General features: G+C 38.8%; 2 protein-coding genes and 3 pseudogenes across 2 annotated transcripts; 4 read left to right on the top strand and 1 right to left on the bottom strand.

Annotated features, from left to right (window-relative positions):
• The first annotated feature begins 17,081 nt into the window (after positions 1-17,081).
• Positions 17,082-56,097, top strand: LOC138171575 (vomeronasal type-2 receptor 26-like). The gene is made up of 6 exons (XM_069101102.1): positions 17,082-17,539; positions 19,689-19,980; positions 41,129-41,932; positions 47,627-47,854; positions 48,823-48,946; positions 55,133-56,097. The coding sequence occupies exons 1-6, from the start codon at positions 17,277-17,279 to the stop codon at positions 56,095-56,097; spliced, it is 2,676 nt and encodes an 891-aa protein (XP_068957203.1). The 5' UTR covers positions 17,082-17,276.
• A 12,067-nt stretch (positions 56,098-68,164) lies between these two features.
• Positions 68,165-106,789, top strand: LOC138171569 (vomeronasal type-2 receptor 26-like). Its single transcript, XM_069101099.1, is given in 7 exon segments — positions 68,165-68,280; positions 71,154-71,439; positions 87,459-88,262; positions 101,048-101,269; positions 102,242-102,365; positions 105,853-106,658; positions 106,661-106,789. Coding segments are annotated over 7 exon segments (2,472 nt in total). The 5' UTR covers positions 68,165-68,179.
• Positions 79,942-81,191, bottom strand: LOC138171577 (kynurenine--oxoglutarate transaminase 1 pseudogene; annotated as a pseudogene).
• A 12,937-nt stretch (positions 106,790-119,726) lies between the features above and the next one.
• Positions 119,727-144,179, top strand: part of LOC138171570 (vomeronasal type-2 receptor 26-like) — a 58,649-nt pseudogene continuing 34,196 nt past the window's right edge.
• On the top strand, positions 139,619-140,545 carry LOC138171576 (large ribosomal subunit protein uL4m pseudogene; annotated as a pseudogene).

The raw sequence follows: 144,179 nt of genomic DNA on the forward strand, positions 1-144,179 counted from the left end.
CCATTATTCCCCCTTGAAAGAATGAGTCAAAAATATTGGCGAAGGGGTGAAGTTCTCTTCTTCTATGGCTAATTAATTATTGGTGAAATTGGACATAGAGATAGTTGTCCCTGTCCCAAGAGGTCCCATTTGAGAAATTAGTTCTTTATCCAGCATTTGGAGTGTGGTCAATGCCAGTTCCAGGGGTGACATGTCACAGTTGTGGACAGGGGGGGTGATATCTGGGTTAAGTGATCAGGCATCTACAGGTGGAGAGTACCAAGCCTGCAGGAAACAAATCTAGCAAACAAGGTGAACAGACAAAAATCCAAGAATAAACAAAGAGACAATAACCAGAAACAGGGTAGACGCAGGGTGAGCTGTGCTTCTGGAGTTCATGAACCCACTATCATAACCTCACTCATGGTAGAATATATGAGTTAAGGTATAATTTGGTAGTCACCTTCTCCTGAATAAACAACAATTACTGTATTATTCTTCCTGTGTTATATAATTTCTGTAGTCTTTGGAACATTTCTGGCTTTCATTTTACCCATTCTTTAGCTCCCAATTTTATTCGGTCAGTGTAAGCAAACCCTTCAGTCCCTTTGCTAGTTATTTCTTTTTTTTTTTTTTGCTTTTTTGAGGGGGTAAGGTAGGGCAATTGGGCTTAAGTGATTTGCCCAAGGTCACACAGCTAGTTTTATGTTGTGTCTGAGGCTGGATTTGAACTCAGGTCCTCCTGACTCCAGGGCCAGTGCTCTATTCACTGTGCCACCTAGCCCCCCCCCCCCCCGATAGTTATTTCAAGATGAGAGTCAGTTTTTAAGTGTGGTATTGTTTCACAAGGAATAATCATCATTGGAACTATTCTATACTTTTTACAAAACTGTGTATGTTCTTAACCTAAATTTTGGAATGTCACAATAATTTCTCCTTGATAATTAGAATCTATTACTCCAGCCAAAACAGGTGTTCCTCAACCTGCTAATCCTGATCTAGGTAATATATGTCCAAAATTATTTTTAGGGATTCTCATACATATTCCAGTGGAGATTTTTCTTATTTCTCTTCTATCCAACGAAAAGTTCTCTAAACAACAGAAAACCAAGTGTTCCTTGATATAACGCTGGGATATCTGGCCTCACAGTCCAATACTCAATATTTGGAGTCTTATGTGTTTGTTGTTTCTTAATTTGCACATTGGCATCTTCATTCTGGTTAGTGGTGTATTTCCTCCCAATGTTCTATTATTCAAATTACATAAAGCTGTGAACAAATTATCCTTTCAATGTTGACACAAACTATTAGAACTTAACTTCTGTTAACTGTTATTTCAATAATCCATTCATTCTTTCAATTACCCAGATGCTTGTGGATAATGTGGAATATGATATATTCATTCCATATTGTTTAATATATAATATCTATTCATTTCATTTCCTTTGAAATGTGACCCATTGTCACTTTGAATCTGCATTGGGGTTCCATAATGTTTTTATACAATATTTTCCTCCATTTTTTTAGTTTCAACAAAATTCAGATTAAAAATTGTTTTACCTAACAGAATTTTTGGTTCACAATGGTCATTCAATTTTTACAATATAAGAGAATTTTACTACAATTTAGGAATACCATAATAACACAATTTCATTTCCAGATCACCAAAAAAAAATATTGACAGAAAATTGGGCTTATCAATTGCAGAGGTTTTTCTCCTCTCCCCACAGTTGCAGAGCCTCATTGTGGACTCAGGGGTTTAAAAGGTGAGTTTCATCTGTGGACTTCAGGGTGCCCAGGGCTGTTGCTAGTGGGGTCTCTCATATAATTAGTATGCCTCCTTCCTTTTGCCAAGTTGGGGAGGGTAACTTAAATTCCCTACTATTCTTCAGCACTCTTTTTTCCTTAATCTGATCTGGGAGGAGAGGCATTAACAAAATTTGTTAAAATGTTTCAAGCTATTCTAACTTTTACTTCAGTAAATTTCACTTCTTTTTTCACTCCTTAAAAACTTTTTTGAAAGTGAAACCTTTGAATCTGCCAGTCAAAGTGAGTGGGAATCTGGAAAAAGATCCAGTGGCACCTAGTCCCCTCTCCCCTGTATTGCAGAGCTCAAAGCTTCAATTCTGAGGTGTTTCTTTTTCAGATCTATGTATTTTCCCAATTTGACTTAGTGCCAAATAATATACTTATCTTTAGCATGAAATTAGGAGTGACACTTTTCACAATTCCAAAAATAACCAGAATGAATTCAATTACATTCTGTTGCAATGATAACACAAAACTTTTCTCTTTTACCCGAGGCAGGACATGGTTAAATGCTACCCTGCCTTTTCTTTGATCTGAGGGGAAAACATTCCTTTCTTATTTATTGTATCTCATTCTCCACATTAAGAAGTTGGCCAGAGTTGGAATGGAGACAAATAGATTTTCAAACCTTTTAAAAATTTCAAAACTTCTGTTCCCACTGTTCTTGCAAACATTTTATACTTTATTTCTTTCTAATTCTGACCTGACACTATTTCTACCCTCTTTAACTTGCCATTCCCATCATATAACCTATACAATAAAATATTTTTTCTCTCTCTTTCTCTCCTCTCTTTAATGGTAATGAAATTTGAAGATCCCTTTGTATTGCTAAGTTGACAGGTACTTATCACCTAATTTCAAATTAAGCCTCTGTTAAAGAAACAGAAGGTATAAACCTCTGTTGCTGATGTAACAGGAAGGGGCTAAAGTGGGAGCGTCAATACTGTATATAAGGAAAAACCCCAGATGGGAAAGTCAGAACTTCTTGGGATAAGCATGTGGAGGCAGGTCAGCTGCTGCTGCTGGACTGAAGGCTGAACTGAGAATCGAGAAGAGGAATGAGAATTGAGAACTGAGACAGAATTTCTTGCAGCAAGCTAAATGGAGCCTGGATAAAGTGATTTTGATTGCTGAAGACTTCCGAGGGCCACCCGCAGCTGCTGAGGATTTCTGAGGGCCAGTCGAAACTTCTTCTGAAGACTCCTGAGGGCCAGCCTGAAGCTGCCAGAGAAAGCATGATTGTGATGTTGATACTTTGTTTGTTTGTGGGTTTGTTAAGCCTTAACTTCCCAGGAATAGAGACTGTGAAGGATTTAAGGTGGACTGGACACTGTGAGCTTCAGTGTGGAACAAGAACTGAATGAGAGTTGGACAAGGAGCTGGGAAGTGTCTGCCTTTGAACACAGGTGACAGTTTGGTGAATTCAGGTAGGACCTGGGACCATGGAAGGGGAACCACGGAACCTCAGAGCCTCCCTTGGGTCAAGATGAAAAAACCTCTCCATGGATACTGAGTAGTGATTGATAAAATTGTAAGTTACTTGTGACTGAGGGGTGGATGGCTTGTATATTTTCCACTGCCCCTTAAGATAACAATAAAATTAAGATAGTAATAAAATAATAAAAGATACTGAGTAGTGACTGATATTGTACCTTTATTGCACCCCATTGGTAGAGAACTTTGACTATTGTACTTTGGTCTCTTAAGGAGGCTTGCCTCCTTAAGGATGAGTGAGTTAAGGATTATGGAGGCTCTCCTTAAGACTGATTGAATGAAGGGCTTAACTAAATGATTGATTGTCTAAATGAATGCACCTTGTTTAAAAGAGAACTATTGAATGATTGAGTTACTAAGTGATTGACTAAATGATCGTACTTTGTTCAAAACAATGTGACAACTTTGGTGAAAACTATTTTAGTCATAAGTTGTAATATTATGAATGCTCTATTGTGATTTTCTGTGATAAATTGTAACATCCTGAATGCTGTACCTTGATTTTATGTGAATGGTTTGCTCTGACTTGTTATTGAATAAAAAGAGTTGTTATAGTATGTAATGAGAACCTTGAAAGCTGTTCACAGTAGCAGTCCTCTGGAAAGCTGCTTATGGGTGGTTTTACACTTTCCAGCCAGCTGCCTGTATTCTGCTGGGAAAGAAGGGAGAAGGGGAGACAGAGATAACAACATTCCAAGTAAAATCCAGTTGCATTATAAATCTTATAGAATGACAACTTACTCGCACTCATTCAAACAAAGACACAAAAACAAAGCAGATAGATACAGAAAAAGAGAGGAAGGATTCAAAAGCTCACAGAGAATTTTTGGTGATCTGAAAAAAAATAGACATTTGCTTTGGCCCTCCAGATGGTAACAGAGGCCAGGTAAGACTTACTTTATAATTTTCTTTTTTATCTATTTCTATATCTTTGGACTGTGAAGAGACCACTGCATCACACTTAATTGATTGAGCCACCATTGGCACTTTCATTTCAAATGTTAAACATATCTTTAATATATTCCACAGTAAAAAGACAGAAATAGGTAAATGCTGGAGTCCCTCCTCTTTTATTCTCTCACTCATCTGTCTCCCTACTGTCTCCCATTTTACTAAATCCTCTATACTACCCTTTGGAAACCAAGGGCAACAATATTTTACACATAGTAAAAACTCCTCCAGCTGTTCCTTCATAAGAGTAAACCACCTTTCTTTCACTAGTTTCTTTAACACTTGAAGATATTGTTCCAAATCTTTGAACTGTATCCCATGCATTTGACCTATGGCGATAGAAAGTTTTTGAAATTTCCCAAGTAATCCTAGTGAAGGAAAATCTGCATTTCCCTACCTCCATTCATTTTTTGTCAGAGCACTCCTGGGATTGGTTAGGGTCGTTAGGTCTCCTCTCTCCTCATGTCCCTTTTCGTTTGCCAATTGCCAGCAACTGATGTAGGACAGATGATGAACAAAAGAGTAGATTTAGGCAAGCATAGTTAGATAACAATGCTGGTTTAATGGAGTAGTATAGTTGATTATATATCTTTCTTGTTTATACATGGAAAGTTTTACAGTGAATTTAAGAATACCAGTTTCTCATAAATGCACTCAGCTAAACATAGATATCAACAATGACCTTCCTGCATGCCCAGACTGCTTGTAGGAGACACAGCAATATTTCTTGATACTGATTGCCAAATATTCTTTTGGGGGAAAGATATGACACACCTGTCCAGAAGGGACTTTGCACCCTCCCAGATTCGAACAAGCCAAAAAGTCCAGACTCGGACATAACTCAATGAATCCTTGGACTTGGAGCAAGTCAAGAAGTCTGTGGACTGAGACACAAGTTCAAGAATCCATTAGACTTGGCCCCAATATATCTTTAGTGTGAAGGGATAAAATGACTTTGGAAAGTGAGCCAAATCATCTGAAAAGGTTTTCTCTCCCTCACATCATCCCAGTGACTGAAATTCCCAAATTAGAGTCATTAAGGCTGAGAATTATCTTTTTATAAAGAACATATATGTGTGCCAATATTCATATGGTATCACAATAGTAAAGTAAGACCTGTAGTTTGATGAGTTTAAAGTAAGGGTTTGTTCTAATTGAAGAGAACTAACTTAGTAATTGGCCATGGGGAGGCCAATGGGAGCAAGGTGAGCTGAGGGGGCAACTAAGAGATGGTGGCTCAATGTAAAAAGTCAATGAATTCTGGACCCTTTTATTCTAATAAGTCACTGGAGTGATGTGTGGAGCAATAAGGCAGTACATTGACTAGACCTGTCCAGAGGCAATAATAGCGGTGATTTGATTTCAGTTTTCAGAGCAAAACATGGAAAATAGGGAGTTGGGTTTAAAAGACAGCAGGACAGGTCAGGGCCAATGTGAAGAGCAGGCAGATGCTTTAAAAATAAATTCACTCATGCTAAGGATTGAAGTGATAAATGGGAAAATGTAACCCCTTCCTCCACCTATTTCAGGGGATAGTGCTTTGTTAGAAATGTGAGGGAAATTACCTTCTCTAAAAATTAACTGATGTTAACATGGTAAGTGATATGGGACATTAATCACTGATGGTTACCTTTGGGGAAGGCAGAGTAAAGTAGGAGCCTTAAACTTATGGCATCAGAGAGAGAAACCAAGAGCCCTCCAGCAACCTGCCTGGAAATGTAGATAGATGGAATGAATCTTCTTCAGGAATCTGACATGCATGTTAAATACGGGACTTTTGGACAATGCTCATAGGGACTACATCTGTTTTGATTTCTATACATCTCCCTTCAATTGGAATATAAGGCCTTTGAGAACAGAGATTGATTTTATGGTCCTTTGTATCTCTATTTCTTCATATGAGAATTACAAAATGTTAAATAAATAAGGACTGTAAGATATCATTGTGTTCAAATTCCTTTGCTTGAAAATGACTAAAATCCACAAAGTTTAAAAGGTTCATTCAGTTTTCCTCAGTTCCATCTTGCCCTGGGAGCAGGGGCTGAACTGCACTCTCAGTTCCCCTGTTCCCACAAAGTTCCACACTGACTTTTACTTTCCTTTTGGCATTTATGGATTGATAATTCTAGAAACCACCACAGCTGCTGGTGATTCTCTCTCCTGAAGTCTGCTTCAAGCCTGCTGCTGGTCAGGGGCCACAATGGGGCTCACATGGGGTTGTGCTCAGCTCCCATCCTGGTCTGATAGATCCTTCCTGTCAGCCTGCTGGGCTTCTTTCAGAGGGAGCTTTGTTTCTTTTTGTCTCTTTGTGGTTTCTGTAGCTCTAAAATTTACTTAGAGTCATATTTTCACATATATTGGAAGTGATTGGAGGGGAGCTAGCACCAAGTTTGTGCTTTTACTCTGCCATCTTGGCTCTACCACATCTGTTTTTATTTATTATTTATTTATTTCTTTACACTTAGTTAATTACATTCAGTACCACCATCCCTTGAGTTCCAAATTTTCTCCCCTTCCCTCTCCTCCCCCATCCCCCCCCCATGGTGACATGCAATCCAATATAGTTTCTAAAAATCCCTTTGCCTTAAGCATTAGTCAAGTTGTAAAGAAGACTTATAGCCAATGGAGTAAACAATGAGAAAGAAGAAACAAAACAAAACAAAACACAAGAGAGAGAGCAAGTATGTTGTGTCAATCCGCATTCTGACTCCGTAGTTATTTTCTCTAGATGTGGATATCCCTTCCATCATGAGCTTTTTGGAGAGATCTTATAATCTTGCAGTGCTGAGACAAGCCCAGTCTATTAAAATTAGGCATCATAGATATGATGTGCCTGTAGTTGTGTACAAAGTTATCCTGGTTCTCTTCTTCTCGCTCAGCATCAGTTTACATAAGTCTTTCAATGTTATTATGAAATCTGTCTTCTCCTCATTTCTTATAACAAAATAGTATTCAATTACATTCATATACCACAACTTGGTTAACCATTCCTCAGTTGATGGGCATCCCTTTGATTTCTAATTCTTTGCCATCGCAAAAAAAGCTACTATAAATATTTTTTGTAAATACGGGTCTTTTTCCTGCTTCTATGATCTCTTTGGGATATAGCCCTAGAAGTGATATTGATGGGTCAAAGGATATGTACATTTTCATAGCCCTTCGGGCATAGTTCCAGATTGATTTCCAGAATGGTTGGATCAGTTCACAACTTCACCAAAAATGCATTAGTGTTCCAATTTTTCTACATCCTCTCCAGCATTTTTCATTTTCCTGTTTTGTCATCTTAGCCAATCTGACTGCTGAGATATGGTACATAAGAGTTGTTTCGGTTTGTATTTCTCTAAGAAATAGTGATTTAGAACATTTTTTTTTCAAATGTGTATAGATGTCTTTAATTCCTTCCTCTAAAAACTGCCTGTTCATATCTTTTAACAATTTATCATTTTTGGGAATGACTTGTATCATAAATTTGACTTAGTTCTCTGTATATTTTTGAAATGAGGCCTTTATCAGAGATAATGGTTGTAAAAATTCTTTCTCAGTTTTCCACTTTCCTCTTAATCTTGATTGCATTCGCTTTATTTATACAAAGATCTGTATGAGCAAACACAATGAGCAGGACTATGTCCTTTTTCCCAAATATAGAATTTCTTTTACTGCCGGATTAGATCTTGGTCTGTGTAAATCATTAAGAAAGATTTCCAACACTGGTTGGTTTCTAGATGAGGAAGGAGAAAAAGGAAAAAAAAACATGGTCCCAATAAAATAATTTGTTATTAAATATAAGCAAGAAATATTCATTTCTCACACGTGCTTTCCTGGTATAAATCCCTCTTCATCATACCAAGTACAAGATCTTTGTACTATATTGCTCTTATGTCCTTGTCAGTGTTTTCTTAAAAAAAAATTAAATCAATACTCATTAGGGAATTAGGTCTAGAGCTTTCTTTCTTGTTTTTTTTTTCTTGCTGGTTTAGGTCACAGCATCATATTTATATTGTAAAAGGAATTTAGAAGGACCTCTTCATCTATTTTTAAAAACAAACCTGTAACATTGGGATTGTTCATTAAATGTTTGGTAGAATTTACTTGTATATCCAACTAGGCCTGGGGATTTGTTTCTCCTAGGGACTTAATTGATGGCTTTCTCAATATCTTTTACTAAGATTGTATTATTTAAGCATTCTTTTAACTCTTCTGGTAATCTGGGCAATTTAATTTTTTTTTTTTTGTAAATATCTATCTATTTCACTTAGGTTGTCAGGGTATGCACTTTTGGCCAAGTAGCTCCTAATAAGTGTTTTAACATCCTCTTCACTGGTAGTGAATTAAGTACTATATTTTTTTTTGCCTTCTGGAGAGGCAATTGGGGTTAAGTGACTTGTCAATTGGCTAGTAAATGTTAAGTATCTGAGGCCATATTTGAACTCAGGTCCTCCTGACTCCAGGGCCAGTGCTCTATTCACTTCACCACCTAGCCACCCCTTCCTCCTATGTATTTGATTTTGGTAATTCTATTTTCTTCTTTCTTTTTTAAATAAAATTATAAGTTTCTCCATTTTATTGCTTTCTTCATAAGACCAGGTTATAGTTTTCATTAGTCCAATGGTTTTCTTACCTTCAATTTTATTAATGTTTCTTTTGATTTTTAGAGTTGTCAATTTGATGTTTAATTGGGGATTTTAAAATTCTCTTTCTGGCTATTTTTTAGTTGTATTTCCAATTCATTAATCTGATCTTTCTCTAGTTTATTAAAACAAGCATTTAGAGTTGTAAAATTTCCCCTAAGTACTGCTTTGGCTGCATCCTATCAATTTTTGTATGCTCTCTCATTATTGTCATATGCTTTAATGATTTAATAAAATGTTTATGATTTATTTTTTGACCCAATAATTCCATAGCATTAGGTTATTTATATTTGATTAATTTTAATCTATCTTTCCACTGCCTTTTGTCAAATGTATTTTTCTTGCATTATAATCTAAAAGGGATGCATTTAATAAATATGCTTTTCCGCATTTGGTTATGTGATTTTTATGCCCTAATACATGTTGGGTGCAATGCATTGCAGAGAAAATGCTTACTGTTTTCTATTCACATTCAATTTTCCGCAAAGGTCTATCATGTCTATCCTTTCCAAAATTCTTGTTACCTCCTAAAATTTGTTCTTTCTTCTTTTTTTGTTAGATTTACATTGTTTTGCAAGGGAAAAGCTGAGGTACTCCACTAGTATAGATTTACTGTCTTTTTCCCACTGTAACTAATTTATCATCTCTTTTAAAAATTCAGATGCCATATAATTTGGCACATATATGTTTTATTGATATTTATGAATTGACTATCATGACTTATAGCAAGAAATTATTTTTTCTTTATATATTTTAGTTAGACTTATTTTGCTTTTGTTTTGCCTGATCTTGACTGCAACCACTGCTTTTTTTCCCCTTCAGCTGATGCATAGTGGATTGTATTTCACTATCTTATTTTTACGAATCTGCGTGTCTCCATTTCAAATGTGTTTCTTATAAACATCATCCTTTGAGATTTTGTTTTTTATATCTTATATCTGCTTTCATTTCATGGATTAATTCATCTCATTCAAATTTATAGTTTTAAAATCTCTGTGTATTTTCCTCCATCCTCTTTGCCCCTTGTTTATTCTTTTCTCTCTCTTACCTTTCACTCTGTTGCTCCTCAATAGTTTACTTTTCATTATCACCTTCCCCAATAGACCCTCCCTTCTAAAAGACCCCCCTCTAATCCCTGTCACTTTTTACTTATCTGTAGACTAACTTGGTAGATATCCTATTTCTTTTTTGAACCAATTCTGACGACAATAAGGTTCCTCCAATGCCCCTCCCTATCCTCTCCCACTTAGAAGCTCTTTTACACATTTTTATATGAGATAATTTACTCCATATTATCTCTCTCTTCCCTCTTCTCCCAGTGCTATCTTTTTCACTGCTTAATTAGGTTTTCTTTTTTTTAATGTCATTCCATCATAGTCATACCACATCCCACCCTCTGTCTATGTATACAGATTCTACTGGTCCTAATAGTTATAATGTTAAGATTTACAGATATTATGCCACTGTGTAGCAATATATACAATTTCACCTTATTTAATCTCTTTCTTTCCATTTCCTGTTTGATTTTTTATGCTTTTCTTGTGTCTTGTATTGAAGATAAAAATTTTTATTAAACTCTTGTCTTTTAGCGATGCTTGAGAGTCATCTATTTAATTAAATATCCATTTTTTCTTTTGACATATTATATTCAATTATTCTCATTTCATGATTCTTGTAATCCTACCTGCTTTGTCTTCTGGACTACCATATCCCAAGCCCTCCAATTCTTCAAATCCTGCATAATCCTGACTGTGGTTCCATGATATTTGAAATGTTTCTCTCTGTCTGTTTGTAGTATTTTCTTTCTGGTTTGAGAACTCTGTAATTTGACTGTGGTATTCATGGGCATTTTCATTCTGAGATCTCTATCAAGTGGTAATTGGTATATTTTTTCCATTTCTATTTTGTCCTCTGGTTCTGGGATATTAAGGCAGTTTTTTGTGATAACTTCTTGTCCAAATTATGGCTTTCAGGTAGTATAATAGTACCTAAATCATTTCTACAAGAGCTATTTCCCAAGTTAGTAGCTTTTCCAATGAGGCATTTCACTTTTCCTTCTATTTTTTCATTCTTTTGGTTTTCCTTCATCATTTCTTTATTTCTCATTGAGTCATTAACTTATACCCCCCCCAATTCTAATTAATGAATTATTTTCTTAAAATGTTCTAATCACTATTGATCAGAGAAATGCAATTTAAAACAATTATGAGGTATCCACTTACATCTGTCAGTGGCTAATATGACAAAAAAGGAAAATGTTGGATGTGAGAGGAGATTTAGGAAAACTGGGGCAATAATTCACTGTTGGTGTAGTTGTGAACTGATCTAACCATGCTGGAGAGCAATATAGAACTATGCCCAAAGGTTTCTAAAACTGTTCATACCCTTTGATGCAGTAATACCACCACTAGGTCTCTAATGCAGAGATACCTCCCAAAAGGGGAAAGATTCATCTTTAAAATTCTTTTTGCACTCTTTCATTTTAGTGGGGCCTGAGACCAATCTTCATTTTTCTTTGCATTTTTACATGTAGCCTGACATTGTTGTCCTCTTTTAAGTTTGTGCCTTGATCTTACCTGTCACCATGGTAACTTTCTATGGTCAGGTTCTTTTTTTAACTCATTTTTTTCTGCCAACATTTTAATTTTGTACTTTTATATAACAGTTGGGTTCTGGTCCTCCACTACGGTATCCCTAATTTATTGTGTTGGGACTCAGGTACTTACTGATGGCTTCCACTGGATTACAGGGAAGTCTCCTATTGGTTCCATAGTTTTCTTGTGTAAAAATTTAGTCTCTGAGTGTCTCTGAGCCTTTGAAAAGCCATTGCATGGTTCTGCATTTGGAAACCATTCCACTGTGTACCAGAGGACAACAAGGATGTATGCCCCAAACAATCCTTGTTGCTGTTTTCTTCCCCATGTTTGCAGTAAAATTCTCTCATCCCATATCCATGTGTTGCTCTCTTGTTCTTCATCTGACCTCTCCTACCACGCTAGAGTAATCAAGCCCATGCTAACAGCATTCCACATCCCAACACTGGTTTTGAAGGTTTTCTTTTTTTCAGACTGATTTGATTCCTTTTTAAACTATGCTGCTTATGTTAATTAGTGTGAGTTCTGTTATCCATTTCCAGTATCCTGTGTTTTGGAGGGATTGAATGATAGTTTCCATCTGGACCTACATTTGGAATGCAGGCATCTTTGGAAAAGTTTTAGGTTCCTTAGTTCTTTCAGAAACCCAAAGAAATTTTCTCTAGAGAAGCTTGTTTTCCCACGTGAAGATAATGGAGTGACTTTCAAGCAACCTCAGGTTTGTTATGCATATTCAAAAACCCAAAGAGAAGAGGGTGTCAGGAAGAGAGTATCATTTCCTATCAGCTGCCCTGTTTGGATTTGGAACCCTTCATTACCTTCCCTGCCCCAAAGAAAATCTCATCAGCAGGAAACTCTTCATCACAGAGATTAACTCAACTTTGATATGGAGACCTCATCAGAACCATCAGTAAGCTCTGCCCCTCTGATTGCAGGGCTGGAAGGCAGAGCCAAAAAAAAAAAAACAACTTCCTTCCAAATCCTGAATGGAAAGGGGGCATTGAAACCCAGGAAACTCTTCATTTCCTATTAAATATTTATTTTGGATGCCAATACACAATTATTCTGCCCCTCCACCAGGTACCTTTCCCCCTCCACTAACTTTTTAGTTTCCTTTTGTATGTTGTCTTCCCCTTTTAGATTGCAATCTCCTTGAAAGCAAAGACTACCTCTTCTTTTCTTCTTTGTGTCTTTAGTACTTAGCACATTACCTAACAGCTAATAAAAGGTTTTTATTGTATTGTATTATATTGTATTTTATTGCATTGCATTGTATTGTATTAAAAAGAGGTGACGACACTGTCACAAGCTGCAGAAAGCTCAAGAAGATTTAAGTGCTGAGAAAAGGTGATTGCATTTGGCAAATAATACATTGTTGGAAATTTAAATTTTTGTTTCTAGGAATTAAGATAATTTGTTGAGCATAAAATGCTAACACCTTACTTCTCACATAAATATGAAGCATATTTAAATAAGGAATGAGAGCACTGTTTCCTCCTCATGCCTCTCACTTTTCTATATATTTCACAATTTATGGGGATGACTCCTGTCTATGTGGCTGTTTCATTCTCTTTCTCGACATTTTCTTTCTTCAAGTGTTTGTGAAGTTTTAAGGCAACCCAATAGTGAAAGTCAATAACTGTGTGCTTAGCTATGCTTTCATCAATTTCCTGATTTTCTATATCCACTGATCTTTGCTTTTCACTACCCATCCCTTTGCACCCACCTGTCTCATCCAACAGAAAGCAAACAAAAGAAAATACAAATAAAAAACTTTAAAACTGTTAAGCCTGACATATGCATGTCATTTGAAGGGATTAAGGTCCTATAGCACAGAAGGGCAGACAACTCCTGGGGAACAAGATAAACATCTTTAAATATATTTTTTAACAATGACATTTATTCAGAAAGAAAAAGGTGAAGAAGAAAATGTTAACCAAACTAATCATTACAGCCAAAAAAATTTTCAAAATACTATTACCATGAACCTCCTAGGTCTGCAAAGGAATGCGTTCTTATCTCTTATTTGGTGACATGATTGTTGTATATAACTTTACCACATGCACTTTTATTGTTTTGTTATGGTTATTGTCTTTTTCTTTTAATTCTTATGTTCTTAGAATCTTTCAGTATTTTTTTTAAGCAATTGGGGTTAAGTAACTTGCTCAAGGTTACATGGCCAGGTGTTTCTGGGTGGGTGCTAAGTGTCTGAGCCTGGATTCGATGCCAGGGATCTTTCAGTATTTTAATGGGTAGAGGTCAAATTTGTGCTCCTTAGTCCTAGAAAGCAGAATTTGGAATGATGGCTTCAAGGACAAGAGGTTGATGCCCGCATGACACAAAGATAAAGTTCCTAATATCTAACACTGTACAATGAGTAAAATGGACTGCTGGAGGAGTCAGTCTGATTAGTGGAAAACTTTCAGTGGGAGTTAAATGGACAGAATGCCATCAAGATGCCCCATCCAATTTGACCTCCTATGCTTTATATGTGTTTTGTAGAGAACTATAGACATGTCTTTCCTGTTAAGATGTGCATTCCCTAAGAGGAAGCAATGCTTCACTTTTGCTTTTGTACACCAAACACAGTGCTTGGCAGATAGTACATAGTCATTAAGCACTTACTGACATTTATGTTAAAGGGGAAGGGGCAATTAGCATATATTAAGTGCCTGTTGTATATGAGGAATTTTGCTAAGGGTTTGCGAGTATTATAGTATTTGCTCTACAAACAACTCTTAGAGATAGGTTCTATTGCTGTCTCAATCTTTTAGTTGAGGCAGACAGAAGTTAAGTGACTTGCCTATGATCACATAACTAGTGTTGGTGAAGCAGGATTTAAACCGAGGTCTTCCTGACTGAGCAGCTTGATTGCCCAGTGTATAGAGTGCCACATGTGGAGTGAGGAAAACTCATCTTGATGAATTCAAATTTAGCCACAGATAGTAGCTCTGTGACCCTGGGCAAGACACTTAAGTTTGTTTACCTCAGTTTCCTTATCTCTAAAATGAGCTGTAAATGAGGAAATGACAAACCACTCCAGTACTGTTGCCAAGAAAACCCCAAATGGGTCATAAAGAGTTGGACATGATTGAAAAGGACCAAACAATAACCAGAATTTTCTGACTCCAAGTCCAGTGATCTACCCCCTGTGCCACTGTGAGAAATGCTAGCAGTTTGGTTAACACACATCCTATAGGATCAATGAATGTTGAAAAAAGAAATGTTGCACAGGACATGCAGGAAGGTATAGATCAGGATGGAGGGAGGAAGGGCAGAGTGATCCTATCCAGCCATAGTTGGGAGAAATCTGTAAGTTTCCCCTTGGAAGAGGCCTAGGTTAAGCTGGCTGAGACTGGTCAGGGTCAAAGGCTGGTCACCAATTTTTTATTAACTTGCATGCTTAAGGAACCTCACACATATTAGCTGACACACCCCATGCAGAATTAGAGCCTCATTATCCAAACATGGAACCCATGTCAGCTCTTGTGTAGAAGGAGGGAAGCTATGAAGGGTTACATGTGTAGTGGGCAGGTCAGAGTGATTGTAACCCAGAAGGCCTGGGGCCAATCCCAGTTCTGAAGGGAGGAACAGGGTGTGAAATTCCAATGGAACAAGCACAAAAGCACTTGCATATTTCTGATTTTCTGGAGTCTCTCGGAAAGGTTACCTATTTACCGTGTTTTCCCGATAATAAGACACTGTCTTATTAATTTTTTTGGACAGAAAAACACCGGAGGGCTTATTTTCAGGGGAGGGCTTATTTTAATGAACATTGACAGCAATTTTAATAAACAGGCAAATGTGAACAAAAAAATGTACCTTTATTCAATAAGCAAATCACTGGGGAAGAACAGGATGATGCACTCACTGCTGCAGCTCTGATTGGATGCAGCTCGGAGTGCAGCGTGCGTTTCACCCGGGGGGGAGGGAGCGGTGCATACAGAGGGTACCGTAATGTAGCGTGTAGCGCAGGGGATCACCTTCACTACAGTAGTAATCTCAATAGGGCTTATTTTCGGGGGAGGGCTTATTTTAGAGGAATCTTACACAGTAAGGGGAGGGCTTATTTTCGGGATAGGTCTTATTATTGGGGAAGCACGGTATTCAGAAAGAATAAATGTAAAAGAGAGGTAAGAAAAACCTTCCTGGCTTTCCAACAAGTATTGATTTTTCCTAGACTAAGTATGTTTCTAATACCACCTAGCTTAATAAAGGTGTGTGTGTGGGTGCATGCATGTGTGTGTGCATGTGTGTGTATATGTGTGTCCCTGTGTTTGTGAGTGTGTGTGTGAGCATGGGCCTCCTTCTGCTGGCCCCTTTAGCCTTTGCGTTCACTCTCCAGTCTGCTGGCCCTGGCCCACCAAGCTTTTAAGGTCACCTTAGTCCTTGCACCTCTGTCCGAGGCCCTCTTACTTCACATAGATTTCTCTTGTCTGCAAGCCAACAATGGATTTTCACTGACTTTTGCTGTAAGTTGTAAATCCTTAATTTCCTGCCTCTATGCAACACAGGAGTGGATTTAGGCTTTAAGAGGAAGCATTGTGAGAGGTGACTTTTGCTTATGGTTTTCTCCAGATGCAACAATAATGCAATGGATAATGTGAGATTTAGAATCAGGAGGACCTGAATCTGAGGCCTTCCTCAGGTGCACGTGGACTCTGAGATCCAGAGAAAACATTGCCTCTTTCTCTAGTGGCCAGAGTCTAGCCTTCTTCTGCATTAAGGAAAAGTAATAGTGTCTGTCTCTCAGGCTTGTTGTGAAAGTAGAATTGGGTAATACACACACACACACACACACATATCAATCTTTGTAATCCTTATGGCATTATGTAAATACAACCTAGTATTGTTAGTGAATTGGGATACTGTAGTAAAATGCCTGTAGGAGAGCCATTTTACTTAGATTTCTTACATCTGAAAAGCACATATTGGATTAACTTGATATTTAGGTCCTTTCTGGTTCTTAATACCATAACCCTAGGATTCTGGAGAAAGCTATGAATTTCCAGAACATGTCAGTATGACAAGATATGAGGTCATGAAGATCCAGAAAGCTGGCTCTGCAGACGGCCCTTCTTTTCAAGCATCTCTTGAACTGTCTAATTCCCCATTTTTGTTCCCCGAGTCTCTGTGATTCTACAATGCTGAACATCAAGAGAGGGCAGACTGGTGAGGTCATCTGAGGACAAGACAGATCCTGGCTCAGAAGTCAGTGAACATCCCAGCCATGCGTCCTGTAGACTCTCAGCCCAACTGCTCTCTCTGAAAGTTTTTTATCTTGTTTGTTCACATCAAACTCTCCTGATACAGCACTTTCCAGCTCTGGGATTCTGCAGCCCCTGAGTGACACAGGGACACACCCCCCCATCCATGAGGGCTGCAGTCCAGTAGTCTCTGCTGATAACAGTGACAGAGATCCCAAACATGTTTTTCCATTTGTGTTTTGCCTTGGATGCAGGGACACAGCTGGGGATGCTTGAGGCAGAAATGGTCCCCAGAACTCCTCTTGGGCCTGTATGTCTCTGTGGAGACCATTATCAGTGACTAATCACAAGATCACTAAGGAATGGAGTGGATTTTAGGGGCCAGGGAAGCCTTATAATCATGCTTTGATCTTATATCATGGTGTACTTGACATGGGCTCAGCTAATGACCTTTTGTGTTTCCTCAGGTGTCCACAGAGAACTTGACCTCACCATCTGCCCCAGAACATGCCTTTGCAGCCTTAGGAGTTTTCTCAGCAGATAAAGTCTAGAATGTTTGACTTTGTACTAGGTTGGGAAGCTCTTGTCTCTCCCCGGGCTTGGGACTTTATCTAATGTTCAGGGATATGTGGCCTCTTGTAAAGAGAAAGATTTCTCTGTTGCTTTCTGTCCTACTCCTGTCACTGCTTCTGCAGTTTACAGCCTCTGAGAACGGTATAGAAGAGCCGCTCTGCTTCCCCCAAATCAGCCCCAGCGCTGTGAGAAATGGGGATCTCATGATTGGAACTTTTCTCCCCATGTATTCAGTTGAAGTGAGCAGTGACATAGGAGCCAGACGCTTTGGGAGTAAACCTCACAAGGACTGTCGGAATTATAAGTAAGTGCCTTCTTGTTGGGCCTCTGAGCAAGCCAGTGACTACAGAGGTCTTTATTGAGGGACAGGGAGGCAGGCAGGACTTTGCCTGCTCATCCAAGTGTCTCCTCTACCCTCTCTTCTCTGGCTTTTGTTGCTTATAGGTTCCAATCATCTGTTGTTCTTTGTGAGCTACAGAGTGAAAGGATTATCTCTGTCTCTGTGCCTTCTGTCTCTTTCTATCTATGTCTGTGTCTGTTATTATATCTGTTTATGTTTCTCTATCTCTTCCCTCAGTGATATTGAGAAAGTAAGAGGCCAATAATGAGAGACCAAAAGATTGCCTTGTATTGCCTGACACCTTCTGGAATACAGGTTTGACTTACCTTAAAAATGAGAGCTGCCAGAGAAAGGGCTCTGGATTCTGCATATTTTGGAGCAGAGTGATCTCTGCTTCAGAGACAACAACTCTGATGGACTGGCCATCTTGTTTGAATGCAAAAAAATATGCTTATCAAAAATATTTTTGGAGAACTCACACAGGGCAAGTGTTAACATAGTCAGGAGAAGTGACACAAGGACACTCTCAAGGTCTCTCTTACACACTTTGGAATTGATTGTGTGACATGGGAGACCCTAGCACAGGTGTGCTCAGCAGGCTATGCTCATGTCAGAGAAGGTCCTGTGCTCTAGGAGCAAAATAGAATTGAAAGAGCTCAGACATGCAAGATGTGCAAATTTAGAGAATCGGCCCCAAACGTTCTGGGCTCATATTTGTACAATCAGCCACAGTTGGACACACCAAAAATTGATTCTAGCATAGTCTTGTCTCTTTGGTTCTCTTTGATAATGGAGGACAACAACCAAAAAAGCAGACTTCCCATTTTCAGTATTCCTAACTTTCTCTCCACCAGTTACAGGTCAAATATTCCCCACTGCCTTGTCCTATAGGTTTGTGGGCCTAATAAGCTTTACTGCATCCTAACATTCTGGGGACAGCAATAGTTTGCATAATTTATGGCAACATATCCTTGTTCAGGTGCTGTCCCAACACAGAGGCAGCAAACAGGATTCCACCAAGGAAACACAATAATGTCCCGCATCTCTCACTTCTGTTGCTGGGGAAAAGCTATGCCATTTTAGATAAGTCCTCTAGACACAGGCATAGTAACCAAGGAAAGGAGGACCCAAGGGCACTGAAGGACTTGGTTCCCAATTCATGAGTCAGGAATCTTGGGAAAGAGGTACAGATACTGAATTCCTAGCCACACATGCTTCTAAGAAGAGAACTCTACAAGAATAGGCATGTCTGGAAGGCACAGCAGCACTGGACAGAACCAAAAGGAAGCAGAAATAGAGAATTATAGGAATGAAGATATATTTTTGGGGGAGATCCAGGAGAGGCTCATGAAGTACAAGGTGAGAAAGGAGTAGAAACACACTATAATCTTGGGAAGTCTTGGATAGTTAGTTTTCTGAGCATGGAACAAGGCACAGAGGTATATAGGGCTGTTATCAAGGACAAACAGAATCAGTCTTTGGGAGCAGGGACCATGGGAACTCATACCTGGGTATGGGCCAAGGTTCAGGACTTGTGCTGACTAAAGCTTAGTAAAGGCTAGGGGAAGTTGTGAGTGAGCTGATATTCCAACACAGACTGCAGAAGGGAACATTGTGTTGGGTAGTCACTTCTGTCCTTACTCCTGAAGAATTATTGAGGATTTGGTTTATTGTTTTGAACTTCCTATGACCTCTTTCTTCATTTATCTCCTAGGAGAAGCTAATATATTCCTGATAGGAAATGTGATACTGGAGATTACTTGTGATGTTGGATATTAGATTAGATGTCTTCTGTTTGTTTTCAAAATCTCAAACTCAGTGATTCTGAAATAGTAGGTGTTCATCATATATTTGTTGAATGAATGAATTAATGAATTAGGGGGTGAGTGAATGAGTGAGTGGCTTGGGCAGTCAGAGCCATATTAGGAACTTAAACAAAGTAGTCCTCAATATTCTAGTCATAATAAGGAAGCAGTATAGGAAAACAGGAGACTGTTATTAATAAACTCAAATGGGCTACAATTCTTAAGTTTGACCCTCACATGATTCATTTCTTTAAATGAATTTTTTTTACAGGCTTTTTGTAAATCATTTCTGATTCTCTCCCTGTTAGGTGGTTGTATAAAAATTACCAACAAGCCCTGACCATAATGTTTGCTGTAGAGGAAATCAATAAAGACCCTTACCTGTTGGCCAATATTACCCTGGGCTTCCACATCTACAACACCTACCACAGTGATGAGAGGACCTTGGAGAGCTCCCTGCGCTGGCTGTCTGGGCAGGGCCAGCTCATCCCTAACTACAGCTGCTGGGAACAGGACAAGGCTGTGGCCATCATTGGAGGGGCCACATCAGCTCTATCTGTCCAGATGGGGACCCTGCTTGACCTCTACAAGTATCTACAGGTGGGTAACATTGACCATGACACCTTCTGAGGTTTCATCAGACCCCTGAGGGCATCATGGCATAATAGATAGAGATTATGCTTCAGAGTAATGGGCCCAGGTTAAAAAAGCTATTTCTGCCACATAGTAGCTCTGTGACCTTGGCCAAGTCCCTTACCCTACCAACACTCTAAGCAACTTTCATAGATCATATATTTCAGAGAAGGTGATAAACTGTGTTGGTAGAAGTTGCATCTTGCCTAGAAATTCCTACACCAATGCCATCATCAGTTCAATTTTGAAAACTTACACATGGGAGAGTGCTTCACTGCCCTTGAGTGCTTCACCCCCTTTATTATCAAAGACACAGTCAGCATCACCTAACTGCTATCACATGAAGAAATTCTAGAAATTTTGCAGGCCTAATTTCCCATCATCCAAAGTTCTTGTGCATATGGGGGATGAAAGAGCTTCCCAAAAGTCTCAAATAAAATTGATGAAAGGTCTGGGACAGTAAGTTCTTTGTTTTTAATGCTCACTCATCACTTTAAGCACTACATTACATTATCTGTGTTTCATTTTCATGTGATATATGAATATTTTTACCAGTTTTCTTTCCCCAAACAATACTTTCAGTTAAGGGTATAGTGAGCACTAGTGCAGAAAATGCAGGTTCTGCGAAGCAATGATGAGAGTATCTTTTAATTTTTGAAGAGGGGAAAGGATTGGCCCTTAATGACATGGCCTACTCACTAAAAATAATGGAATTTTCCTATCTCCTTCACACTTTTAAATGCATGACAATTTAAATGACTGAAGTCATAAAGGTGATTATTCCTTGTCTCTTTTGGCTTTCACTTCAACAAACAGTCACTGTAACATTTCCTCTAGGCTACAGTGAAAGAATGTAATTCAACCTTAACAATAACAGAAAAATGAAAGCTTGCCTCCCTGACTCAGAGAAAACTACTTAGTTGTAGAAAGGGATAAAGGTGAAAGAAGATTTTTTATTTCTAACATTGAATGATTGATGGGTATTAAATAAAGACTGAAAATTGTTCATGATAAATTTGAATATTTCAAAGCCAACTTAGTGAAGAACAATGTAAGGAACTTTAGGAATTGCAAAAATATCCCAATGGAGTTACTGAAGTGCATGATGGCATGACGCAGTCATGGATTTCTTTCCAAAATTTTATCATCATCCTCTATGACAACTGGCAATTATTAGAGATCTTATGGATTTCAAAGTTATTTTTATTTACAATATTGCTTTTGAATGATTTTTACCCTAACTATGTTCACTTCATATTCCATTAGTTTGTACATATCATTCCAGGGTTCTCTGACTGCAAATCATTTGTCATTTGTTACTGAGCAATAATGCTTTTTTTTTTTCCAAATGCTTTATTAACTTCTGGTTCACATCATTCATTTCCACCAGATTTTGAGTTACAATTTTTTCCCGTTTTTCCCCTACCCACCATCCCAAAATAGCAGTCATACATGTTATCCCCTCCTCCAATCTCCTCTCTCCCATATCTTCTTCCATACCCCCTTCGACTTTTCCAGTAGGGCATGGTGGATCTCTATGCCCCAATGCCTGTATATCTTATTTCCCAATTACATGTAAAATAGTATCGATGGTTGTATTTATATATTTTTGAACATTTGATTTTAAAAATCTGAATTACAGATTCATTCTTTTCCTCCTTTGTAACCAACCCTTACTTGGAAGATAAGCAATTCAGTATAGGTTGTACATGTGTAGCTATGCAAAACAATAACATAGTAGATATATTGTAAATGACTGACTATATTTCCCTCCCTCTTATCCCACCTCCCACTTGTTTTATTCTCTACTTTGATCCTGTCCCTTTTCAAAAGTTCATGCTTCCAACTTCCCTCCCCCCAAGCCTGCCCTCCGTTCCATCATCTGCCCTCTCATCCCCTTCCCCCCTACTCTCTTGTAGGGTGAGATACAATATTTAGTGTGTATTTCATTTCCTCCCTCAGCCAAATTCAATTAGAATAAGGTTTTGTCTTTTTGCCTTCCTGTTCTTCCCATCCATTGTAACCATTTTCCCTTGCCTCTTCTATATGAGATAGTTTACCCCATTCTGTCTCTCCCCATCTCCTCTCATCATATTCCTCTCTCACCTCTTAATTTCACCTTTTAAGTATCATCACTTCCTGTTAAATTGGTCCTGTGCCCTCTATCTATGTATACCTGTAAACATATATACACACATTCACATATGTATTGATATGCCCATATACCCTCCTATATAGACATATATATATATATATATATATATTTCATTCTGAGAAAAGTTTCGTAAGTTACAATTACCATTTTTCCATGTAGGAATGTAAATAGTTCAATTTTGATAAGGTCCTTATGATTTCTTTCACCTGTTTACCTTCTCATACTTCTCTTGCTTCTTGTCTCTGATTGTCAAATTTTCTATTCAACTCTGTTTTTTTTTTTATCAAGAATGCTTGAAAGTCCTCTATTCCACTGAATGACCATATTCTCTCCTGAAACATGATACTCAGTTTTTCTGGGTAGGTGATTCTTGGTTTTAATCACATCTCCTTTGCCCACCGGAATATCATATTATAAGCCCTTTGATCCCTCATTGTAGAAGCTGACAGATCCTGTGTTATCCTGATTGTGTTTCCACAACATTGCAGCAGCAAGCACCCCAGCATGCCCAGGGTAGTTGCCAACACAGGTTCTTAGATCTGCTTTGCTAAAGGAAAGCAACTCAAAATGGGTTAACTAGCTTACTTTAATCAGTCAAACATATATCATTTACCTAGTTCAGGGGAAAAAGTTCAGTACCCCAAATTTCAGAGTATGCAGAGGTTACAAGCGTAAGTTACAAGAACATTTCAACAGACATGCCTCCCAGCTGTCCAACCATTACATCCATACCAAATCACAATTTCCAGAGATGGAGGCAACAACATCTGGGTTTTTCAAAGTCAGGGGGCTCTCAACAACGGCTTCTCAGAGTCTAATCTGATCAAATCACACAACGCTTCTCAAAGTGAGCCCCCAAACAAAGCCTCAAATCAGGGTTTATATAGCCTTCTCCTGGCTCAGAGAATGTAACAAACTTCTGGACCCACTGGCCAATCAAAAAAGTATCTACTGAAAAAAAAGCCTCCCACCCCAGGCTCCAGGTGCACTTCAGCCTAGGGACAGGGAAGATCTTAAAATTTTACATTCCCATTACAAACATTCAACTTGTTTCTTCCTGGCTGCTTGTAATATTCTCTCCTTGATCTGGGAATTTCAGAACCTGGCTATAATATTCCTAGGAGTTTTCTTTTTTGGGATCATTTTCAGGAGGTGATCGGTGGATTCTTTCAACCTCTTTTTTTCCCCTCTGGTTCTAAAACATTAGGGCAGTTTTCCTTCAGAATTTCTTGGAGGATGATTTCTAGATTCTTTCTTTGATCATGGCTTTCAGGTAGTCCAATAATTTTTAAATTCTCTCTCCTGGATCTATTTTCCAGGTCAGTGGTTTTTCCAATGAGATATTTCACACTGCCTTCTGTCCTTTCATTTGTTTGGATCTGTTTAACATCTTTTAGATTTCTCATAAAGTCACTAGCTTCTATTTGCTCCAATCTAATTCTGAAGCAATGATTCTCCTCAGTGAAGTTTTGAAATCCTTTTTCCTTCTAGCAAATTCGGCTTTTTAAGGCATTCTTCTGCTCATTGCCTTTTTGAGCCTCTTTTGCCACTGGAGTTAGTCTGTTTTTTAAGGTGTAATTTTCCTCAGTTAGGTTGTTGACTCTCATTTCATAATATTCTTGCATCGTTCTTATTCTCTTCCCAGTTTTTCCTCTACTTCTCTTATTTGCTTCTTAAGGTCCTCTATGACCTGTAACCAGCTCATATTTCTCTTGGAAGCTTTTGGTGTAGGAGTTCTGACTTCATTGTCTTCCTCCTGTTCCATGCTTTGATCCTTTTTGTCCCCAAAATAGGAGTCTAGTGTTGGATTCTTCTTTTTGCTTTGCCTCCTTTGCCTGATCATTTTGCCACTAAATCACTTGACCCCTGGACTTTTTTCCAGAGTAGGACTCTGCCACCAGATAAGGGAGCTTCATACCAAATGCTGCAGCTTTCTCAGCTTCCCAAGGTATTAGTTGGGTCTCTGCTTTGACACCTCCAAATGCTCTGGAAAGCTGGTCACACACCCCAGGATCTCCACCTTAGACTGCAATCCAGGTCCAAGCAGGGTAAAGAAAGAGTGATTACCCTTCAGACTGGTTGCTTGGTCCCCCTACACTCTGAAGGCCTGGAGCTGAAGCTGAAGCTGCCACCTGGGGGTGGTTGCAGGGCTGCTACTCCTCAGTGGCTTTTCACCCCAGGGGAAGAGGCCAATGCACTCCCAACTACTGGATCCTAAAGGCCACACTGCACTGACCTCTCACTTTGTCCTTAATATCTATTTGTTGATAATTCTGGAAACTTCCACAGCTGCTGGTGATCTGAAGTCCCTCCAGCCAGTTGTTGATCAGGCCCTCCCTGGGGCTAAAACCTCGGGGTCATGTTGTACTGAGCTCAGCTCCCAAAGCGCTGCACTGGCCAATTTCTCCTGGCCTGCCAGGCTGTCCTCAGCAGAAGTTTAGCTTCTTTGTTTTGTTTTGTGGGTTCTGTAGCTCCAAAGTTTGTTCAGAGTCCCCTTTTACATGAATTGGAGGTGGTGGGTGCCAGAGATGCTAGGAGGTGCTCTTTCTATTCTGCCATCTTGACTGAGCAATAATCTTTCAATACATTTATACACAATAGTATTCCCTCCATAATTTACTAATTGATTACAGTTCTCTTCTGTTCAATATCTTGAAAATGATTTCAAAAACTGCTCTAAGTACCTACAAACATATGAGATTTTTTTTTTTTTAGCAAACGGGCATTTGGAGTGATCCTTTTCTCCCTTTAACACTTTCAGACTTTCCCTCTCCTTCCACTAGTCAGCACACTCTCTTCCTTGGGAGAGTTTGACAGTTGCTTTGAAAGTTCACTCAATCAATATTAACTCCAACCAAGATTCCAATATGTGTTATCCACTAACCTCCAGGACACCCTCCTTCGTCAATGAATTCAGTACCTGACTCAATTTCTCTTTTCTATCTAACTCCCATGTCAGGTATCATTAGGAAACATATTGATATACACTCATTTCCAGTACACTATTCATTCATGTCCTGTCAGCTATACACAGAGAGGGTCACACCTTTCACCTTGCCATCCCTTAAAAATGTACCATTTCTATGTTCATAACCTTAGAAATTCCATTATTTAGTGACAATCTAATGTGGTTCTGTATCTCCTGCCCTGTAACTCTAAAACCTGGTGTTCATCTATATTATGGCCTAAAATCATTCCAGCCTCAGTTCTTTCTCAGGTCATTAACACTGTCTGAGGTATCCTTCTTCAACTTGATTCCAGTCCAACTCTATACTGGTCTCTTGAGTCCCTTGCTCCCTATCTATTATGTTGCCCTGATATGTACCAGTTTCATGTTACTCCCACCATCCCCTGCCTTCACTCTTCTTCCTGCACTGCTGAAAGAAGCTGGAGTAAATCATTAAGGCATGTTGATTGGACCCATTACAATTTCATATTACATAATCCCAGCAAGGTCTTTACTGCAGCAAGGTAATTTTAATTGTACTCTCTGTCCTTTTTACACACACCCCACTTGATTTACAAAGTCACTCACTACAGTGATGTTCCAAAACTTTTAATACTCTAAACTTTCCCTAGCTTCCCTTCCTGCCAAATCTTTCAAATAAAAGTTCTTTTCATAATAATTGAATGAAGGCATTTGATGAATTCTCTCTCTTATCCTCAGCTCTACTTATGTGGCAGAAATAAGGATACATGCCAACATTTGGAAGGTATAGTTAAAGTCATGCTAAGAAGAAAATATATACCCATGAATTATTTCTTCAACAAAAGAGAGAGACAGAGGAAAGAAGAAAAAGAGAAAGAAAGAGAAAGAGAGAAGAAAAGAGAGAAAGAGAGAGAGAAAAGGAGAGAGAGAGAGAGAGAGAGAGAGAGAGAGAGAGAGATCATAGAAAAACAGATTCCAGAATGGAAAGCATTTCAGTAATTTCGGCATACACACACACACACACACACACACACACACACACACACACACACACACTTGAAAGTAGGCTGTGGAGTGGATAGAATTCTGGGTTTAAAGTCAAGACAATTAATTTTCTAGTATTCGAATCTGACCTTAGACACTTACTAGCTATATGATGCTGGGCATTCCACTTAGCCCCTTTTGCTGCAGTTCCTCCTCTGTGAAATGGACTGGAGAAGGAAATGGGAATTATTCTAGTGTCTCTGCCACGAAAATCCCAAATGGGGTCATGGAGCATTGAATATGGCTGAAACAACCGACCAAAAATAATACATACAGACACATATGTATACCTTCATCTCTCTATCTGAATGCCCAATTTGTTGAACTGTTCTCCCTCTGTCTTTCTCTCTCTCAGTAACACAGGTCATAGAATTTTCTTTATGGATTACTTCATCAATATCTTATAAATATTGGCAAATTGCCTTATTTTTGTCATTATCTGTACTTATATTTTCTATGGTATCTAAAATTTGTCTATTGATGCAGGAAATTCATAAAATGTAGCTATGTAGTCACCAGAATTTTGTCACCTAAATATTATATTACATTTCTAAGTACATATAAAGAAAATTTTGACATTCATTATTTAAAAGGTCCAGTTCCAAGTTTTTTCCTTCCCTTCCCATCCCCTCCCTAAGATGGTGAACAGTTCTCATAGGTTATGTATATGCAATCATATAAAACATGTTCATTAATCATGTTGTGGAAGAGGAAATCGATCAAAAGAAAAGAGTCAGAAAAAAGTGCAAATAACCTGCTTCACTTTGCATTCAGACTCCATCATTTCTTTCTCTGGATGTGTATAGCATTTTCCACCGTGAGTCCTTTGTGACTATCTTGGATCATTGTGTTGCTGAGAAAAGCTAAGCCATTCATGGGGGATCACCACCTGCTGTTGCTGATACTGTGCACAGTGTTCTTTTGCCTCGTCTCACTTCACATCAATTCACGTAATTCTTTCCTGAACTTTCTGAAATCTGCCTGTTCTTCATTTTTATAGCTCAATAGCATACCTTTACATTCATTTCTTAGCATAATTTGTTCACTCATTCCTCAATTAATGGGTATATCCTAAATTTCCAAATTTTTGCCACCGTAGAAAGAACTATTATACATATTTTTACACCTGTAAGGCCTTTTACTTTTTTTGTGATCTCTTGGGGACACAGACCTAGTAGAGGTATTGCTGAATCAAGGGGTATGAAGTTTGATTGCCTTGTGGCCATAGTTTCAACATGCTCTCCAGAATGGTTGGATCAGTTCACACCTTACTAAACAGTGGATTAGTGTCCCAATAATTCCACATCCTCTCCAACATTAGGCATTTTCTTTTTCTTCCATTTGAACTATCTGATAATTGACATTATTTTTTCTAAAAAGATTTTATTTTTCCCTAATTACATGTAAACAGATCTCAAGATTTAGGGTTTTTTTTTTAAGTTTTGATTTCCACATTCTATTCTTCCCTCCTTCTTCTCTTCTCTCTTCTCCCTTAGATGATAGTGCAATCAAGTAAAACACTTCTATTATTAGTCATTTTATCCAAGAAAACTTGAAGAGAAAAAAAAAGAAAGAAAAGGGAGGAAGAAAAATAGAAGAAAGAAAAACACTTCCTTCTTCCTTCTATATTCAGGCAACATTAATACTTTCTCTGTAGGTGAATAGCATTTTTTATCAACATTCTTTTGGGATTGTCTTGGATCATTGTATTGCTATGAAGAGTTGAGTTCTTTATCATATAATATTGTTTTTACTGTGTACAGTGTTATCTTGGTTCTGATCACTTCACTTTCATTCAGTTTATGTAAGTCTTTCCATGTTTTTTTCTGAAGTCGATCTACTTGTCATTTCTTATAGCTCAATAATATTCCATTACCATCATATGCTATAATTTTTTCAGCTATTCCCCAATTGATTGGCATCTCTTTAATTTAAAATTCTTAGAAACTCCAAAAAGAACTTTTATAATATTTTTTTGTACAAATAGTTCCCCCCCTTTTAAAAGTCTCTTTCGGATACAAATCTAGTAGCAGTATTACTGGATCAAAGGGTATGTATGCATAGTTTTGAAACCCTTTGGGCATAATTTTAAATTGCTCTCCAGAATTATTGAATCATTTCAAAACTACACCAACAATGGATTAGTGGCCCAGTTTTGCCATACCACTTTTGCATTCATTATTTTTTGTCATATTACCCAATTTCATAGCTGTAAGGTGTTAAGTCAAAGTTTGATTTTAATTTGCATTTCTACAATCTATATTAATTTAGAGCATTTTTCATATGTCTATATATAGCTTTTATTTCTTTATCTGATAACTGCCTGTTCATATCCTTTAAACATTGATCAATCAATTTGGAATTTAATTGTATTCTAAAAAATGGACTCACTTTTCTATTTATTTGAGAAATGAGGCCTTTATCAGAGATAACATATTCCCCAGCTTCCTACTTTTCTGCAAGTGGCAATCACACAATGTCACAAGCTGGTAATTCAATTCTTTTGGGAGGCACATAAATTTGTTAACTAGAAGAGTTTTGATTGCAAAGCCTTCATTAGATTCAGGGTACTACCCATCACTGAGGCCAGTCCAGAAAAATGTACATCCCACTCCGACTTCTGTAAGTTACCCTTCATTTGCCAGCCTTATTTCACCCAAGCTGCTTTTTGGGTGTGATACTTTTCTCTCAACAAGAGCTGTTCATCTTTCATGTCCCCTGAATTTCTTATTGTCCATAAACATCCATACCATCTCATGTACCAATGATGTGTGGAATCATCTTCACCAATGTTTTTGTACAGTTTTTTCTGTTTATACCATTGTATGGAATGCTTGCCTGCTGGGGTAATCAGGTCAGGGTTAGGTTAGGTGAATCAGACACTTTTTAGGCCACCTTTTCTATCCCCACCGTTGTAGAAGAAGGTGTTCAGTGCAGTCCTTAAAAATAGCTTCTTAGACACCAAGGGGGCTGCTAAATCCCTGTGCTGCTTCAGTCCAGTGAGATGACCCCCCATGCCCTGGGACACCTGTGTGCATGGTTGTGACTAAACCTTCCATTATATTTGCCACTGCTGCTTCATAATTTGCCTATTTCCACAGGACTTTGAGGTAGGTAAAAATGATAAAAAGGCATGGGTGATGTCTTTTGACTCATACATAAATTGGATTTAATGAGAGGGAGTTGTTTGAAGTTCTTGGCTTCACTTTTTCTTTCAGTCATCAGGGAAGTCAAAAATTGAGAAGACTGGTGATATCTAGGGAATAAGTGGATAACCTTGGTATCTTCAATGGCTAACCAAATTCTAAGCCCTCCCCATCACCTATTATCACCAGCTGCATGGGCCATTGGAACAAATTAGTGTAATACACCTGTTCTGACAGGGGAAATCTTCACATGTTTAGACTAGACATCCCTGTGACTCATTGAAGGGTTTCAGACAACCTCAGTTACTCTCAACCTGGTTTAACTCATCTGCATAAATGGTTTTTCCAGTGTGGCCACTGTGCTTACTGCAATTTCTTTGAGCCAAAGGTGAGAGTTGATTGAATCAGGTTAACAGTAATGGTGGAAAGCAGTCCTGAAAAGGGCTTGGCAGCTCTCACACCACAGGTACTCATTTTTCCTAAACACACCTTAAACTCTTCTCTTTAAATACTGCTTTGGCTGCTCCCTATAAACTTTAGTCTGTTGTTTTATTGTTGTCATCTGAAAAGCATCTGTTTAATATTTCTGCTTTTCTACTTTTTGATCTGAGGTTTTATACTTTAATACCTGACCTATTTTTATGCAGGTGACATGTACCATTGCAAAGAAGTTTTATACTTTTCTATCCCCATTCTATTTTCTTCAGAGGTCTGCCCTGTTAAACTTTTCTCAAATTCTACTCACCTCTTTAAATTCTTTCCTTTTTATTTTCTATTTAGATTCATCTAGGTCTGAGAGGGAAAAGTAGACATTCCCCCAGTAGTATAGTTTTCTTGTTAATTTGCTCCTGTAATTCACTTCCCTTCTCCTTTAAGAATTTGGATGCAGTACCACTTGGTACATATGTGTTTAGCATTGATGTTACTTCATTGTCTATGGTACCTTTGAGCAGGATGTAGTTTCCTTCCATATCTCTTTTAATTAGACCTGTTTTTTCCTTTTGCTTTGTCTGTGATCAGGACTGCTACCACTGCTGTTTTTATTTCAACTAAAACATAATCCCGCTCCACTCCTTACCTTTACTCTGTGTGGGACTCTTTGTATCAAGAGTGTTTCCTGTAAATAACATATTCTACAATTCTGTGTTTTAATCTACTCAACTATATGCTTCTGTTTTATGGGAGAACTCATCCCATTCACTTATACAGTTATGATTACTGTGTATTTCTCTGTCCTACTTTCCTCTTGTTTGTCCTTCTTTCTTCTTTCACCATTTCCCTACTCAGAAGTATTTTGCTTCTGATCACTGCCTCCCCCAATCTGCTCTTCCTTCTGTCAGTTTTCTGTGCCTTTACTTAGCTGGGTAGACTCCTACTTCTCTGTAGGGCATGACAGATTACTACCTTCAACTTATTTTGTCTGTCATTCCCTTTGAACCAGTTTTGATGAGAGTAAGGTTCAAGTGATGCAACCCCACTCTCCCATCTTCCCCTTCACTGTGATAGGTCTTTCTCACCCCTTCATGTTAGCTAATTTACCACATTCTATCTCCCATTCCTTCTTTTTCCATTGTAATCTTTCTCGCTCCTTACTTTTTTAAACATCATCCAATTATAATAATCTCACACCCACAATTTATATGTATTCTAATTGTCCATATAGCAATAACATTCTTTTTTTTTTTTGCTTTTTGGAGAGCACCTGGGGTTAAGTGACTTGCCCAAGGTCACATGGCTAGTTTCTGTGTGTGTGTGTGTTGAGTGTATGAGGCCAGATCCAAACGCAGGTCCTCCTGACTCCAGGGCCAGCACTCTATTCACTGTGCCACCTAGCTGCCCTGAGTGATAACATTCTTAAGAAGTGCAAGTTGCAGGGGCAGGGAGGTGGCTCAGTGAATAGAGCACCAGCCCTGAAGGCAGGAGGACTTGAGTTCAAATCTGGCTTCAGACACTTAACACTAGCTGTGTGGCCTTGGGCAAGTCACTTAAACCCAATTGCCCTGCCTTTCCCCCTTCCAAAAATTAAAAAAAAATTGCAAATTACAAGAATTATAAATATCAGATTGTAGTGTAGAAATATAAACAATTTAACCTTATCGAATCTCTTATGTTTTCCCTGTTCATTTTTTTATTCTTTTCTTGTGTCTTGTATTTGAAAATTTCTCTTTAAAAATTCATCCTTGTTCTTTTCATTAAGAATATTTTAAAGTCTACTTTGTAAAATGTTCATTTTTCTTCTCTCCTGAAGTATTATGCTCAGTTTTGCTGGGTAAGTGATTCATGGTTGTCATCCTAACCTTTTTTCCTTTTGGAATACCAAATTCCAAAACCTCTAGTTCTATAGTGTAGAAGCTACTAAATCCCATGTAATCCTGACCATGGCTCCATGATATTAATTTTAAAAATTAGCTTTTAAAAATTTAATTCTAGTTTTTGAAAAAAAACAAGCCATTCAATAACAAGTAAAATCCAAAATATGACTGTACATAAAACTTCATATCTACTATGCAACATAATATTATTCTATTCCACTTGCCCAATTCTAGTTTTCAAGGAATTTTTTTCTTCTGTAAAATTTTATTTCTCCTTTTCTAGTTGGCTAACTTTCTTTTCATAATTTTCTTCAATTTCTTTCATTTTTTTCCCTAATTATTCTTCATTTTCTCTTTGATTTTGGAATTCCTTTTTAATTTCTTCCAAGATTTCTTTTTGGGCTTGTGATCATTTGGTGTTATTCTTTAGGATAGGAATTTTGTTTTGTTTTGTTTTTTACCTCAAAGTCTTCCTGGGAATATGAGCCCAAATCTGCTTTTATACCAAAGTATCTATCAATGGTCATGTTATTTTCCCTTTGTTTCATCATTTTAATTTTTAATTTGCCTTATTTAATTTTTATCAGCTTATTATTATTGTTATTATTATTATTATTATTATTATTATTACTGTGATCATGTTTTATCCTGAGTTCTGAGTAACATTGCCCCTGGCCTTGGGTCCTTCTTACAGCTGTCTTCTGATGTCCATCTAGAGGCCCAATCTCAGGTACTCCTCCTTTTTCTTCTGTAAATGCCAAACAAGCTGTGCAAAAAATGCCCTGGCTTCCTGCTACACTTGCAAGGTATGTATTCATTCCTCCTCATCCACAGTCACAGTTGGGGGTCAAGCCTGACAAGCACTGTGGGGCCTGGCTTCCAGAAACAGCAAGGAGGGGACCTTCTCTCTTCCCTCATTCAGTGTCTGCTGTTCCTTAGATGGAAGCTCCTGAGTGCAAGTGAATCAGGTGAGAGATGAGGCAAAACTTATGGAAGCCTAAACTGCTTTCCTCAGGGCCTAGTGTTTATTAATTCAATGTACTTGGTCTGGAGTTGTTACACTTCACTCAGGCCAAAGCACAGTCTTCTTGGAGGTCTTCTGAAGATGTTTTAGGAGGACAATTAATTTACCCGTCTGTTTTTGCTGCTTTATGCTGATTCCAAGGCAGTTTTTCTGTCTGTTTGTGGAGGAAATCTGGAGAGCTTGGAACTTTCTGACCTACTCTGTCATCTTCTCAGGATGCACTCCATGTTATTCATTGATTATTTCTGGATGCTTGCAGTATGTTCTCTGGAATTTGGCTTTGTTATTCTTTGGAGTTTTTATTTGGGGATCTCCTTTGGATGGTGATCAATAGATTCTTTCAATTTCTATTTTAGCATCTGGTTCTAAGATATCGGGGTACTTGTCCTTGAAAGTTTATTGAAATATGATGCCCAGGCTCTTCTTTTGAATTATGGCTTTCATGGAGGCCTATAATTCATTTTTAATATTTTTATTTATTTATTTAAGACTGGACTTATAATTTATTTTTTATTGATTGATTGATATTTTGAGTTTTCAACGTTCATCTCCACAAGCTACAAACTTTCTCCCCATCTCTTTCCTACCCCCAATCCAAAGATAGCAAGTCTACTTAATACCCCTTCCCCCAATCTAATATCATACCCCCTTTCTCCTAAAACTTTCTTGTAGGACAAGATGAATCTCTATACCCCATTGCCTGTATATCATATTACCAAGTTGCATGTAAAAAATTTTTTTAACATTTGTTTGAAAACTTTGAATTCCAGATTCTTTCCCTTCTTCCCTCCTCACCCACCCTCACTGGGAGAACAAGCAATTCAATATAGGTCATACATGTGTATTTACACAAAATATTTCCATGTAAGTTATACTGTGAAAAACTAACTATATTTACATCCATCCTATCCCACCCCCCATTTATTCCATTTTCTCCTTTGACCCTGACCCTTTTCAGAAATCTTTGCTTCTAACTACCCTCTCCCCCAATCTACCCTCCCTTCTATCTTCTCCCCTCTTTTTCCCTTTCCCCCAGCTTTGGGGAGGGTAAAATACTCAACTTAATTTATATGTTATTACTTCCTTAAGCCAAATTCAATGAGAGCAAGGTTGACTCAGTCCCTTTCACCTTCCTGCCCTTCCCCTCCATTGTAACAGTTTTCTCTTGCCTCTTTTATGTAAGATAATTTACCCTCTTCTATCTCTCCTTTTCTCCTTCTCCCAACATATTCCTCTCTTCACCTCTTAATTGTATTTTTTAGATATCATCTCTTCATATTCAAATCATTCTGTTCCCCCTGTCTATGTATATATGTACACACACACACATATACAAACATACACCTTCCTATAGATACATATGTACTCCATCTATCCTTATACTGTGAAAAGTCTCATTAGTTATAATTATCATTATTCCATGTAGGAATGCAAATAGTTCAGTTTTAATAAGTTCCTTATGGTTTCTTTTTCCTGTTTACCTTCTTGTGCTTCTCTTGATTCGTATATTAGAAAGTCAAATTTTCTGTTCAGCTCTGTTTTTTTTCCATCAAGTATGCCTGAAAATCCTCTATTTCATTGAATGACCATATTTCCTTTGGAGCATTATACTCAGTTTTCCTCGGTATGTGATTCTTAATTTTAGTCCTAGCTTCTTTAACCTGAATATCACATTCCAAGTCCTTAGATCCCTTAATGTAGAAGCTGCTAGAATTTGTGTTATCCTGATGGTATTTCCACAATACTCAAATTGTTTCTTCCTGACTGCTTGTAATAGATTTAATAGTTTTTCCTTGACCTGGGAACTCTGGAATTTGGCTAGAATATTCCTAGGAGTTTTCTTTTAGGGATCTTTTTTTTTTAAGCAATCGGAGTTAAGTAACTTGCTCAAGATTACACGGCCAGTTATTTCTGGGTGTGGTTCTGAGTATCTGAGCCCGGATTTGATCCAGGTCATCCCGACACTGGAGCCGGTGCTCTTACTCGCTGAGCCACCTGGCCGCCCCTAAGCAATTGGGGTTAAGTAACTTGCTCAAGGTTACACAGCCAGGTGTTTCTGGATGGGTGCTAAGTGTCTGAGCCCGGGGTTCAATCTCCAGGTCTTCTCAACACTGGAGCCAGTGCTCTTACTCGCTGTGCTACCTGGCCATAGGGATCTTTTTAAAGAGGCAGTTGGTGACTTCTTTCAATTTCTATTTTGCCCTCTGGTTCTGGAATATCAGAGCAACTTTCATTGAGAATTTTTTGAAAGATGTGTCTAGGCTCTTTTTTGATTATGACTTTCAGGTAGTCCAATAATTTTTTAAATTATCTCTCCTTGAATCTATTTTCCAGGTCGGTTTTTTTTTCCAATGAGATATTTCACATTGCCTTCTGTTTTTTTTTCATTTGTTTGGATCTGTTTTATAGTATCTTGATTTCTCATAATGTCACTAGCTTCAATTTGCTCCAATATAATTCTAAAGGAATTATTCTCTTCATTGAATTTTTGAAATTCCTTTTCCATCTGAGCAATTAGGCTTTTTAAGGCATTCTTCTGCTCATTGACTTTTTGGGCTTCTTTTACCATTTGAGTTAGCCTATTTTTAAAGGTGCTATTTTTTTCATAATTTTTTGGGTCTTCTTGGGTTTCTGGTTGCTTTGCTTTTCTGGATTTTCTTGAATCATTCTCATTTCTCTTCCCAAATTTTCTTCTACTTCTCTTACTAGATTTTAAAAATCCTTCTTGAGCTCCTCCATGGCCTGTACCCAGTTCACATTTTTCTTGAGGACTTTTGATGCATGAGTTTTGACTTTGTTTTCTTCTTCTGGTTCTATGTTTTGATCCTCTTTTTTCCCCAAAAAAAGATTCTATGGTCTGATTTCACTTCCTCTGATTGCTCTTCTTGCCAGCCCTTTGCTTGATTTTTTAGCTCTTTGCCATGGTAGAACTCTTCTTCCAGAATGGAGAGTGCTGTGTCCCAAATTTCTGGGGTTTTGCACATCTTTTCTCAGAACTTTGAGGAAGATGCCCTCTCTGCAGCCTCCACAAACTCTGGCATTCTAGTGGTTCTCACCCCAAAACTGCCACCCAAGACTGAGACCCAGATCCAAGAAGGTCAAAGCAAGGGCAATTACCCTCTGAATGGCCACTTGGTTCCCCTACACTCTGCAGGCCAGGAGCTCTGGAGGCAGTAATGTGGCAGCAGCTGCAGCCTCGACTGCCATCTCAGCTACCCCAGGGGCAGGGGCCAGACCACTCTCTTCTCTCACCCAGTTCCAACAGGGCTCCCTACTGATCTTTAACTTTTTCTTTGGTGTTTTTGGGTTGAAAAATCTGGAAACCACCATAGCTGGGGGTCATTCACTCTCCTGAATTCTGCTCTGACTGGTCTGGGCTGCTTGTCTGGGACCACGAGATTCCCACAAGACTGAGCTCAGCTCCCATCCCCGTGTGATAGACCTTTCCTGCTGGTCTGAAAGGTCTTCAATAGGACATTTGTTTCTCTCTGTCAATTTGTTAGTTCTGTAGCTGTAAAATTTCTTTAGAATAATTTTTATAGGTATTGGAGGTAGTTGGAATGGGAGCTCAAGAAAGTTCCTGCTGTAAATCCCTATTTAATTTTTTAAATAGTATTTTCCACAATATTTGGAGTTCCAAATTTTCTCCCATCTCTCCCTTACCCCCCAATCCAAGATGGCAAGCATTCTGATTACCCCCTTCCCCTTCTACCCTCTCTTTTGTCCCCCCATCCATGTTTACCCCCTTCCCTCCTCCTTTCTTATAAGGTGAGATGGATTTTTATACCCCATTACCTGCATATCTTATTTCCCAGTTGCATGTAGAAATAATTTTTTAACATTTGTTTTTAAAATTTTGAGTTCCAGATTCTCTCCCTTCTTCCCTCATATACCTACATACATATATACATACACACATAAATGTATGTACATATATATGTATGTATATGTGTATGTGTATGCATATTTATGTATATGCGTGTATATGTGTATTGAAAATCATTACACATTATATTTTTGTCCAAAGTCGGAATTAATCAAACAGATTGCTTTGTTTTCCTTTAAAATTACCTTTTCCTGTGTCAGCAACTCCAGAGAAAACATAAGGCTCAAAGCTGGATTTCCCATTATCTTGGAACATACTCCATATGGGAGGAAAACAGAAACATCCTGAGATGATAAGTTCCAAACAGAACCTGCTTTTTCTTTGCTCTCTGAATAAACTCAGAGAATGTTTCTTCTATGTCAACAAAGCCAGACGAGGCTTACTTTATGGCCCTTAAGGATGAGACCCTTAACTCGAGGCATTAACTTGAGTAATAGGAATTTTTCTTAATATTTTTGGGACATATACTATATTATGGAATATTAATGGTAAAGAACACAGATATACTGAGTCATAATTTCAATCGACACTTTGTCAACACTCTTATCATATTTACCATCTATTCAGTTAAGAAAATTCCTTTCTCATACAATGATCAAACATTTATGGACATCATAATTTTTTGTGACACAGCCACTCTGAATGGGGATGGTTCTAAAGTGTTTTTAAGTTTTCTGATTCCTTTATTCAGTCACTCAGACTTGGCTTCTGGCTCCTTGTACAAGTTTGCTAGTTTTAAGGGAATAAAATAAAATAACTGTATATCACTAGTTTGTCTCCTTTAACCAAACTTGCTGGTTCATAATATACTCACACACACAAACATACACACATATATTCATATATGTATGTATGTATGTATATATATATTTCCATCTACTGTCCTTATACTGAGAAAAGTCTCATGAGTTACAAATACTGTCATTCTATGTAGGAATGTAAGTAGTTCAACTTTAATAAGTTCGTTATGATTTCTTTTTTCTGTGTACCTTCTCATGCTTTTCTTGCTTCGTGTATAGGAAAGTCAAATTTTTGGTTCAGCTTTGGTATTTTCATCAAGAATTCTTGAAAATCCTCTAATTCATTGAATGGCCATATTTTCCTCTGAAGTATTATGCTAAATTTTTCTGGGTAGGTGATTCTTGGTTCTAATCCTAGCTCGTTTGACCTCCAGAATATCATATTCCAAACTTTTGATCCCTGATGTAGGAAGCTTCTTGATTTTTTGTTATCCTGATTGTGTTTCCACAATACTCAATTTTTTTTCTTTCTGATTGCTTGCAATAGTTTCTCCTTGATTTGGGAACTCTGGAGTTTGGCTAGAATATTCCTAGGAGTTTTCTTTTTGTGATTTTTTTCAAGAGGTGATTGGTGAATTCTTTCAATTTCTATTTTGCCCTCTGGATTTAGAATATTTGGGCAGTTTTCCTTAAAAATTTCTTGAAAGATGACTTCTAGATCTTTTCTGATAGTGGCTTTCAGGTAGTCCAATAACTTTAAAATTATCTCCCCTGTATCTCTTTTCCATGTCAGTTGTTTTTCCAAAGAGATATTTTACATTGTCTCCTGTATTTTCATTCTTTTGGATCTGTTTTATAATATCTTGATTTACATATCCTGGTGTCTTTGGGTAAAAGGGTGGAAATACTCTAGTGGAAGTCAAAGCAATAGAAGATTTAAAGATATTTTACCTCAAATAAAAGTTTTCTTTACTATCTCAGAAGATATAAATTTGGAGATTTGTTGTCTTCTTCTGGTTCTATGCTATGATCTTCTTTGTCACCAAAGAAAGATTCTTTGGCCTGATTTCTCTTCTCTGTTTGCTCATATTCCCAGTCAATTACCTTACTTTCGAACTCTTTGCCCAAGTAGAACTCTGCTTCCCGAGTGGAGAGTGTTTTTCCCCAAGTTTCTGGGGATTTGTGCAGTTGTCACAGATACTTCTCAGGACCTGTGAATTTTCAGTTCTTCTTTGGTGATATGATCAAAAGAGAAGTGTTTTCTCCTCCCACTGTCTGTTCTCTGGTCTGTGAGTGACCACAGGCACTCTTTTCTGCCTCAGAACTGTGAGGAGGATTCCCTCTCTACAACTCACATAAGCTCTGCCATGACAGTGCTCCTCCTCATCCCAGGACCACCACCTAAGACTGTGACCCAGATCCAAGCAGCACAAATCAAATGTAATTTGCCTTTGATGAGTCATTTGATCCCCCCATCATCTGTGGGTCTCCAGCTCTGGAAGCATGTATTGCTGCCACCACCTCCAACTCTGCTGCCCCAGGGCTGGGGCTGGACTGTGCTCTTCTCTCACCCAAGTCCAACAGAATTTCTCACTGATCTTTCACTTTGTCTTTTTCACTTGTGGGTTAAGAAGTCTGGAAACCATAACAGCTGCTGGTGATTTAATCCCCTGAGTCCTTCTTCAGCCAGATCTGTACTGGGCAGCCCATTCAGGACTCTGCTTTGCTCTCAGTCCAATGGGACTTCCTGTCAACCTTCCAGGCTTTCTACACTTGGAGATGTGCTTTACTCAGTTATTTTGTGAGTTCTGTAGCTCTAAAATTTGGTTAGAGTCATTTTGTACAAGTATTTGGAGATGATTAGGGGACAAGCTCAAGCAAGTTCCTGCTTTTACTACTCCATTTTGGCTCTGCCCCTCTATCTATTTTAATAAGAAAAAATCCATGTTCCCCATGCAATGAGAAAACTTCCAGATTGTCCAACTCTTAGTACAACACTTTGCTAAAGATATTACAGTGGTTTGCCATTTTTTCTCCAGCTTAGTTTACAGATAAGGAAACTGTGGCATAAAAGATTAAATGACTTGCCTAGGGTCACACAGTTAGTAAGCATCTGATGCCATATTTGATTTCAAGTCTTTCTGACTCCTGGTCTGACGTTGTGCCACCCAACTGACCTAGTACAACATTTAAACCCTGCAAATTCACTTTGATCTTAATCACATTTTTGTCTCAACGGCATATACACTCATGCAAACAAAACACACATGACACAGACATGTGTAATGAGAATGCAAATTTGGAAGATCTTCCCTGCCCCTAGGGTAAAGTGCACCTGAAGCCTGGGGTGGGAGGCTTGTTTTTCAGTAGATACTTCTTGATTGGCCAGTGAGTCAATAAGGTTGTTACATTCTCTGAGCCAGGAGAAGGCTATATAAGCCCTGATGTGTAGCTTTGTTTTGGGGGCTCACTTTGAGAAGTGTTCTGTGATTTGATCTGTATTCTGGGAAGCCGTTGTCCAGGGCCCCCCCGGCTGTGGAACCCAGATGTTGACTGGGTATGGATGTAATGGTTGGACAGTTTGGAAATCTGTCTACTTGATCTGTTTCTGTCTTGATAATTCTGCCTGTATACTTTGAAGTTCGGGGTGCTGACCTTTTCCCCTGAACAAGGTAAATGATATATGTCTGACTGAATAAAGTAAGCTTGTTAACCCATTTTGAGTTGCTTTCCTTTAACAAAGCAGATCTAAGAACCTGTATGGGCAGCCACCCTGAGGACGCTTGGGGTGCTTGCTGCTACAACATGCTATTCAATTTTGCTTTATTTTTGAATCCATATATCATACCCACCACAAGTGTAATTTTAGCCTTGGAATCTAATATAGCAGAAAAACAAAGACAATACTTAAGGATTTATTCTAATTCCACTTGGGCAAGAGACAGAAGGCACATATCATAAAGCAGATAAAATAGAAGAACCAGATTTCTTTGTTCCACAAAACGTTGTCTTTTGGATGACTCAGAGAAATGAATAAATTCCAAGGTTTGCGTAAAACAAAATGTCCTTGGTAACAGGATGTATTCTGAATCCACAGCCTTTCTCCTAACAAGGAAAGGATGACATGGGGGGAAAGAATACTTTTTCACACTTAATGTTTACACTATTAAAATAATGAGCCTGCTTAACTGTCCCTATGACTCCTTCCGTTTCATTTTTTTGGGGAGGTAGCTTTTGTAGATAGATATAAGTCCAGTTACAATAATGAAGAGTCCACAGTTCCAAAAAAATCATAATATTTAAAAGTTGCCTGACATTGTATTTATATTTATCCCCAGTTGAAAAAAATGTTGAAGAAAATTAAACTTACTGGAAATGTTTGGGTGATATGACAACAGATCATATAGTAGTTCTCTAAATAGATAGGAACATGAAGGGAAAGGAGATGAAAGAGTCAATATTGTCTTGACATTTCCCACAGACTGAGTCTTCTTCTCTGTGATACCTATAGAGCCTATGACTCTCTGATTTCCCTCTTCTTTGTTATGGCTCATTCTTGGCTTTGCATTGCTGAGGTTTGCAAAAAAATCATCCACTATAATTTTTGGAGTTACTTTTCCCTCTCATCTCAATTGAACACTTATAGATGATTTCATGAGGTATGAACAGGCTATTGAAAGAGATTTTCTGTTCTGTCTCATTTCATTTTATTCTATGACTTCAAAGATGCCTCACACAGTCCAAGGTTTTCATTAATTCAGGTAATCTCACCTATATAAAGCATGAAATATAAAATTGGGTTGATTGGTTTCATCCCCACACTCACACCATGGTCACATTCTTAAATCTCAGATTTTCTCATGTTTCTTTCACATCCAGATCACCTTTGGGCCATATGAGCCCATCCTGAGTGACAAACTGAAATTTCCTTCTCTTTACCAAATGGCCCCCAGGGACTCTTCCCTACATAAAGGTCTGGTCAGACTGATGACTCACTTTGAATGGACATGGGTTGGTCTCATAACAGTAGATGATTTGAGAGGTGAGGAATTCCTTCAGGAACTGACATTGGAGATGGCTAATAATGGTGTCTGTGTGTCCTTCACAGAGAAGATCCCTGTCAGTGAGAGAAGACACACAGAATCACACATGACATTTATGCCCAGGATCATGGCATCATCAAGCAGAGTGGTTTTCATTCACGGTGACACAGATTCATTGATGATTTTGAGATATTCACAATTTCCTCTTTTCCCAAGTTACAAGGTATGGGTCACCACTTCCAACTGGGACATTACCATGAGACCCAAATATATTGATGGTTATAATTTCCATGGGGCACTTGCATTTTCACACTTAACAAGTGATGTTCCTGGTTTTAAGGCTTTTCTCAGGACAGTGACCCCCACTAAATACTCAGAGGACATTGTCCTGAAAGAATTCTGGCACTCAGCATTCAGATGTACAGATGAATCTGAAGAGCTACAGCAAGAGGAATGTTCACCAAATGCCTCCTTGGAGACTTTACCTTTACTTTACTTTGACATGACCATGTCTGATATGAGTTACACTCTTTATAATGCTGTCTATGCTGTGGCTTGGACCCTCCATGAAATATTCCTGGTTAAATTAGATAATGAATCCAAGGTAGAGGAAGAGAGCTGGGTGCCTCATCCATGGCAGGTAATATTCCTTTAAAATTCTGTGTTTTCTATTGTGAGAATGCCTAAAGCTAGGAGATAGAGGGTCTTTTTTGAGGAATAGCAAGGATGCCAGTGTCACCAGATCCCAGAATACATACACACACATGCACACACATATTTAAATATTTATAAGGGGTAGGTTATTGAGGACTATGGAGTAAAAGTAAGATTTTATACCTGATGCTGGACCTATGCTCACTGGAATTAATTTAATAGGGGTTGTAAGGTCATATTTGAAATTTTGGAAAATTTCTTTGACAAATGAGTGAAAAAGAACTACAGTGGGGAGAGACTTACAGAAGGTAGAGCATCTATCACACTATTGTAATAGTTCAAATTGTAAGTGATGAGAGCATGAAATGGGATGGTGGCAATGTGTGAATTTTGAAAATGACAAATATGAGAAATGTTATGAAGTAAAATACAGATTGGATATGGGATTGGATACAAGAGAATGAGAGTGAGTGAAGAGTTATAGATGACACTTACATTGCCAGCCTGGGTGACTGGCTATAAAGTGGTACCCTTAAGAGCAATTCAAGGAAGTTGAAAAGAAGGAAGGGTCTGGGAGAGGGGAAAAGACTCACAGAAAAGCCAGAAAAAGTGGTATAAGGACACTCTTATGGTCTCTCTGAAGAACTTTGGCTTTGATTGTGAGACACGGTGGACAACAGCTTAAGACCACCCAGCATGCCTGAATGACTGGCCATAAAGTGGTACCCTTAACAGTGATAGGGAAGGTGAAAAAAAGGAAGGGTTTGGGAGAGGGAAGACAACTCAAATGGAAGTTAAAAGGGGCCATACAAGGACACACTCAAGGTTTCTGTGAAGAACTTTTTATTGGTTACGAGACACAGGAGACATCCTCTTACGACTTCACAGCATGGTATGACAGCATCAAAGAATGCATTGTGCTCTATTAGCAAAGCAGGATTGTACTAGTTCAAAAGCAACATGATATGTGCCAATTTAGAGACATCTCCACTCCAAGTGTTCTCATGGATTACTTGTTCCTAATCTGTGGTAGAAGCTTTCCATCTCCTTTTGGTCTAATCAGCCACAGCTAGACAGAGTTATGTCATTTTGGTTCTCTTTTAACATAAAGGACAACAATCTTATTAGAATTTTATTAAAATTTTAATCGATATTCATTTGAGAATAGGTTTACAATTTCCTCTGTTTTTATTCTCCTTGGCTTAGGCATCATAAAAAATTTGTGTCATATGAACAATTTTATGGGACTCTTTTTAAACCTGTTTAAAAGAATTTGGAAACCAAAATTTTAAGAAGAATGTTAAATAGAAATAAATATTAAAAAAATAAATTTAGATGAGGGTTTATCCATTTTATTTTTCCATTAATTAAGCTTCTAGTTTTCTTTTTTTTAAAGCAATTGGGATTAAGTAACTTGCTCAAGGTTACATGGCCAGTTATTTCTGGGTGTAGTGCTAAGTATCCAAGCCCGGATTTGATCTCCAGGTCATCCTGACACTGGAGCTGGTGCTCTTCCTCGCTGAGCCACCTGGCCGCCCCTCCTAGTTTTCTTTTTTAGTTCAGTTTTTTAAATTAATATTTTATTAATTTCTTCATTTTCAGAATTTATAATATGATGTTAAGTTGTGGGATTTCTAGTCTTTCCTTTTCATAGGCTTTTTTTAGTTACATGTCCAGTTCATTGATCTGCTTTCCCCCTCTATTATTGGTGTAACCATTTACAGATTTAATATTTCTTCTATGTATTATTTTGACTGCATTCTACAAATTTTTGCATGTTGTTGCATTATTCTCATCTTTAAGGAAATTTTTTATTGTTATTATAATTTGTTCTTTAACCCACTCATTCTTTAAGATTAGATTATTTTATTGTTTAGATTATTATAATGAGACACTGACTTTTTTTGTTTGTAGCACTCAACATTGGTTTCATTTATTTCTTAAAAGTTGATTAGAACATTGAATTGCAATAACTCAGCAGAAATATCCCATTCCCTCTCTCAGTTTGGCTGTTTCTCCTCTTCCTTTTTTTTAACATTTGTTTTTGCTTTTTAAAAAATTGCATGAAGGCATCTCCTGCATTTTTGTGTTCACTTTATGCAAAGCAAATTTTTCCTTTCCTTTTGGTTTTATTTTGTGTATGTCTTTGTATTTTGATGTTTCTATAAAGTAATCAATATTAGGTTATTGTTTTATTTTTCTATATGTCAGTCTTTTTCATTTTATTGTAATGTTTAATGTATTCACATTTATATTTATCAATTAGATCTCTATTTTCCTTCATCTGTCTCTGATATTTTTCTGTTAAAATTTTCCTTTTTGTCTACTATAAGCACAAAATTACTTTCATTCAGTTTTCTTACTTCTGTAGAATTATTTCAGTCATGTTGACTATTCCTTATCCCATCCATGTTTTCTTTTCAGAGATACTGGAGTGGTTTGCTACTTGCTTCTACAGCTCATTTATAGATGAGGAGACTGATGTAAACAGGGCTAAGTGACTTGCCTAGCATCACAAAACTAGCAGGTGTGTGAGGCCAGATATGAACTCCAAGTCCAGTGCCATGCCCTCTGTGTCACCTAACTGCTGTTCATTCAGTTCCTTTCCATTAGAGGACTAGAAGTCCCTTCCACTGTAAAGGAGGATCTAGGAGTAAGCCTGAAGAAACCACAAAACAAAACAAAACAACACAAAAAGGTACCAGAAGTTTTCCCAATTCCATAGGGCCTACAAAAATTGAAAGAATTGGGCATACTCTTCTGGATGGGGCATCTGTCCTTGTCCTCCATGATTTGGAAGGCGTGCCCAGATCCATGGCCTTGAAAATAACCACTGGACCAAAAACCTGAGTGTGTCAGGCTGAGTGAGAGAGAGCCTTTTAGTTGTCTGAACTAATGGGATCTGAGAGCTCAGACCCCAAATGCACCTGTGCTTGGAGAGCCAGAAGGGGATAAGAAGAGGGAGTCTTATATACCTTCCAGTCTTGACTACACATGTACAAACTATATGGAATTGCTTGTCTTCCCAGAGGCGGTGGGTGAGGAAAAAAAGGTAGAGGATCTGGAACTCAAAGTTTTAAAAACAAATGTTTTTTTTTTTTTTATATGTGACCAGGAAGTAAGATATACATGCAATGGACTATAGAAATCCATCTTGCCCTACAATAAAGTAAGGGGGGAATGGGGGAGGATATAAGAGAGAGCAGGTTGGGAGAAGGGGTGTTCAGTATGCTTGCTATGTCAGGGTGGGGGGTAGAGGAGAGATGGTGAGAAAATTTGGAACTCAAAATCTTGTGAAAATGAATGTTGAATCCTAAAAAATAAATAAATAAGTAAACAAAAAACAAAAGAATAAATACATTTTCTTTTGGCATTGCCCCAGGGCCTCTAAGGGATCTGGTAGCACATTCCTTTAAGAAGAATTCTAGTTGTTAGGAATATGCTTCTGACATCCCATGTAATCTCTCTTTACCTTCCATTCATAGTCACATATTGTGTCCTCTGGAGTCACATGGAAATTCAATTGTTCTTTCACATGAGAATCCTTCAAATACTGGAAAAGACAGTCATTTGCTAAGCCTTCTCTGCTTAGAATAAAGACCCCTCAGTTCCATCAAAATCATTCCTATTTTAAGGTTCAAATAGACCTTATAATCTTTGTTGTCCTTATCTGGATATTCTCCAACTTATACATTCCCTTACTGAATTTTATGACTCAATTTTAATGACCAACATCAAGGGGTACAAAGCACATACAATGGATTATTTCATTTTATCCACACAAGAATCGTGATGGTTAGGTGCTATTATTACTCTGATGATCTACTTGAGGTAACTGAGGCTGAGAAAGATGGAAAAGGTTGCCTGGGGGACAGAGCTAGTTAGTGTTTGAGACAGGATAATGACTCAGGGCTTCTGGATTTGGTATTCAGCACTCTGTCCCCTATATCACACTGCCTCAGACTTAATGCCAGACTCATGACTGGTTCACACAGGGCAGAATGCAATGAAACTGCTCTATGCCATGTTGTAGCAATGAACCATGTGATCTATTTGGAAAGCCTCTCATTCCAAGAAATTCCCAAAATAAATTAGCAGCAAAATCAGCTGGAGCAGATTGTATGTAGGGACCTAAGAATGAGTGATGTCTGCATAAATATCCCAATATTGAATAAGCAGAAGATATTTGCTTCAAATCCAGCAGTGTCATCTGCACATAACTGAGAAAGATGACAATGGAACCAGATTTTATCTGGGTAATTCAGGAAAATATAAAGGAATTCTAAAATCTAAATTAACTTGGTTAGTTTGGTGGAAACTGGCAAAGAGTGTTGTCATATTTAATTGAATTTGTGTGAGGATCCAGACAATTGAGTGCTTAGCATGAAGGGACAAAGATGATTTTGGAGAGTGATCCAAATAGTTTGAAAATATTTTCCCTCCCCCATATTATTCCAATGACTGAAATTCTAGAATCAGAATCATGTTTCAGTCTGAGAATTGGCTTTTTCTTTTAAAGCAATTGGGGTTAAGTAATTTGCTCAAGGTTACACAGCCAGGTGTTTCTGGGTGGGTGCCAAGTGTCTGAGCCTGGATTTGATCCCCAGGTCATCCCGACACTGGGGCCAGTGCTCTTACACACTGTGCTACCTGGCCTCCCCAAGAATTGGCTTTTTCTAAAGAACATGCCTGCTTGGCAACATCATTAAGATTCAGCAGGCTGTCATAATAGTTAAGTGAGATCTGCAGTTTGATGGGTTTAAAGCAAAGGTTTGTCCTGAAGGAAGAGAACTAACATGGTCATGTGGGGCAGTACCACAGCAGGATCAATGGGAGCAAGGTGGACTGAGGAGGCAAGTAAGAAAGAGTGGTTTAATGAAAAAACTCAAGGAAGTCTAGGCCCTTTGGTTTGGAGAAATCACAGGAGAGGTAAAAGGGCAGGGCACTGACTAGATCTTGCCATAGTCAACAATAGTGGTGATTTGAGTGCAGTTTTCAAGGCAGAACATGGAAAATGGAGAGTGGGTTGGGTTTCCAAGGCAGAAGGACAGAACATGGCCAGTGTGAAGAGGAGGCAGATGTTTTAAGAATGATTTCACTGTTCCTAAGGATTGAAGTGGTAAAGTGTAAATTGTAACCTCACATCTATTTCCATGGGGTAATGCTCTGTAACAGCTAATCCTACCAGAACAGTTAAGTAAATTCCTTTTTTAAAAAGTTAACTGATGTTAACAAGTTAAGTGAAATGAGACATTAATCACTGGTGGTTGCCTATGGGGAGGGCACAATAAAATGGGCTTAACTTATGGCAGTGGAGACAGAAACCAACAGCTCCTCAGCACCCTGCCTGAAAGCTTCAGGGAAAGATTTAGCTTTCTTCAGCAACTCAGCACACATGCAAATATGGGGATTTGGACAAAGCTTAAAAGGGACTAACTTTGTTTTGATTTATATGCATAATCTTCTCTCTTCAACTGAAATATAAGGCTTTTGAGAATGAAAACCAATTTTATGGTCCTTTGGACCTCAATTTCTTCACATAATGAGCAGCACATAGTAGGGATTTAATTAAATCTTGCTGCCCTATGGACTGACCTCCTGAGCAACTCCCACGCCTTCATTGTGGGAGATTTCTGCCCTCAGGCACCAGGCAGGGATGGATATTTCTCTTCTCTTATAGCTCCACTCATTCCTAAAGAAGATCCAGTTCAACAACAGTGCAGGTGATCAGGTGTTTATGGATGAGAACAGAAACCCAGAGGCTGAGTATAAAATCCTCAACTATGTGACCTTCAATAAGGAAGTGGAAGCTCTGCTGAAAGTTGGACAGTTCAACCCCAAGGCTCAACGTGGTGAAGATTTAATCATTAATGAGGAGGCCATAGTGTGGGGCTGGTCAAATACCAAGGTCAGATTTAATTGTAATATCAACATTTTTGTCTAACCACAGGAATACATTTTATCCTGCTTAGCTCACTCCCCATTCTTTGTTTCTGGGTAGATAATCCTCTTGCCCGCAGATTCCTTTTCCCTTTGTAGGAAACTCTTGGGTGAAAATAAAAGTCCTACAGTCAGTCTGTCAGATATTTTTAAACTTGGGATCCATAGCACCATTGGAGAGAGAGTTGCAATGGATTTTCAAACTCATCTTGCTCAGACATGTCATTTCACTTAAGTAAGAAACTGAGACAAAGGAAGGTAGTGATTGACTCAATGTTCTCCAATCCTACAGTTACTGCTTTTGTGAAATGCCTAGCGTTTTTGTCGTGCCCAAGCCTTCATTTTAATTCGGTACAAAGTCAGTTATATTTTATCATTCAAGAGCTACACAAGAGCTGACCAATGACTCTGGCATCTAATTTCTGGAACTCATTGGGTTTCTGAACCCAACAAAATTTGTCTCTATAGGATGTGGAATTTACCAGTGTTACCTTTGAGTTATCTATGTCTTACATCCCACAGGCAAAAAGATTAAATCAATTTCAAATAAGTCACTCCCATTTCCTTCAGTAATCTGGATCACAACTATTAAAATGATATAGCTGACATTCAAAATTACAAAATGCTAGATAAACAAAGTAAGATAGCACTGTGTTCAAATCCCTCTGCTTATGAATGACTAATGTCCACAAAGTTTAACAGGTTCAGTCAGTTTTCCATAACTAATCATAGAAATGGGATGGGCATTCAGTTCTGTTTTCCACTCAGTGCTCCTTCCATTGATATTACACTGGTGGATAAATGATTCTCATATTTCTCCTACAGAATAAATTCACTTTGCCCTAAATCAACATCACTTACTCTCTGATAATGATATACCTTCCTTTGTTTCATTTATTCCCAAAGTCATGATGCATTTTACTCCCCTGACACTAGGTTCCCTGTGCCACATGCAGTGAGAGCTGTGGTCCTGGATTCAGGCAAACCCCTCTGGAGGGAGAGCCCATCTGCTGTTTCAACTGCTCTCCCTGCCCTGAGGAAGAGATCTCCAATCAGATGAGTAAGTGTCTGCTGGTAATTTTTCTTCTATATCCATTGGACAGAATAAACTGTTGTTTTGCTCTAGGACCACAAATGACCTCATCACTGCCCTAGCAACAGGCTATCTAGGAGAAAGGTGAGTCAACCAAAAGTTCTGGACAAGGGCAATGGGCTTGAATTAAAGATACATAGTGAAAATATGATATGCAACTTTACTGTTCTCTTTAAAATGAAACCTATAAAAAGAGACCTATATTAAAGAGGGGAAACAATGCTACCATAACTAGTAAATAGAAAAATATATATATATGCCTAATAGATAAAGGTAATCTCAGAGAAAAAGGCAAAACCAGCTGGCTGAATTTCAGAAGAAGACTTCCTCTCTGTCTTGAAAAAGGCGCAAGAGATAAAGGTGCAAAAAGAGAGAGCATCATGACTTGAGCTAGAGGCTCCTATCCATAACATTAAGAGAAGCATGATGAATAGGAAAAATATTGGTATGAGGTTAATTTCTTAGAAAACCGTCTGACACACGTCGAAGGTGTGAAGCCCATGGCCTGTGGGCGACATGATGCTTGTCAAACACTCTGCTCTGGCGTGGCCAGAACCAGAGCAAAATGCTCTTGGGAGACAGTTCTGAAGATTAATGACAGCACAACACTCACAGATAAAGTCAACTTGTGTTTTTCTAAATTACGATGTAGCCTGCAGGGACCAAGTTCTATTTGGCTTTTCAAGGACTAAGTCCCTCAGGCCACTCCCAATTTCCATCTCCACTCATAGACAGTCTCTCTTCATCTGTAAGAGAATTCACTGGTGAAATCCCTTCCCTCTGACTAAGAGAGGACCCACATGTTTGTAGACAGTACAAGAGGAAATGTGCTCAGACTTTGAGAATTAATGAAACAGTGGCAGACAATTCACAGCTCCTGCAAATCTTTTTGCCAGTCCTAAAGATCACTCCTTAGACCTGACAGTCTTTTACTTCGAGGCTCTTTGTGAGCCTTGAATCTACTTTCTTCACTGCATCTGGTTTGTCCTTTGCTTCAAATGCATACCCTGTCATTAGCTATTATGCAGAGGATATAAGCTTGGCAGAGAAAATGTCCAAGTCCTCCTGACCCTTTACAGTTTACAAGATCCCCTGGACCAACAGATGGAGAACAAGTCTGTAACCAAACCTAATGGTTCATCATAAAATGATGAGGTTTAGGCTAGGGGTTCTTGAGACCTCAAAATACCAACACACCCAGTCCTGCCAAATGAATTCCATTCAAGTCTCCTCTCAGCCAAAGAAAAGCAAAGTTTATTAAAAGTTCACTATATTGGGTAGACTTTTAAGGAGCCTCCGAATCTGTAAGACTCATATTGGACAAGCAGGCCAGAATCATCTGATGCAGAGCAAGTCTGTGCTAGGTCATTCTGTGGCACTCTCACACCACATGGAGGCAAGATGGGGTCTTATATACAAAAAGGTTGTAGGAGGAATCTAGGGCTGGTCAGGAAGAGGAGTTTGGGAAGGGTCTTCAGAAGGAGTCAAAGAGGTTAGACTCCAGTAAATGAGTAATTAGGTGCAGGAAGTTGCTGGAGGCTACCTGGAGCCCACAGACAATGGTGGGCTAGGCAAGTTCAAGGGCATAACAGATTTGGGTATAGATATTTTGGAAGGATCAAGGGTGGTAAGTTGCTTAGACAATGAAAGGCTAACATTGTTGGTAGAGCCACAATGGAAGGCTTATGGCCTCAGGCAAATGCCTAATTTGGGAAAATTCAAGGACAGCTCAAAGGGGTTCCCAAAGCCTGTACCTCATCATTCTCCACTCAAAGAAGTGGGACCCAGATTCCTTTGGGGTAAAGGGTGAAGGTCTCAGATTCTGAAAGTGCTTCCTGCTGGCAAGGGGCATAGAGCTGTTCCTGACTCTCTGGGTCCAGTTCAAGGGGGTTAGACCTCACATTCAAGGGGTCAGACTCTGGAACAAGCCTGATGCCAGGTCCAGTGGGCTGGAGAACTTGGATTCAGTCAGAAGTTGGTATAGCCTGACTGGTTATCTGGAGGTTGCTAGCTTAAACCCTGGGGGAGACAAACCTGGCAAGGAGGTTAAGCAAATGAAGACCAAACAGGCACCCAAAAAATAGAGAAAGGACAATTTCCCTGTTAGGAATTAAATATGACTATGGCAAGGCCAAATCACTGTCAGATATCCCCTTTCTTTCCAAATTGCTCCATGGGCATGTAGAACATGGAAAGCATATTTTGAGTCAGTAGAAAATGTTTACTCATTTATTTTCCCCTAGCTCAAGGTCTCTTGTGAGTGCTATCAATTCTGCCTTTTGGGCAGAGGTCCCAGGGGAAGGGGTTTGGCCTCTATGGTTTGGTAGAGGCTGACCACTGAGTATCCACTTTTCCTGACCCCTTGTTCAATAAAGCTTGAACCATCTGTGTACAAGACTGCTTTGTGGTTTAGGAGAGGAGAATCTTTCAAATCAGCTCGACTGGTATAAACACAGTCCAAGGTCTCCTCACAATCATGAACCAGGACATCAGAGTGGGCACTGTCTGGGAGAAGGGTTGCCAGGTTAAGTGTAAGGCACACCAGAAGGGTCAGGTCAGGGGCATCTAAGAGCAAGGCTTGATATTTGGTGAGCCTGCCACTAGCCAACCTCTGGTGGCCCTTTGCTTCCAGGATGTTCTGAACTCAGTGGGGAGTTAGAACTTCCAGAGGCTGACCAAGTGTAAGTTGAGAGGCTTCCTCAATTAGAATGGCCATAGCAGCTACTGCCCAGAGGCATGCAGGCCATCCTGAAGGCACAGAGTCTAATTGGTTTGAAAAATAGGCTACTGGCCTAGAGTCAGGTCCTAAGGACTGCATTAAGGACACCCAGAGCCTGTCCTCTCCTTTCATCCGCATAAAAAGTGAAGTGTTTTCCTAGATCAGGTAGGGCTAATGCTGATGTGGTGGTCAGTTTAACTTTCAGTCTCAAAAGCTTTAGTGTGATCAGGACCCCACTCTAGAAGGAGTGAGTCAGGGCCCTGAGTGGAAGCACAGAGAGGCTTAGCAATAAGGCCGAAGTTTGGGATCCAGAGCCTACAAAACCCAGCCATACCTAGAAAACTTCCAAGTTGTTTTTTAGTGGCTGGAACAGGTATAGACAAGATTGTCCTTTTCCTCTCAGAGGTTAAGGAGAGATAAGTAGGACATAGTTCATGGGCCAGATACTTTACAGACTGGTGTACTATCTGGACTTTATCCAAAGAGACCCTATAGCCTCGACTACCCCAGAAATTAAGGGCCCCTACAGCAGCAGCCAAAAAGGCCTCCCGGGTGGGGCTACACATTAGGATATCATCTATATACTGGATTAAGGTGCTATCAGTTTATTTCAGATCCCTTAAATCTCTTCCCAAAGCTTGGCCAAATAAATGTGGGCTATCCTGAAACCCTTGGGACAAGACTGTCCATGTTAGCTGACATGGACTTGTTTACCCAGGCAGTATCCATTCAAATGCAAAAATAAATTGTGAGTTTGTGTGCAGAGGTTTACAGAAAAAGGCATCTTTGAGATCTAGGGTGGAAAACCACTGAGTGCCCACACTTCTGGGGGAACACAGTGGGGGTGGGGGGCGGTGTCTGGTGAACAGAGGGCAAAGGGAAATGGGAGGTTTAACTAGAGAAAATTGACTCCCCAGTTTCACCATCAGGTCCCTTCCCAACAAGGGGGCAAGATAAGAGGAGAAAATAAGGAAGGAGTGTTTAAACAACAGATCCTCAAATAGGGAGGGGAAGGGGTATGTCTCACAAGATACCTTAGTTTTCCCTTCAGTCCCCATGACCCAATGGGTCAAGGGCCTCCTAAGGCCAGAGTAACAAATTAAAATGGAAAATGTAGCTCCCATACCGATCAGAAATCAGGTAACCTTACCTTCGACCTTGATGCTTGCCCAGGGCTCAGCAAAGGAAATGGAAAAGGTGGGAGCACTGCCAAGCCCCAGGCTTCCCTGTCACTCCAAGTCTTGAGAAGACTGGAGGACAGGGCACTAGGAAGTGGTTCTACCACTTTTACCTCAGTGACCATCCTTCCTCCACTGTCCCTCCTGGTGAGATGGGCACCGTTCTAGAGGTGTTGGTTTCTGAGGCTTCCTCTGGTGGGGGATGCCCTGGAGGGGCACTCCTTGCACCAGTGACCCTCCTTGTGGCATAGAAATCAGGTTTTCCCGCTGCCCAAGTGAATGGGCTTCCTCCAAGGGGGTCCCCTGGAGGGGCTTTGCTTGGCTATGGCAACAGCCAAGAATAGAGCATGTTCTCTGTCTCTGGTTCAATCCCTATGTTCTTTCTCCTCTGTTGCAACCAGGTCTTTCTTATTAAAGACTGCAAAGGCCAGGTCGAGTAAATGGGCCTGAGGCGTTTCAGATCCCATTGCCAATTTCTGCATTTTCCTACCAATGAAAAAGTGTTGGAGTGTAGTAGACAGGGCTGGGGGAGATGCCTCAGCAAGACCTGTGACTGGGAACTGAACAGGAGTTGCTGAGGAGAGAGGGGCTGGGGCCAAAGCCCTGGGGACCATAGGAAGGAGGTCATTTAATTGGTCCCCATTGCCCCTTTGTTGAGGGGCTCTAGCTTCAAACATCTCACAATCTTCAAACATCTCACAATCTTACACTCCTGAGAAGCATGTTCTGAGAACGTTCAACTATTGTCACTAAGTAGGCAACTTCTATCCATCTTCCTTCTCTGTGACAGTACAATTCTAAAGGCAAGAGTGTATTATCTTTTAAAGTCCCCAAAACAGGCCACAATTCATGGTCCTCTAGGTGATAGTGAAGCCATAGAGTTATGCAAAAAAAACCCCACCAAATTTCCCTTTTTAAGTTGTCCAGAGAAACTAAATTTTTCCTAATGTGGTAAAAGACAACCCAAAAGCAAATTTTGGGGAGCTACAGGCATAGGGCCTGGAAGTCCCTTCCTCCATAAAAGAAGGTTTGGTAGTAAGACTCGAAAAACAAACAAAACAAGCCAAAATAATCCCACAAAAGAGTACCTGAAGTTTTCCTAGTTCCCCAGCACTGAGAGAATTGAAAGGACCCGGCTTACACTTTCCAGATGGGCTGTCTCTCCTTGTCCTTCATTCTACAGAAGTTGCCTCCAGGCCCATGTCATCCAACATAACCAAACTGGACCCCCCCCCCTCGCCACAGCAGCAACAACAGCAAAACCACCTCTGAAAGCAAGGGAAGAGGGAGAGAGATGTAGGGTGCCAGCTGGAGATAGGCAGTGTTTCCTGGTGTCAGGGTACCCATCATAAAAATGATGAGGTACAGCATTAGGGGTTCATGAGACCCCAAAGTACCAACATTCTGGGTCCTGCCAAATGAATTCAACTCAAGTCTTCTCTCAGCCAAAAAAAGCAAAGTTTATTAAAAGTTCGCCATATTGGGTAGACTCTTAAGGAGGCCAGGTATCTGTGATGCTTACAATTGGGCAAGGAGGCTAGAATCATCTGACACAGAGGAAGTCTGTGCTAGAAAATCTATTGTGCTCTCACACCACATGGAGATAAGATGGGATCTTATATACAGAAGGTTGTGGGAGGAATCGAGGGGTGGTCTAGAGGAGGAGTTTGGGGAGGGTCTTCAGGAGGAGTCAATGAGGTCAGACTCCAGTAAATGAGTGAAGTCACTGGAGGCTAGCTGGACCTAACAATGGTGAGCTAGGCCAGTTCAGGGGTGTAACAGATTTGGGCATAGACATTTTGGGAGAGTCAAGGGTAGGAAGTTGCTGGACAAAGAAAGGAGGGCTGGGCTAGTAAGACTAAGAGATTTGGGCCTAGCTCTAATCAAAGACCCATGGCCTCAGGAAAATGCCTCAGGAAATGGAAAAATTTAATCAGAGTTCAAGGGGGTTCCCAGAACCTGCACCTCATCAATCACACTAGAACAATAGACTCTTAGGAAACATTTGAATTCAGTTAGGAAATCTGAATGCTGGAAAATTAACATCAAAATTAAAAAAAAATAGTAAGTATAGATAGAATGAGCCTGGATTGGCCACTTGGTTACTTTTCAATGACCATCTCCCAACACAGAAAGAGCCATTACAGTAACAGATACAAGAAATAAGTTCTTTTAGCAGTTTTACCAATTTTAAGCATATGAGGATGAGAATAACTTGTTGAATTTAAATCCTAAGAACTTGTTTGTCCCTGGCAGATATGAAGCATTGTATGAGGTGCCCAGAAGATGAGTATCCCAATAAGGAAAGAAATCAATGCCTCCCCAAGACTATGACTTTCCTGGATGCTTCAGAACCTTTGGGGATGACTCTGATCTGTGTAGCTCTTTCTTTCTCTCTAATGACATCTCTAATTCTCTGTGTGTTTGTGAAGTTTCGAGACACCCCCATAGTGAAAGCCAACAACCGGGCTCTCAGCTACACTTTCCTCATCTCCCTCAACTTCTGTTTCCTCTGCTCCTTGCTCTTCATTGCCCGTCCTACTGCAGTCACCTGCCTCCTCAGACAAACGACATTTGGGATTGTGTTCACTGTAGCCGTGTCCTCCATTTTGGCCAAAACCATCATGGTGGTCCTGGCCTTCAGGGTTACAACACCAGCGAGCAGGAGCAGGAAGTGGGTACAATCCAGAGTGTCTAACTCTGTTGTCATTATCTGTTCAGGGATTCAAGTGGTTCTCTGTGGCATCTGGTTGGGAACCTCTCCCCCCTTTCCTGACATGGACCCACACTCTGAACCTGGCCACATCATCATTAAATGCAATGAGGGCTCTGACTTTGCCTTCTACTCTGTCCTGGGCTACATGGGATTCCTATCACTGTGCAGCTTTACAGTAGCTTTCCTGGCCAGGAGCCTCCCTGACACCTTCAATGAAGCCAAGTTCATCACATTCAGCATGCTGCTGTTCTGCAGTGTCTGGGTTTCCTTCCTCCCCACATACCAGAGCACCAAGGGCAAGGCCATGGTTACTGTGGAAATCTTCTCCATCTTGGCTTCCGGTGCTGGGTTACTGGGCTGCATCATTATCCCCAAGTGTTACATGATTCTGCTGAGACCAGACAAAAACACCCAGGAAAGTATAAAAAGTAAAGTTATCTCCAGGGGAAACAAACATTCTGGATCACTATCTGGCAATTCTTACCAAAGACCTAATCAATTTTAAGGATAAGCATGCAATTATGGCAAGCGTCCTGGAACATTTTATATCTTGCACTCCGTCTAAGATCTCAGCATTCCATACCATAACTTTTTCTGTTGGTGCCTGCCCTCAGAAGAGTTTTCTGACCCTTTCCAAGACACATAAACTACAACTTACCATGAAGTAAGGACTGAACAATGACATTGAAATTTCTAATCACCTGTCTCCTTTGGCAGAAATGTTGCCATTCACTGATGTCCCTCCTAGACTACTAATAAAATGTTTTAGACCTCTTCATCCTGTTATTTTTTTAAACAAGCATTGTTATAGCTGACTTACACCTTCCCAATAGTACCTCTCTCAACAACATCAGATAACTCTTTGCTCAACACTCCCACCAATGTTCTACCCAATATTTGATTCCCCCTTCCAACTGTGGTCTTTTGAATTCCTGCTGCATAAATTACAAACTTTCTTTCATTTTAAACTTCTGTTTTCTCACTCCTGTTACATTCTAACAGTCAATGAGACCTACTTCTCTTCTGATGAAACTTGTTCCTCCATCACATTTTCTAGTACAGTATATGCCTTCTGGCATGTTCTTCCATGTAATTCCTTTGTTGTAATGGGAGATTCAGAATGGTTTTTGTTCCACATTGGTGCTCTTTGACTTTCCACCAATATCCATCAATCTTCAGTCTCTCTTTGATGTACACATTATCCCAAATCAGTCATCTAATCCCCATTTTCCTGGCTATTTGTGTGATTAAGGATCAATTTTGCCTAATTAGGATCAGATTCGCTCCCACAAAATGACACGTGGTCACCAAAACTGATAATTAAAAGGAGTTTATTATAGGAAAAACAATGGTAAAGAACATTTCTTACATATGCAATATAGGCAACACAGCAATTCTAATAAGCTTAGGAAGATTAAAAGTATTACTATAAGCAGAGAAGAAAATGAAAGAGAAAACCTCACCAATCGGGGAGTACCAACTATTCGGCTGGGTAATCCCAGGTTTCAGCCTATGAGTCCCGACTGGGGGGTCCCAGGCACAGCGTCCTCTCCATGGGTGAGCTTCCAATTTGGGTTTCTCACTAACCAACTTTTAAGGAGTTTAGACAAAGAAGGCTTTGTGCCAGTGAGTTGGAAAAGAAACAGTAAAGTCGGAAGAAAGAGATAAGGACTCAAGGATTGCTGACTGAATATAGGATAAGCAGGGGAAGCAAGCTAAATCAGCAAGGACGTGGAAGTGACTAGTGGACATTCCAGTATCTGCAGCCAAGGTCTTTACTCACCAAATAAACTCTGGGTGGATAGCCAGTCCTCCCAAAGTTTAAAGGAATCCAGGAATGGCTAGTTCCTGGGGTCTACAAGCACACACAGATAGTGGGGTCATACCAGGGCAGGGTCATAAAGGAAAAATTTATAGGCCATGGACAATATCATTATAAGGGGTAGAAATTAACCCTTCACCATTATATATCATTATCCCCACCTTGAACATTTTCACTTCTTCCTATGTGAATCCAGGTCTCGACTATGTTTTTTTACACCTCTATTCCTGATATTCTTTTTTTTTGCTTTTTGAAGGGGGGAAGGTAGAGCAATTGGGGTTAAGTGACTTGTCCAAGGTCACATGGCTAGTTTTTAGTGTTAAGTGTGTGAGGCTGGATTTGAACTCAGGTCCTCCTGACTCTAGGGCTGGCACTCTATTCACTGTGCCACCTAACTGCCTTTCCTGATATTATTCTATTCATTTTAACCTACTTGGATCTGGATCACAGTCTTGGGTGGTGGTCCTGGGGTGTGTGACCAGTGAGCCAGAACTTGTGGGGTCTGTAGAAACAGTACCCTCCTAATAGCTTGGCAGCTGCAAAAACCCCAGCAATTTGGGACAAAGTTCTCTTTATTCTGGAAGCAGAGTTCTACCATGGAAAGAAGCTCAAAACCCAAGTAATTGGCTGGCAATGTGAGAAAGCACAGGAAGCACAAACAGACGATAGAATCCTTTCTGTGGGACAAAAAGAATCAAGGCATGGAGTGGGAAGAAGACAGCAAAGTCAGAACTCCTGCATCAAAAGCCTCCAAGAAAACTATGAACTGGTTACAGGGCATGGAAGAGCTCAAAAAGGATTTAGAAAATCAAGTAAGAGAAGTGGAGGAAAAATTGGGAAGAGAAATGGGAATGATGTGAGAAAACCATGAAAAGTGAGCCAACAGCCTACTAAAGGAGACCAAAAAAAAAATAAGGAAGAAAATAACACCTTAAAAAATAGACTAACTCAAATGGCAAAAGAGGCCCAAAAAGCCAATCAAATAAGAATGCTTTAAAAAACTGAATTTGCAAGATGGAAAAGGAATTTCAAAAACTCACGGAAGGGAATAACACCTTGAAGTTAGATTGGAGCAAATGGAAACTAATGACTTTATATGAAATCAAGATAGTATAAAACAGATCCAAACAAATGAAAAAATTAAAGGCAATGTGAAATATCTCATTAGAAAAACCACTGACCTGGAAAATAGATCCAGAAAAAATAATTTAAAAATTATTGGTTTACCTGAAAGTCATGGTAAAACAAAGAGTCTAGACACCATCTTTCAAGAAATTATCAAAGAAAATTGCCCTGGTATTCTAGAACCAGAGGGGAAAATAGGAATTGAAAGAATTCACCAATTGTCTCTTGAAAATGATATCCAAAAGAAGACTCCTAGAAATATTATGGCCAAATTCAAGAGTTCTCAGGTCAAGGAGAAAATATTGCCAGCAGTCAGGAAGAACCAATTTGAGTATTGTGGAAATAAAATCAGAATAACACAAGGTGTAGCAGGTTCTACATTAATGGATTGAAGGACTTGGAATATGATATTCCAGAGTTCAAAGGAGCTAGGACTAAACCAAAGAATCAACTACCCAGCACAACTTACTATAATGCTACAGGGAAAAATTTGATTATTCAATACAATGGAGGACTTTCAAGCATTCTTGATGAAAAAGCCTGAGCTGAACAGAAAATTGTACTTTCAAATACAAGAAGCAAGAAAAGCATGAAAAGGTAAACAGGAAAAAGAAATCATAAAGAACTCATTAAAGTTGAACAATTTACATTCCTACATGGAAAAATGATAATTGCCACTTATAAGACTTTTCTCAGTATGAGGATAGCTGAAGGGAATATACATATATATAAATATGTATGTATGTATATGTGTGTGTATATACATATATATATGTGTATATAAGAGGATGTATGTGTATATAAATATGTATGTGAGTGAGGGCATTTATATGTTCATGTATACATAGACTGGGCACAGGATGAGTTGAATATGAAGGGATGATGTCTAAAAAATAAAATTTAGAGGTGAGAGAGGAATTTATTGGGAGAAGAAGAAAGAGAGAGATAGATTAGGATAAATAATCTCATAAAAAAAGAGGTCAGAGAAAACCGTTAAAATGGAGGGGAAGAGCAGGAAGGTGAAAGGAAATGGGACAAGTTGATTTTCATTGAATTTGACCTAAGGAGGGAATAACATACACACTTAATTGGGTATCTTACCCTACAGGATAATAGGGGGTAGGGGATAAGAGGAAGGAGGATGGAAAGGAGGGCATATTGGGGAGAGGGTAGTTAGAAGGAAATAATCTTTTTTAAGCAATCAGGATTACTAACTTGCTCAAGGTTACACGGCCAGTTATTTCTGAGTGTGGTGCTGAGTATCTGAGCCCAGGATTCAATCCAGGTCATCCCGACATTGAAGCCGGTGCTCTTACTCACTGAGCCACCTGACCGCCTCTAAGCAATTGGGGTTAAGTAACTTGCTCAAGGTTACACGGCCAGGTGATTCTGGGTGGGTGCTAAGTGTCTGAGCCCGGGATTCGATCTCCAGGTCATCCTGACACTGCAGCCAGTGCTCTTACTTGCTGTGCTACCTGGCCGCCCCTAGGAAATAATTTTTAAAAGGGATAGGATCAAAGGAGAAAATAGAACATGTGGGGGGGGGGGTGAGATAGGATGGAGGAAAATATAGTTAGTCTTCCACAACATAACTACTATGGAAATGATTTGGGTAACTACACATGTACAATCTATTTTGAATTGCCTGTTTTTCCTGTAGGGGGTAAGTGAGGAGGGGAGAAGGGGAAAAAAATTTAGAACTCAAATTTTTAAAAACAAATGTTTAAAAATTGTTTTTTACATGGAACTGGGACATAAGATATACAGGTACTTGGGTATAGAAACCCATCTTGCCCTACTAGAAAGTTAAGGGGATGAAGGGGGAGGATATAAGAAAGAACAGATTCAGCGAAGGGGTATTCAGTAGTGTGTGGGACATGAACGACCCTTGCCCAAAATAAAATAAGCAGAGATATCTCCAAGTAGAGACAGGAAGGATTTATTCAATTATTTCTTCTTCCAAGAATTGTGGTGTTGCTACTAGAGGCAGTCTGCTGGAAGAGGCAAAATATAAAATGCAAAGCTTGGTTATATACCCAAAGGACCACACCTTCTCCCCCCGCCCCCTTTGTCCTGTCCTGTTCCTATTAATTAGAAACTGAAGTGCACAATCTTAGCACAGAAATCTGCTGGTGTCTGCAGATGAAATGTCAGTAATATCAAAAAGCAGAAGGTACATGACTACTGGACTTGGAAACAGACAAAATATATCACCAGTATCAACTTAGATATAAAAGCAGAAGATAAATATTCTAACAATATCAATCTAGAAATAAAAGTACACAATATTTTATAAATCATGGGGATTTTAGGACATGGTGACCTGCCCAGAATTCTGCAACAGGATTTCCAATTTCATATTTGTACAGGTCAGATGGTGGTCAGTGGGAAATAAGTCTGGGACATTTGGTCCTGTGGTTAAATTTGCAGGGTCTGTGGTTTCCCTTCCTATGCTTAGCTAAGCTTAGCAAAAACTTCAACCTTTTACCAAGGAAGTAAGGCAATGGTCCTGGATTTACTAAGTCTTTGGTACTTTAATACAATTCTGTTCAGATTTCTGGAATGTTATCTGAGAAGTTTTTGCTTTTATTCCATTCAACCCCTTCTCTTTCCTTTCACCATTTGAAAATTTCTAACAATTCTTCAATCTCTTCTTCCCACTCCAGACTCACATGATATACTTCTCTGTCTTTCTTGCTCACAGGTTCCCAGTCAATTGTATGTGAGTGAGGGCATTTATATGTTCCTGGGATCAACAATCTTCCTGTACTGACTTCTAGTTTTATCATTTTAGGGAGTGAATCCCCTATTATCTTAGTTAGTAGCTGTACCATACAAGGTAAGCAGACTGGGAAGAGTATTATTCCAATAAGGGCTGTCAATAAAAAGCATGAAGCCTGTTTCCACTAACTGCCTTTTAACTAAGGCCACCAGGATGCATTAAAGGGACTGAACCAACTTTGGACAGGTATATGAGCAATCTCCCTTATATTCTGGGTTATTCCTTTTACCGCTTCACCATTGTAATCTATTTTCACACAACAGGTTAATAAATTCAGTTTCCTATACACCCTGCCTTCCTCAGTGAGCAAATAATCTAGAACCAGTGTGTGTTGGAGAACTGGCTCTCTGGTTTGGGTAGCCTGGTCTGCTAACAAATCCAAGGCTTTTGCCGTTTGGTTGGTAATAATTTCTACTACTGCCTGAAGTTTAATGAGGATACAGATTGGAGTTCTATATCCCCAGCTTCCGTCCTGAGCCCAAGTTGCTGGTCCATAATTTGGAGAATTCTTTCAGGGGCCATGTGTCACCCCGGCCATTGGCATCATGTGTGTTAGTCCAGGCAGTGTCAAAACGTGTGCTCCTTTTTGTCTTCCTCTAATCATCATACGACCTTACACCTAACTGACCTTCCTCTTGTTCTGGTAGAAAGAAAAACTTTGATCTGACTAATCTTATATAGCAAATTCTAGCCCAAGCTCCCTGTTCCCTGATTCTTCAGAAAATATTCCCCTTTTTCCTCACTCACTAATTTCCACTGATGCTTTTCTGCTGTCTCCAAAAACAGGCCCATTAAGGATTAAAAAGATGTTTCTTAAAAACCACTCAGGCCTCAAGGGTACCAGGCCCCAAAGCCATTGCTCAGGCTGGGGTCCCCCACAAACCCAGCAATTTGTTACATGAAAGGTCTGGGCTACAATTTCCATCAATTGGTCAAACTTATTTCTTCCTGCCATTGGGGATATTTATACAATAGGAATAATAATATATAACAAAAAAATAAACTAAAGAAATCCCCATGGCATTACACCATTATTACAGATAAAGTGATTATGTAGGGGTTCAAAGTAAACACAAACAAAAAGACCAAACACAAAACTATGAAAAACAACAAAGGAGCAAGCACACTCACAGCAATCAAAATCTTCACATGAAGGAACCAAGGCTCATAGTCCATTTGGCCACACTGTAAAGGGTTGTCATTGGAAGCGTAGCTTCAACTCTTCCAGGGTTGACTGGTTCAACTGTGCATTCAGCAGGGCCTCCACAGGTCCTTTCACTCATGTGTGGTGGGTCCACCCCTGCTCCTGGTCCAGCCAGCAGCGCCAAGAGTCAGCCAGACCTGGAAGGGGCAAGTTCTCAAGATGTGCTCATGGCCGCTCCTGCAGATCCTTTCTCTTTTGCCTTCCTTGAAATCAAGCTGTTACCACTCTTGATCCTTAATCATTTTTACAAAGTTAAAATGATAATCTTAATCAATTATCAGAATCATACGTATTCCTTTTATATCCTATATCAATTTCATTATTAAATCTGCCACCAGGAGTAAGATCTTCATCAAGGAATTTACATTGGGCTAGCCATTAGAACAATATTTATTTAATAACTTACAAACTATCCTACTATTAACATCTTATATTAACATCTAGAACAAAGCTGAAGCTAAATAACAAACTAGAGGAAAACTAGGCCCTCACTTATACAGGGGCACCTCTACTAAATCCCAAACGTAATATTTTTCATCTTATAATAACTTTTGATGTTCCATAATCAAGTATTTAATAGATTTGTTATTATGCTTTCAAAACTTTTGATTATTGAAGCTTGTCACCAAGAATAGGGACAAAACTATAAGAGAACCGTATTTCCCTAACTTTAGAATGTCAGTTCCAGGCAAGATGTATACCAAGCTGCAATCTGCATTGAGCCAAGCTTGAGATCTGCCAGGTGCTTCTGGGTAAATAGAGTCAGGAGAATCCTACCTCAGCTCTTGTGGAATAGTTGTTCCCCAGACCTTCCTTTGCACTTCATATCTGTATCTTACAGGGTCTGGTGCCATGGATCAGTGGCTCAGGTAGCTTTTCTTAATATTTATATATTTGGAGTTAGACTCAAAGAAACAGTCAATTAGTACTCCCATCAAATCTTAACAATCTCCAATAATCAATTTAAAATATGCTTCTAATCTCACATTGATTAAAGAGCATCTTTAATTCTTATTCATAAAGAAATCAAATCTTCCATCAGGATTATAACTGATTGTTCTAACAAATTTGTATCCACTTCCTAAATTTCTCTATCTTCTTATAGATATGCTAAATCTGAGCTCACACTAAAATTTCTTTTCTCTCAACTGAAAATGTCTCTGATTTAATCCCAACAATTAATTCAGTCAATTTTATTAATACCTAATTGTTCTTTCATCACTTTGAAATGCCCAATGACTCCATTCCATACAAATCCACCTTACTACTATCACGTTGAAATCCTAGCCTTAATTTTATGGGATACTGTTCCATCATTAAATTTGTATCTTTATTTGACTTATTGAGTGACATCTATCTTTTTAAAATGCTTCCTCACACTTAAGGTGTCGGGATAACTTCCTAGGAACGGGAGGAGTCTGGAGGACCCTCCACGTTTCTTTTCAAATCTTTTAAGTCTATCTTCCTTTATCTTATTAGCATCAACATTATATTTTATATTGGACTCTGCAAAGTTGGGGGAGGTTATCTTTTTGTACCTCACGTTTTGGAACAAGGCTTATTCTTGATACCTTTGCAAACATTCATGTTCTAATCTCACAAACTGATGAATTATATATCTAATTATTATCATAACATTTAGAAAAAAATCCTTAACATAACAATATTTCAAACATTTCCCTTAATTTCACTTTTTACCAGAAGTCTTTTGCCCTTACAGGGGGTAGAATCTCCTTTCTTAGACTTCAACTGGCTGTGGTGGGGAGAGGTCCCATCAAAGATTTTGCCCTTGGCCTGCAACCAATTCACATTTTCCTTGGAGGCTTTTGATGCAGGAGTTTTGACTTGGTTGTCTTCTTCTAGTTCTGTATTTTGATCCTCTTCATCCACAAAGCAAGATTCTATGGTTCTGATTGTGCTTCCTCTGTTTGCTTATCTTGCCAGTCAGTTATTTGACCTTTGAGGTTTTGCTCATCTGTTATCACACCTTTGAGGAGGATGTCCTCTCTACAACTTCCACAAACTCTGGAATACTAACATTCCTCAACCGAGGACTGACCCCAAGATCCAAGCAAGTCAAAGCAGGAGCAATTACCCTCTGAAGGCTCTCTTGGTCCCCCTATGATCTGTAGGCCAGGGGATTCAGTGGCAGCCATGAGGCAGCAGTGGCAACTGCAGTGCTGCTGCCACCTCTGCCACCCTGAAGGCAGTGGCCAGACCACACCCTTCTCTCACCCAGTTCCAACAGAGTTCCCTGCTGACCTTTTACTTTCTCTTTGGCCTTTATGGGTGGAGAAGTGTGGAAACCACCACAGCCACCATTCCTAAAAGCCATCAAAAACCTTGAACTCTGTGATACACTTGTTTTTCTAAATATTAAAGAGATCAGAGAAAAAGAAAATGTATCAATATATACAAAAATATTTATACCGCTGTTTTTATGTTTAAAAATAAATAAAAGCTGTGGGGTGATGATTAGCAGGGAAATGGTTGAACAAATTGTGGCATGTTAATGTGATGGAATATTATTGTGCTGTAGGTATAATGAAGGGGATTATGTTAGAGGAACCAGGGAAAACTCATATGAACTCACACAAAGTGAAGCAAAAAGAAATGACCTCTGATCAACACAATGACCAGCAGAAATTCTAGAGGAGTCAAGATAAAACATCATGAAGCTTCAGATAAAGAGGTGGTGGGATGAGAATAAAGACCGGGGTTTTAATGCATGTATGTAAATACACATATGAGTACATTCAAGTATATGCATGTATGTTCAGTTGCATAAGTATGTGCACATATATGTGTGTATACATATGTACATGAGTTTATGTGTGTGTTTGACATAGCCAAAGTGCTCATTTGTGTTGCTTGACTTTAATGAGCAATAAATACATTAACTCAATGTAAAGCATGAGCTTAAGGGTTCTCCCCACAAACGTGGAATTAAGAAATTGTTACATTTCACCTGGAGTCTAATACTGATCCTTCTATCCTCTATACTCACACCCTTCACACGTACACACATTGCTTTTTAGAGTTGCCCTTAAAGGAAGAAATTGTTTCATATTCCTATTTCTATTTTCAGCAGCTAATAGGAATCAATCACAACAGGGAATTCTGAATAAATACTTGATGACTGATTGATTGATGCTGCTTTTTCTGGGATATAATATGTCCAAAAGAAAGAACCCAGGAAAATAAAACTGCAGTTCCTGACTATATGCAGGTCATTTGAAGGGATTGAGGTTATATAGCAACAAAGAGCAGAGGAATTTGTGGGGAGAAGATTAGAGTCCTCGACAGTACACCTTGGAGCAATGACTTCAAGGCGCTGACGTAGATTTCTGTATGACCGATGGATAAAGTTCCTGACAGCTGGAGCTGTACAAAGAGTGAAATGGATTGCTTTAGGACTCAGTCTGATTACTGGAAAGCTATCATTGGAGGTTAAATGGCCATTTGCTCAAGATGTTCAATCCAAGTTTATCCCTCATATACTTTATAGGTATTTTGTAGATAACTGGACACATTGGCTTTTTCTGTTAGAATGTAGATTCCCTAAGAGGAGGGAATGTTTCATTTTTGTATCCTTAACACAGTGCATTGGCAAATAGTAGATAGTTATTAAACACTTCCTAACTTCCAGATTTATATTAAAGGGGAAGGATGACTAAACATGTATTAACTGTCTACTGTTGACAATGTTCTAAGGGCTTTACAATTATTATACTGTTAGATCTTGGAACAACCCTGAGAGGCAGGTGCTATTTATATCCCTATTTTTCAGCTGAAACACCTGAGATAGACAGAAGTGTAGTGACTTGCCTATGGTCATACATCTAGTGTCTGTGAGGTGAAATTTAGACAGAGGTCTTTTTTATTCCAGGTCCAGTGTTGTATCCATTGTACCACAAAGGTATTAAAGTTGTGTGTGTGTGCATGTGTTTCATTAAATTTTGCAGAGCTCTGATGATGGTGAAGTTTTCTAGCACTCCAACACCTAGGGAGGGCATGCCTCCTTCTTGACCCTTTTGCCTTCCTGTTCAGTCTCCATTCTCATGGCCCTTGACCACCCAGCTTTCAAGGTTCCTTTCATCATTACACTTCTATCTAAGGTCCTCTTTCTTCACATATATTTCCCTTGTCGTTAAGCCAACAATAAATTTTCACTGATTTTGCTATAAATTTTAGATCCTGAATTTCTCATCCTCTACAGAAGAAAGAAATAGATATAGGTCCAAAGCCAAACCTTTTTGGGAGGTGAAATAAACCTTTCACTTTTTTCTAGGGGCAAGAATAATGTAATAGACAATGTCAGATTTAAATTTCAGACTCCAAAGAGCCAGGAAGACCTAAGTTCAATTCTTTCCTCATTGACTATGAGAGCTGTAGAAAAACATTGAAACTCTGTCTAGCTTGTTTCCTCATCAGCCAATGGTGATAACAATAGTTCCCATCTCATAGAGACATTGTGAGGATAAAATTGGATAAAACCTATGAAAAGTGCTATATAATCCTTAAGGCACTACATAAGTGCTAGGTAGTATTAGCGATTTGAGCTATTTACTAACAATGTGTTCATCAAGTAATCTGATTTTAGAGTTCTCATCTCTAAAAACCACAATTTGGCTTGACTTTATCTTTAAGGTTACTTTTGTTCCAAATGCAATAATTCTAGGATTTGGAGAATAATATGCATCCTCAGGGCTTGTCAGTTTGGCAAAATAGCAGGTTATGGGGCTCAGTAGAGCTGGGAATTGTAGGAAATGCTTCTTTTCAGGCACCATTTGGACTAGGTAGTGTCCAATACCCCATTTTTGTTCTCTCTGACTCTGTGATTCTATAATCCTGAGAATGGGGAGAACTTGGCCTTGGGAATTCATCAAAGCCCAAGTTAGATCCTGGCCATGAGTCCTGGAGATTCTCAGCCCAGTTGATCTCTCTGAAAATTATTTATCTTGTTTGTTCCCATCAAACTCTAACTGAAGCAACATCTGCCAGCCCCAGTCCTCAGATTGACACAGGGACACAAACCTGAGGGCTGCTGTCCAGTAGCCTCTGTTGATAACAGGGACAGAGATTCCGAAATATGTTTTTCCACTTCTGTTTTTCCTTGGATGCAGGGACACAGCTGGGGATGCCTGAGGCAGGAATGGTCCCCAGAACTCCTCATGGACCTGCATGTCTCTGTGGAGACCATTGCCATCAAGTAAGCACAAGCTCCCTGAGAGACACAATACGTTTTAGGGGCCAGGGAAGCTCTAAATCACCCACTTGGTCTCACGTCATGGTCCTTATCCTTGATATGGACACAATTAATGTCCCTTTGTTTTTCTTCATGTGTAGAGGGAGAACTTGTCTTTGCCATCTGCCCTAGAAGAAATATTGCAGCTCCAGGGGTTTTTTCTCAGCAGACCAAGTCTAGAATGTTTGGTTTTTCTCTAGTTCTGGCAACTCGTTGGTTCCTCACAGACTTGGGGCTTTATCTAATGTTCAGAGATTTGTGGTCTCCTGTTCAGGGAAAGATTTTTCTGTTTTTTTCTTTCCTGCTCCTGTCTCTGCTGCTTAAGCTTTCAGCCTCTGAGAACAGGGCAGAGGAGCCACTCTGCTTCCCCCAAATCAGCCCCAGCCTTGTCAGAAGTGGGAATATCATGATTGGGTCTTTTCTCCCCCTGTATTCAGTAGAAGTGAGCAGTGACATAGGAGCTGGAGTCTTTGGGAGTAAACCTGACAAGGACTGTCGGAATTATAAGTAAGTGCCTTCTGCCTGGGTCACTTAGCAGGTCAATGATTGCAGAGGATTTTAGGAAAGGGGCAGGCAGGCATGACTTTGCCTGCTCATCTGAGGGTCTCTTCTCTACTCTCTTCTGTGCCATTTCTTGCTCATGGTAAGTTCCCAGCCTTCTGATTTTCTTTTAACCTAAAGAGTGAAAGGATTCTTTTTGTCTGTTACCTGGTGAGATTTTTTTCTGTCTCTTCCTGTCTCTGTGTCTGTACTTATATCTCTGTGTGTCTCTTCTCTCACTGATTTTGAGGAAGTGGAGATCTCTGGAGCTTTGTCTTGTTTCTGCTCATGTTGTGAACAACTCTAGTAAACTCAGGAACCCAATTTCTACCAATGAAACCCTAAATATAAACAATGAATATCTTTACTAAAGAAATTGGATTTAGACCTAAGCGCACGTGTGCGCACGCACACACACACACACACACACACATGTTCCTTCCAGCGATATCCCTGCCCAATTTCACTGTGAGGCTCCTGCAAGCCATAGCCCCAACAAGGGGTTTGCAGCAAAGCTTTGGGAGATGAGGAATCAGACATGGAATATGACAGTCTTGACCTCCTCTTCATGTCTCTGGGTCTGTGCAACTCTATTGCTTTTGAGTTCTTTCTGAATTTTGCATTGCATTTCTGGTTCTCTTTTCCTCTTCCATATTTTTGTTTCCATTGGTCTAAAATAAGGAAATCGTTTAATGTTTGTTTTTATTCCACAAATATTTTAAGATATTCCTAATTCTTTTCTGTTCTGTGATTGTTCACCATCTGGGTTCAGGGGATGATAGTTGCCAAGGCCCAAGTAATCATGCTCTCACTCTCAGTGTAGCATTGCGCAATAAGGCCATTGTGAACTAAGTTTCCTTCTTTGTTTCCATGAAGTCTTTGCCAGACTTTTCCTTGACAATTGGGTTTCTTCATATGTAAAGGAGAATTGGATTCTTTTCTCGCTTACTCAAATTGTAGCAAATGTGAATCATGAAAGTTTGAAAAGTTTTCAAATTCTCCAAAAATAGGCAGTTAATAGAGGGAAAGTCAGTTTGGCTGTTAATGATAGAGTGAATGAGAGGGCTGAAGATTCCCCTGTGTTTGCCTTCCACCTTCTGTACTTCAGGTCTGAATTACCTTAAAAGCAATAGTTGGAGAAATTTCTGGATTGTAAATATTTTGGAGCATATCGAAATGAATATGTGATCTGCTTGGCTATGAGTTTGGGGCTGGTTGATTAAATTCTTAATAATAACTTACAATTTTTTGTTATTTTTTTTCTTTTCTTAGTCCCTACCATAAAAGAGAAAAGTTAAGCAGAAGTGATAGGGCAGAGTGAACCTGCCAGATCTTGACCTCAGTACACTTGGACAGCACCTTCTAGCAGATTCTGTTGGTACAAATTTAGAAAGCTTTGTATCCCTCAAACATGTTTTTGTGCCCTTGTCCACTGATTTCTCTCTCCTGGAGATCCTCATTTTAACCCATGAAAATCCCCATCCTTCTATGATATACTTCATGAAGTCTTTCTCTCTTTGAAGGTGCCTCCCCATGCTTAGCATTCCTAACTCCTTCTGTACCAGTAAAAGGCCAAAGATTCCCCATTACCTTTGATTGTAGGTTTGTGGGCCTATCATTTTTCCATTGCCTGTATCTTGGACATTCTGGGGACAGGAGATATTTGGTTATGTTATGGGGACATAGCCTTGTTAGGTATTGGCCTAACACAAAGTCAGGAACTTCCAGAATACCACCCAGGAAAGACAGAAATATTCCTTATCTCCCACTTTTATTCTTGAATAAAAGGTATGCTGTTCTGGATAAGACTCCTAGACACAGGCATGTTGTCAAGGAAGTGGCGGTGAGGTGGGAAATGGCACTGAGGCACCAGGCTCCCAAATCATCCCTTGTTCTCTATTTCCCATACAACAGGAACCTTGGGAAAGAGGTGCAGACACAGAATTAGTCACATATTCATCTAAGAAGTGAATTTTACAAGAACTCAAAGGTCTGGAAAGCACAATAACACAGGACAGAACCAAAAGGAAACAGAAATAGAGAAACTCTAGGAAGGAAGATTATTTTGTAGAGAATTAGGAAGATGCTCACAAAGGTACAGGGTGACAAAGAAGGTGGGACACACTTAAGTATTCCAGTGTTTTGGATAGAATTAGTTTTCTGAGGAGGGTAAGAAGGAACTGAGTTATATAGGGTTATTATCTGGGAGAATCAGAATCAGTTTTTGGGAACAGGGATCATGGGAGCACATACCTGAGATGTGAGTGAAAGTTTAGGACTAGTGCTGGCTAAAGCTTAGTGAGATCAGACAGAAATTCAGACCCAGTCTCCAGAAGATAATATGGTGTTTTGCAGTCATTTCTGGTCTTACTCTTGAAAGATAACTGAAGAATATTTTTTTAACTTCTTAGGACCTCATCATTTTTTCTTTTATGAGAAGCTACTATGTTCATTATAGGGAACATAACAGGAGAAATTCCTTGTGAGATCATGTTAGATTAGATGGCTTCTGGGTTGTTTCAAAATCTCAAACTCTGTGATTCTGAAATGGTAGGTGTTCATTATAGCTTTGTTATATGAATGAATAATTATTGAGTGATTTCATGAGTGAATGGGTGAGTGACCCTGGCAGGCAGAACCATTTTAGGAACTTAAAAAAATAGTCCTCAATAGTCCAATCACAAGAATGAAGCAGTATAGGAACAAAGGAGTCTGTTATCAATATATCCCAAAGGAGCTACAGTCCTTGGATTTAACCCTTACATGGCTGAAGCATCTTCCTTCCTTGAGTGAATTCTTTTTACAGACTTTGTTAATAGTTTTACCTTTCTCTCCTATAGGTGGTTATACAAAAATTACCAACAAGCCCTGGCCCTGATGTTTGCTGTAGAGGAGATCAACAAGGACCCTAACCTGCTACCCAACATTACCCTGAGATTCCACCTCTACAACACCTACCACAGTGACGAGAGGACCTTGGAGAGCTCCCTGCAGTGGCTGTCTGGGCAAGGTCAGCTCATCCCTAACTATAGCTGCTGGGAAAAGTCCGTGGCTATCGTTGGAGGTGCCACATCAGTTCTGTCTGTCCAGGTGGGGACTTTGCTTGACCTCTACAAATATCCTCAGGTGGGTAATATTAACCCTGTCACCTTCTGAGACTTCATTAGACCCTTGAAAAGCAGTGGAGTCAGGAGGCCCAAGTTTAAAAAGTTCCCTCTGCTACATAGTGGCTGTGTGACCCTGGCTAATTCCCATAACCTCTCAGTACTCTACAAAGACTTTACACTTCAGATAGGTCATAAGTAGCATTGGTAGAAGTTGTATCTTAGCTGGAAATTCTATGCCAATGACATCATCAGTATAAGTTTGAAAACTTAGAGGTGAGAATGGGACTGCCCTTGGGCACTGCATTCCCTTTATTTTCTTTCTTTCTTTTTTGAGGGCAGTTGAGGCTAAGTTACTTGCCCAAGGTCACACAGCTTGTTTTTGTGTTAAGTTTCTGAGATCAGATTTGAACCCAGGTCCTTCTGACTCGAGGGCCAGTGCTCTATTCACTGGGCCACCTAGCTGCCCCATTCCCTTTATTTTCAAAGACATGGTCAGTGTTACCTAACTTCAGTAATATGAATGAATCCTAGAGATTTTGCAGGTCTAATTTCCCACTAGCAAGGGAAAGTCCCTGAATAAATGGGGATAAAACAGCTTCCTCAAAGTCTCAAATAAAATTGATGGGAGAGCTGGGACTGTAAGCCATCTGTTTTTGTTATTAATTCATTGCTGAAAGCACTACATCACATTATCTATGTTTCATCATCATGTGCTATATTGTACCTGAATATAACTCTCAGTTTTCTTTTCTCAAAGAATGCTTCCTTCAATAAAAGGAATAATGATTAGTTGTGTGGAAAGTGCATGTTCTGGGTAGCAATGATGAGAGTGTCTTTTAATTGTTAGAGAGGGGAATGGAAAGACACTTTAATGAGATGGCCTGCTTAGGAAAAAAAGAAAGAAGAACTTACTAATATACATTTCCACTCTACCCCATACTATTAAATACGTGATGATATAAATGTCTGAATTCTTAGAGGTGATTATTCTTAAAGAATGACTTTGACTTCAATGATCAAACACTGTACTATTACCTCTAGGCTACAGTGAAAGTATGCAATTCTCCCTTAATTCTCACAGCAAAATTGAAGTTTTTTCACACATACTCTCAATTGCTTCCCTGATTCAGAGAAGACTACTTTGTTATAGATGGGGAGATACATGAAAGGACCTTTTAAACAATCTTTGCATTGAATTCTTGATGATTATTAAAGAAATACTGAAGGACTGATAGTTTAACATTTGAAAATTACATTAAAAAGAATTTACTGAAGGATAATGTAGTGAACTTTCAGAAGTATACAAATATTTCGGTGGAATTATTGAGGCATGTACTGCCATACCACAGTCTAAAATGGATTCCTTTCCAAAACCTAATCATCATCTTCTGCATCATAGTTAGACACTATTAGAGGTCTTAAGGCTTTCAAAGTTATTTTTATTTATAATGTTGGTTTTGTATGAAGTTTCTCCTGTCTATATTTATTTCACTTGATATTAGTTCATACAAATCTTTCCAGGTGTCTCCAAATCCAATTCTTTTATCATTTCTTACTGAGCAATGATATCTCAATGAATTTTTGCATAATAGTATGGTCACAGCAATTTACTAATTGATTATAATTATCTTATGTTCAGAAACTTGAATATAACTAAAAATACCTTCTCTAAGAAGCTATAGACATATGGAACCTTTTTCTCTTTCCTTGGTGTATTTAGCTGAAGTGGCACAATGGGAAAGGCCGATTTCTCCCATTGATACTTCCAGACTCTCCCTCTCCTTCCATCACTCAGCAAACCCTCTTCCTCTGGAGACTTTAAAAGTTCCTTTGAAAGTTCAATCAGGGGGGTGGAGTCAAGATGGCAGAGTAGAAGCAGGACCTCCACTGGGCTCTGGCTTCCACCTTCCCCAATCCATGTAAAAAGGGGACTCTAAACAAACTTTGGAGCTGCAGAACCCACAAAATGACACAGAGAAGCTAACCTCCCACTGAGAACAGCCTGGCAGGCCGGCAGGAATTGGCCAGGGCAGGGTCTGGGAGTCCACACCTAGACTTTAGCCCCAGGGTGGGTCTGACTAGCCGCCAGCCCCAGGGACTCCAGATCAGCAGCAGCTGTGGCCGTTTCCAGATTTATCAACACATAGATGCGAAGGACAAAGTGAGAGGCCAATGTAGTCTGGACTTTGGGACCCAGTAAGTGGGAATGCTTCAGATTTGCCCCCGGGGAGAGAAGCCACTGAGCCACCTGGCACAACCAGGACCACGTGGCAACTTAAGCTCCTGGCCTGCAGAGGGCAGGGGGACCAAGCACCAGTCTGAGGGGTAATCACGCTTGCTTTAACCTGCCTGGATCTGGACTGCAGTCTAGGTTGGAGGTCCTGGGCTGTGTGTCCAGCTTGCCAGAGTGTGTGGAGACCTCAGAGAGGGCACCCATCTAATACCTCTGACAGCTGAGAAAACTCCAGAGTTTGGGATGAAAGCTCCCCTGTCTGGTGGCAGAGTCCTACTGTGGCAAAAAGCCCAGGGGTCAAGTGACTGAGGGTTGACATGACCAGGCAAAGGAAACAAAGCAGACAAACAAAGATTCCAACATTAGACTCCTATTTTGGGGACAAAAAGGAGCAAAGCATGGAATAGGACAAAGACAGTAAAGTCAGAACTCCTGTACCAAAAGCTTCAAAGGAAAATAAAAGCTGGTTTCAGGCCATAGAGGACCTTAAGAATCAGATAAGAGAAGTGGAGGAAAAATTGAGAAGAGAAATGAGAACGATGCAAGAAAATTATGAAATGAGAGTCAACACCCTGACTGAGGAAAATATCACCTTAAAAAATAGGCTAACTCAAATGGCAAAAGAGGCTCAAAAAGGCAATGACGAAAAGAATGCCTTAAAAAGCCAAATTTGCCAGGTGGAAAAAGAATCTCAAAAGCTCACTGAGAAGAATCATTGCTTCAGAATTAGATTGGAGAAAATGGAAGCTAATGACTTTATGAGAAATCAAGATGCTGTTAAACAGATCCAAACAAATGAAAGAAGAGAAGGCAATGTGAAATATCTTATGGGAAAAGCCACTGACCTGGAAAATAGATCCAGAGAGATAATTTGAAAATTCTTGGACTACCTGAAAGCCATGATCAAAGTAAGAACCTAGAAATCGTCCCCCAGGAAGTTCTCAAAGAAAGCTGCCCTGATGTTTTAGAGCCAGAGGGCAAAATAGAGGTTGAAAGAATCCACCAATCACCTCCTGAAAAAGATCCCAAAAAGAAAACTCCCAGGAATATTATATCCAGTTTCCAGAATTCCCAGATTAAGGAGAGAATTTTACAAGCAGCCAGGAAGAATAACTTGAATATTGTGGAAACACAATCAGGATAACCCAAGATCTGGCAGCTTCTACACTGAGGGATCAAAGGGCTTGGACTATGATATTCCAGATGTCAAAGGAGTTGGGATTAAAACCAAGAGTCACCTACCCAGCAAAACTGAGTATCATGTTTCAGGGGAAAATATGGTCATTCAGTGGAATAGAGGAATTTCAAGTATTCTTGCTGAAAAAACCAGAGTTGAATAGAAAATTTGACATTCATATACAAGAAGCAAGAGAAGCATGAGAAGGTAAACAGGGAAAAGAAATCATAAGGAACTTATCAAATTTGAACTATTAACATTCCTACATGGAAAAATAATAATTGTAACTGATGAAACTTTTCTCAGTAGTTGAAGGGAATAGAAATGTATATATATATATATATATATATATATATGAGGGTATATGGGTATATGAATACATATGTGAATATGTGTATATATGTTTACAGGCATACATAGATAGAGGGCATAGGGCTAATTTAACAGGAAGGTCTGATACTTAAAAGGTGAAACTAAGAGGTGAGAGAGGAATATAATGAGAGGAGATGGGGAGAGACAGAATGGGGCAAATTATCTCATATACAGGAGGCAAAGGAAAATGGTTAAAATGGAGGGGAAGTATAGGAAGGCAAAATGGAATGGGTCCACCTTATTCCCATTGAATTTGGCTTGAGGAAGGAATGAAATACACACTAAATAGGGTATCTCATCCTCCAGGAGAGTAGGGGGGGAAGGGGATGAGAGGGGGGAGAATGGAAGGGAGAGCAGGCTGGTGGGGAGGGAAGTTGGAAGCACTCAATTTTGAAAAGGGGTGAGATCAAAGTAGAGAATAGAACAACTGGGATGTAGGATAGGAGGGAGGGAAACATAGTCTTTTACAATATATCTACTATGTTATTGTTTTGCATTAGCCACACATGTACAACCTACACTGAACTGCTCATCTTCCCAGTACGGGTGGGTGACAAGGGAAGAAGGGAATGGATCTGGAATTTAAAGTTTTAAAATAAAATATTCAAATACATATATGTGTGTGTGTGTGTGTGTGTGTGTGTATATACTATTTTACAGGTAATTGGGGAATAAGATATACAGGCACTGGGGCATAGAGATCCACTGAAAAAGTCAAAAGGTGTACGGGAGAAAATATGGCAGAGAGCAGATTGGAGGAGGGGATATCCTGTGGGGCTGCTATTTTGGGACGGTGGGTAGGGGAAAAACAGGGAGAAAATTTGTAACTCAAAATCTGGTGAAAATGAATGATGTAAATCAGAAAAAAAAATTTAAATAAATAAATAAATAAAGGAAATGATGAGCAGGCAGACTTCGCATAAACCTGGAAAGAAATATATGAACTGATGCTGAATAAAGTGAGCAGAACCAGGAGGACATTGTTTGTAGTAGCAGGAACGTTGTGTAATGACTCACTTGATAGACTCAGCCTTTCTCAGCAGGTCAGGGATCTCAGACGACTCCAAAAGGTTGATGATGGAAACTCTGTCCACATTAAGAGAAAGAACCTTGGAGTCTGAATGCAGGTGGAAACACACTATTTGCTATCTTGTTGTTGTTGTTTCTTCTTTCTTGTGCTTCCTCCCATTGGTTCTAATTCTTCTTCACAACATGACTAATGTGAAAATATATATAATTAGAACGTATATCAGAATCCATGCCATCTTGGGCAGGAGAGAGGGGAGGGAGGGGAACAAAGTGTAAAACTCAAAATCTTACAGAAGTGAGTGTTGGAAACTTAAAATGAATACAAACATACAAACATATGTGTATATGTATGTATGTATATAAACATGTTAGTTAGACAATCAATCCTTCCCTAAGGACTATTACCAAAATTGCAACATATCGAGGGTCTTTGGGAAAGAGTGTGCATATACTCTTTTTTAAAGCAATCGGGGTTAAGTAACTTGCTCAAGGTTACACGGCCAGGTGTGTCTGGGTGGGTGCTAAGTGTCTGAGCATGGATTCGATCCACAAGTCATCCCGATAGTGGAGCGGGTGTGTTACTGGCTGTGCTACCTGGCCTCCCCTGTGTATATAGTCTTAGAGGAGCCAAAGGAAGAGAAGAATTAAAGACCTTTTCTTTCAAATAAAAGTTTTCTTAGCTGTTTCATTTGGAGGTTTGGGGAAACGTTTTCCCCCCATAACATTGAACGTCTCCTTTAATCTGCAGTCTTTCTTATAACAGAAATAGAATCATAGTGAAAGTTTTTTTTTTGTTTTCTACAATGCATTTATAAAATCCTTTTTGCTATAATTGGCATCTTTAAGCCTACAAGGCTATATAATGGATGCTAAGATCCAAATGATTCCTTTTCTTTCGGCTTTAGAGACTTTATTTAGATAAAATATTGTTAGTTCAGTCATAATTTCTCCAAGTTCCAATTAGGAAAATTCCAATAGAAATTGCTTAACTTTACCTTTATAGCTTGCTCTACTTAACTTGAGCTCTATTTATTTCATGCAAAAACCTATTTTTTTTTTCAAGTTTAATATGTGTCAAATACTTTGTGAATAAATTCTGAGAGGGTAAGGAACTTTTGAACTAAGTGTGATATTTAACCTTTGCACAGTTAGTAATGGCTTTCTTAAAAAAAACTGGCTTAAAATTTAGTCTTTAGGCATTGCAGCTCTGAATATGAATAAATAAGTTGACATTTTCAGAATTGAACTGAGGATATTTACATGTATCTGAGATCTTCATGTATGGACTTTTTCAAAAGGTCTTAAGTAAAAATCCATGTTCAACTTTCAATAAGAAGATTTCCAGATTGTCCAAATCTGAATACAATACTTTGTTTTCATTATTTTTTTTACAAATCAATTTATTTAATTTTAGTTTTCAACATTCACTTCCATAAATGTTAAATTTTCTCCACTTTCTTTTCCTCCACCCTCTCAAAGGCAGCATGTAATGTGATATTGGCTGTATATAAACATTCTTATTAAAAAAATTTCACATTAATCACTTTGTAGAGAAGAATTAGAACATATGGGAGGGACCATGAGAGAGAAAAAAAAAACAAAAAAAAAGATAAAGCAAATGGTATGCTTCAAACTCATTCAAACTCCCTATTTATTTGTCTTGATGAATGTGGCATTTTCTATCATGAGACTTTTGGGGTTGTCTTTGCATTACTGAGAAGAGTTAAGTCTGTCAAAGCCAGTCATCACACAATATGACGTTACTGTATACAATGTACTCCTAGTTCTGCTCACTTCATTGAACATTAGCTCATATAAGTCTTTCCAGGTTTTCCTGAAGTCTGCCTGCTCCTTATTTCTTATAGCATAATGGTATTCCATTACATTCATTTAGGACAACTTGTTCAGCCAATGCTTAATTGATGGGCACCCCTCAATTTCCAGTTCTTGGCCACCACAAAAAAGAGCTTCTATAGATAATTTTGTTAGGTCAAGAGTATGCTGGGTCAAAGAGTATGCACAATTTCATAGTCCTTTGGGTATAGTTACAAATTCCTGTCTGGAATGTTTGGATCAGTTCACAACTCCAGCAACTGTGCTTTAATGTTCCTATTTAATTTTCCTGTCTTGTCATGTTACCCAATCTGATAGTTGTGATATGGTGCCTAATAGCTGTTTTGATTTGCATTTCTCTAATCAACAGTAATTTAGAACATTTTTTCATATGATTGTAGATACCTCTATTTTTTTCTGAAAACTAACTGTTCATATCCTTTGATTATTTGACAATTGGAGAATAACTTTCATTCTCATAAATTTGACTCAGGTTTCCATATATTTTAGAAATGAAGCCTTTCTCAGAGACACTGATTGTAAAAATTCTTTCCCAAATTTCTGCCTCCCTCCTAATCTTGGCTGCATTGACTTTGTGCAAAACCTTTACAATTTCAAAGAAAAAAAATCATAGAAATAATCAGTAACTTCATTCATGAGAATGATAATCATGTGGCAACATACCAAAAATTTATGGGATGTAGCCAAAGCAGACCTTTGGAGAAGTTTTATATCTCTAAATGCTTACATAATTAAAATAGAGAAAAAGATCAGTGAATTGGGCAGGCAACTAAAAAAGCTAGAAAAAGAATAACTTAAAAATCCACAATTAAATGCCAAATTAGAAATTCTGAAAACCCAAGGAGTGATTCATAACATTGAATTTAAGAAAGCTGTTTAACTAATAAATAAAACTACAAGCTGGTTTTATGATAATAAACAATAAAATAGGTAAATCTTTGGTTAATTATACTAAAAATAAGAAAAACAAATCAACAGTATCAAAAATGAAAACCATAAGTTCATCACTAATGAAGAGGAAATTAGTACAATGATTAGGAATTACTTTACCCAACTATGTCCATAAATTTGATAATCATAGTGAAATGGATAAATGTTTACAAAAGACTAAGTTGCCAAGATTATCAAAAGAGGAATTGAAATACTTAAATAAGCCCATCTCTGAAAAAAAAAAAATTAAACAAATCGTCAATGAACTCCCTAGGGAAAAATATCTAGGGCCAGATGAATTTATAAGCAAATTCTATGCAACATTCAATGAACAATTCATTCCAATGCTATATTTGGGGGAATTGGTGAAGGAGGAGTCCTACCAAATTCTTCTTTTTTAAAGTTGCCATAAAATTTATTAAGGGCAAAACATGGCTCTTGGCTTGAGGTAAATGCGCTTGGATCCTCCCAAGGATTGGCTGGCTATGAAAGGCAGCCTAGTGGTTGACCCAGCCCCTTAAAAGTGAAAGAAGAAAAACCAACAGGGGCCCATTAAGGGATGAAAGGAAGATGGCAGGTGTCCTTGTAAACCTCAGGTGACTTCTAGTCTGGCTGGCATTCATGCCTCAATGGGGGTGGCTGATTCAGGTGTTCACACAGGAAATCCCACTTTATCACTCAACAGGGAGAAGAAGAAGTGATAAAGAAGGGAGGGACATTCTAGAGAGAGCCCAGCCAGACAGAAAACACCCTGATGCTAACCAAGCCAAATGCTTCGTCTTGCACAAATGGGAATGTGGGAGCTGAGTACATGAAAGTTCCCCAGAATAAAGGGAAAGCAGACTTTCACTGAGGTACGGCAGTAGGTAAGGGAGTGAAGGGAGACCCGAGGGTGGCTGTGGTCTTTTTTTATCCCTGTCTGACTTGGGCCCTAGTTAAGGAGCTTCCCTCCTCCTTCCCCCAAACCTGGGAATTCCTGAAGCACAAAAGATGGATGGAGAGAGGGGGAAGGGTCCAATCAAGTAAAGCGAGCCAGAAGAGGAATGGGAGAGAGCCGGGGCAGAAATCAGGATTCTAGTTCTTTTTTCCACAGCTGTAGCTTGTCATCCATCGAAAGTGGAGTTGTTCTGTATGAAACAGACCCGAATGTTGTGGTCAAAATGCTTCTTCTGCTCTGAGCTGTAGAACACTGAGACCGGAATGGCCACCAAGCCCTTGTTCTTGATCATCCACTTGATAAAGTGAGAGTCACAGGCCTCCCCCTCTGAGCCAGGGAGTTGGGGCATCTTTTTCTGGAAGGTGGAGATGTCTGCAATGAGGAAGTAGGTGCCCTGAGGGACGATGGACTTCATGCCAATGGTCTGCAGGCTGTTCATCATGTGATCCCACTTTTTTCTGAATAGCCTTGTGCAGCTGGACAAAATAGCTCTCAGGCTGATGCGCAGCTCCCACTCAAAAGTGGAAGACACAGCTTCCTGGGACTGTGTGGGCCAGTGATACAGGCAATTCTGGTGAACAGTCTGAAGATGCTTCATTAGATGATCTGGGCCCAGGACCCAGTCCACCTTCCAACCAGTAACACTAAAAGTTTTTCCTGCACTGCCAATAGACAGGGTGTGTTCCCACATTCCTGGAAGACAGGCTATGCTGATGTGTTTCTCTTCATCATACACCAGACACTAATAAACCTCATCACTGAAACACAGGACATTGTGTTTTTTGCACACCTCTGCTATTAATTCCAGTTCTGCTCTGCTGAACACGTTGCCCAAAGGGTTGTTGGGTGAATTGATGACAATGACCTTGGTCTGAAGAGTGAACTTGTGGACCAGTTCAGCTGGATCTAGCTGCCAGTCACCACTGGACATCAACTGGCCATCATGAGCTGGTGATGGTCACAGCACAAACATGGGACAGCCACCAGCCATCTTTTTCATGGGTTCATAACAGTCAAAATAGGGTTCAATGAGAATGACCTCATCTCTATCATCCACTAGGACCTGAAAAGTGTAAAAGAGGGCCCTATAGGCACCCACTGTCACGTTTGTTTGAATGCTTCCATGGTGAATTCTGGCAGTGCAAAATCAGGGAAGCCCTGGCCCAAGTTCACAGCTTTATTCTCATTGGCCAATTGCAGAAACTCCACCCAAGGGTTTTGCCAATGCCTTCCAGCCATCAAGCCTGAAACCACTTGGATATCTTGACCTGAAGGGGCAAGGAGAGAGATGGGAGCGGGGGGGGGGGGGGGGGGGGGGGGGGGGGGGGGGGGGGGGGGGGGGGGAGGGCACACACGTATACTGGGAGGAGCCCAAATTCTTTTTATAATACAAATATATTACTGATACCTAAGCCAGAAAGAGCCAAAAGATAAAGAAAATTATAGAAGAATCCTCCTAATGAATATAGATCCAAAAAATTTAAACAAAATATCTTTAAAAAATAAGAGCAACTTATCATGGGAATAATACATATTGATCAAACAGGATTTATTCCAAGAAAGCAAGACTGGTTCAATATCAGGAAAACTATTAATATAATTTATCATATTAATGACAAAACTAGCACAAACCATATGATTATCTCAATAGATGCACCAAAAGCTTTTGACAAAATGCAACACCCATTCCCATTAAAAACACTAGACAGCACAGGAATAAATGGTGTGTTCCTTAAAATTATAAGTAGCATCCATCTAAAACCATCAGCAGACAATATACATAATAATAACGGGGGAAGAAACAAGGATTTCCATTATCGCCCCTTTTATTCCACATGGCAATAGAAACATAACCTTAGCAACAGGAGAAGAAAAAGAAAGTGGCGACAGAGAAAAAATATGAAGCCATCACTCATTACGGATTCTGTGAAGATATACTTAGAGAATCCTGGAGAATCAAGCATAAAAGTATGAGAAATAATAAATAACATTAGCAAAGTTGCAGAATGTAGAGTAAATCCACACAAATCTCCAGAATTCCTATATATTACAAGCAAAGCCCAACAGCAAGAGATAGAAAGAGAAATTCCATTTAAAGTTACTGTATACCTTGTAAAACATTTGGGAGTCTGTCTGCCAAAACAAACCCAGGAGCTATATAAACACCATTTCAAAACATTTTTCACAAGAATCAAGTCAATTCTAAAGAACTGGAAAAATCATCAATTTCTCATGGGTAGAAAGAGCTAATGTAATAAAACTATACTTAATGTAATACAACTATACTTAAATTAATTTACTTATTTAGTGCCATAAAATTCAAGCTACCAAAACTTAGGTTATAGTTAGTAAAAATATAACAAAATCTATCTGGAAGAATAAACGGTCCAGAATATCAAAGGGATTAATGAAAAGAAATTCTAGGGAAGGAGGTCTAGCAATATGTAAAGCCAAGCACAAGCAACTTTCCAGAGGATTGCTGCTGTGAACAGCTTCAAAGTTCTGATTATATAGTATAGTGAACTCTCAATTCAGTAATAAACTAAGACAAAACATTGACAAAAACCAACGTACAGCATTCACAATGTTATAACAAAGTAAATTATCACTAAGGTGACTGCATAGTTTTCACCAAAGTGACCACATAGTTTTAAGCAAAAGATATCATTCAGTAAGAATTTAACTCAATCATCTTTAAGAAGCAAACCTCTTTAAGGGACACAATGTACAAAGCTCAAAGTTCTCCACTCCTAGGTCACAGTAAATCATAATCTTCTCAGTCAACATTAAGTACTGAAGAAGAGATCTTTTCATCTTAACTTCAGGCTGGTTGTCAGTTCCCATGGTTCCTCTTCCATGGGTCCAGCTCCTGCCAGAATCTACGCAACTATCACCTGGATTCAAAGGAAAGAAGCTCACAGCTCCTTGCCCAGCACCTTGTACAGTTCCTTATCCAGTTACCATTCGACACTGAAGTTCACCGTGTCCAGTTCACCTCAAGTCCTTCACAGTTCCTGTTTCTGGGAAGACAAAACTTAACAGAGCCACAATACTATTGATATACATTGGCAGCACCATCATCAATTCACTATCTGCCTGTGAAATCAACACAGATCCACCAACAAGGTCTGGAAGATCAATACAAATCATCAGTATAGAAATCCACACAGACACACAAACAAGATCCAAGAGGTCAACACAAATCATCAACATGGAAATCAACAAAGACCCACAAAGAAGGTCTGAGAGGTCAACACAAACCATCAGTAAAGTCCCAGTACCTCCAAAACCCTCCTCCAGGACTTCTGTAAACAGACAACCAGAAAATCCTCTTTCAGGACTTCCCGTAAAATCCCAGGACTTCAGCACAAAGCATCACAAACAAACATCAACACAGGCAGAGCAGACAAATATAGACTGCTAGGATACCTCCAGTTTTCTCCTTCTCAGCTCTGCCACCACAAGAGTTCTCTTCTCAGTTCTTCTAAGTTCTGCTCTCTCCCAGCCTGAGCTTCTCCTTATATATCATCATGAGCTCCTACCAACAGGAGTTTACAAGTTCTGGGGTTCACAAGTTCTGTTTCTTAACAAAGACTTGACATAACCATGGGCAAGGCTTAAAAGAAACTTGAGTTGAAACAATGTTAATTAGATACCTGAAACAAGATGTTAACTACTTCTTTGCTTGCCATTACAATCTACCCTGGCATATTCGTAGATGCCTTGGGTGCTATGAATATTGCATTGGTGTTACACAATACCAGATCCTAATTTGTATTATAAAGCAACAATCATCAAAACTACTTAGCACTGTATAAGAAATAGAGTAGTGGATCAGTGGGAAAGGTTAGGTACATAAGACACAGTAGTCAACAACTATAGTAATGTACTGTTTGATAAGCCCAAAGACTTCAGCTTCTGGAATAAGAACTCACTATTTGACAAAAACATCTGGGAAAACTAGAAAATAGTATGATAGAGACTGGGCATAGACCAAAATATTACCCCTTATACTAAAATGAAGTCAAAATGAGTACACAATTTACATATAAAGACTGATACTCTAAGCAAACTGGGAGAGGAAAGAATAATTTATGATTTATGGAGAATGGGAAAATTTGTGATGAAACAAGAGAAAGACAACACTATGAAATGCAAAATGGATAATTCTGATTACATTAAATTGAAACATTGTTGTACAAACAGAGCCAATGTAACCAAGATTAGGAGGGAAGCAGAAAACTGGGAGAGAATGTTCACAACCAGTGTCTCTGACAAAGGCCTCATTTCTAAAATATATAGAGACCTGAGTCAAATTTATAAGAATACAAGTCATTGCCCTACTGTTAAATTGTAAAAGGATATGAACAGGCAGTTTCAGATGATGAAATTAATGCTAACTATAGTCACATGAAAAAATACTCTAAATCACAATTGATTAAAGACATGAAAATCAAAACAACTCTCAGCTACCACATCACATTTATCAGATTGGCTAACATGATAAAGCACAAAAACAATAAATGACAAAGAAGATGTGGGAAAATTGGAACACTAATACATTGTTGGTGGAGTTGTGACTTGATCCAACCATTTTGGAGAGCAATTTACAATTATGTGAAAGGGCTACAAAAGTGTGCATATCCTTTTGACCCAACAATGCCACTACTAAGGCTGTATAGGAAAGAGATCATAAAAATGCGAAAAGGATCCACATGTACAAAAGTATTTATAGCAACACTTTTTGTGGGGGCAAATAATTGGAAATTGAGGGTATGTTCATCAGTTGGGGAATGGCTGAACAAGCTGTAGTATATGAATGTAATGGAATACTGTTGTTCCATTAGAAATGATGAACAGGTGGATTTCAGAAAAACCTGGAAAGACATATGAACTGATGCTGAGTGAGGAGAGAACCAGGAGAACATTATACACAGTTACAGCCACATTGTACATTAATTTGATGATTGATTAACTTGGTTCTTCTCAGCAATGCAAGGTTCTAAAGCAACTCCAAAAGGCTCATGATGAAAAATACTATCCACATCTACAGAAAGAATTACAATTTAGGGGTGGCCAGGTAGTGCAGTGAGTTAGAGCACCAGCCCCGTCGTTGGGAGACCTGGGATCAGTTCCAGCCTCAGATACTTGACACCCACACAAAAAATAAATGGCCGTGTAACCTTGAGCAAGTTACTTAACCCCAATTTCTTAAAAAAAAAAAAGAAAGAATTACAATCTGAATGCAGATTGAAGCATACGATTTTTTCTCTTTTGTTTTGTTTCTTCTTTCTCGTGGTTCATCCCTTTGGCTATAATTCTTCTTTGCAACATGACTAATGTGAAAATTCATTTAATGTAAATTCATATGTCGGGACTATATCAGATTGCATGCTGTCTTAAGGAGGGGGCAAAGAGAAAGGGAGAGAAAATTTGGCAGTCAAAAGTTTGTGGAATTGAATGTTCTAAACTAAAAATAAATAAATTAGGGGAAAATGGGAAAAAAACTTTTCAATTTTATGTAATCAAAATAATCCATTTTACATTTTGTAAAGTTCTCTGACTCTCGTTTGATCATAAATTCTTCCATTCTCCATAAATCTTACAAGTAAACTATTCTTTTCCCTCCCAGATTGCTTATAGTGTCAGCTTTTATATCTAAATTGTTACCCCTTTAAACTTTATTTTGGTATTCAATATAAGATGTTGGTCTATGCCCAGTTTTTTGCCATACTGTTTTCCAGTTTTCCCAGCAGTTTTTTCTCAAATAGTAAGTTCTTATCCCTGAAGCTAGAGTTTTGGGGTTTATCAAACAGTAGATTACTGTAGTCAATTGACTACTTTGTTGTGTGTACCTAACTTATTCCAATGATCTACCACTCCATTGCTTAGTCAGCACCAAGTATTTTGATGATTACTGCTTTATGATACTATTTAAGATCTGGTATGACTAGGCCACCTTCCCTAACATATTTTTCTTTAATTCCCTCTAAATTCTGGACCTTTTCTTCTTCCAGGTGAGTTTTGTTATTATTTTTTCTATCTCTATCAAATGTTTTTGGTACTTTCATCGTCATGGTAATGAATAAGTAAATTAATTTAGACTGAATTATCATTTTTATTATACCAATTTGACTTAGCCGTGAACATGTTTTTCATTAATTTTATTCACGACCCTTTCTGAGGTTTGCTTTCTAAAGATACCAGAGCAGCTTGCCATTTACTTCTCCAGTTCCATTTACAGATGAAGACCTTGTGGCAGAAAAGGTGAAATGACTTCCTAGGTTCACATAGCTAGTAAGGGTCTGAAATTGGATTTGAACCCAGATCTTCCTGATTCTTGGCCTGACACTCTATCCATGGTGTTGCTCAGCTGGCCGAGTACAACATGTAAACACTGCAAATTCACTTTGATATTAATCATCCTCTTTGTCTCCTCAACATACACACACATGCAAACACAAACACAAAGACACAAGCTATTCAATTTTGTTTTATTTTTGCATACATATATCGTACTCACTATAAGTAAGGTATGCAATTTTTGCCTGGTAATCTAACATAGCAGAACAGAGATAACAAGTAGGAATATATTCTTAGTATATTTGGTTAAGAGAAAGAAGGCATGCATTATAAAGCAGATGAAATAGAAAGATCAGATTTCTTTTTTCAACAAACAGTTGTCTTTTAGATCACTCAGAGAAATGAATAAATACAAAGGCTTGGGGAAAACAAAATACCTTTGTTAACAGAGTGTATTCTGAATCCATAACCGTTCTCCTAACAAGGAAAGGATGACATTGGGGTACTTATCTAGGCTTAATTTATTTTTCCATAAAAATAATTTGCCTGTTCAAATATATTTCTGGTTTCTTCCTTTTCATATTTTGGAGAAACTTTTGTTAACAGCTATAATGAGTCCATTTACAATAATGAGGCGTCATCAGCAGATGCAAAAAATCTCAATATATAAAAGTAAGTTATCTACTATTATATTTATATTTACCTCTAGTAACACCATTATTCCTGGCCTCTTTGTGTTTGGAGAAAATTGAGCTTACTGGGAATCTTTGCATAATGTAACAACAGATCACATTATATATAGGTCTCTGGATAGACAGGAACCTGAAGGGGAAGCAAATGAAAGAGAAAATATTGTCTTGACATTTTCCATAGCCTGAGTTTTCTGCTCTGAGATTCCTGTAGCGCCTAGTACTATTTTTGGAGTTACTTTGTCCTTTCAACTCCATTGATAAATTAAAGGTGATCCATAGAGGCAGGAACACATTTCCCAGGCTATCGAAAAGATGGCCAGTCCTGCCTTATTTCATTACATTCAATGACCTCTAAGATGTCTCATGCTTAGTCCAAGGTTTTGATTAATTGAGATAATCTCAACTACATAAAGTATGAAATCTAAAATCTAGTCGATTGGTTTCATCCCCACACTTACATCATGGTCATATTCTTAAATCTCAGATTTTCCCATGTTTCTTTTACATCCAGGTCATCTATGGGCCATTTGATCCCATCCTCAGTGACAAGCTTCAGTTTCCATGTCTTTACCAAATGGCTCCCAGAGACTCTTCTCTACATAAAGGTCTGGTCAGATTGATGACTCGCTTTAAATGGACATGGGTGGGTCTGGTGACAGTAGATGATCTGAGAGGTGAGGAATTACTTCAGAAACTGACATTGGAGATGGCCAATAATGGTGTCTGGGTGTCCTTCACAGGGAAGATCCCTGTCAGTGAGAGAAGACATACAGAATCCCACATGACATTCATGCCCAGGATTATGGCATCACCAACCAGGGTGATTTTCATTCATGGTGAAACAGATTCATTAATGATCTTGAGATATTCACAATTTCCTTTGTTTTCCATTTACAAGGTGTGGGTCACCACTTCTGACTGGGACATTACCATGAGACCCAAATATATAGATGGTTATAATTTTCATGGTGCACTTACATTTTCACACCTAACAAGTGATGTTCCTGGTTTTAAGGATTTTCTCAGGACAGTGAAGCCTGCTAAATACCCAGAGGACATTGTCCTGAAAGAATTCTGGCATTCAACATTCAGATGTACAGATAAACCTGAAGAAGGGGATCAAGAAAAGTGCTCACTAAATGCCTCTTTGGAGACTTTGCCTTTACTTTACTTTGACATGACCATGTCTGACTTGAGTTACACCATTTACAATGCTGTCTATGCTGTTGCTTGGACACTGCATGAAATAATCCTGATAAAATTAGGAAGAGAATCCATGGCAGAGGAAGAAATCTGGGTGCCTCATCCATGGCAGGTAATATTGCTTAAAAATTGTGTGTTTTCTATTGTTAGTCAATGGAGCTGGACCAGGGAATGCACAGGATGGACTCCTCACACGCAAAAAAAAAATTATCTGGGATTCATTCATCCAACAAATATTTATCAAATGCCTAATATGTGTCAACTACTGTGTTAAGTGCTTCAGATACAAAGAAAGGTAAACATTTTCTGATCTCAAGTCCCTTAGTTTAATTGGGGATATAACATGCAAACAACTGTGCACAAACAATATTTATAAAGCATGAATTTGATACAATCTAAAGCATGGTAATTCAGGATGATTATAAAGTTCCCCCTCCAAAGGTGGGGTTTTAGCTTCGACTTGAAAGAATCCAGAAAATCCAAGAAGCACAGATAAGGAGCAAGACCATTCCAGGCACAAGGGAGAGTAACACTGATTTAAAGGTAAGGGAGACAATGCACTTTTTTTCTGACCAGTGTCACTGGATCCCAGAATAGATTTGGAAAAGTAGTGGAAAAGTTATAGAGAACTTTTGAGTAAAAGCAGAGGACTTTATACTTGATGCTGGTGTTTACAGTCACAGGAACAAATTTAATATGATGTTATAGGATTAGAAAGTCTCTCTGAAGAATTTTGGTACAGATTGTGAGACATAGGAGACATCTGCTTAGGTCTGCCCAGCATGGTATGCCAGTATCAAAGAATACATTGTACTCTATGAGCAAAGCACAATCGTAGTAGCTCAAAAAAAGGACAGAATATGTGAAAATTTAGAGACATTTCCACTCCAAATGTTCATATTGACTGTTTGTTATTGATGTGTGGTAGAAATTGTCAGACTCGTATTGGTCTTATCAGTCACATCCAGACATAATGATGTCATGTCAGTTTTCTTTGAGCACAAAGGACAATGATCTTACTAGAACTTTATTAAAGAAATAATTAATATCCATTAATGCATAGGTCTACATTTTTCTGTTTTTGTTCTTTCTTTAGGAATCAAAACAAACGTGTGTCATATGGACAATTTTAAGCTATTTTTAACCTTATAAACCTGTTTTTCCAAACAATTTGTGGAATCTTGGAATTAACTGGTCCTTCAATTTTTGGTTTTAATTTGTAAATCCATCTGGTCCTATGGTTTCTCTCTCAGGGACATCATCCATGACTTGTTCAGATACTTTTTTCTGAGATAATAATTGAAATATTATATTTCTCCTCTCATTTTGTAAAAAAAATATAATTTTAAAAATGTTTATCTGATTCATTTAGATTGCTAATGTTTTTGCAAATACCTTAAAATTGTGTTTGAATAATTGCTTCATTTTTTTCTCATTTGATGATTAAATTGCCCTTTTCAATTTTTGAGACTGGTAACTTATGTTTTTTTAATTTGAAAAAATCTAGTTGGTTGGTAGGTGGATCCAAGATGCTGGAATACAAGTAGCAACTCAGAAAAACTTCCCCAATACTCCCCTTCAAAAAACTTTAATATAATACCTTATTTCAAATTTTGCAACAGAGGAACCAACACAATGTCAGAGTCAGACATTTTTCCAGTCCAAGTCAAATTCTGATGATCAGCAAAAGAGGTCTGTGACACTGTGGTGTGCTTTTTCCCAGAGCATACAGCAGCAGCAGCAGCAGCAGCAGCAGTACCAGTGGTGGGTCTTGGAAGTGGCACAATACTGGTAGCAGCAAAACATCTGTTTATGAAGTTTGAAGCCCAGTAAGAAACAAATTAGTGGTGCTAAGCAAAGATGGTGGAGTAAAAGCAGGAACTTATTTGAGCTCCAACACCAACCATTTCCAATATTTATAAGAAATGCCTGTAAACAAATTTCAGTGCTACACAACCCTAAAAATGACAGACTGAAGCAAATCTCTGGATGAACAAAGCCTGGCAGGCTGATAAGATGTGTCTATTGCACCAGGCTGGGAGTGAAACAGTCCCACATGGGCTGTGCCAGCACAGAGTGGAAGAACAGACCAGCCAGAGCAGGCCTCAGGGCATTGGATAACTGGCAGGTGTGGCAGTTTCCAGATTTCTCAACCCATAAACACCAAAGAGAAAGAAAAATGGTCAGTGGGATAACATTGTTAGGCATGGTGAGAGAAAAGGATTTTTGCCCTCTTTCACTGGAGTGGCAGAGATGGTGGCTGATGCAGCCACTGTGGTGGCAACTGCTTCCAGAGCTCCAGGTCCATAGATAATGGTGGACCAAGTGACTGATCAGAGGGCAATTGGAAGAATCTTTTTGCTGGTGCTTAGGCAGGATTTTCTTACTTTGTCCTTCTTGGATGTGGGTCACAGTCTTGAGTGGCAGTCCTGAAGTGGGTATGATGAGGTATAACAGAGTTTGTTGAGGGTGTAGAGGGGTGGTCCTCCTCACAGTTCTGAGGCAAGTGCCTAGAAAAATCTCAGACAACAGCTACACAAAACCCCAGAAATTTGGGACACAGCACTCTCAACTCTGAAAAGCAGAGTTCTACCATGGCAAAGAATTCAAAAATCAAGTAATTAGCTGGCAAGATAAGCCATCAGAGGAAGAGAAATCAGACCATAGCATTGTTCTTTGGTGATAAGAGGAGCAAAACATAACCAGAAGATACAACAAGTCAAAACTCTTTTAACAAAAGCCTCCGAGAAAAATACGAATTGATCACAGGCCATGGAGGAGCTCAAGAAGGATTTTGAAAATTAAGAGCAGTACAGGAAAAATTGAAAAGAGAAATGAGAATGATGCAAGAAAATCATGGAAAACATATCAACAGCCTTCTAAAGGAGACCCCCCAAAATACTCAAGAAAATAACATCTTAAAAAGATACTAACTCAATTGGCAAAAGAGGTCCCAAAAGCCAATGAGGAGAAGAATTCCTTTAAAAGCTAAATTGGCCAGATGGAAAAAGGATTTTAAAAGCTCACAGAAGAAAATTATTTCTTCAAAATTAGACTAGAGCAAATGGAAGCATTAATTTAATGAGAAATAAAGATATTATAAAACAGATCCAAAAGAACAAAAAGAAATAGAAGGCAATGGAAATATCTCATTGGAAAAGGCACTGACCTGGAAAATAGATCCAGCAAAGATAATTTTAAAATTATTGGAATACCTGAAAGAGATGATCAACGCAATTTTTTAAAGAAATTATCAAGGAAATTGCCCTTATATTCTAGAACCATAGAGTAAAATAGAAATTGAAAGAATTCACCTATCTCCTCTTGAAAAGGATTCCAAAAAGAAAACTACTAGGAATATTGTAGCCAAATCCAGAGTTCCCAGGTCAAAGAGAAAATATTACAAGCAATCAGGAAGAAACAATTTGAGCATCATGGAAACAATCAAGATTACAGAAACCTAGCAACTTCTACATTAAGGTACCAAAGGGCATGGAATTTGATATTCTGGATGTCAAAGGAGCCAGAATTAAAACCAAGAATCACAGGGGCAGCCAGGTAGCACAGCGAGTAAGAGCACTGGACCCAGTGTTGGGATGACCTGGGGATTGAATCCAGGCTCTGATACTTAGCACCACACCCAGAAATAACTGGCTGTGTAACCTTGAGCAAGTTACTTAACCCCAATTGCTAAAAAAAATCATCTACCCAGCAAAACTGAGTATAATACTTCAGGAGACAATCTAAACAGTCAGAGAAATAGAAGACTTTCAAGCATTCTTGATGGAAAAAACCAGAGCTGAACAGAAAATTTGACATTCAAATACAAGAAGGAAGAGAATTATGCAAAGGTAAACAGGAAAGAGAAATCATAAGAAACTTATTAAAGTTGAACTGCTTACATTCTTACATGGAATGATGATATTTGTAACTCATGAGACTTTTCTCAGTATGATGATAGTTAAAGGGAATACACACATATGTAGGTAGGTATGTATGCATGTATATGTATGTATAGGTGGGTGTATGTGTGTATATATATATATATATGTGTGTGTGTGTGTGTGTGCATATATGTGGGTATATGTAGACCTAGAAGAAGGCAAAGGATGAGTTGAATATGAATGGATGATAGGTCAAAAATAAAATTAAAAGCTGAGAGAAGAATATAGTGGGAGAAGGAGAAAGGGAGAGATAGAATAGGGGATAGTTTCTCACATAAAAGAGGCATGAGAAAACTGTTACAGTGGAGAGGAAGAGCAGGGATATCAAAGGGAATGAGTTAATCTTACTGTCATTAGACTTGGCTTAATGTGGGAATAACATACAGACTGAAATGGTATCTTACCTTACTGGAAAGTGGGGGGGGGAGATAGGATAAAAAGGGGGGTAATAGAAGGGAGGACAGATTGGGGGAGAGGGTAGTCAGAAGCAAACACTTTTGAAAAAGGATAAGGTCAATGGAGGAAATAGAATAAATGGTGGGCAGGATAGGATGGAGGGAGATAGAGTTAGTCTTTTATAATATGAATACTGTGGAAATGTTTTGCCTAACTACACATCTATAACCTATATTGAATTGCTTGTCTTTTTAGTGGGGGGTGGGTGAGGAGGGAAGAAGGAAGGTAATCTGGAACTCAAAGTTTTGAAAACAGATGTTAAAAATTGTTTTAAGATGTAACTGGAAAATAAGTTATACAGGCAATATAGTATAGAAATCCATACTGCTCTACAACAAATAAAGGGGAGAAGGGTAAGGAGGAGAATGTGGGGATATAAGAGAGGAAAGACTGGGGGTAGGGGTATTCAGCATGTTTGCAATCTTGGGGTGGGGGTAGGGGAGAGATGGGGAAAAAATTGGAAGTCAAAATCGGGTGGAAATGAATGTGAAAAACTTAAAATAAATAAATACATTTTTCAAAAAGAAACTAATTACAAGTGATGTTTTGCTAGCAGTGGGTGCATCTTGCATTGATTTACAACTCTATTTCATATATGCAGTTCTGGGTCACAGTTCCAGAGAAGAGAGACATACTTCTGGTTGACAGAAAGGGAGAATGGGTCTTGTTCAAAGTTCCAAGGCAGAGAAGAGAGTGAGCTAACACTTGTAGTTGAAGGAGAGCAGGAGTCATGGTCACAGACCCAGGGCTGAAAGGAGTTCTAATGCTCATGGGAGCATAAGAAGAGAAGGTATTCCTGGTTATATACAGACCAGGAGAGAAACAAACACACTTCTTCCTGGATCACAGCTCCTGGAAAGCACTGAAAATTTCAAACCCTCAGAACTAGCTCTAGAAACAGTAATATGAACAAAATCTGAAGCTTGGTATGTTGAATCCACATTCCAAGATAAGAAAAGTCCAACTTTTACATAAGAGTTGAAAGTAAGAAAAAAAAATAGGGTGGAAAAATAAATAAATAACAGAAAATTAATATTAAAAATACTATAGTGGCAAGGAAGACTAAGACAAATCCAGAAGATAAGAACTGGAAAGCACCTACAAGCAAAGTCTCAAAGAAAAATGCTAATTGAACCCTAAACCAACCAGAATTCTTGCATGAGTTGACAAATGAAATGAGTAGGGGAGGAAAGGTAAGTGATTCAAGATAATTAAGAAAAGGAAATTATTAGCTTAATAAAAGAGGCACAAAAAATCCTGAAGAAAATAACACCTTAAAAAACAGATTTGAGGGGCAGCTAAGAGGTGCAGTAGATAGAACACTAGCCCTGGAGTCAGGGGACTTGAGTTTAAATTTGGCTTCAGACACTTTACACTAACTAGCTGTGTGGCCTTGGTAAATCATTTAACCCTGATTGCTTCATCCTCCTTCCCTCCCCCTTAAACAAGCAGAAATGGGTTGATGTTTAAAAAAAAAAAGATACACAAATTCACTAAGCAAAATAATTTCTTTATAATAAGAAAAAGCAAATAATTCCTTCAGACATCAAGAAACAACAAAACAAGGGTTGATGATTAAAAAATAGAAGCAAATACAAAATATCTCATTGGAAAAAGCACTGACCTAACAATTGATTGAAGAGAGACAATTTTAGAATTATTGGACTGATTTAAAGCCATGATAAATAAAAGAATATTGAAATTGTTTTCGAAGAAATTGTAAAATAATAGTGATTGAGTATCTATGATTCAGAAGGTAAAAGAGAAATTGAAAAAAATCCACTGATCACATTCTAAAGAAATCCCAAAATGAAACTTCCTAGGAATGTTATAGCAAAATAATAGAGCTCCTATTTCATAGGAAAAAAAAGTACTGCAAACAGTTGGAAAGAGATAGTTTAAATGTCATGGGGAAAACAGTCAAGTTCACAGGAGTTTCCACATTATACATGGAGAAGGCTAGTAACATGACTTTCGGGAAGGTGAGCTAGGATTACAACCAAGAATAACCTATGCAGCAAAACTGAGTATATTCTATCAAGAGGGAATGGATATTTAATGAATTAGAGGACTTTCAAGTATTTATGATAAAAGACTAGAACTAAATAGAAAATTTGAAATTCAAACATGAGATTTAAGAGAAACATAAAAATGAAAGAACAATCAAAAAGAACTCAAGAATGTTAAATTTCTTACATTCCTGTAAGGGAGGATTGCATATGTAACTCCTAATCACTGTATCATTTCTGGAGAAGTTAGAAGGGGTCTACATAGATAAAAAACAAAAGCAACATGTGTGTGAGTTAATTATGTTGTGATCATGTCAAAAAAAGTTAAGGGATAAGAAGTATGCATTAGGGGTGACTAGGTGGCACAGCGAGTAGAGCACCAGCCCTGGAGTCAGAAGGACCTGAATTCAGATTCGGCCTCAGACACTTAACACACACACACACACACACACACACACAACTAGCCGCGTGGCCTTGGGAAAATTACTTAACCCAATTGCCCTCCAAAAAAAAAACAGTAAAAAAAGAAGCATGCATTGATAGAAGGGGCAAGGGAAAGATACACACATAAAAGAGAGATGCAAGGAAGCCTTTTTATAGCGTAAAGGTAAATGTGGGTGGGTAATACTTAAACCTCACTCTCATCAGAATTAATTCAAAGAGGGAAGAATATATGTATGTATATATGTGTATGTATACATATATGCACACATGTGTCTATATCTATCTTACCAAAGAGGGCAATAAGAGGAAAAAGGGGGAAGATAAATGGGGGGAGAGGAGAAAGGAACAGTGAAAGGAGGTTTAATGGAGGCAGTAAAGCAAAAGAAAATAGACCTTTGAGAAGGGACAGACTAAAAAGAGGAAAGTGTAAATGAAATAAAATAGAATGGAGGAAAATACATAGTAATCCTAATAGTGTATGTGAATGGGATGACCTCACCCACAAAACAAAAACAGCAGATTTGATTAGATGGAAGAATTCAACAATATGTTGTGTATTTTTTCCTACTAGAGACACATTTGAAACTGCAAGACACATACAGCTTTAAAACAAGATATCAGAACAAAAGCTATTATGCTTTATCTGAAATAAAAATAAAGGCATAGTGTCAAAGTAAATGCAGGAACAGATCTAATTAGAAGGAAATAATCAGGGAAACTAAATTTACCAGAGATAATGAAATAATATACTGCTGACTCATTTTTTCATGGTTTTCTTGCATCACTCTCATTTCTCTTCCCAGTTTTTCCTCTGCTTCTTTTACTTGATTTTCAAAATCCTTTTTTTAAGCAATTGGGGTTAAGTAACTTGCTCAAGGTTACATGGCCAGTTATTATTTCTGGGTGTGCTGCTGAGTATCTGAGCCCGGATTGGATCCAGGTCATCCCGACACTGGAGCCGGTGCTCTTACTCGCTGAGCCACCTGGCCGCCCCTAAGCAATTGGGGTTAAGTAACTTGCTCAAGGTTACACGGCCAGGTGTTTCTGGATGGGTACTAAGTGTCTGAGCCTGGGATTCGATCTCCAGGTCTTCTCAACACTGGAGCCGGTGCTCTTACTCGCTGTGCTACCTGGCCGCCCCCAAAATCCTTTTTCAACATCATAATCTTTATGGTAATCTTTACTATGTCTTTAGGAAGAAAACAAGAATGGTCATTGTGTCTAGCCTACAATCACATATACAATGACCTTTTCCCATTTTCTTCCCCAAGACTCTCACAAGAAAAGTCATCTGAGATTACCAGGAAATGTGGTCATGCTTTAGCAGGAGGTAAGCTCACGTGGGGTGAATGAAATCAGGTTAGACAATAACTCAGCATGAATAGACCAATTACTGTTGAGTTTCCAGAAAACTCCCCAGCCTTGTGGGCTCATACTTTGCAATTGCCATCTTTTGCAGGCTGGGACCAATGAAGTAATCTTTTGGTAGACTGATAAGTGGGACATGTTGTGCTGCTCCATTGCCTTGGCTTTGCCTGCAGCAGCACAAGCAATCAATGAAGCAGTCAAACTATGGGAAAGGAACCAAATGCCATCTTAGCATCAAGAACAATGGATAAGAAGGTGGAAGGAATTTGAATTCCAATTCTGCTTCTGATACTCACTGACTTTGTGATTTTTCCTGAGTCACCTCTTTTGTTGAGGTTTAGAGGTGCTGGGACCCCAAAATAACAGCATGTAGGTCCTGCCTGAATGAATTCAACCCAATCCTTCTTTCAGCCAAGGAAAAAACAATGTTTATTAAAGATACACCTTATTGGTCAGACTCTCAAATTATTGAGCATTGACTAGACTCTTAAGGAATATGAGCCCAGTTACTTTCTTTTAATCTTCATTTAGACTACTCTGTTTCCCACATCACTCTTCCTCTTAACCCTAGTGCACTCTTCTCATTTGTTGCCACTTCTCCTTTAGGATTTTCTTTATTAATGATTTTTTTTTCTTTTCTGCTTTAGTGTGGTTGTATTTTTCCCCTTTTATTTCTTCTTATTCAAAATTAATCTAATTTCCAATTCCTAGTTCCCTCCCCTTTAGCTAGTCCACTTAATTTAAAAATCTTTTTTAAGAGAAATAAAAGAAATAGAAGAAATCAAAAAAGGGAACAGTGTAATAAAACTATCTCTTTTGCAGACAATATGCTGTTATAGTTGGAAAATTTAAAAGACAATTAAAAAGCTAGTTAAAACAATACTTTTAGTAAATTAGTAGGACATAGAGTAAATTGACACAAATTATCAGTTTTCCTATATATAACAAACAAAACTCTGCATGAAGAGATAGTAAAAGATACCTCATTAAAAATAGCTCTAGACACTATAAAATACAAGGGTATACATTTGCCTAAATAAGCCACAGAAATACATAAACAAAATTGTAAAAAAAGAACACATTTTTATACAAATAAAATCAGATTTAATTAATTAGAAAAATAATTATTCTTCATGGATAGACAGGTAAATATAATAAAAGCCACAATTTTGTTTAAACTAATTTATGTATTCAATGCCATTACAATTAAGTAAGAATAATATGTTTACTGAATCAGAAAAAAAAATTGTAAAATTGAATTGGAAGAGAAAAAGCCTAGAATATCAAAGGTTATAATGGAAAAAAATGTAAATAAATGTGATTTAGCAGTACCAGAACTTAAACTATATCTTAAGGCAGAAATTATAAAAACCCTGTGGTAGTGGCTTAGAAATAGATAGATCAGTGGAATAGATAAGACATACAATTAAGAGCATTAAATAAACATAACCTTGTATTTAATAAGTTCAAAGATGTAAGATTGTGGGAAAGAATTCATCATTTGTTAAAAATTGTTGGGAAAAGTGGAAAGCACTGAGGCAGACACTGGTCATAGACCAATGTCATATCCTTTTACCAAGAGAAGGTCAAAATTGATATGCAACCTAAATTTAAAGAGATATTACAAGAAATTAGAACATATTACCTCTTGATAGACAAACAATTTAAGAATAAATAAGAGATAAAAAGCAAGGTTAGATGAAAAATGGATCATTTTGATTACATTAAATTAAAACAATTTTGTTTAAATAAAACAAATAAAGTCAAGATCAGAAGAAAGTAAAAAATTGGGGGGAAAGCTAATGAACAGTTAATCAAAGGTCTCATAAAAATATTAAAATTATTTTCTTAAATATATAAGAATACACATCATTTCTATGCCCCTTTTCCAAAAAAATTTCCTGTTATTCATCTCTTTCTATCTGCTCTAGACCCTCATTTTCTGATTGCTGATGCCAACAATTATCTTTTTTACTGTATTCTTCATCCTGTCAAATTTTGAATGTATCATTGTAGGCTTTGCCCTGTAGGTTCTTTCTGCCACTGCCTCAAAGGGCTTACCCACATGTATGCCCCTATTCCATTGTGCCTCACTCACAGATGCTAGTTATTGAAGGTGTTAGAAAAGATACAGTTCCATGGTAGGACACCTTCCCTACCTCTAATCTATACCCTCTTTTTAAGCTTCTATCTACTCTTGCCTAGAAATTTCCTTTCTGTGTCGATGTTCTCCCATTCTTCCAGTGTGGTCAGATAAGTAGGAGGAAAACAAGGAGAAAGAAGCATCATAAAAACCTAGAGAGAAGAAAAGAAAATCAAGGAGAAGATGCAGATTGATAGTGTCAGTGGTTGAAGCAGGGGCAAGAAGGGATAGACATCAAGCACAACTGAAATCTATAAATATGAGAAGAGCAATCTCTTCTGCCAGAACATCCACACAATGACCTTCTGTCATTGCCCTAGTGCCTCTAATGGATCTGGGGCAGCCACCACCACCTCTCAAGGTGACCCATTCATTTATGAAACTAGTTGCTAGGGATATGCTCCTGTCATCCCATCCAATCTCTCCTTACCTTCCATTCATAGTCCCAAATTGTGTCCTCTGGAGTCAGATGCAAATTGAATTGTTCTTCCACTTGAGAGTCCTTCAAATCCTTGAAAAGACACTCATCAGCTAAGCCTTCTCTTCTTAGAATAAACACCCCCAGTTCTATCAAAACCACACTTGTATTTCAAGGTGTAAATAGACCTTGCAATCCTTGTTGTCTTTATCTGGATAATAACTAGCTTTTTTTTTTTTACTAAATTTTATGACTCAAAAATTAAAATGAAAAGAATTTATGTAGCACATCAAGGGGTAGAAAGCACTTCCAATGCATTATTTCATTTTATCCACATGAGAATCATGACAGGTGCCATTATTGCTCTGATGATCTACCTAAGGTAACTGAGGTTGAGAAAGTTTGGAAAGCTTGCCCAGGCTGACAGAGCTAGTTTGTGTCTGAGACAGGACAATGACTCAGAGCTTCTGGATTAGATACTCAGCACTCTGTCCCCTACATCACACTACCTCAGACTAAAGGCCCATACTCACAAGTGTCCCAAGCAGGGCAGAATTCAATGAGACTCTTTCCCATCATGTTCTGAAAATGGACTAAGGTTTCAAATTGGAAAATCTCTCAATCCAAGAAATGCCCAAATTAAATTAGCCACAAAATCAGCTCAAGAATACTGCTCAAGAAATCAGCTCAAGAAATATCCCAGAAGTAAAGAAGAATGAAATATTTGCTCCAACTCCAGCAATATTATCTGTCCATAGTGGAGAAGAATGACAATGGAATCAGATTTTATCAGGAAATTCAGGAAATAATAAAGGAATTCCAAAATTTGAATTAACCTTGTTAATTTGGAGGAAATCATCATAAAGTGTTGTCATGTTTTATCTGAATTTGGTTTGGATAGAGACAAAAGAGTCCTTAGTGTGAAGGGACAAAAATGACTTTGGAGAGTGAGCCGAATAGTCTGAAAAGGTTTACCCTCCCCCATATTATCCCAGTGATGGAAATTCCAGAATTAGAGTCACATTTGAGTGTGGGAATTGAAATTTTCTTCCTTTCTTTTAAAGCAATTGGGGTTAAGTAACTTGCTCAAGGTTACACGGCCAGGTGTTTCTGGGTGTGGTGCTGAGTATCTGAGCCTGGATTCAATCCCAGCTCTCCCAAAACTGGGGCTGGAGCTCTTACTCACTGCGCCACCTGGCCACCCCTGAATTTTTCTAAAGAGCACACATGTTTGTGTGCTTTTCTTATCCTTAAGATCCAACAGGATGTCATAGTAGTTAAGTGAGGTCTGCAGTCTGATGGATTTAAAGCCATGGCTTAAAATGAAAGAAGGCAAATAATTTGGTAATATGGGGCAGTTCCATGAGAAGGCCAATGGGAGCAGGGTGGGCTGAGGAAACAAGATATGGTGACTTATACACTGACTAGACCTTTCCAGAAGCAATGTTAGTGATGATTTTATTGCAGTTTTCAGAGCAAAACATGGAAAATGGAGCGGGGGTTGGGTTTCCCAGGCAGCAGGATAGAATAGGGCCAGTGGGAATAGGAAGCAAATGCTTTAATAAATGAATTCACTCTTCCTAGTGATTGAAGCGATAAATGGGAAAATTTAACCCCACATCTATTTCAGGGGGGGTAATGCTTTATACCAGCTACTCCTACCAGAACTCTTAAAAGTTAACTAATGTTAACAAGTTAAGTGAAAGGGGACGTTAATTACTGCGACTTACCTTTGGGGAGGGCACAGGACTTTGGGCAGGACTTAGACTAACAGCAATGGAGAGAAACCAACAGCTCTTCCACAGGCTGCATGAAGGCTTAAGAGGAAGATCTAGCCTTCTTCAGGAACTTGACACACATGTAAGTAAAGGAGTTTGGACAAAGCTTACAGAGACTACACCTGTTTTCATCTATGTACATCTTCTCTCTTCAATTGGAATTCAAGGCCCTTGAGAACAGAAACTGATTTTACATTTCTTTGTATGTCCGTTTCTTCACATAATGTGTAACATATATTAAATCTCTCTGACTTCCTGAAAAACTCCCCTGCCTTCATTCTGGGAGAGTTCTGCCCTCAGGCACCAGGAAATGATGGAGATGTATCTTCTCTTATAGCTCCACTCATTTCTAAAGAGGTTCTAGTTCACCAACAGCGCAGGTGATCAGGTGTTTATGGATGAGAACAGAAACCCAGAGGCTCAGTATACAATCCTCAACTATGTAACCTCTGATGAAGAAGCTCTGGTGAAAGTTGGACAATTCAACCCCAAGGCTCAGCCTGGTGAAGATTTTACCATTGATGAGGAGGCCATAGTGTGGGGCTGGTCACATACCGAGGTCAGAAACAATTGTAATATCAACCTTATTATCTAACCATGAAAAGGTATTTTGCCCTACTGGGCTCATTACACAATCTTTTTAGGGATAAATAACCCTCATGCCCACTGATTTCTTTTCCTTTTGTAGGAAATGTCTGGGTAAAAATAAAGTCAAATTAGCCATCCACCAGATGATTTTAAACTTGGGAACAAGTGGAATGGACTTTAAAGCTCATCTTTCTCAGACATGTCATTTCACATAAATAAGAAACTGAGATAAAAAGGTAGTGATTGGCACAATGTCCTCTAATCCTATGACCAGTGTTTTTTTGTCAAATATATAGCATTTTTGGCAATGATGACACCCAATCATTCATTTTAATTAAGTGCAAGTAAAGTTATATTTAATGATCCAAAGACTATCCATAAGGAGCTGAGCAATGAGTTTGACTTTGAATTTATGAAACTCATTGGATTTCTGAACCTAACAAATTGTTTTTCTATAGGATGTGGAATTTATCTTTTAAATTATCAACATTTGAATCAGTCATGTCTTAGAGGTATCTATGTCACTCGTGCTGCATGCTGACAGATTTAGTCTATTTTACATGAGTCGCTTCCATTCCTTCAGTAATTTGAATTAACTATTAAAAAGCCATAGCTGATATTGAGAATTACAAAATGCTATACAAATAGGAACTGTAAGATAGCATGTGGTCAGATTCCTCTGCTTCCAAATGACTAATGTCCATGAAGGTTCAGCTAGTTTTTAACAGCTAGGGGCAGACATGTGACTGGCATCCAGGTCTCTGTTTTGCACCCACTGCTCCTTTTAATTCATATTCCACTGATAGATGGATAATTCTCGTATTTCTCTTACAGAGTAAACTCTCTTTGCCCTAAGTCGAGATCATTCACTCTGATATTGATACACCATCCTCTTTCTTGTTTATTTCCAGAGCCTTCATGCACTTTACTCTCCTCTCACTAGGTTCCCTGTGCCACATGCAGTGAGAGCTGTGGCCCTGGATTCTGGCAAACCCCTCTGGAGGGAGAGCCCATCTGCTGTTTCAACTGTTCTCTGTGCCAGGAAGGGGAGATCTCCAATCAGATTAGTGAGTATCTGCAGGTAGTTTTCCTCCTATACCCACTTGACAGGATAAACTGGTGCTTTGCTCCAGTGTCACAAACAATTTCAGGTGCCTGGGCCACTGAATATTCAAGGGCTGAGAGCCTGCAAATAGTTTTGGGCAAGGAAATTGGCTTGAATTAATGATACACAGCTAAAACATGGTGCTCAACTTTACTGTTCTATTCATGATGAAACCTACAAAATAAGAAAAAAGTATCTTGCCCCATCTCTTTGTAGAACTTACTTATACATTCTTTTTAGGGTTTCACATGCAATGGGATAGAATTAGCTAGAGTGTGGGGGAGTATATATTCTGCAAAATATTTGTGATAAGGTGAAGCTGAGTTTATGTGCATCTTGGATATAAAAATCATTAGAAACTTTGGACTTGTGTAAGTTTGGGAGAATTATTCCCAGAGGGAATGGGTGCCCATGATATATGCTAAATGAACTGTCATCTCTACTGCTTCCCATATTTAAAAGTTATAATTTGATAACTCATCTAGAAAGGAAAGTCTATCATGAAATCTAAGAGCCTCTGCATTCCCTCTAAGACCTTTGTCACAGGAGACCTTGCTTTGCTTTTCAGAGTCAATGTGGGCTGGTTACTTGGGTCATTGATTACACAGCCCCTATATTTAGAGACTGTGAAAAACTCACACTCCAATGGTAAAAAAAAATTTAAGACTCAAAACCATGTAAACAATAAGGGAAAGGAATCTTTCTTTGATTCTGGGCATAAATGACTTCAGAGCACTATGCCTCCTAAGATGGCTACAGGAATACAAAATCAGAGAATTTGTGAGTAGAAAGGATCTTCCACAGTGGGAGGGGAATAAACCACCTGGGGACAATTGATAGATAAATGGGGATTTTTTCCAAAGTACTTCAGAAGTTTGAAGTAAGGAAATTTCATAATTCTCTATCATTCTCTGGGTTTAAATTCCATGTTTGGCATTGAGATCTAATATGCTTCTTGGGGCTAGATGGACTGACCAAGCTGTTAGCTCCTTTCATGTGGCTTCCACCTCTTGCATTATTCTTCCCATCTATTGCATTTGTTTTTCTTCACTTAGATTTTTCCACAGAGGAGGCCATCAGGCCATGGAATGCTAAAAACAATTGCAATTTTATTTTCTTTTTCTTGAGGCAATTCAGATTAAGTGACTTGCCCAGGATTACACAAGCAATAAGTATTTGAGACCAGATGTGAACTCGAATCTTCATTCCAGACACTTGTGTGACTCTGTACCAACTGTACCCCCAAACTGATCCCCAAAACTTCTTTTCTCCATTTTAAGGCAACCACAAGGAAGGCATAACCTCTACTTTGATGCTAGTACTCAGGGACATGAGAAAATGCTGCTCTCATGGGACAAAATGAAACAAGGGTCATCACAGAGGGCAGGATGCAATCATTTCTTGGTGCAACAATAGCAATTTTCTGTTCCTTCATTATAGAGGTGATGTTGGGCCTTGAATGAGATGTTTTTCAGGATATGAAAGTGAATGAAAAGAAGTTGGGGATTCTTTGAAAGATACTCTCTTGACATGCCAATCTATGAGATAGCATTCATTCGGGGGTCACTATGTTCTAGGCACTCAACTATTTCCTGAAGATATAAAGAAAGGCAGTAATGGTGTCTGTATTTGAGGAAGTCATGTTATACATGAAAGCCAATGTTAAAATAACTAGTAATTAGAAAATATATGTAGAACAGATGAAGATATTCTCAAAGAAAAAGTTAAAAGAGACTGACTGAACTACAGAAGGTTTCCCAGAACATAGGAATTAATCCCTGTCTTGAAAGAGGCTAGTGGATCTAAGAGAAAATGTGAAAAAAGAGCATTCATGACTGAAGTGAAAGCCTTCTATATAGAACATTAAGGAAAGTGTGATGAATAGGAAAAAATATCTGTAGCAGATTTATTTCTTAGAAAAAGGTTTGTTATACAGCAGAGATGTCATACCCAAGGCCCGTGGGCCACGTTGTGCCTGTCAAACTTCCTGGTGGCCAAGACCAAATTAAAATGACATTGGGGAATGTTTAGGAAAATTAATAACAGCAGAGGACTTCATTAACAATGTTAACTTATGGTTTTCAAATTCACTATTCTGGACTTCAGGGATCAAGGTCTATTTGTCTTTTTAAGCACCAAATCTGTCCGGTCATACCCAAATTACATATCCAGTCCTAAACTGTCTTTCCTCAACTGTAAGAGGGTTCCTTGGTGGAATTTCTTCTCACTGACCAAGTGAGGCCCCATGAGTAATTTAGACAGTACAAGAGGAAAAGTGCTCAAACTTTAAGAATTAGTGAAATAACGAAAAGTAATTCAAAGCTACAGCAAATATTTTAGCTAGTCTTAAATATGTCTCCTTAGGCATGATGTAGTTTTTTTTTCCTTTTAGGCCCTTTGGAGAGCCTTGAATCTCCTTTCCTCACTGCATCAGGTCAGTTCTTTGCTTTAAATTCATACCATGTGGGTAACCATTATGCAGGTGATACAAGCATGACAGAGAAAAACTCCAAGGCCTGCTAATGCTTCAGGGAACAAGAGATTCTCAGGCAGTCAATGCGGGAGAATGTCTTCCACCAAGCCTAAAGTTTCCCACTCTACTCTTCTCCTACTAACCCATGCCACCGAAGAGGCATATCTAGAAGAGTCTCTCCTCCGTCCACTACCGAAAAGCTGGTCTTTCTGATCCCACCTATCTCCCTGGAATTGTACACGTTCCTGAAAATAAGGATAATCCCCTTAACCATCCCAATTCATTTTCTTTTTTGTCTAGTGATATTTCCATGCATCACTCATACCAAGTGATTATTGAGATAGGTTACCAGATGCAGGAATCAGGGAATAATCCATCATTTAATCTAGTAAAGCTGGATAACTTGACTGCTTTACTCCAACTAACACATGACATATGGCAATGTACAAATCTGCTAGACATCACCATAAAGCCCATTATGTTGTGCCATTATCTATATCCCATTAGAATGTAAAGCCCCAAAGGTCAGGTACTGCTTAAGTCTTTGAGGTTGCAACTAAACTACCTGGTCCACAGTAGATGGTTAACTGTCAGTGTATGGCTTATTATCTCGCAAATTTATCATATAATCTCAAACTAGAGTTATTGGATTTAGAAAGGATTAAGAGAATGAAATTAAAAGGCTACAGTTTCTATGTCACTGTAGTATAACAAAAGACCCATAGGGAAAGTTTGTATTCAATTAGAAAATCTGAATACAAAAAAATAAAATCAAAATATAAAAATAATAAGTATAGATAGAATGAACCTGAATTGGGCTCTGTTACTTTTCAATGACCATCTCCCAACACAGAAGGAGCTATTATGCCTTGTGAAGCAAGAAATAGTGCCTTGAGCAATTTTACCTATTTTATGCAGATGGGGATGGGTATAATACATTGAATTTAAATCCTAAGAACTTGTTTGTCGCTTTCAGATATAAAGCATTGTATGAAGTGCCCAGAAGATGAGTATTCCAATAAGGAAAGAAACCAATGCCTCCCCAAGACTATGACTTTCCTGGATGGTTCAGAACCTTTGGGGATGACTCTGATCTGTGTGGCTCTTTCTTTCTCTCTAATGACATCTCTAATTCTCTGTGTGTTTGTGAAGTTTCGAGACACCCCCATAGTGAAAGCCTACAACCGGGCTCTCAGCTACACTCTCCTCATCTCCCTCAACTTCTGTTTCCTCTGTTCTTTACTCTTCATTGGTCATCCTACTGCAGTCACCTGCCTTCTCAGACAAACAACATTTGGGATTGTGTTTACTGTAGCCGTGTCCTCCATTTTGGCCAAAACCATCATGGTGGTCCTGGCCTTCAGGGTTACAACACCAGCGAGCAGGAGCAGGAAGTGGGTACAATCCAGAGTGTCTAACTCTGTCGTCATTATCTGTTCTGGGATTCAAGTGGTTCTCTGTGGCATCTGGTTGGGAACCTCTCCCCCCTTTCCTGACATGGACCCACACTCTGAACCTGGCCACATCATCATTAAATGCAATGAAGGCTCTGACTTTGCCTTCTACTCTGTCCTGGGCTACATGGGATTCCTATCACTGTGCAGCTTTACAGTAGCTTTCCTGGCCAGGAGCCTCCCTGACACCTTCAATGAAGCCAAGTTCATCACATTCAGTATGTTGGTGTTCTGCAGTGTCTGGGTCTCCTTCCTCCCCACATACCAGAGCACCAAGGGCAAGGCCATGGTTACTGTGGAAATCTTCTCCATCCTGGCCTCCCCGGTGCTGGGTTACTAAGCTGCATCTTTATCCCCAAGTGTTACATGATTCTGCTGAGGCCAGACAGAAATGCCCAGGGAAGAATAAAGAATATAATAAGTTCCAGAGACAGGAAACTTTCTGGGTCAGTCTGTTAACTCCTCCCAGAGGCATAATCAATTTTAAGGATAAGCATATCAATATGGCAGGAGCCTGCTTTCTAGGATCTCACAATTCCATAACATACCTTTTTCTGTTTGTCTGACCTTAGATGAATTTTGTGGCTCTCCCCAAGACATGGAAACCACAACTTACCATCAAGTCAGGAGTGAACAATGCCATTAACATTCTAATCATGTGTCTCATTTGGCAGAAATCTTGCCATTTACTGATGTCTTTCCTAGAGTACGAATACACCATTTTAGATAACATTATCTTCTTTTATTTTAACAATCCCAGTCATACTGAACAGCACAAAAGTATTACTTCTGAGACTTCTAGTGCCAAGATAGAAAAGCGAGGAACTCTCTGAATCCTTCTAAAATTCCTTGTTCATTCCTCACTTGGTTAGCATCCTTGTGATTTCCAATTTTTTGTCCCTGATGAATGCAGGATTCTTGGTTCAGTACAAAGGCAGATAAAATTCAGTTTTGTGCTGATAGTAACAATCCAGAGCACTTTAATGATGCTCTGAAGGCTCTTTATGAAACAAAGATGTATGGTGCATTGCAACTATTTTGTGGTGCTGGAGCCACATTGATTAGTGGAAGGACATGATCCTAGAGAGATGGGCTGAGAACTTCCATCATATTCTCAACAGACAATTATCAATAAATGCTGAAGTCACTGACCATTTACTTTTGTTTGAAGTCAATCCCTCCCCAAATGAAGTTCCAATGAAGAAGAGGTTTTGAATGCCATTAGGCTCCTTTTGTGTGGCAAAACACTGGGTGCTAATTATGTTCCAGCTGATATTTATCATGTAGGGGCCCATTGGTCATACAAAGGCTGACTGAAATTTTCCAGGTTAAACAGCAAGAGGAAGTTATCCCCCAGGAGGTCAAGGATGTTTCTATTACTTATCTCTGGAGGAGTAAAGGAAATATATTGTCTTGTGACTATCACAGGGCAGGGTGGGGTCTCAGTCATTGCAGGCAAGATTCTTGCCAGAGTCCTCCTTAATAGGCTGATCCTTCACCTGGAAGATGGTCATCTACCTGAGAGCCAGTGTGGCTTCAGAAAGGACTGAGGGACAGTAGATATGATGTTTACTGCCCTACAACTCCAGGAGAAATTCCAGGAGCAGAACAGAGTTGTGAAGATAATTTTCATAGACCAGACCAAGGCCTTTGATATTGTTAGTTGTGAGGGTTTATGGAAAATTATGTCAAAATTTGGTTGTACAGGATAATTTTTCACCATTGTACGTCAGTTCCATGATGGCATGCTTGCCCGGGTTCTGGGTAATGGACCACATTTTCCCAGTTGCCAATGGAATGAAACAAAGCTTTGTGCTTCCTCGTGTGCTTTTCAGCATGATGTTTTCAGCCATGTTGTCACACACCTTCAATGAGAAAGAACCTGGCATCAAGGTCAGCAGCCACAATAAGCAATATCCTACTGACTCTATGTGGCCTAAGGGAGACAGACGCTGGTAGGTGCTAATAGACTGTATGAGAAAACTAAAGGAGGAGGTAATGAAAACTGCTCTCATGTTTGGAGATGCAAATGCATATCATGATATCCCCTTAGCACTTCCTCATAGAAATAATGATGGGGTTTAGGCTTTGGGAATCCCCTTGTATCATAGTAGCTTTTGTCCAAAAATCACTGCACTCCCCTCACCCACATTTCCCTGTCTCCCTCATTGCCCTTCCTTCCTCAAATGATGGAGTTTAGACTCTGGTAAACCGCTGGAATCTCCCTACTTGATGAGGTATTTGCCTGAGGTCATAAGCCTTTCATTATCACTATGTCCAGATCTCTGTTACTTTTAACCTAGCCTAGCCCTCCATTGTCCAGTTACTTCTCACCATTGGTCTGATAAAAAAAAAAATCTATACCCAAATCTGTTACCTTTAAACTAGCCTAGCCCTCCAATATCCCTCATCTCCAGGCAGCTTTCAGCTATTTCCCACCCTTAATCCTCACTTCAGTTCCTCAAGATCCTCCTTAAACTCCTCCTAGGGACTGTCATTAAGTTTGATGCTTGACTTACAGGTTTTGTCTCCTCTCCAACCCCTATCTTCATACTAAGGGACTTTGACATACATAATGTTTTCCCCTGAAACACTAACCACTCAGTTCCTCAATCTACTCATGATTTACATCATTAATTTCTTTTTTTGTTAAAGCAATCAGGGTTAAGTAACTTGCTCAAGGTTACACAGCCAGTTATTTCTGGGTGTGGTGCTGAGTATCTGAGCTTGGGATTTGATCCAGGTCATCCCAACACTGGAGCTATTGCTCTTACTCGCTGAGCCACCTGGCCGCCCCTAAGCAATTGTGGTTAAGTAACTTGCTCAAGGTTACACGGCCAGGTGTTTCTGGGTGGATGCTAAGTGTCTGAGCGCAGGATTCAATCTCCAGGCCGTACTGACACTGAAGCCGGTGCTCTTACTTGCTGTGCTACCTGGCCACCCCTACATAATTAATTTCAGCCAGATTTTGAGTTACAAATTTTCTCCCCGTTTTTCTCCTACCCACCATCCCAAAATAGCAATCCCACAGTATATCCCCTGTTCCAATCTGCTCTCTCCTATATCTTCTCTCATACCCCCTTAGACTTTTCCAGTAGGACATGGTGGATCTCCATGGCCCAGTAGCTGTATATCTTATTTCCCAATTACATGTAAAATAGTATTAATAACTATATATATATATATATAATTTTAAACATTTGATTTTAAAACTTTGAATTTCACATTCATTCCCTTCCTCTCGTCACCCACACTTACTAAACAACTATCAGAGGAACTGAAGGGTTTGGTTCTAGTAATAGAATAAAATTGGGAGCTAAAATATGGGTAAAATGGAAGCCAGATGATGTTCCAAAGGCTGTGGAAATCATAGCACCTTGAAAGCATAACACTGTAAATGTTTTTTATTCAGGAGAATATGATTACCAGATTGTACCCTTAACTCATATATTCTACCATGAGTGAGGCTACAGTAGTGGGCTCGTGGAGTCCAGAAGCATGGCTGACCCTGTATCTACCCTGTTTCTGGTTATTGTCTCCTTATTTCTTCTTGAATTCTTGTCTGTGCACCTTGTTTGCTAGATTTGTTTCCTTCAGGTTTGGTACTCTCCACTTGTAGATACCTGGTTGCTTAAGCCAGATACCAACCCTTGTCCACAACTGTGACATGTCACCCCTGGACCTGGCATCGACCACACTCCAGATGATGGCTAAAGAACTGACCATTAGAATGGGACCTCTTGGGACAGGGGCAGCTCTATGTTCTATTTCAGCAGGCAGCAGCTAGAGAAGAGACCTTCATCCCTTACCCCAAGATTTTGGGTCCCATTTGTTCAAGGGGGAATGATGGGATGCTTGTGCTCAAGCCCCACCCTAAGATACTGTTTTCTGTGTTTATTGTGTTTTCCCTCTTATATTGCTGTAAAGTTCTGTTAACATCAGTTGTCCCTAAACTTCCACTGACCTATGTAAGGGACATGAAAGGTCTTGGGGCTGAATGTAATGGTGAGAGGAATTTGAAGATCTTCACTGCCCCTTAATAGGCCTAAGGGAATTTGAAGACTTTACCTGCCCTTAATAGGCCAAATGTAATCACATGGAGCCTATGGTAGGAAGAGCTTGCTGAAAGGGTAGAATAAGAAGGGTGGAGCAGGATCGAGTAGAGGAGAGCACAAGCAGAGCTGGGAGCAGCCAGAGTGGAGGCACCGCAGCTAGCGTGAGTGAGAGAGTGACATGTATGCTTACGGGAGTCTGTTTTGTTAAAAGGCCTGATGGAGGAAAGTCTTGGGGATATTGGTGCTCACTGCATTGGTTATGTGTACCAACTTCTTAGCTACTGTGATAGATTTGGCTTTCTGGTGTTGCAATTTAGCTTTCTGGTATTTGAAAAATGTTTTGGTTCTGCCTTCCATGTGGAAAATCTGTTATATTTTGTTATTCAGAACTACATCAACATTTTTGTAGCCACCGTGGGTGCTGTGAGTATAGCATTGGCACTATAGAAGCTTCTGAAGACCACCTGACAGAATAAGATAGCAGCTACTGAGATCTTCTCTTGAACAAAACGGCCAAGCATTCAATCTCTATTGCAGAGAGTGCAACTCCAATGGGCAATTTGAATGCCATATGTATGCTTTCCAAAAAGAATATTTTATGGAGAACTCACACAAGACAAGTGCTTACATGGTGATCAGAAAAAAGCTATACAAGGACACTCTCAAGGTCTCTCTTAAGAACTTTGTAACTGATTGTGTGACCTGGTAAAAATTGGGAGAGGACCCTCCCCTTCTCCCCACAGTATGGTGTGCCCTTATCACAGAAGGTACTGTGCTCTATGATGAGAGCATTATTGATATAGCTAAAAAGAAACACAAGGTGCCTAAATTTAGAGAATGCACCAAAATGTTCGCATGAACTTTTCATGACTGACCTGTGGCAGAGCATTATAAGATCACATTACTCTGATAGGCAACAGTTGGGCACACTGCAATTTGACTCTAGCATAGTGATATCATCTTGGTCCTCTTCCAGAACCAAGGACAGCAGCAACCAACCAACCAACCAACCAATCATTTACTAGTAGGTGTTATTCACCTCTTCTATTTCACTGATACACCACTTTATAATTCAGCCAGCAACAGATTATTTCAGTGATTACCACTTTCTAAATAAAGTTTCAAATCTAAAATGACTAGTGTGCTTTCCTTCACATTTTCTTTCATTCTCTTGATATTCTTGACCATTTTTTCCGAATATATTTTGTCACTCTCGTGGGCTCATACCATGTGGATGGTTCTTTTTCTTCAGAATTAACTATTTTCCTTTATATCCTGGGGCCCTGCCCTGACATTCACATACTAGGAAAAGAAGGGAAAATAAAAGAAAGGAAGAGTTGAGAGGAGCAATACAAGGCCCTGCAAAGTTATGATAATATAGGATCGAGGAGAGGATGAAACATGGCAGGAAAAGAAGTGAGAACAAGGCTGACAGAACAGATGGCCTCTTGGTTAATGTGGATGACTGACTTACCTATTGAAACAACAAGTCCAGGAAAGAAATGGTGTGCTTCAGTAAGCCCCAGAGAAATAAGGAGAAGGGCTTAGGGAGAAGTCTGTCTCCCTACACTTGTACAAAGATAGAGGCTTGGGGAGGGGTAAGTGGAGGAAAGGAAAAGGGGCTAGATCATACCCTTTCCCCACCAAATATGAAACTTCCTCTAAACATGGTACAAGATCCTGGCACCCTATGCAGGAGGGCTGCTGACTGACCATGTCCCCACCAGATGGAGGCTTGGGGCTGGGCTCTAAACAGCTGGCATGTAACGATACCAAAATGCCATCAGAAGTCATTGCCTGGAGGCAATGGAGCACGAATGGAAAAGAGGGAAGCACCACTCTATTTTGAAGCCTGCTTCTACAGCATGGGCCTGTACCTTCAAAGCATCTCCTTCCATGTGCAGGGGACATGATGCAATGAAGTCCTGTCCTTGGAGACAGAGTCCACTCCTGAAATAGGGCTGTTAGTTGACACAGTTGCTTGTAGCAATACAGTTTAGAACCCTTAGAAAGATCCATCTCTAGATGCTGCTTACACTTTTCTCAGAAGGACAGGTAGCAAGCATCTTTCCACCTGAAGGAACCTGGCTATATAATCTCTAAACCACTGCACTGTTTCCTGGGGATGAACATTTCCCAGACTATGATCCAGTCCCAGAGGATGATGACCATGTTTGCAAGAATGACCTAGCCATCATCTCTCATACTGTGAGTCATCATCCTCTTTTGGGAGATGAGGAAAGCAGGAAGCAAAGTAGAAAGATCCCTACTTGCTTGCTTCTTCCTACTGTGCTATCTAGCTGTCCAACATTGGTTGGGGGCAGGCTAGAATGCTTGGAAACCTCAAAAGAGGGCACAGACTGGACTGAGTCCCAGTGCAACTATAATTGCTTGACTCTGAAAGGGGCTATGCACTTCGATTCTTCTGGAGCCGTCAGCTGTTGTTCCATCAGGGAGCTTACTCATACGAGAACTCTGTGAGCCAAGAACACTTGATGATTCCCAAGGAGGAAGGCCACATGAACTTAGGGTAACCTGTGAGCAGGTTTGGGTATGTGGAGAACGGTTAAATGCTTGGTTTCCCTCATGCAGGAGTAAGGTGCACTGCACATTACTCCCTGCAAGGCTCATTTGTCATTGAACCTGTGGGTCACCAAGGCTTTATTTAGCTCCCCTGCACTCCAGCTCAGGCACAGAGAGGAAGGAAAAGTCAATCAATTGCCTCCTCTGAACCTCAGTTTCCTGCTGAGGGAACTGATTGCTAGTAGCAATGTGACTCCGTCCACCTCCCCCATCCTGGATCTACCTTATCTAGATGTAGCAAGCATTTTCATCCAAGTCCATTTGCACCCACTTTCTCTTCTGCATGGGAACTGCTCATCCTAACTCCTGCTCAAGTCCTTTCTTGAGATTGCTTTGAAATTAAGCCAGAAAAGTAATAGACACCCGATATCCTGAATAAACTCTGTCTCACCCTACATCCTGTCTCAAACACATACCATTTCTCCATTTTGTCATTGCTCCCACATCTTTCTAAAATTTGAGCAAATCCTCCTTCCCTGCCACACACATTTATAACCACAAGCAGTCTTTTAACCTAGTGGTCATCCAGTACACCAGAGCTTTTTCTTAGATACAGAACTGTGAGCATTCTGAAATATTTCTTCTTCCCTGTGTCAGTACACACGGCCTTAAGTAGTTGATCACTAAGTACACACTGTCATTTAAAAGTTCTGTTCTAATAGCCCTCTCGGCTGTCTACCTTCTGCAGATCCTCCATTCATATATCCTGAGATAATCACAATTTCCCTTTATTCCAAAGTGAAAGTTGCTTTTTGCCACATCTCATTTGGACATTAAAAGGCGATTATAGAACTTTGTGTTGTTAGATAGACCCCTGGGTAGAGTGCTGGGCCTGACGTCAGGAAGACTCCTTTCCCTGAGTTCGAGTCTGACCTAAGACACTTACTGCCTTGGACCTTGTACAAGTCAGTTAACCCTACTTGCCTCAGTACCTCTCCTATAACGTACACTGGAGAAGGAAATGGCAAACCACTCTAGTAACTTTTTCCAAGAAAACCCCAAATGAGGTCACAAAGAGTCAGAAACAATGGAAAGGAACAAAGAAAAATAACAGTACATTGTTGCTTATGGTTTTCATGGGACTCTTACATTTTTACATCTGCTAAGTGAGGTTCCCGGTTCTCAGATTTTTCTAGAGATGCTGAAGTCTTCTAAATACCCAAAGTGTATTTTTTCTAAAGTTGTTCTGTGATTCATGATTTAGATATCCCTATGAACCTAAGAAGCTGGAAAAAGATGTCTTCACTGAATAGCTTTGGGGAGGATATCACTCTATAATTCTTTGACTTGACTATGTCTAGCTTGAGTTAGACCATTTATATTATGTATGCTCTAGTATGGACTGTCCATGAAATTTTCCTGATGAAATTAGAATGAGTATCAATGGGAGAAGGAGACAGCTCGATGCTTCATCCATAGCAGGTAAAATTTCCCTAAAATTAGGTGTTGTCTATTCCCTATTGTTGAGACCCTGCCTGTGCAGTCTGGGTTTCTTTAACAAAATCCCTAACTTGAGAGTGACATCAGACCCTATCTAGTCCATCATATACTTGGACAGGGATCCTTTCTGAAAAAACCCTTACAAGTGTTCACAGCAGGCATTAATCCAAGCCCCCTGGTGTGGGAGTGAGGGTAGGGGTTATGTGGGAGACCAGTGCAGCCCATTTCATTTATGTTATGCTCTAATTTTTAGCAATATTTTCTGCACTTCAAATCTCATGCTGACTCATCATATCTTTTATGGTTATGCCCCTCCCTGCAATAAATCCAAAAATTACAATTCCTGTTCCATATCATTACCATTCAAGTCCTTGAAATGATAGTTTGCTACCTTTAAGCTTTTTGGATTTATTGCAGGAGGATGGAGAAATAAAAGCATAAACAGGTGAGGGTATAGGATGGAGGGAAAGACACAGATAATAATCATAACTGAAAATATGAATGGGATGAACTCTCCCATAACATGGAGGCAGATGGCAGAATGGATTAAAAGCCAGAATCTTACAATATGCTGCTTGCAAGAAACACTTTTGAAACATGGGCTTACCCACGGGGTAAAAGTAAAAGTCTACAGTAGAACATATGATGCTTCATATAAAGTAAAAAAACGAACAGGGGTAGCAACCCTAATTTCAGACAAAGCAAAAGCAAAAGAAGATCTAATTAAAAGAGATGAGGAAGGGAACTATATCCTGCTAAAAGTTGCCATTGACAAAGAATCAATATCAGTACTAAACATATATGCCCCAAGTGCTATGGTATCCAAATTCTTAGAGGAAAAATAGATAGCAAAACTGTACTAGTGGAGGACTTCAACCTCTTCCTCTCTGAACCTGATAAATCTGACCACAAAATTAAAAAAAAAACAGCATTTCTGTAACCTCCCCTTTGAGAGGCATAGTTGTAGCGATTTGGTGACATTTCTCAGGGCTGAGATGGAAGGGAACAGAGGGTTCCTAACACATCAGGACAGAATATGAGAGGGTACAAGGTGCTGCATGGTCACAGAGAGTAACAAGTCAGCCACCACACTCTTCCCAGCCATGGCTTCTTGGGAGCTTCCCTTTCAATATAGCTGCTTTTTATGGTCAGGTTTCCTTTTGTGGCTCCTTCCTAATTTGCACAGCATATTTCTTGATTTCAGACTTTATGTGAAAGGTGGACTCTGCTGTACCCAGGTAGGGCCATATGATGGCAAGCACCTGAGCATACCTAAGATGGCTCTTGGCACATGTTATCTGATCTGCTTTTCTAAAGGAAAGAAACTCCAAAGGGATTAGCAATCAAACATATGTATGTGTGTGTGTGTGTGTGTGTGTGTGTGTGTGTATATATATATATATATATAATTCACTCAGTTCAGAGGGAAAAGTCAGCACCCTGAACTTCAGAAAACACAAAAAGAAATTACAATCAGACAAAAAATACAGGCATAGAAAATCACACACTTCAATAGACCAACAGATAGGGCTTCTAACTGTCTGCCCATTACATACATAGATAGTTAGCTACCAGAGAGAGAAGCACTAACATCTGGGTTTTCAAACCAGGGGAGCCATATACATGCATACATGCATACATACATACATGTTATATATATAAACACAGATACACACACATATAGCCTTCTCCAGGGTCAGAGGACTTCACAATCTTTGAGATCCACTGCCTAATTACAAAGTTACAAAAAGTATGGGCCTTTCCGAAAAACAAGCCTCCAGTAAGGAAGCTTTTCTTGTTGACCTCTAAGTGAGGTCCTTTAAAGAGGTGGGGAGATCTTCAAATTGCCTAGGCCTATTAAGGGACAGGGAAGATATTCAAACTCCCTCACTATTACAGGTCACTGCTTCATTGTCATGAACCAGAAGTATTCCTCTCCATCCCAGAACTGTGACCCAGAACTCTTTAATTGGAGAAGAAGTGGCCAAAGGGTACTTCGTCCTGTATCCAGTATAAGCACAGGACTTCCCTCCAATCCAAATTATTAATAACCATGTGAAAAATGCTGCATATCACTAATAAGTAGAGAAATTTTAAAAGAGCCATGAGATGCCATCTTACACCCATTATATTTGTAAAATTGACAGAAACATTGATGATAGATGCCAGTGGGACTGTGAGTAAATGGGTATTGATTAGGCACTATTGCTATAACTTTGAGTTTGCTCAGCCATTTTGTAAACAATTTTAAACTATTATTAAAATCTACTGAGAACTCTTGGACTCAGTGATATACGTGTATATCTAAATAACAAAGAAATCAAAGAAAGGGAAAAAGGAATTATATGTTCAAAAATATTTATATTCATCTTTGTAAGGTGAAAAATAAATAGAAACTGAGGGGTGATCAATTGGGTAGTTCCTGAACAAACTGTGGCATATAAATATGATGGGATATTGAAGAAGACGGTATGAGTGGAACCTGAAAAAACCTATATGAACTGATGCAAAGTGAAGGGCACAGCACTGAACTCTGATCAACACAATGACTAATTGCAATTCTAGAGAACTCAAGATGAAACTTCATGAAGATTTTGATAGAGAGCTCATGGACTGAACAAATATTTGGGCTTTTATGGGCATAGGTACATATACATCTGTCTGTAAGCAAGTATATGAATATACATGTGCATAAATATATATGTATATATTATATGTATATGTATGTATGCATATGTACAGCAGTTTATGTGTGTGTGTGAATAACATGGCCAATGTGCTAATTTGTGTTGCTTGACTATCCATGTGTGTAGTGAGTTTTTTTTTTAGCATTTTTCTCAATGAGGAGAGAGGAGAAGAGTTATAAAGAAGAGAATTCAAAATTTAAAATGATATGAAATTGAATTTTACAAAGTAAAATTGATGTGTTACCCTTAATGGCCACCAAATATATTAACTCAAAGAAAAACATAAGCTTAAAAGTTCATCCTCCATAAACTGAGTTGACATTTTCTCTTACATTTCACCCAGAGCCTAGTGATTATTCCAGCCCCTATACATACACTCTTTACTTATATACACATTGCTTCTTAGAGATGCTCTTAAAGGAAGAACTTGTTTGGCTTTAATTTTTTCATTACCAGCACCTAGTATAGCCCAAGCACAGTGGAGCATTTTGAATAAATGCTTGATGATTGATTGATTGATTGATGGTTCTCAAAGGTTTGCTGGGATATAATGTGTCAAAAAGAAAGATTTCAGGAAGATAAAACTGCAATCCCTAACTACATACAAGTCATTTGATTAGATTGAGAGTATATAACAAAAAAGAACAGAAAAATTTTTGGGGGGGGAATAAGAGTCTTAGACAGTTGAAATTGGAAAGATTTCTTTAAGGTGCAGAGGTAGATTCCTGCATGACAAAAAGATAAACTTCCTAACAGTTGCATTTGTACAAAGTGTACAGTGGACTGCTTTGGGACTCAGTTTGATTACTGGAAAACTTTCATTGGGGATTAAGTGGCCTTTTGTTCAAGATGTTCTATCCAAGTTTATCCCTTATATACTTTACTGGTATTTTGCAGATAACTAGTCATGTTGTCCCATTATAATCTAAATCCCCTAAGAGGAGGGAATGTTTCATTTTTTTTTGTAATCCAAAAACAGTGCATTGGCAAATAATAGATACTTATTAATCACTTGTTGACTTATAGATTTACATTAAAGGGGAAGCGTGAACAAGTATGTATTATGTGCTTACTGTACACCAGGCACTGTACTAAGGGCTATAAAAATAGTGCACAGTTAGATCTTCAAACAGCCTGAGCAGTAGGTGCTATTTATATCCCCATTTTCAGTTGAAGAACCTGAAGTAGACAGAAGTGTAGTAACTTGTCCATGGTCATACATCTAGTGTGTGTGAGGTAGCATTTAAACTGAGGTCTTCCTGATTCCAGGTCCAGTGCTCTGTCCAATATACCACCTAGCTATTAAAGTTGTGTGTGCATGTGTGTGCCTGTGTCTGCATGTGTGTACACATGTGTGCTTGTGTGTGCATGTGTGTCATTGAATTTTTCAGAGCTCTGATGAGGGCAGGCCTCTTTCTCCTTGCCCCTTTTGCATACCTGCTCAGTCTCCATTCTGCTGGCCCTGGATCTCCCAGCTTTCAAAGCCCCTTTAATCATTGCACCTCTGTCTAAGGCCTTCTTTCTTCACACAGATTTTCCTTATCTGTAAACAAACAATAGTTTTTCAGTGGTTTTGCTACAAGCTTTAAATCCTGGATCTTCCCTCCTCTACAGAAAACAAAAATAAATCCAAGCAGAACCATTTTGAGAGGTAAAATATACCTATTTATTAACTATTACAAATATAGTTGTTTATTAACAATGTGACCTTAGTCAAATAATCTTGCTTTAGATTTCTAATCTCTAAAAAGCACATGTTTGGTTGACTTGATTTTTAAGTTTCTTTTTGGTTCCAAATCCAATAATACCAGGATTTGGAGGAAAAAAATATGTCTTTCCAGGGCATGTCAGTTTGGCAAGCTCACAGGTTATGGGGGTGAGCAGAGCTGGTGAATGTAAATGGTGATTCTTTTCAGGGACCAGTTGGACTTTGTAATCTCTGATGCCCTATTTTTGTTCTCTCAAGTTCTGTCATCCTATGATCCTGAAAGTGAGGAAAGCCTGGACTTGGGAGCTCATCACAGGCAAGGGTCCCATAGAGTCTCAGCCCAGTGGACCTCTCCGAGTTTTTTTATCTTCTTTGCTCACATCAAACTCTACAAGAAGCAGGTCTGCCAGCTCCCAGATTCTCCAGCCCTCTAGGTGACACAGGGACAAACACACACTGCCATGAGGGCTGCTTCCAGTAATCTCTCTTGATAATAAAGACAGAGATTTCAAAACATGTTTTTTCACTTATGTTTTTGCCTTGGATGCAGGGACGCAGCTGGGGATGCCTGAGGCAGGAATGGTCCCCAAAACTCCTCCTGGACTTTCATGTTTCTGTGAACACCACCATCAGCCGCTAACCCCAAGATCACTGAATATATGTAATGGGCCAATGAACCCTTCTAATCACCCCCACAGTCTCATATCATTGTCCTTGTCCTTAATGTGGGGACAGCTAACGTCCTTTTGTGTTTCCTTAGGTGTGGAGAGAGGACTAGACCTTGTCATCTGCCCCAGAACAAAACACTGCAGTGCTGGGATTTTTTTTTCTCAGCAGACCAAGCCTAAAAAATTGCACTTTGATACTATTCCTACAGCTTTTTGGCTCCTGCCGCACTTGGGGCTTTATCAAATGTTATGAATATGTGGCCTCTTGTTCAGAGAAAGATTTCTCTTTTGCTTTCTCTCCTGGTCCTGTCACTACTGCTGAAGCTTCCAGCCTCTGAGAACAGGGCAGAGGAGCCACTGTGCTTCCCCCAAATAAGCCCGAGCCTTGTCAGAAATGGGGATCTTGTGATTGGAACTTTTCTCTCCATGTATTCAGTTGAAGTGAGCAGTGTCAAAGGAGCCGGACTCTTTAGGAATAAACCTGACAAGGACTGTCAGGATTATAAGTAAGTGCCTGCTGCCTGTGCCTCTGAGCCAGTGATTATGGAGATCTTTATGGAAGAGGCAGGCAGGAAGGTGGGCCCTTGCCTGCTGATCCAAGGGTCTTTTCTATCTTCTCTGTTTTGTTGATGATGGTCAGTTTCCATCCATCTCTTTTCTTTTTGGAGCAAAAGAATGAAAGGATTTTCTCTGCCTGTCACCCTTTTGGATTTTTCTGTCTCTTCCTGTCTCTGTGTCTGTGTCTGTATCTATAACTCTGTCCATGTAGCTGTCTCTTCTTTCACTTATCTTGAGGTAGTGGAAATATCTGGAACTTTGACTTGTCTACGCTCATGCTGTGAACACCTCAGGTAAATACAAGAGCCGAGTATCTAGCAATGATATCTCAGATATAAACGAGTATATTTACTGTAGAAATTGGATTTAGACATAAACACACATATAGATATTCACACACTCACACACACACACACACACACACACACACACACACACACACTCACACACTCCTTTCAGTGATATTCCTGCCCAATTTCACTGTGAGGTCCATGCATGCCATAGCCCTGACAAGGAGTTTGCAGCAATGGGAGATGAAGAATGGGACTTGGAAGAGGACAATTGTGACCTCCTCTCTATCTCTCTGTGTCTGTACATCTCTTTTGCTTTTGAGTTCTTCCTACATTTTACATTGCCTTTGTGCCTTTATTTTCCCTCCTTCATATTTTTATCTTCAGTGGTCTAAAGTCTGTGCCCTTGTCCACTGACTTATCTCTCCTGGGGATCCTTATTTTAACTCATGAAAATCCCCATCCTTCCAGGGCTATGATGTTCTTTATGAAGTATTCCTCTATTGGGAAGGTGTCTCCCCCTGATCACCATTTCTAACTCTCTCTGTACCAGTCATGGGCCATATAGCACCCATTTCCTTTTGTTGCAGGTTTGTTGGTCTAACAAGGTTCAACTGATTGTAATCCTAGGTACCCTGGGGACAGGAAATGTTTCATAATTTATGAGAGCATACCCTTGTTAGGTATTGTTCTAACACAGAGTCAGGAACATCCAGAATACTACCCAGGAAAGAAAGCAATATTCCTTATTTCCAACTTTTATTCCTGGATAAAAATTACACCACTTTGTATAAGGCCCATAGACCCATGTATGCTATCAAGGAAAAGGAGGGGACCTGTGTCACTGTGGCACCAGGTTCCCAATGCATACCTTATTATAGCTCCCCCAAGTAAGACAATTTGAAATAACGGTGCAGATACTGAATTGGTAGTCACACATGCTTCTAAGAAGAAAATTCTACAAGAACAGGCATGTCTGGAAGCTACAGCAGCACTAGACAACAAAAAGGAAGCAGAAATAGAGAAAGAATAGGAAGGAAGATTTTTTTTAATGTCATCAGGGAGATGCTCACAAACATACAGGATAAGAAAGGAGGAGGGGCACACTTTAGTCTTCTGGTGTCTTGCGTAGAATTAGTACTCAGAGGAGAGTAAATATGGTTAGAGTTTTGTAGGGTTATTACTCACAAGTATTATTCGTCTTTGTGAGCAGGGACCATGGTAACTCATACCTGGATATGGGTCAGGATTCAAGACTAATGCTGGCTAAAACTTAGTGAGGTCAGGGGGAACTTGTGAGTGGGTTGATATTCAAACACAGTCTCCAGAAGAAAACATGACTTTTTATAGTCATTTTTGGTCTTAGTCTTCAAAGATGAATAAGGGTTATTTTTTTAACCTCCCATGCCCTCTTCCTATATTTCTTATGGGAACCTGTTGTATTCACTATAGGAAATATTATAAGGGAAATTCCTTGTGAGATCATGTTAGATTAGATGACTTCTGGGTTGTTTTTAAAATCTCAAACTCTGTGATTATGAAATGGGAGGTGTTCATAATATCTTTGTTAAATGAATGAATGAATTAGTGAGTGAATGAGGAAGTGACCCTGGCAAGGAGAGCTTTTCTAGGAACTTAAAGAAAATAGTCCTACATATTCCAAACACAAGAAGGAAGCAGTATAGGAACACAGGAGGCTGCTATTAATACACTCAAAATGAGCTGTAGTTCATAGGTTTAACCCTCACATGGTTGGAAAAAACTCCTTCCTTAAATTAATGTATTTTACAGGCTTTGTTAATGATTTCTGATTCTCTCCCCTTTAGGTGGCTATACAAAAATTACCAACAAGCTTTGACCCTAACATTTGCTGTAGAAGAGATCAACAAGGACCCTAACCTGTTGCCCAACCTTACTCTGGGATTCCACCTCTACAACACTTACCACAGTGATGAGAGAACCTTGGAGAGCTCCCTGCGCTGGCTGTCTGGCCAGGGCCATCTCATCCCTAACTACAGCTGCTGGAAGAAGGACAAGTCTGTGGCTATCATTGGAGGTGCCACATCAGCTCTCTCTGTCCAGATGGGGACCTTGCTCAACCTCTACAAGTATCCTCAGGTAAATAATATTGACTCTGACACCTTCTAACTCTTCATCAGACCCTTGAGAGGCAGCAAAAGCAGGATATAAAAAGCCACCTCTGCCACATAGATTCTGTGTGACACTAACCAAGTCCCTTTACCTATTGGTACTCTAAACAACTCTCAGAGACTATAAATTTCAGAGAAGGTACTAACTAGTAGCAATTAATCCTTGGCTGAAAATTCCCTCACCAATGACATCACCAGTACAATTTTGAAAACTTACACATGGGAGAGAGTGTTTCTGCCCTTTACCACAGCACCCCCTTTATTATCAAAGACATAGTCATTGTCATCTAACTTCTATCAATCAAGGAATCCTAGAGATTTTACAGGCCTAATTTCCTGTTGTCCAGAGAAAGTATCTTAGCATCAGGGGAATGAAACAGCTTCCACAAAGTCTCAAATATAATGCATGGGAAAACTGTAATATAACCCATATGTTTTTATACTAGTTCGTGACTAAGCACTATATCACAAAATCCGTGTTTTATCTTCATGTGATATATTGTCTATGAGCATCGTTAATGTCAGTTTTACTTACCCAAATAATTTTTTATCAAAAAAAAATACTGTGCATTGGTATGGAAAATGCTGGTTCTGGGTAGCAATGATGAAAGTGACTTTTAATTGTCATAGAGAAGAAAGGAAGAGCACTTTAATGAGATGAACTACTTAGTTAAAAACAAAAACCAAAAAAAAGAGCTTACTAATAAAAATGTCCACTCTCCCTCACACTATTTCTTAAAATTTATTTATTTTGGCCGTGTAACCTTGAGCAAGTTACTTAACCCCAATTGCTTAGGGGCGCCCAGGTGGCTTAGCTAGTAAGAGCACTGGCTCCAGTGTCGGGATGACCTGGATCAAATCCGGGCTCTGATACTTAGCACCACACCCAGAAATAACTGGCAGTGTAACCTTGAGCAAGTTACTTAACCCTGATTGCTCTAAAAAAAATATTTATTTTGCTTACTTTTAGTTTACAACATTCATTTTTACAATACCTTGAGCTACAAATGTTCTTCCCCCCAACTTCCTCCTCCCACCCCTCATGGCAGCATGAAATCAGATATGGGTTCTACAAATACCTTCATGTTAAAAATTAGTCAAGTTGTAAAGAATTATAAGCAATGGAATGAACAATGAGAAAGAAAGAATGAAAAAAAAAACAAAAAAGAAAGAGAACAAGGAATCTGCTTCAATCTGCATTCAGACTCTGTTGTTTTTTCTCTAGATATGGATAGCCTTTCCCATCATGAGACTTTGGAGTTGTCTTATAACCTTGCATTGCTGAGATGAGCCCAGTCTATCAAAGGTAGTTGTCACAGATATGATGTGTCTGTAATTGTGGACAACGTTTCCCTGGTTCTGCTCTCCTCACTCAGCATCAGTTTATATAAGTCTCTCTAGGTTATTATGAAGAGTTCATCTGCTCCTCATTTCTTATAGCACAATAGCATTCCATTACATTCATATACAACAAATTGTTTAGTCATTCCTCAATTGAAGGGCATTCCCTTGATTCACAACTCCTCCAACAATGCATTGGTGTTCCAATTTTTCACATCCTCTTCAGCATTTATCATTTTCTGGGTTTGTCATGTTAGCTAATCTGATAGGTGTGATGTGGTACCTCAAAGTTCTTTTCATTTTCATCTCTCTAATCAATAGTGATTAAGAGCATTTTTTCATATCTTATAGATATCTTCAATTTTTCGTCTGAAAATTGCTTATTCATATCCTTTGACCATTTATCAAGTGGGTAATGACTTGTATTCTTATATATTTGACTCAGTTCTCTGTATATTTTAGAAATGAGGCCTTTATCAGAGACACTGGTTGTAAAAATTCTTTCCAATTTTCCATTTCCCTCCTAATCTTAGTTACGTTGGCTTTATTTGTACAAAACCTTTTCAGTTTAATGTAACCAAAGTTATCTATTTTGCATTTCATAATATTCTCTATTCCTTGTTTGGTTGTAAATTTTTCCCTTCTCTGTAAATCTGACAGGTAAACTATTCCTTGCTTTGCAAATTGCTTACAGAGTCAGCCTTTATATCTAGATCATGCATGCATTTAGACTTGATTTTGGCATATGGTGCAAGTTATTGGTCCATACCCAGTTTCTGCCATACTATTTTCCAGTTTTCCCAGCAGTTTTTCTCAAATAGTGAATTTTTATCCCAGGAGTTGGAGTCTTTGGGTTTCTCAAACAGCAGGTTCCTATAGTCATTGACTGCGGTGTCTTGTGTACCTGATGTATTCCACTGATCCACTAGTCTATTCCTCAGCCAGTACCAAGTAGTTTTGATGACTGCTGCCATATAATACCACTTAAAATCTCATATGCCTAGGCCACCTTCCCTAGAATTTCTTTTCATTAATTCCCTTTAAAATCTGGATCTTTTCTTCTTCCAGATGAATTGTGTTACTGTTTTTTTCTAGTGCTATAAAATTACTTTTTTGGCAGATTGATTGGTGTGGCACTAAATAGGTAAGTTAATTTAGGAAAAAATACTCATTTTTGTTACATTAGCTCCACCTAGACACAGGAAACTGAATTTTTTTCAAATTATTTAGATCTGACTTTATTTCTGTGAAGTACATTTTGTAACTGCATTCATATAGTCCCTGGGTTTGTTTTGGCTGGCAGATTCCCAATATTTTATGATGTCTACAGTAACTTTATGTAGAATTTCTCTTTCTATTACTTGCTCTTGGACTTCTTTAGAAATATATAGTAATGCCAAGGATGTCCGTAGGTTTATTTTATATCCTACAACTTTGCTAAATTTGTTTATTATCTCAATTGTTTTTTTACTTGATTCTCTAGGATTCTCTAAGTATATCATCTGCAAAGAGTGAAAGCTTAGTCTCTTCTTTGCCTAATCTAATGTCTTCAAATTCTTTTTCTTCTTTTATTGATACCAGTAACATTTCTAGTACCAAATTGATCGGGGGGGGTGATAGTGGACATCCCCATCCCCCCAATATTTTTGGAAATACTTCTAACTTATCCCCATTATATATAATGCTCGCTGATGGTTATAAATAGTTGCTCCTTCTCATTTTAAGGAAGACTCCATTTATTCCCATACTTTCTAGTTACTTGTTTTTTAATAGGAAATGGGTGTTGCATTTTATCAAAAGATTTTTTCCATCTATTGAGATAATCAATGATTTCTGTTGACTTTGCTATTGATATGGTACATTACGCTGATAGTTCTCCAAATATTGAACCAGCCATGCATTTCTGCTATAAATCCTACCTGACCAAATTGTATTATTGTATTATTCTCATGGTAAGTTGCTGTAATTTCTTTGCCAACATTTTATTTAAATGTTTTTCATCTCTATTCATCAGGGAAATTGGTCTTTAATTTTTTTTCTCTGTTTTGTCTCTTCCCAATTTAGGTAATAGTACCATATTTTTATCATAAAATGAATTTGGTAGGACTCCTTCCTCTCCTATTTTTCCAAATGGTCTATGTTGTTTTGGAATTAATTGTTCTTTAAATTTTTGATAGAATTCACTTGTAATTCCATATGGCCTAGGAGATTTTTTTTCTTAGGGTATTCATTGATGGTTTGTTCTATTTCTTTTTCTGGAGTGGGGTTATTTAAGTCTTTCATCTCCTCTTCTGTTAATGTGGGCAATATATCTTTTTATAAATATTCATCCATTTCACTAAAATCATCAAATTTGTTGTCATACAGTTGGGCAAAATAGCTCGAAATCATTATCTTAATTTCCTCTTGGTAGATAATATGGTTTTCTTCTTTTTAAATCAAATTAATAAAATGACTATCTATTTTGTTTTTTGTTCATAAAACCAGCTCTTGGTTCTATTTATTAGTCCAATAGTTTCTTAATTTCAGTTTTCTAAATCTTTCCTTTGGTTTTCAAGATTTCTAATTTGAAATTTAATTGGGGATTTTCAATTCATTATTTTTCTAGCTTTTTAGTTGAATGCCCAATTTGTTTATCTCTGATTTCTCTGTTTTATCCATATAAGCATTTATAGATATTTTTTTTCCCTTAAGAAACACTTTCACTGCATCCCATATGTTTTGGTATGCTGTCTCATTATTGTCATTCTCTTGAATTATTTTATTGATTGTTTCTATAATTTGTTCTTTTACCCACTCATTCTTTAGGATTATTTAGTTTGCAGTCTTTTTTAGTCTATATTCTCATGGCCCTTTATTACCTATGATTTTTATTGCATCATGATCTGAAAAATATGTGTTTAAAATTTCTTCCTTTCTGCATTGGATTGCGAGCTTTTAATGCCCTAATACATTGGTAATTTTTGTGTAGTTGCCATGTGCCAGTGAAAAAAAATGTATATTCTTTTCAATTGCCATTGAATTTTCTCCGGAGGTCTACCATATCTAACTTTTCTAAAATTCTATTCACCTTTTTAATGCTTTACTTATTTTGTGGTTAGATTTATCTAGTTCAGAGAAGGTGAGTTTGAGGTCCCCCATTTGGATAGTTTGGCCATATTTTTCTTCCTGTATCTCCCTTAGCTCTTCCTCTAAGAATTTGGATGCTATACCATTTGGTTCTTTTATGAATAGTAATGATACTACTACATTGTCTATACATACTGCCTTTTAGCAGGATGAAGTTTCCTTCCTTATCTCTTTTAATTAGGTCTATTTTTGCATTGCTTTTTTTGAGATCAAGTTAGTTAACCCTCTTCATTTTTTACTTCAACTGAATCAGAATATATTGTACTCCAGGCTTTTATCTTTACTTTGTGTGTATACTTTTGTTACAAGTGTGTTTCTTGTTAACAACATATTGTAGGATTACCGTTTTTAATCCATTCTGCTATCTCCTTGTTTCATATGAGGTCATCCCATTTACATTCACAGGTATGGTTACTAGCTTTATCTTTCTCTCCATCCTATCCCCCCCCCCCATTTTCTCCTTCTCACATTCCCTTTTCACCACTTAATTAGGTGCATTTTATCATCACATCAAAGGCAATATATACCCACATCCTCTGTCCGTGTATGTCCCTTCTAAATATTAGGAGAAAGATATAGTTCTCAAGAGTTAGTTATCATCTTCCCATTTAGAGATGTAAACAGTTTGCCCTTATTGAATAGCATATTGTTTTGTCTTTCCCATTGACCTTTTTATGCCTCTCTTGGGTCTCCTATTTGAAGATCACATTTTTTACTAAGCTCTGATCTTTTCTTTCTCTTTTTTTGGAGGGGGGACGGCAGGGCAATTGGGGTTAAGTGACTTCTCCAAGGTCACCTGGCTAGTAAGTGTTAAGTGTCTGAGGTCGGATTTGAACTCAGATCCTCCTGACTCCAGGGCTGGTGCTCTATTGACTGCATCACCTAGCCACCCCTAGCTCTGATCTTTTCATTAGGAAAGTCTAGAAGTCCCCTATTATGTTGAATATCCATCTCCTCCCCTGAAACATTATACTAAATTTCCCTGGGTAGTTGATATTTTATTGTTATCCAAACTGCTTTTCCTTATGGAATATCACATTCCAAGGGGTCTGATCTTTTCATGTAGAAGCTGCAAGATCCTGTGTAACCCTCACTCTGGTTCCACTACATTTGAATTGTTTATTTCTGGCCACTTCCAGTATTTTCACCATGATATGATAATTCTGGAATTTGACTAAAATGTTCTTTGGCATTTTCATTTTTGTATTTTGTTTATGAGGTAATCAGTGGATTCTTTCTATCACTATTTCACCCTCTGGTTCTAAGACCTCAGGGCAGTTTTCCTTGATGATTTCTTGTAAGATGCTCTCCAGGTTTTTTTTTTTTTCCTGATCATGACTTTCAGCTAGACAAATAATTCTTTGATTATCTCTCCTGAACCTATTTTCTAAGTGAATTATTTTTCTAATGAGGTATTTGTTGTTTTCTTCTAGTTTTTTTCAATCTTATGATTTTATTTGATTGATTCTTGATGTCTCATAGAATCAGTAGCTTCCACTTGCCCAATTCTAATTTTTATCTCATTGTTTTCTTTGGCTAGCTTTTGTATATCCTATTTGGCTTATTCTACTTTTTTAAAAGTTCTTTTCCAGGGCGGCTAGGTGGCACAGTGAATAGAGCACTAGCCCTGGAGTCAGGAGGACCTGAATTCAAATCCGACCTCAGGCACTTGACACAATTACTAGCCATGTGACTTTGGGCCAATCACTTAACTCCAATTGCCCTCTAAAAAGCAAAAAAAAAGGAAGTTGTTTTCTGCAGTGTACATTTTTAAACCATTTTATCAATTGTATTTTTAAAGAATTTGCTTATTTTTTCTTCTTCCTCCCTTATTTGACTTTTAAAAACCTTGAGGGATGGCTAGGTGGCACAGTGAATACAGTACCAGCCCTGGAATCAGAAGGACCTGAGTTCAAATCCATTCTCAGACACTTAACACAAAAACTATCTGTGTGACTTTGGGCAAGTCACAACCCCAACTGCCCTCCAAAATGAAAAAAATAAAATAAAATCCTTCTTGAGCTGCTTCAAGAAGGCTTTTTGAATTTGAGACTAGTTTGTGTTTCCCTTTGGAGTTTTGGGTGTGCATATACTGACAATGCTGTCCTGTCTTGCATTTGTGTTTTGATCTTCCCATATTAATTCCCTATGTTCATTGCTTTTTTCTTGTGCTTTTTGCTCATTGTGTGTGCCTTTTTACTGACTTTTAACATTGATCTCTGCTTCTGGGGCACAGGGGGCACTTTCCCATGATTCTTGTACTGAGGGCTAGGCACCTGTTCACTGACTTGGCAGGCTGGGTCCTCAAGCTCTGGCAGCTGAAGACTGCAGGGGTCTGGTAGCTTACTTGGTGCTGAGTGGGAGCTGGTGGTGGTGGCTGATGTGTGCTCAGACCACGTGGGTTTTTCTGCCTTTCTACCTTGTTACATGGAAGCATGCAGGGGTGAGGGGTGGTGTGAGGGTGGTCTTGACACTGGACGTTGCCTCCTTACCAGGGGCTGCACTACAACATAGGTAGTTTCAGCCGCTGGTGAATATGTGTATCTTGGTGCATGTGGTGGATTACCAGGCTGGCATCTGCTGGTTCCCTTGGTTTTGCCAAGTCGTGGGTGTCCTGGTTTTGGTAATCACCTGCTCCTCCGTCCTGGGGCTAAGGATCCCCTACTGATTTACTCAGGTTTGGCTTATCACTGGCTTGCTGGGATGCCTCCTGTCCTGTGCTATTCCCCTTCGGCCACACAAGAGACCTTTCCCATTAATCCCTCCAGCCTCCTGAACTAAAAGACTGCTGCACACCCTCTTTCTGTTGGCTCCATTGTTCTGGGATTTTTCCTGAAGAGATATTTTTTTTAAGGGAGGGTGAGAGCAACATACTGTTTGCTCGCCCATCTTGACTCCCAGAATCTGACATTGGTGACATTCATACTTTCTGCCTGGGGGTTTAGAGCTCCAGAAGCAGCTGCTGAGACTGGGGCTGCCACTGGGGCTGCCTATCCAGTCACTCTCAAGGCCCAGCTCAGTGTGCTGGGGCCAGGGCTGTACTGTGGTGGCCTGTGCTGGACTGCTCTATTCTCTCCCCCAGGTGTGACAGACCTCTGGTGACTTTCTCAGTTGTCTTTGGCCATGTGGGTTGAGAAGTCTGGAAACCAGCATTCCTGCCAGTGATTTAGTCCCTGAGGCCTGCTTCAGCTTTTCTGGGGCTGGGTCTCTGCTGGCACAGCACACTGGAAATCTGTCTCACTCTCCTTCTCTGTGGGTTCTGTCACTCTAGAATTTGTTCAGAGTCACTTTTTAAAGGTATTTGAAGAGGTTTGGGGGAGAGCTCAGGCAAGTACCTGCCTTCACTCCACCATCTTCATTTTTAGCATCTTAATATCACTATTGACAAGTTTTATTCCAAGTCATGAGTAACATTACCCCAGGCCTAAACCTTCTTACTCCTGTTTGCTGAATTCTGTCGAGGACCTCAACCTCAGGGATCCCTCTCTTCTTCCCCTAAGCCCCCAACAAATGGTTCCCACAATGTTCTTACTCCCTGTAAGTGAGAACACACTCACCAGGTGTGTGCTCATTCCTTCTCACTCATCGTCACAGCTGGGGGTCAAGTCTGGTCAGCTCTGCTAGGCCTGCCTTCCAGAAACATTAGTGGGGTCTTTCAATATGAGGTGAAATTCAGGCATGTGAGAAGTGAGGCAAAATTTCCCAAGGCCTAATGTGCTTCTCTCAGGGCCAAGGACTTGTTGATTCAGTGCAGTTGGCCTGGAGTTGTTTAAACTTCACTCAAGCCAAAGCTCAGCCCCTGGAGTGTTCTTTGAGGTCTTCTCAAGATGTCTCAAGAGGACAACTACATTACCCCTTTGTTTTTGCTGCTCTCTGTTCATTCCATGGCAATTTTCTGTCTGTTTTTGGATGAAATTTGGAAAGTTTGGAACTTTCTGACCTACCCTGCCATTTTTTTCCAGATGCACCCCATGTGATTCAAACTGTTTATTTCTGGATGTATTCTTGCAGTATTTTCTCTGGAATTGGCTATGTTAGTCCTGGGAGTTTTCATTTGGGATTTCTTTCAGGTGGTAAACAATAATTCTTTCCATTTCTACTTTGCCTTCTGGTTCTAGGATATCAGGGAAGTTTCCCTTGATAATTTATTTAAATATGATGTCCTGGCTCTTTTTTGAATTATGTCTATGAAGTAGTCCTATAATTTTAAAAATATCTCTCCTGAGGGGGGAGGCCAAACCAAGACATCAGAGTGAACTCCTCTGTGAATTCCATCCATAACCTTGAAAAAGTCAAGCTCAAATATCTCTCCTATATCTGGCAGTTGTTTGTCCAATGAGAAACTTCACATTTTTTACTTTTTCTAAATTTCTTTTGACTTTGTAAGTCATTTCTTGCTATCTCTTAGATTCATTAGCTTCCACTTATCCATTTGAAATTTTTAAACAATTATTTTCTTCAGTATACTTTTTAGCAAACTTTTAGTAACTCTTTCCATTTGGCCAATTCTATTTTTAAAGAAGTTATTTTCTCCAGTAATTTTGTGTATCTTTCCTCATTTTTCGATGTTTCTTTTATCAAAGTGTTGATTCTGTTTTTTTCCTGATTCTCATGAGTTACTCTTATTTGTTTTCCCATTTTTTTTATTCTCTTATTTGCTTTTTTCAATCTTTTTAAAATTCTTCCAGGATTTCTTTTTGGACCTGGTACCAATTTACATTTTTCTTTGAAGATTCCCACGTAACAATTTTTGGTAGTCTTGTCCTCTTCCAAGCTCATGTCTTGATCCTCCCTGTGACCTTAGTAATTATAGTCAAGTTCTTTTTTTCTTTTTTGATATTTTTTCCTGACAATTCCATGTCTTTGTACTTTTATGGAAGAGTTGACCTCACTTCCTTCACTGTTGCAAGTTCCTTATTCCAGGATTTCAGTCTTGCTACTGTCTTTTACTGACTTCAGGGCCTCCCTGCTGGTTTGTACCAAGGTTGGAGCCTCCCTGTTTTCCCTGGTGTTGGGGTCTTACTGCTAGCCTTCTCTGTGACTGGGGCCTCATGGCTGGTTTGCCATAGAGATGAAGCCTTGCTACTCCCTGCTCTCTGGGGGGTAGGGTCTCAATGCTGGTCAAGTCCAGTACAGGGCTTTGTTACTGGTCAGAAATGGGAGTGGGGCTTTGCTAGTAGCCTACATGAGGAATGGGACCTTGTTGTTTCTGTTTGGGGACTCCCGGCTTGATTTGGGGATGCCAGCCATCATGAAAGTGGGGCACCAATGGTGGATTTCCCTAGGGCTCAGAGTCTTCATGCAGGTCTCTTGGGGTGTGATTTGCAACTTTTGCTTGTCTACTGTTCTCCCCTTTCATCCCAGTGGTAAAGCACAACTTTCCTATTGTGCTGGTAAGTTTTTTCATAACCCCTAAATTGGTACTGAGACATTTTCATAGTTCTTTGGAGAAGAATCTTGGAGGCATTCAGGGAGACCCTTCTTCACCCCACTGACTTGGCAGCAGAAGTCACCTCTCTATCAGTTACCAACTATTTTTAATTAGAAAAAGATTTAATAAACATTTATTGAATATTGACTATATGCCATTCACTATGTTACATGTTGGGGATACAAAGAAAGATATTACATAGTCCGTGCTGCTAAGGAGCTCACCATCAAATTGGGAAGACAACTAATATAACAGAAACTGAATGATACAGGGAGGGCATATTAGCTAGCATACAGAACGATGGAATCATGCAGGTGGGTGGGAAATTCTCTGAGGAGCTCTGACTTTCCAAGTTGATTTCAACATGCAGAATGATAAGTTTCTGGAGATCATGAAGTCTAAGAATATAGCCAGGCCGCAAATAATCTTCTCAAAGACTTTTCATTCAATGCAAATTTCATTGCATTATGGTTGTTAAATGATAGGATTACTATTAATCCTTTTATGCATTTGCTTATGAGGTTTTTATTTCCCCTGCCCAAATAAATGGTCAATTATTGAAAAGGTGCCATGTCTATATGGATATGTTGGTCTATATTGTGAAAGGGTACAATGTCTCAATGTCTATATTCTTCCCATTCAGCAGTTAACCAGGAATCTGTTATATTTAAAAGTTTATTTAGGGCCTTAATTTTTTTCCTTATTTATCTCTGTTAGACTTGTACAAATTATATACTCTTGTTTCTATTCAGATTGAATAAATCTTTTGCCTAGAATTGTATATTTAACAATTGAACTTGTTTTGCAAGGCAATTGGGCATAAATGCCTTGCCCAAAGTAACACAAGTAGCAATTCTCAAGTGTTTGAGGCTGGATTTGAAGTCAGATCCTCCTGGCTCCAGGACCAATGCTCTAACCACTTTGCAACCAAAGTGACCCTAACAATTGTACATTGGGATGCTCCCACCTGGCATTACAATTTCAATGTCATTTCTTCTGTGCAATGTGAGTATTGAATGTTTTTTTTTTTTTTGTCAATGAGAATTAACCAAGAAACTATCATTTGCAAGGCACAATGCTTTGCACTAAGTATTCAGAGAAAGATCTTTTCTTCAAATTTGAATGTACTTAAAATCTAATGAAAAAGAAAAAAAGTCTTTGCCATGTACATAGTAGAACATAAGAGAGGATTCATTATGAAGTAATAAATTTCCATTTCATGAAAACCTATGGAATAAATAGTGCATATTATTTTCAAAACTTCCCAGCTTTTCTTTGCTTCTTTGTATATTTTCTTCTGTCCTTTGCTGTTCATTCTTTGCTTTATTTTCCCTCTTCCCCTCCTCCCCATAGTAGGCTACAATTAAGTGCAAATACATTTATATTTATGTGTATACATATACATATATATTTATACATATAAAAAGATATTCATTAGAATACACACATATACACTCAAATGCATATATATGCACATGTATATACACACACACATATATGTATATATATATATGAACATGTTGTGCTCATTCTCACTTGTCATCTGTTTCTCTGTAGGTGAATAGCACCATCCTTTATCAGTCCAAGTGTTTCCAATTTTTTCTAAATCCACCAGCTCATCATTTCCAACGCCCCCACAATATTCTGGCCTAATTATATTCTATCTGGGAGAATGTCTAGAAGGGTTTTTCTCTCAATTTTTCTATGTTCTCTATAGATTTAATTTATACAGGACAATTTTAATCAAAATAATAAAAATTATATATTTTATACTTCAACACTGTGCTTACCTAAAAATATGGTTTAAGTTTGATAATACTGACTCAGATGCCTTCATATCCTTCCCCCCAGGTTTCCTTGTAATTCCTGAGTCTCTGCTCTTCCAAACAAACCCTATTGATATTTTTTTCTAAGATAATTTTAGTCATTTAATTGGGATGGTAATATATAACTAAATTAGCTAGATACAATTATCATTTTAAAATATTCTATTAGCCTTACCTACCCATGCACAATAAATACTACTTCAAATTTTTAGATGTGATTTTGTATGAAAGATGTTTTGTGTTTATATTCATACAGTTCTGCTGTCTGTTTTCACAAGTATACTCTCATATTTTTTATATTGTCTAGTTATATGGTCTATATGTTGAATTTTCTTTGCAATAAAGTGAATTTTTTATGCACAGACGTATACATATATGTATATGCATAGGTATATGTATGTATATATGTGTTTATATGTGTATGTATATATGTATATGTATACATACATATATACATATATATATATATATATATATATGTTTGATCAAAGTAAGCTTGTTAACCCCTTTTGAATTTCCTTCCTTTCGAAAAGTAGATCAAAGAACCCATGCTAGCAGCCCTCCCGGTTGTGCTGGGGTGTTTGCTACTACACCTGGCTACACTTTTCCCTCAATATCATTTAACTTTGGTGACATGTGTAGCTTCCAGTGATTTGTTCACCATCTCTAAGATGGTGATTCTCAAATCTACCCATCTTGCCATAACCTTCCTGCTGACTTTCAGTCGTGCATCTCCAGCTACCTTTCAGACATCGTGGACTGAATATCCAGTAGACATCAACATATACAAAATAAATTCACCAACTACCCCACCAATATCTACCTCTCTCCAACTTTTGCTGTTTGTGGCAGTGGCATGCTCCCAATCACCTAATCTTGCTCCCTTCACTCCTTGCAATGTCATACCACCAATATCCAACGTTTTGCCAAAGCCTGTAAATTTCACCTTTGCATCATTTCTCAAATATGGCCCATTTTCTCCTCTAATGCTGCCCCTACCCTAATGCCACAACCACTATCACCTCACACTTGGACTGTTGTAGTAGCCTGCTGGTGGATCCATCTGCACCATGTTTCTCTCCACTGCATTTCATCCTCCATTTAGCCACCAAGGTGATTTTCCATAACACAAGTTTGAAATGTCACCCATGTGCTCTCTGAAATTCAGTGACTCCATATCACCTATATGATGAAATGAAAAATCCTCTGTTTGGCGTTCAAAGTACTTCATAACCTTGCCCTTTCCTCTACTTTTCCAGTCCTCTTATACCTTACTCCCAGTCACATACTCTTCAATCCAGTGACACTGGTTTTCTTTCTGTTCCATGAAGAAGACACTCCTTATCTCCACTTCAGGAATTTTCTCTGTCTCCCCTGTCTGGTATTTCATCTTCATCCTTGCTTAATGACTTCTTTTAAATACCAAGTAAAAGCCCACTTTTGACAGGAAGTCTTTTCCAACCCCTTCTGATTCGAGTGGCTTCTCTTTTTAATTTTTTTTATTTGTCCTGTGTATAACTTGTATATATTTGTTTGCTTATTTTCTCTCATTAGTCTATGAGCTTCTCTAAGGCATAAACTGTCTTTTTATTCTTTACATATCCACAGTGCTTGGCATAGGAGTTGCTTAATAAATGCTTATTAACTCATTGTCCTTCTACATTAATCCATCATATAGTAATTCAGGCATTTCCTTATGCTTTTTGGAATCTGGAGTTGCATTCTTTTTGTGGTAAACCTTTTTGTGCTCTACATTGCTAATCATGATTCAGTTCATAATGGTATTAAATATGCTTCCACATAGCTTCCACTATTTGCTTCTAGTTCTGACATTTGATATTGTGCAGGACAAGAGTAGAGCCTTTTTCATATAACATACCTTTATATATTTCTGGAAAGCCAACATTTCTCACCCAAGCCTTCTTTTCTGTGGATTAGTTCATGTAAAATTTATTATATTAAAGAGATTCAAATCTCCCCAAACTTGATTACTATCCCCATATATATTTTATTATTTTAGTGTCATTCTCAAAAGAAAAGTGTCCTCTGGAAATGAAATGTAAACAAGAGGTTCAGAGCTGACCATACCTGGAATTTCATACTTATGTGGAATGTCCAGTGGGGAGAAAACTCTACCAATGCAGGAAAACAATTATTCTTTAAGTTAAAATCCTAGAGAGCTGACAGCATCACTGACAGATGAAGCATATTACCCAGAGTCATGTAGTGATGATATGTCAGAAGTGAACCATTAACCTAACTCTCTGATTCTAAGACCAGCTGTCTATCCTTTAGACAAGATTGTCTCTCAGATTTACAAAGCAATGCAATTGTTCAATCCACTTGTCTAGAAATGAAGAGGAATTGAATTAAAATATCCTTTAGGTCTTTATTTTAGAATATTGTAGTCAAGTACAAATGCCAAATGGTGTTCTACAAAACTGCTTATAAATACAATTTCTCTCCCCTTCTGCCCAACCAATTCTGCTTTAATTACTTTTCTTTTAAAACATTTTTCCTACATTATTTGAAATCCTTCCATCATAAATTTTATTTTAATAATTCTTACTAGTCAATCCAGTTTGGGAATGACATTTTAATCATGATTGTTTCCTTTATTTGTGTCTTTATGCAAGCCATTGATTTCTGTTGATATAGAAAAGGTAATGAAGGAGGCACATCGGACTCTGTAGAGATCATATACCAGATTCATATTCATTAAACTGCCAACAGACATTAAATTTGAATGTTCACCAAAAAATAAAACTACTGAGGGGTACCCACATCAATCCACATCATTCCATCATTCCCTCAAAAGACTATTGTAAAAAGCTTTAGGAAATGTTTGCTGAAGTCAAGATATATTACATTTCCCTAACCCATTAATCAGATAATGCTATTTTGAAAGGGAGGATAGATTATTTGAGCATGATTTCTTGGTAGTGAATGCTTACTGCTTCTCAGTGATCCTACCGTTATTTGCAAATGAGTATGAAGCATCTCCGAAAAGATAGTCATTACATGATAGACTCTAGTGTTCAACTTGGAATCCACAATGTTCAACATTGAATGCTATCTGTAGGCAAATTAGAAAAAAAAATGTGTTTTCTAATGGTAATAAACTGATTTCACAAGCTCAGGAAATATCCAACACAACATGAAGTGCTTGTTGTAATGGAATGTAACTTTTAAATTGAATATGAGATGCAATCATTGTCTAGTTACACACAGATTTATGAAAGAGTTGGCTTAATATTTGGTGTTCAAGTATACAGACTCTGAGTGTGGGTAGGTAAACTATTCAAAGCATAATAATCACTCCATTTGTGTACTTTCCACATTTCTACATTAAGGTTATTTCTAAGTGTCTTTGAATAAGGCATATCCCAATTTCAGTGAGTAAATCACTGGACTGTCAGACTAAGCACAACATTTAGAGATGACAAAAAGACACTGTAAATCATGAACTTGCCTCATCAAATCATACATACATAATCCAGTTTTATTTTGTTTTTGCATCTAAACATAAATACCCTTCCCAATAAAATATAAAGAAAATTGGTTTGATAATCATTCCTTCCCTAATTGCTATTATAAGAAGTAGTAACATGTTCAGTTGTCTTTGTGAAGAAGTGTGGCAATATTTTCACAGAAGGCAAAATAACAGAAGAATAAAAGACCTTGTCTTTCAAATAAAAGTTTTCTAAGGTCTCTCAGAAAAAGATAAATTTGGAGTTTGGGGAAAGTATCTTGAATCTACAAAAATAGAATGATAGTGAGAGTTTGTTGTTTTCTACTATTCAGTTATAAAATCATTTTGCAGTAATCAGCATCTTCAAGCATACAAGATAATATAATTGGCTAAGATCCATATGATTCCTTCTTATTTTGCTGTACAGAGTTTATTTAGATGAAATATTATGAGTGCAATTACAATTGCTCCAAGTCCCAATTAGGAAAATTCCAGGAGAAAATAACAAACTTTACATTTATATCTATCTCTAGTAAAATTGGATTCTTTTTGCTTGATGAAAAAACCTGATTTTTCATGTTCAGTGTCGAACAGATTGCGAATCAATTGTGGTGGAATAAGGAAGTTTTGAACTGAGGGGGCATTTAACCATTCCCCATTTAGTTATGGCTTTCTTACTAAATGGGCTGAGCATTTTGTGTTTAGGCTTCTGAGTTCTGAAGATGAATGCATAAGCTAACATTTTCAGAAGCAGAATGATAGTATTTACATACATCTCACATCTTCATGTAGAGACCTTTATTCTCAATATTTTAATATGCAAAAATATGTGTTCCACTCTAAATGAGAAATTGATTGGCCAACTCTGAGTACACCACTTTGTTTTTTCATTGATTTCATTCATAACCAAGTCTTCATGACCCTATTTGGAGTTTACTTGCTAACGCTACCAGAGTGGCTTGCCATTATCTTCTGCAACTCAGTTTACACATGAGGAAATTCTGTCAAACAAGGTTACATGACTTTTACAGGATCACACAGCTGGTAAGTGTTCAATGTCAGATTTGAACTCAAGTCTTCCTGACTCCTGGCTTGGCCCTCTATGCACTGCGTCACCTGGTTGACCTACTACAATATTTTAACACTGAAAATTTATTTTTATATTAATCACACTTTTTTATCTCCTCAACATACACACACATGCAAATACAAATACACATGTTCATGCTAACCATATAATATATGCTAACCATATGATACATACACATATGTATTAGCAAGCACCCTAGCTTATCCAGGATGGTCTGCTAGCACAGGTTCTTTAGTCTGCTTTAAATACTGATCAAAAAGGGGTCAACAATCCTACTTTAATTACAGAGAAAGAAATGAATATAGAACATACTAGCAGAGAAATTACCACAAAGACCCACAGACAGGGCTCTGATTGCCTGAATCAAAGCAATATTGCTACATACTTTACCTATACCACTGGATTGAGAGAGCCTTTACATCTGAGCAGGGGGGTCTGAACATATGGCTACTCAGTGTCTTGACCCAGAAATCAAATGGTTCTTCTCACAAGTGATACCCAAAAGCAAAACACTGACCTCCCAGCACAGATAACAAAGGCTCGGCATCTGATCGGCTGAGTGCTGAGGAGCTTGAGCATCCTCATGCCCCAGCACTGAACTGAACATTGCCTGTAGTCCAGAGTCTGACTAGCTCTGGGCTAGGGCTTTATGTGCCTATTAAAGGGCAGCAAAGATCTTCAAATTCCCTTAACATTACAAAATATCACACGCATTACAAGTATAACAAACTATCATAGCAGAAGTACAAAGACAAGAAGTACAAAAATAGATTCGAGCTCTTGACTTCTGTCGTCCATGGTGTAATTTCTAGGCGCCCCAGGGAGTTGCCCTCTCGCTAGGTGTTGGAGCGGGTGCCACTATGCTTCTGATCCGGGCAGCCCTGGGAGCTCGGGGACTGGTCGAAGCCTAACCCCAGCACAAAGGGCTCTATCTACGCTGACCAGCGGAGACCTCAGAAACCAGGAGCAGGCGTTGACTCCAGGCCTCCCTGTGAGCTCTCGGTTCCCGTGCATCGACCACGGTGCAAGCCTGGGTTGAATCCCTCCAGGGCTATGGAGACACGTGCTTGGACCTGGCCGACCTGCACCCCTACGTGTTCCCTGTGCCACCGTGGCTGGATGTTCTACATGAGGTTGCCATATGGCAGAAGAACTTCAAGAGAATTAGTTATGCCAAGACCAAGACCCAGGCAGAGGTGAAAGGTGGTGGGAGGAAGCGCTGGAAAAAGAAAGGCTCAGACCAGGATCATCTGTTCCCCAATCTGGCCCAGAGGTGCTATTGCCCATTGTCCGAGGGGTCCCACAAGCTACTACTATATGTTGCCTATGAAGGTTCGAGTGCTGGGCCTCAAGGTGGCCCTGACAGTCAAGCTGATGCAGGACGACCTTCATGTGGTAGATGCCTGGGAGCTGCCAACCTCAGACCCAAAATATTTGTTAGACCTGGTTCAGCACCAATGTTGGGGTGACTCTGGACTCCTTGTTGATGTGGATGAGGAGATGCCCCAGAACATTGTTTCTGCTGTATCCAACCTGAAGACCATCAACCTGGTGCCAGCAGTTGGCCTCAATGTCCACAGTATGCTGAAGCAACAGACTCTGGTCTTGACTCTCAACACTGTTGCCTTCCAAGAAAAGAGGTTGTTGTGGCATGATAAATGCTACACTGCTCTCTACCCATTCCATCTGCCCTACAGTGACTTCCCTTGACCCTCCACAGTGACTGGGCTCCCCACTCTTGATGTATCAGAATAAAGAGTCTTTGTCACTTAAAAAAAGTACAAAAATATTCTAGGGCCATTTGGTTAAGAGATGGAAGGCACACATTATAAAGCAGAAAAAAATAGAAAAATCATATTTCTTTCTTCAATGAATAGTTTTTAGATGACTCAGAAAAATGAATAAATACGAAATTTTGAGGAAAACAAAATGCTTTTGGTAGCAGAGTGTATTCTGAATCCACAGCCTTTCTCCTAACAAGGAAATGATGACTTGAGGAGAATGGGCACTATTATACACTTAATTTTTGCACCATTGAAAATTAGCCTGTTTGAATGTTCCTGTCGTTTCTTCCTTTTCATTTTTTGGGGGAAACTTTTGTTGACAGAAATGATGAGTCTAACTACAAAAGCTAGGAGGCTGCTGTTTCAAAAAATTCTAACATTTAAAAGTAAGTCATATAGTATTATGCTAATATTATAACATTGCCCTTATATTTACCCCTTGTTAAATCCTGGCTTCTCTGTGCTTGTAGAAAATTGAGCTTACTGGAAATGTTTGTATAATGTCTCTGGATAGAGAGGTATCTGAAGTGGAAGCAAGGGCAAAAGCCAATATTTTCTTGGCTTCTGCCACAGCCTGAGTCTTCTGCTCTGAGATGCCTATAGAGCCTATGACCCTTCTTTATTTCCCTCTTCTGTTCTATGACTTTGCTTTGCAGAAGTGTGCTGATAGTCATCCACTACTATTTATGGAGTTACTTTGTCCTTTTAAGTCCACTGATAACTTATAAATGATCTCTTGAGGCATGAACCCATTTCCCAAGCTATTGAAACAGATTTCCTGTTCATCCTCATTTCATTTTCATTCATTTGTTCCAAAGATGCTTCACATTTAGTACAAGGTTTTGATAAATTGAGCCACAACCTCACCTAATTAAGGCATCAAATATAAAATCAAATCATGGTCATATTCTTAAATCTGAGATTTTCACATGTTTCTTTTTCATCCAGATAAGCTTTGGGCCATTTGATACCATCCTCAGTGACAAGGTGCAGTTTCCTTTTCTCTACCAAATGGCCCCCAAGGACTCTTCCCTACATAAAGGTCTTCTCAGACTGATGACTCACTTTGAATGGACATGGGTAGGTCTGGTGACAGTAGATGATCTGAGAGGTGAGGAATTCATTCGGGAACTAACATTAGAGATGGCTAAAAATGGTGTCTGTGTGTCCTTCACAGAGAAGATCCCTGTCAGTGAGAGAAGACACACAGAATCAAAACTGACATTCATGCCCAGGCTCCTCTCATCACCAATCAGAGTGATTTTCATTCATGGTGACACGGATTCATTAATGATATTGAGATATTCACAATTTCCTTTTATCATGAATCACAAGGTGTGGGTCACCACTTCTCACTGGGACATTACTATGAGACCCAACTATATTGATGGTTATAATTTCCATGGTGCACTTACATTTTCACACCTAACAAGTGATGTTCCTGGTTTTAAGGATTTTCTCAGGACAGTGAAACCTGCTAAATACTCAGAGGACATTGTCCTGAAAGAATTCTGGCACTCAGCATTCAGATGTACAGATGAACCTGAAGAAGGGAAACAAGAAGAGTGTTCACTAAATGCTTCCTTGGAGACTTTGCCTTTACTTTACTTTGACATGACCATGTCTGACTTGAGTTACACCATTTACAATGCTGTCTATGCTGTTGCTTGTACACTCCATGAAATGTTCCTGATGAAATTAGAAAGCGAATCCATGGTAGAGGGAGAAAACTGGGTGTCTCATCAATGGCAGGTAATATTCCTTTAAAACTGTATGTTTTACATTTCTAGGCAATAGCAACCATGCCAAGGAATACACAGGGTAGGCTAATCACAAAAAAAATTTAAGCTGGTAATCATTCAGCCAACAAATATTTATTAAGTATCTAATATGTCTCAAATATTGTGTTAGGGGTGTGTGAGATAGATGAAAACTTCTTGGGTAATATTGTCACAAGTTGGGTACCAAAGACCTAGGGAAGGGAGACATGGAGACAGTAGTATGTGACCATTTTCTCACTTCCCTGGTTATGAGCTGGGGAATTTTCCAGCTAAGTTAATACATGTGAGGGAAAAGTAAAAACTCTTCAAATTTAACCACAGGCCCAGCCATCACAGACTTGAGTTTCCACTGACAACCATCTGACCTGTACAAATATAAAATTGGAAATCCTGTTGCAAAATTCCAGACAGGTCACCATGATGTAACATCCCCACAATTCAAAAATATCATCTGCTTTCATATCTATATTGATATTGCTGACATTTTGCCTGCTATGTAAGCGGATTTTTGTGGTCAGATTGTGAGCCAAAGTTCCTGACTAATGGAAACAAAGGACAGTGATGAGGGGGGGGGGAAGGAGGGTCTTTTGGGTATAAAATTAAGCTTTGCATTCTCTACCTCAACTCTCCTACAAGACTGCTTCTGGTTGTACTATCTCTTTCTTGCAAGAAGTAATAAAGATTTTTCTGTCTCTTCCTTGAGATGCCTCTGATTCACTGATTTTTTTTTTTTGAGTAAGGGTCTTTTGTCCCACACAAGGGCTTGGAATACAAAGAAAGGTAAAAGGGTCCATGGTCTCCAGGAGCCCATTTGAAGACTTGCAAACAACCATGTACAAAAAAGACATATGAGGCATAAATGGGAAATAGTCAACATAGGAAATGCTCTAAATTCAAACAGAACGTTGTATTCTAACTTGGACTTGAAAGATCTCAGAAAATCTCAGAAGCATATACGGGGACCAAGATCATTCCAGACACAAGAGATAGAGAGAATGCCTAAAGCTAAGAGATGAAGTGCGTTTTTTGAGAAATATTTGTTAACCGATCGGATATGGGAGCATGAAAGTGAGTGAGGAGTAATGGATGACACTTGGCCAGTCTAGGTGACTGGCAACAAAGTAGCATCCTCAGCAGTGATGGGGAAGTTGAAAAGAAGAAAGGATTTGGGAGAGGGGAGAAGATTCACATGAAAGTCAGAAGAAGCTATAACAGGACACTCTCAATGTCTTTCTGAAGAATTTTGGTATTGATTGTGATACACAGGAGACATCTGCTTAGGACTGTCCAGTATGGCATGCCAGCATCAAGGAATGCATTGTGCTTGTAATGGTAATGTCATTGGAATTTGAATATCCCTTTGTATGGGCAAAACGACTTAGCACTTAGTAATTAATCAAGCCTCTGTTAAAGAAATAGAATGTGTGAACCCCTGTTGTTTACATAACAGGAAGGGGCTGAATAGGGAGAAGCAATACTGTATATAAGGAAAGACCCTGGCTTGGGAAAGTCAGATATTCTTGGAGCAAACTTCATGGAGGCAAAAGCTGTTGCTGCCTGGGAGGCTGAAGAGGAAAGGCCCACAGGCTGGAGGGAATAATTTTGATTTTGAAAACCTGGATGGAGTGATTTACATTCTGAGAGCCAACTGAAGCTTCTGCTGAGGATCTCTGAGGGCCAGCCAGAGCTGCTAAGGTTGCTGAGGATTCCATGAGGGCCAGCTGGAGCTGCCACAAACTGGGGAAGCATGTCTGTGATGTTGATATTTTGTATGAACCTGTTGGTGGCTTTGTTAAGCCTTGACTTCCTGGGAACAAAGACTGTGAAGGATTTAAGGTGGATGGGATTCTGTGAGC

Source organism: Petaurus breviceps, unplaced genomic scaffold (assembly GCF_028583685.1).
Source record: "Petaurus breviceps papuanus isolate PSGF00001 unplaced genomic scaffold, PetGlider_PUasm1.0 447, whole genome shotgun sequence".
Taxonomy (NCBI): Eukaryota; Metazoa; Chordata; class Mammalia; order Diprotodontia; family Petauridae; genus Petaurus; species Petaurus breviceps.

What these genes read in the sequence shown, in the direction of transcription:
- LOC138171575 (XM_069101102.1), top strand. Translation starts at nt 17,277, where the DNA reads ATGTTCAGGGATATGTGGCCTCTTGTAAAGAGAAAGATTTCTCTGTTG. An exon ending in AAGGACTGTCGGAATTATAA is followed by an intron (nt 17,540 to 19,688) that starts GTAAGTGCCTTC and finishes TCTCCCTGTTAG; the next exon opens with GTGGTTGTATAAAAATTACC. An exon ending in GGGGCTGGTCAAATACCAAG is followed by an intron (nt 47,855 to 48,822) that starts GTCAGATTTAAT and finishes CCCTGACACTAG; the next exon opens with GTTCCCTGTGCCACATGCAG.